The sequence below is a fragment of the Castor canadensis genome, chromosome 16, assembly GCF_047511655.1.
Source record: "Castor canadensis chromosome 16, mCasCan1.hap1v2, whole genome shotgun sequence".
Taxonomy (NCBI): Eukaryota; Metazoa; Chordata; class Mammalia; order Rodentia; family Castoridae; genus Castor; species Castor canadensis.
Genome location: NC_133401.1, coordinates 59,478,678 through 59,601,094, shown reverse-complemented (window position 1 = coordinate 59,601,094; position 122,417 = coordinate 59,478,678). Strand labels below are relative to the sequence as shown.

Here is a 122,417-nt window from a genome sequence, read left to right as displayed (position 1 = left end):
TGGCAAATTGTTTTCCAGAACGGTTGTACCATTTTGGATTCCTCCCAGCAGTTATGAGAATTCCAGCTGCTCGAATTCCTCACCAATACTTAGTATTATAGTTTTAAAAATTTTAGCCATTCTAATAGGTGATTTTAATTTGCATTTCCCCAGTAACTGATATTCTGCATTTTTTTCATGGGTTTCTTGGCCCTTGGTCTATCTTCTTTAACAAAGTATTGGTTTAAATATTTTGCTTCTTTTAAAACATAGTTATTTTCTTTTAACTTAAGCCTTTTATTTTGAAATAATTATATATCCATAAGAAGATGCAAAGAAATGTACAAAGAGGTCCAGTGTTTCCTTCCTCCTGTCTCCCCCAGTGTTAACATCTTGCATAACTATCCACATGAGCAAACCAGGAAATCGACATGTGTACACTCCATAGAATGACAGAGTTCACTAAGCATTTGCACATCTGTGTGTAAATGTGTATGTGTGAGTGTGTGTGTGTGTGTGAATGTGTGTGTCTAGTTCTATGTTGCTTTGTTGCAGTACAGCGTCCCATTCACTCCCACCTCCAGAATGAGGATGGTAACTACCACCAGCACAAGATCCTCTTCACGCTGCTACTTTGCAGACACTCACTGTCTTCACTCCTCCACATCCCTAACTCCTGGCAACCACTAATCCATTCTTCATCTCTGTAATTGTGGCTATGTACATTGAATTATTGTGTTTGGACATTGGCTTTTTTTTTTTTTGGCAGTACTGGAGTTTGAACTCAGGGCTTCCCACTTGCAAGGCAGGTGCTTCCCACTTGAGCCATGCCTCCAGCCCATGTACACCGGCTTTTGAGTTTGGCTTTTTCCATTCAGTATACTTCCCTTAACATTCATCCAAGTTGTTGTATATAGTACCGGTTACTATACCAGTAATCCCTGTTCTCTACATCCTTGTCAGCATTTGGTTTTGTCATTATTTTAGCCGTTTACTAGATCCTATATATTTTATATTAGATTTATACTTTTAGTTTTCTTTGGAACAATTGCAAATGTAATGGAGGGGTGCGGATCTGGGGTTTGAAGACTTGCTAGACAGATGCTCTAACACTAAAGCCATGTAAAAAAAAAAAAAAAAACAAAACCCCATAACGTGTTTTTTTAATTTCAGCTTCTGAATGTTCGTTAGTAGTATATAGAAATGCAGTTGAGTTTTGTATGCTGATCTTGTATCCTGTGACCTTTCTGAACTCAAATCTGTGAACTTTTCATTAAATTTCTTGAGATGTATAGGCAACCACCTACCAGCAAGTCCCTAGGCCGGGTAAGGATTGCACTCTGCCTCTGGCCTGCTTTGCTCACCTGCCTGCCACTGCCCACCTTCTCAAAAGCCTTCACTTACTTATTCCTTACTTTGCTGGCCCTACTTCCTATGCTCAGCCTGAAGCTCAACTTTAAGAACCAGCTCCAATGGCTATTCCTCTCTGGAACCTTCCCTGACTGGTTTAGTCAGAATTTATGACTCCCTCCTCAGTAATCTGTATCACTATTCTGGTTAGCCTCATACCTGCCTGTGTTAGACAGATGTGGTGACATCAGCCCTCCATTATCTGCAGGTTCCACATCTGCAGATTCAACCAACTGCAGATAGAAAATACTCAAAAACTGCATATGCATGAACACGTGCAGACTTTTCTCTTTGTCATTCCCTAAACCAAGCAGTAGAGCGACTACTTACCAGAATTTACATTATGTTAGGCGTTATAAAGTATCCAGAAGGATGTATAAAGGCTATCTGCAAACTCCACACCACTTTACATAAGGAAGTACCCATGGATTTTGGTATCCTCGGCAGGTGCTGGAGCCAATCCCCTGTGGATACCGAGGGACCTGGTATTTCCCTAGACCCTAGGCTGCTCAAGGGCAGCCTGGTTGGTTGATTAGTTACTAAAATCTGTATTGTCTTCTTCAGTAGCAAATGGTACCCTGACCTGGCAAGGAGTTGACATCATTATGTTTATTTTGAGCTTTGTATCAATCTAACCAAGCATTTTCCTTGGTTAGACTTTGAAGACTTACTGAGGAATCTTGAGAAAATCCCAAAGACTATCCTCTCCCAGTCTTATCCCTGGGGAAGCTCCTGCTCTTCACTTGGGGCGATAGCCTGGGCTGCACTTGGCTGGCATCCTTGCAGGGTGGGGTCTCACTAGTTTATCATGTCATACAGAAAGAATGGTTGTCTGCTTTGCACAAAATTGATGATGGGTCCTAAGCAAGTCACTCTACCTTAGAATTTTACCTGTGGTAGCTTTTTTAGAATCTCCATAATCTTAAGTCCAATAGAGAGAGGCTTGGGCTGTACCCTTCTTCCATCTGAGATACACCTCAGGAGTTCTGGTTGTGGTGTTTACCTCTTCAAAACCCCATGTCTCCCTCCAGAGTGTCCCTCAGATTTCTACACAGCACATTTGCCTTTTCTAAAAAGGATTGATGAACATCCAGGGGATGGCAGCTGTACATGCCCTCCACACTGCTCCAGCACCTGAAGGAAGCAGTTTCGTGATTCTTCTGTTGCACAGTGCTTATGCCACTTGACCCGGTGAGTCCTGACCAGTCTTCCTGCTCCCGCGGAAACAGCTGTCCGCCTGCCTTCTGCAGCCATTCCTCACAAGATTTGCTGTGAGTCCTCGCCTTGCCCATCCCTTACAGGTCCTGTCCTCCAGCAATGTTCAAGGTTGCTGGGTTGCTCGTAACGTCGTCCCTGAGACTGGATGCAGGCTTATAGGAGAGGCCTGGAGTGGCGCCCCAAGACTGAGCAGGCTCCCACCTTCCCACATCTGGACACCCTGGTTCTATTCATGTTACCTGGAATTAGAGGGGCATTCCTAGCTGGTTCTGAACTCAGTCCTCTAAGTTACCTGTGCTGCTGTTCATCACTGTCCTTGGTGTCTTAAAATTTGTTTCATGATCCCACATATAAATCCTGGTCTTGTCACTCGTGAGCTTTGTCACACCGCTTACTTGTTATTAACATCATGCAAGCTACTTAATTTCTTTGTGCTTCAGTTCCCCCACCTGTAAATGGAGACGATAGTACCAACCTCACAGGGTTTTGTAAAGATTAAATAAGATAAGGCACAGGTTTTCACAACACCTGGCCTATTGCAGGTGGTAAGTGGTGGCTGTAGAGGCGGTGGCTGAGGGTGGTGAGTGTTGTTACATGAACTGTAAAATCTCTTGTCTGTTGTGTCAAACTCAGTATGTTTGAACCCAGTGGTCCAGTGGCTTGAGATGGGAGGATTTCCCTGAAAACCCTGGATCCTCCCCAAGCTCAGTAGGGCAGCCAAGCTCAGTAGGGCAGGTCTTGATCTCAGAGAGCCCTCTGGTGGCCAAACTGTGAAGATGCAGGCTCAGGAAGACTGGGAAGGCAGGTGGTGAGAGAGGCCTGAGAGAGCTTCAGGCTGGGCTGCTCTGTGCTTGGGTTTTATCGCTGAGGAGTGCTAGCTCTGAACCCTTCTCTGTGGACCTTGCGGTAAGAAATATCAGGAATGAGGAAGGTGACTGGTTCAGGGATGAATAGAGGTACTGGGCAGTTATTTTTTATCTGAAGTTAGGTATTTTTATATGTTACTCATATCCCTTGATTTATGGAAATTTAAGTTGAGTAAAATATTTTTATGAATCTAAATACATTTAAAGAAAAAAGTAGGTAACAGTACAAATGTTATTCTGTTGGGGCAAAAGTTATAAAAGTGGTAAACAAACAAATGTAGGCAAAAAAGGATTACATTACTCATGATTTCCTGCATACATTTATCTTATTTACCACCTGATATTATTTCTTTTCATGATGGCCACTGTTTATTCTGTGTGCTTCAGTAAGCTCTTCACTCTTGCAGCTGTTCCTCACAACAATATTAGTAGGTAGCTATTGCTATTTTTACTACTGTCTTTGTTTTACTGGAAAAAAATAAGAGGCCCAACTGTACTTTGACAAATGAGCAAAAGCAAAGGTGCAAAGAGAGTCTTTTCAACAAATGGGACCAGAAGAACTAGACATCCCTATGTAAAAGATGGGTCTAGACTTAGACCTTGCAAACATCACAAAAATTAGCTCAAACTGGACCTAAATGTAAGATGCAAAACTTCCTGCATGGCATAGGAGAGGCTTTAGATGTTTCTCTATGGGTATAGTGATAACTTTTATAGACAAAACACCGAAGTCACCCACCAGCCATGATGGAAGGAATTGATAAGCTAGACTTCATTAAAAGTTTCAGGATAGGGAATAACTCAAGTGATAGAGCATCTGTCTAGCAAGCTCAAGGCCCTGAGTACAAACCCTAGCAGCACTACCAAAAAAAAAAAAAAATTCGCTGTCAAGTGAATAAAAAAAAAAAGACACAGACTGAGAAAAAAACAGATCACAAATGATCTGTTGGATAAAGGATTGTTACCCAAAATGTACAACAGATATTCAAAACTCAACAATAAGAAAACAACCTGATTTTAAAAATGGGCCAGGGCTGGCAAAGTGGCTCAGGTGGTAGAAGGCCTGCCTAACAAGCATGGAAACCTTGAGTTCAACCCCCAGTACTGTCAAGAAAAGGGGGGAGCAACTATTTCAACAGTCACCTAACCAAAGAAAATACATACTTACGTATTTTCTGTATAGATATATGAGCCACATCTGTCATCAGGGAATACAAGTTGGGACAATAATGAGACACCACAACGCACCCTAGAGTGTAGCCAAAATCTAGAACACTATTACAAAATTCTGGTGAGGCTGTCGGGCAATAGGAACTTTCACTCACTGCTTGTAGAAATGCAAAATGGTACAATCACTTTGGCAGTTTCCTATAAAACTAACCGTGTTCTTAACACAAGATTCGGCATTGTACTCCATGGTATCTACCCAAAGAAGCTGGGTAAACGTGTCCACACAAAAACTTGTCCATTGGTATTAACAGCAGCTTTATTTGCAGCTGCTGAAACCTGGAAGCAGTGAAAATGTCCTTCAGCGGTGAGTGAGTAATGCACTGTGGTCATCCAGACAATGGGATATTATTCAGCTAAAAAGAAATGAGCCACTAAGTCGTGAAACACATGTGAGAAACTTAAATGCACATTACTGAGTGACAGAGACCAACTTGAAAAGGCTACAGATGGCAGGGTTCTCACTATATGACTTTCTGGAAAAGGCACAACTGTGGAGACAGTGATATCAGTAGTAGTCAGGGCCTAGGGAAGAGAGAATGAAAAGCAGAGAGTTCTGAGAGCAGCGAAACTATCTGTATGATTCTCGCATGGTGGATATGTCCTCATACATTTGTCCAGACCTGTATGATGTGCAACACCAGGAATAAACCCTACTGCAAACTATAGAAGATGCATCCATGCGGGTTGATGTAACAAGTGTACCACTCTGGTGAGGGATGTTGACAGATGCAGGGAGTTTGTAGGATATCCAATCATTCCATGAACCTAAGTCTAAAAAAACGAAAGACTGAATCATACCTGCTCAAGGCCACATTAATTAGTGTGCAACAGAGTCAGGCTTAGAATCAAGCCTGTCTAACCCCAAAACCACATACTGCTGGGGTGTCTCCCATAGATGCCTTCTCTGCCCAACTGGATTCAGGAATCCACAGCAGGGCTTTCTGTCTTGGGGTCAGCTGCGGAGTAGCAACCACTGGCTGCCTTTGGGCGCCAGGAGGACTGGCTTCCCGACAGTAAGTTGCCTCCCCACCCAGTGCACTGTTGTGTACAATGCTGGGGAACAGGAGTCCCAGTTCTTGGGCCCTGGGCAGGTGAACCTGCTGGTAATGGCCAGTTCCTCTGAGCCTCAGTTTTCTCAACCGCTGCAGACATTTGCATTGGAGTTGAAGACATTTTTCCCAAACAGTGTCCTGGGCCCCACCAGGGCTGTGACTTTGTGTGTCTGGGAAGAACTCAGGGTCTATGCTGGATTTAGGAATCACCACTTGATGATCTGTAAGATTTCTTCCAGCTCCCAAGTTCCATGAATCTGGTTTCCGAAGGGCCTATGTTCCCCTGACCCAACAAGAAACAGGCTAAGTGATGCCAAAAATAACAGTAGAAAAGATACTTTATTGTTAAAAAAAAAAAAAAAAAAAAAAAAAAGACTGACAAAACCACACAACCCACAATCACACGCACAGCCGCAAACCATTTGCACAAATTCACTCTCACCCACACAGCTCTCACAGTAGCCCTGTGGGTAAGCATCTCTGTGTCTCTTCCTTTTGACGTCTGTCTCCAGAAACAACACATATGAAAAGGCAGTGGACCGGAGAGGGACTGGCAGGGGTGGAGGGTTGAGGCCACTACTGGCCTCACTGACTTCCGGTCTCCACCACTCCCGGCTACATACATTCTACACATGTGTACACAATACTGTACATGGGTACCACATGTGTAGATGTGTGCCCACACTGACCCTCCATGCACAGGGCTGAGTCAGTGTAGGTAACACTTGATTGGCAGGCATCTGAGATGGAGGGGTAGGAACGGGTAGGAAAGGGCAGGGTGTCCAGCCTGGTCAGCTGCCTGCCTCTACCTGACCCTGGACAGGAGTTCTGAGTTCCTCGTGTCTAGAGAAGAAAAGTCCTTTTGGGAAAACTCGTCTAGACAGTAAGGTTGAAAAAGTGCCTAAGAATTTTTAAATGAACAGCTATTTCCTTCCTGCCTTTGCCCAAAAGTGCCTGGGAACTTGGGGTGAAGAACCCAGAGATCCATGAGGTCTGAATTCTTCAAAAGAGAAGGTTTAGGACTGCCCAAGATCGACAGGCCCTGGCTGGTAGAAAAGCATGTGATTTTAAGAGGTGGAGCACGTTCCTCTGAAGTTGGGCTACAGGAGCAGGACTTCCAGGAGACTGAGAGCCAAGTGATGCTCCTGGAGTCCTTGTTACCCCTGGCACCTAGCCCAGTGCCTGGCAGGGGCGGACGCTTGGCAAATACACAGTGAGTGTGCAAATGCACAGGCAGGTGCTCAGGTGGCTCTTGTACCTGCTACTCACCTCTCAGCCCCCCGGGAAGACACCATGTGGCCCTCCAGGGTCACGTGACCCTGGTTCTCGTCTCTGTAACCAATACAGTAGTTGCCTGTTGGGTACAAACCTGCCTGCCCCAAAATGGAGCTCCGTGCAGCTATAAGAATGCGGTCCAGTCAAGGTGACCCTGTAGTTCAGGCCTGTCTTCTGGGATGAAGAGGCTGTGGATCCAGGACTTAGCCTGCCTCTTACCCACCCCAGGAGACACATGTTTCTGATTTCCCAGGGTAACTGCTCAGTGCATCCCCTCTCTCCTGGGGCCCTGGTGCTGTTTTTGAAGCTCTACCCTCAGCTTCCCTCCATCGTCAGGGACCAGCTAGGGACCGGAAGAGCACATTTCAAGGGATGGTGGTCTGGGCTGGGTATGGGGGCTCCCCTGCTCTCCCAGCTGCACTCAACTCACTCCCTATGACACAGGAAGATGGTGCCAAGGCCTGGGCCTCTCACCTGCCTTCCTCGGGAACAGAGAGCTAGAACATGACTTCCTCACAGCTCCCGTAATCACTTTCTACCATATCTGAGCCCTCATAGTTGGGGGGAGCCCGGGGCTGGCCCCGGCCTGCAGGAGGCCCACCTGCCACCTCACAGTCAGCATACGAGGGCCCAGCCCTGCTGAGGCGCATACTCACTCCCTTGTAGCCCCCCTCTGCCAGGCAGGGCCCACCCCCTCCCTGCCGGAACTGCGAGTGATAGTAGCTGATGGCTGTGTACTCATTGAGACAGGGAGCGAGCAGGTGCTCCCGGGGGCTGGGGGGCCGTGGGGGTATCAGATCTTCCAGGTTCTGATTGCTGTAACGGGGTGGGAGGGGTGCCCGCTTGTTTTCCAGCTCCAGGGGGAAGGGGAAGCCCCCATAGAGGCCACTGGGCTCTGGCATCATGGCTGAGGCTGCACTGTGGTGAGGTGAGGGTGGCAGAGGACCCTGGGTCACTTCAGAACGCGGGTATTCCCAGTGTTCCTTCCTGGAGTACGTAGGGGGCCAGACTGTGGCTCGGCCTGGGTACACTGAAAGGAAACAGCATGACAGAGTGAGTTTCCCTGGTGAAGATTCCAGAAAGCCCTACAGCTACTATATATAACTTAGATGTGTTGGAGAGGGCCCAGGGAGCTGGCCTGTCTATGCGTATTATCTCTGGCATCCTATGTGGACATATAGAATCCAGTGGGACCAAGTTCAAGGCCAGAGGTTAACCCAAAGCCATCTTGCCAATCTCTGCTGCTGACCTGCAATTCTGTGAAAGAGGGAGGACAATGCAGAGCTCCGTGTGGCCCTCCCCCACCGCTGGACACAGCAACTCCCAAGACTCAACCAAGAACTTAATCTTAAAATTGATGGAAACAGACATAGTGTGGGCTTAGAGACGTTATGGTGTCTGTCATGGGGAGTGATGACATGTGACTTGGAAGAGGAGATCAGGAGTTCTTGGTCTTACACTGTCTCTGCCACTGAGAAGTTGGGTAAGTTAGAACAAGTCACTTCATCTTTATGGGCCCTAGTGATAAATACTGAAAACAAACAAACAAACAAACAAACAAAAAAACACTTGTAACCCCTGGGGAATATACCAGCTAAATATAAAGTGCTTTACAAATTCACCTCCTTTTGAACCAAACACAAGAGGGGGGTTAGTTCTCTCCTCTAGGTCAGCCAAGTCTGACTCAGTGGTACTGCACCCCCAGATTGGGCAACCAGAAACTTAGACCACTGCTTCTCTTTCCCATCCCAGAAAAACACAAATGTGCAGACATCCCCCTCTCACCCCTGGCATCCTACGCAATTCCATGCAGGGTCTACAAGTTTTCTGTATCGTGTTTTTCTATCAGTCCTACAGAGTGACTTGGAATTTAGAGGAGTAGGTCATGATGACACACAGTGAGCCACAGACTCTGGGTAGAGAGACCCACCATCTTCTCCAGCCCTAAGTGTACTGCAACCTTGAATATGTCCCCTCATGGCCCACACCCAGGGCTTAGATTGGATGGTGGCTATAAATACTTGTTCCTAAATGGTGTATTTAGGTCTCCCACCCCATTCCATTGTCCCAGAGGCTCAGGGTCTCTGGCTGTACTGACCCATCTCCTCGCCTGACCATGTTCTCTTAATGATGCCCTCATGGTCGGGTTGGGAGTGGACCGCAGCTGGTGGGAGCCTGGGAGGCACACTGCAGACCACTGGCCGTTGCTTAGAGCTGGGTCCAAAAGTGACAAGCTCACTCGGAACTGAGGTCTTGCTAGGCTCTACTTGGTTCAAGTTGTTGCAGGAGCTGGTGCTCAGGGGGTCAAGTTCAATGGCAGGCATGGCTTGAGTGTCAACACCAACACTCCTGGCCAGGAGGTCTGGGTCTTCCATGGCCACAGGCTTGTGAGACTTGCAGCGGCGGCAGTAGAGCAGAAGCCCAACGGTGGATACAAGGACGAACAGTATGACCACAAAGATAATCAGTAACTCCTGCTGTCCCCAGTCCCCTCTCTTGATCTCAGGAGTGACTAGGCAGTGTCCTTCTGAGCAGCCTCTTGCCTTCATTTCACATCTACAAAGACACGGAAGTATCAGGGAACCCAGTCATTGTATTGTCCTTTCCATGTCCCTTCTTATTAAGGTCTATGGGATAGAGGCCTTGCCCTCAAACCTACCTACTGTGTTCCACCAGAAGGGGGAGGGCTATCAAACACATCAACATCAGAACTTTGTGTCCTCCCCCAGTAAAGTGTGGATCTCAGCAGCACCTTCATTTGTGACCCTAAGGATCTGGGCATGTCTACTATTTTCCACCAATGAGACCTAGGCAGTGGCTATTCTCTCCACCAATGAGGTCAGATCCTGCTGCAGTGGAGGTATTGGGACATCCAGGTGTCCTCTAGCAAGGATGCCAGGGTCCCAGACACAAGTCAACAGTTCCCCAGTAATGGCAACCAGGCATCAATGCTACCAGGAGGTCACAGGAAGCCAACATGGTCCTGCACAGATTAGCTACCTTACACAGGATGGCTTGCTCAGAAAAAGCTCTAGAACCCATGTGACCTCTCAGGATCATCTTCAGCATGGCCAGTTTTATGCACTTTTGAGGAATACCGGAGATTTCCCCCACCCCATCTGAATCCAAAACACCACCAATGATTTGCTTTTGGGGATTAAATATTGTCTTCTCCAAACACCACTTCACAAAGCGTTATGAAGTGTCGTCCCAACACATCTGATGAGTAGCATTTCCTGCCGTAAAGCAGGGTAGGGAATGGGGTAGGAATAATGACGGTTGAGAAGAAGGGCTCAGATCATCTTGGGTAAGCCCTTTCCCTCTCTGGGCCTCAGTTTCCTCACTATAAAATAGTGGAATGACTACATGATTGGCTTTCCTACACAGGTGAATCACAAGGGGATTCCTTGGGAGTGTGGCAAAAAGATCCCAGGTGCATTCTTGGAAATTCAGATTCAGTCAGTCTAGGAGGGATCCAGAAGTCTGTATTTTTCCCAAGTCTCTCACATGATTGACTAGATCATGGCCAAAATCTATAGAATTCTAGGATGCTTCTCTTTCTCTTCCAACCCCACCACGCAGCACAGTGGAGGCAGTGGGGTCTGAGATACAGCAGTACCTGTAGTGAGTGGAATTGTCCCAGTGCAGAGCTCCCGTTTATTTTCAGACTTCAGCAAAGATCAGAACTTCTGGAGGAGCTTCTGAGAAGTGTGCCTTCCTGGACCCCACCCAGGAAGGTTCCGAATAGGGCTTGGGAAATCTGTCTCTTTAACAAGCACTTCCTTCCCCAGCCACTCAAAGTGCTTGGAGGGAGAAGCCTTGGCAAATGGAAAAGTCCTACAGCTCACATCTCTGGAGAACTTGGGACTCCCACTGGCCTCTCTAGAGGTCCAAGTGCAAAGGTCACTTGCTAATAGTGTCAGACCTAGGTTGAGAAGCCCATGCCAGGTGGTCTCTCCTGGGCTTACCTGTCACCAGTGTAGGGATGAGGGCAGTTACAGGAAACTCCTTCAGGGGAGGAGACACAAGTCCCCCCTTCCAGGCAAGGTACAGAAGTGCAGTTCTCCCTTCCGTGCTCACAGTGCCTCCCAGAGAAGGATGGGGGACAACTGCAGATGTAGCCTGGGAGAAAGACGAAGTGAGAGAGTGACCGGCTGGCAGTAAGGGCAGACCTTGGCATGTTTCAGACCTGGGTGTCATATTCAAGAACCACTCATAGACTGAGTGCCTGCTCTGTGACAAACTCCAGGCTGGGCTCTGGTACCCTGCTAACAGAAGCACTTGGTCCCTGTCCTGCAGCCATTTCCATTCCAGGAGAGAAAACAGGCATTGGAAGAAGAGCGACGGATGTATTAGTGATGGCAGTTGGCACTTATGTAGAGCTAGTCGCTGTTCTAAGATGCTCCATGGATTGGCTCACTGGATCCACTCAAGAACCCTGAGCTTAGTTACTGTCACTGTCCTTATCAGGGGCAGGTACAAGGAATGAAAGTTGAGGAAAGGAGACATGAGACTGCATGACATTGGCCCAAGGTCACACAGCTAGTAAATGGCAAAAGTAGGATTCAAATATAGACAGTTCCTTATAATATCAGTATCTCAGTAATTGTAATGAGATTTGTTTTGTTGAAGGGAAATGGTGGGGGCAGACTACCTTAGTCTAGGAACCAGGGAAATACTTCAGTTGAGACCTGAAGGATCAGCAGAAATTAGTCAGGCAAGAAGACAGAGGGGCAGAGGAAGGTGCTTCAGGCCGAGGAGAAGGGCACATGCAAAGGCTTGGAGGAGAGGGTGCAGCATGTTCATAAAACCTAGACCATACCAGGCTACCCAGGGCAGAGCAGGGATAGTGTGAGCTACTGGCCTGGAGGTGAAAGGACTAGAGCATCAGGCTGCACACACCACATGAGGGATTTGGACTTTGCCCTAAAAGCAGTGGGGGGAAAGGGCACTGGCGGGTTCTCACAGGAGAGCCGCATGCTCAGTCCTGTACTTTGTAAAGCTCACTTGGCTCCTGTTGGAAGACAGAATGTGGGGGAGAAGCTTGGGAAGAATGGAGCCACCAGCAAGGAGGTCCAATGAGCAGTGACAGGGGCATGAGTCAGAATGATAGCCTGGGGTGATGCAAAGGGATGGATTTGTTGGAGATTTTACAGGTAAAAATGGCAAAATATTACCCAAGTAAAAATCAGAAGAGAGGATAGTGTGCCCTATTTAGTCCTGTACAAACTGTGTATATGAATTCCCCCCGTGTGAGTGTGTGTGTGTGTGTGTGTGTGTGTGTGTGTGTGAGTGTGTGTGTGTGTGCAGGCAGGTTTGGAAAGAGATGAGCATGACGGTGTCCACTGCAATGTTGATGGAGATAAGAATTTTTTTTCAGGGGGTGCTTATACTTGCTAGGCAGGTACTTTAATCATTTGAGCCACACCCTGGCACCTTTTATGCTACAGTTACTTTTCAGATAGGATCTCTTAGAGCCCAACAGTCTGCCAAGCTGTAAAATTGAGCTGTGTACAGCTGTCTTCCCCCTGCCACATAGAGCTGTGGTGAGGGAACTTGCTTTGTCAACTCAAATGAAACATGACTGCCTTTGAAGAGCCTCCTGGGATAAACATTGGGGTTCCTCCCCACCTTACCTGCTCCGGGGGCCTGTGAGCACCTTCCACCATTAAGGCATGGGTTCTGGCTGCAGTCATCACTGTGCTGGCAGCACTGGCCAAGAGCCTGTCTCTCCAGTAAGCCCACTGTTGTCTTGCTGTGTCCCAGCAGCTCCAGCCTCTCTCCATTGACCATGACAACATCAAGGCAGCCATTGAAACCCTGGGAGACATTGGAGGAAGAATGCAAGGGGACAAGACCACCCAGCAAGAGGTATCTGTCAGGCCTCAGACCCCGGCAGTTCTCTGGGACAGCAAGGGAGGTGTTTTCTGTGCTGTCAACCAACAGGTGAACAGAAGTGTCCGTCTCCTTCAGCAGGACAGAGTGCCACTCTTGGTCATTCACATGATGCTGGGAGGAAAGGTTTCCATAGAAACCATGCGGACAGCGGTATTCCAGCTGGGGCACTCCACTGACCAGCTGCAAAGAGAACCCAGACAGCCATCAGCAAAGTCAAGAGGTCCTTGTAACCCTGCTAACAGGCTTCCCATCCAATGAATGCTGTTTGTATTTTTCTGGGGTGAGCGTCTGATGGTTTGCATTTGTTGAACATAAAACCTTCTGTCTTGTTTGGCCCTTACCACATTCCATGGGATGGTCTGGGTGACATCTTCGTTTCACAGATGAGGAAACTGAGGCTCAAGAGGCCTTATGATCAGGACACTGTATTTCTGACTCTCCTTTATGGGCCTGTCTGGGGTTCACACTCTTGAGAACCTGAGCTTCAGGGACTCAAAACACCTTCCCCTCACTTCAGTTCCTTATTCTGCACTTCAGCAGCTCTCAATGTGAGACCTTTTCAGGTGAGTCACAAGGGAGACTGTTCACAATAATCCTAGGATGTTATTGACCTTGTTTTGCCCGTGTCTGCTCACAAGCATAGAGTGGACTTTTCCAGGTGAATACAGAAGTAGACGTGAGGAGTCAGCTATCATCTATTAAGCCAGATAGAAATGAGTTTTGCAAGAATGTAGAACAATGTCACTCCCCCCTTTTAAATTTTGGAAAATGTAATTATTTTTCTTAAAAATACGATATTTATGTTTACAGGTAATGAGTTTCTTTTTATTTTTAAATGAGTTAACTATTTTATTTACATTTTTGTTTTGTTTTTGAGACATGATCTCCCTATGTACCCAGGATGGTCTCAGATTCATGATCCTTCTGCCTTTCCCTCTTGAGTGCTGGGATTATAGGCATCTACAACCATGCCTGACTTAGTAATAAGTATTTCAAAGTACTGAGAATGGTGACAATTATAACTCACATGAACAAAACTTCTCTAGGATCCTCAATACTTTTTTTAGAATGTAAAAAGTTCTGAAATTTAAAAGTCTGACAGCCACTGGTTTAGAACATTTTAACTCACTTCAGTCCTAAGAAGTAGGCATGCTTTTGCCCAAACAGTTTTCTGTTCAGTTTGGGCTAGGTAGTTTTCTTTGCGTAAGATTTGAAGTTCTAGCCCAGTGTTTCCTATAAGTTATCTATTTATATACTACCTCTCTGATTTGTCCTAGGTTGAATACTATCTATATCTGTATTTATTTAAAAGGAAACGAGATCATTATGGTAAATAGAAAACCCATATCCCTTTCCATCAAGGAAAGGAAAGACAAGAATAAATACAACTCCAACAGACATTGCAATTTAGTCATTCCTTTCACCCATCTGGGATTGCCACACCACATTGTCTCTCACCTCTGTAATGTCCTTGCAGCTTAAATTTCACAACCACTCCTTTCATATACTCTCAACTTCCTGTCTCTCTCTTACTTCGTAGAAGTCACTTGGCAAACCCACAGCTGTGGTAAAATCCAACTCTCCACTTGTTCTCTACAGACATGGAGCTGAACGTGGCTGGAGAAAAACATCCAGCTTTGCCTACGGCCTCCCTTTAACTCCATGATCATGAGCCTCAAGTGAGGCTGTCACCCAGTAATCAAGCCTTCCTAAGACCATTCACTCTCCCAGATGACAGGTCATGGCTTTTCTCCCCTCAGGCCCCTCCCCCCCATTCTCTGTCTCAGCTGATGACCTTACTTCCTGCTGAAGCTTCAGGTGGGCACTGGCAGGCACTCTGACCACATCTGTCCCCTTTGACTAAAACCCATCCCTCCAATGATGCATTAGACCCCACACACACTCCCTCAAAGACCAGGCTATCTTGACTTCTTTCTCTTTCCTACATCTTTGTTTTATTCATTATCTACTGTATCACCCCAATATGCATACCAGCATACTGTTAATTGTTCTACTCTTTAAAAAAATCAGTTGTCCTAACTTGGAATCAGTTTTCTTTTCATTTCCATTTGCAACAAAAATGTACTCACATCTGGAACTACACTGAAGTCACTGGGCTCAGGTGTTCAAAGGTCTCTCTCTATTGGCAAATCCAACAATATTATCACTCCTCAACTTACTTGGCTCTCAGTGGCATATTACCCAGCTCACCGTTGCTTCCTTCTTTTATTTCTTTATTTTTTGTGCTGGGAATGGAATCCCACGCACATACTGGGCAAGCGCTCTACCACCGAGCTACATCTCCAGCTCACTGCTTCTGTCTGATATGTGTTCTTCATTTGGCTTCCTGGACACAATACTCTTGGTTTTCCTTCATCATCCCTGGTTGCTCATTTTCAGTCTGCTTTGTTGGATCCTGCTTTCCACCCGGACCTCTTCATGTTGCTGTGTCTTGAGGATTTATCTTTGGTCCACTGTTTGATCTACACTCCTTAGTAATCTCATCCAGCCTCCTGGCTTTCAATAATAAATACAGGCTGAAGACTCCCAGGTCTCTATCTCCAGAACAGACCTCTCTCACAACACTAGACTGGTTTGTCCAGCTCCTCCTGGAGGTCTGACAGGCATCTCAGACTCACACTCCAAACTGAGTTCCCAATCTCCCCTCATGCCTACTCCATCCACATCCCTCCCTGGGTCTGTTGGCAGCAACTTCATCCTTACATTGGCTCAGGCCAAAATTTTACCCCTCGTGTTTCTCCCCCACTCATTCAGTTCACTAAGAAAGGCTGTTGACTTTATCTTCAAGATCTTTCTGGAATCTGACATCTTCTTCCTAGTTCCAATAGCCTTCCCTGGTCTCCACAGCCATTCTCTTTCTACCCCAAATCATTGCCAGAGCCTCCTGGCTGGGTCTCTCTGCTTCTATCCTTGTTCTTCTAAAGTCTATTCTCAACCCAGAAGCCATGGTGACCCTTTTACAGTATGTCAGATCATGGCAATCTCTGCTCAAAACCTTTTGATACCATCCATTTGCTTAGAATGAAAGCCAGCATCCTTACAACGGCTTCCAGAACCTTCCTAGATATGCCCCATCCCAGTTCATCTCTGACCTCAACTCCTCCTACTGCTGCCCCTTGCTCACTTCACCAGAGCCATGTGGAAAGCTGGGCTGTTGCTTAAACATGCTAAGCATTCTTCTGTCAACGGCTTTTGTGTTGCTGTTCCCTCTAACTGTTCCCACGATGGCCTGGCTGAATCCCTTACTCCAGGCATTGCCTCAATAAAACCTTCCCTGATCAGCTTACCTAAAACTGCAACCACCCCCCACCCAACCCCTCTTAACGCTCCACCTTTGCCTACAGGACATTCAAATCAAGTGTATAACCTCCTTGTTTTTATGTTGTTGCCAGTCTCCCCCCTACAGAGTAAAAGCTCCAATAGGGAGTTTTGTCTCATTCACTGATGCGACCCATGCACCTACAACAGTGCCTGTCACCCGGTAGAGATGCCCAATTGACATGTGTTGAATGGATTAAAATCTAACTAGCTGCTGAAGTTAGCTTTCTCTTTGTCACAATGGGAGAATGGCACAAGTGACAGAAGTATTAAATCAGGCAGGCAAACTGAGACTTTGTAAGGGACATCATCAGAAACACTGAAGACTATTTAAAGGAAATTCATTTTTCCTCCATGTAACTCTTGTGACTTTATACCTAGTTTGCCATCTTAAGTGTTCCCAGTGGTAGTCAGTCTCCACTCCTTGGGAAATGTTAGCTTTTTACTCAATGACAGTTTTGCAATACCAGGGCTGGATAGACTTGCCCATCTCTTTCTGTGTTCTGGAGACTCTCTCTTACCTCACAGGGCAAGCAGCCCCACCCTTGGATGTTTAGACCATATTTCTCCAAGTAGAGTAGTGGTGTGATCCTGGATAAGGTAGTTCCATATTCAGGCCCAATTGTTACACCTAGCAATCCTGACAGCCATGCAGGGATTCCTTGTCAGGTATGAGCTTCTAGAACATCCTCATGCCACCCCCAGCTCCCCAGTTTGGGACACCCATATGAAGCCTCTCAGCCTGGCAGTGCCTTACCTTCAGGGAAATGGATGCTGTGTCATTAATGACCAAGAGAATGGCCTGTGGCTGCAGTGTTTTCAGGTAGAAATGGATGCGCCATTTCTGAGCCTCTGGGGGCCTATACCTCATGTAGCTTTGACCGCTGAACCTGGTGGCAGTACCTACAAAAGCAATCAGAGGTGTCACCACCACTCAAGTGCCACAGAGCTCTTGGACTGACTTCGTCTCATTCAATCCTTGGGTGGCAACCAGGGTCACTGATCACATTTTCCACCTGATAAAACTAGGCTGAGATAGGGTAGAGGAGTCCCTTTTCCAAGGCTGCCCAGCTAGACAGGGGCCTTTACCTGGCACACCTTCTTCTGGCCAAGGACCCACCCTTAGGTCCCAGCCTAAACAAAGAGCATAAAGTCAAGTCAGGAATGGAATCAATTAAGTGTGAATCAAAAACTTTATACTACAATTTCCATGTATTATTATTTTGGGCAGTACTGGGGCTTGAACTCCAGGCCTCGCACTTGCTAGATAGGTGCTCTATCACCTGAGCCAGTCCAGTAGCCCTTTTCTGTGATGGGTTTTTTTGAGATAGGATCTTGAGAACTATTTGCCTGGGTTGGCTTCAAACCAAGATCTCCTGAGTAGCTAGGATTACAGGCATGAGCCACTGGCTGCCCAGCTTCATGGTATTTTTGGAATCACCTGAGGTAGGAGGAGGTGGGGTTGGAGAGTATTTTGCAGGTATGTGGAATTTCAGAACCACAAGATTTTGCCTCCTTATACGAGCAGGATTGAAATCATTTGAGGGACTTCCTAAGTGGAATGACACTGAGAGGTCAAGAGCAAAGAGAGTTAGTGATAGATCGTGTGGCCCAAATCTCAGTAAAGTCCTCCTTAGCCACTCCTGATGCATGGCTGCAGAGTAAGGATCTGAGAGTGCCCCCAAGCCAGAGTTCCTCCAATTTGTTTGCCCTCAGGACACTCTTCCATGGTCATCCTTGGAAAGAGCATTCTGAAGAACTCCCTTGGGGAAATGCTGTGCTAGATCAAGCACTGCCCTCCCCAGATTTTTAGAAACGCACCCCCCCCACATGAGAGAGTTCAGCCATTACATTGCGAATCACTGACAGCGCAGCAGCTGTCAGTGGAAAGGATGAATTGTACAGGCTCCAGACACCTGGGGAGGAAGAACCGTTGAAGAGAAAGGATAAAGGCCAAAAGGAGAAAAAGGAAGAACCAGATAGCTGGAGGCACAAGGTCCAAAGACTCCATCACACCCAAAGTGTAAAACACTCTGACACTGGCACTGGGCATCGCCAGATGCGATCCTGAGATGATCCAAGAATTTCCAACCCTGGCCAAATACCAAGATTGGCAGTTACAGAATCCCAGGCTTTTCCCTCTGAAAGTCTGATGCAGACATTCTGGGTGGCATTTGAAATCTATATTTTAAAAATCATCCATGATGGTGTAGTGACTAGAAAGGTGCCCGAGGGAGGCTTCTGAATTGGTGGTCATATTCTGATTCCTGATTTGGCTGCTGGTTACTCACAAAACTCTCCCCAAGGGATTCTAGTGAGCAGCAAGCCTATCTAGGTTTCTCAGATTAACCTGGCTTCAAATTAAATGTCAATTGCAGAACTTTCCCAAGACAGTCTCAATTTAAAAACTTCAGTACAACACCCCAAAACAGGCATCTCTGAACACACACTCCCCCAGGCAATTTTGCACAATGTCGGGTTTTAGAACTTTTGCTGTCTGGTGTCAAGATGTCAAGAGAGATCTTTCAGCCACCACAGCTTTCGCTACAGCAGGTCTCAGAGAGGCCATAGAGGAGAGCTCCTTTCCCACTAAGTGTGGCCCACCCAGTCTAACTCCCTGGAGAAAGTCCACAAATCTGAGAATCTCCCTGGTGCCAGCTGAGTGAACCCATAAAGGGTACACCAGGCAGGTAGGGGGCAATAGTGATCTAAAGGTGATGTCACCTTTGCCAATGCTGACCTGCTCCATGGCATGGGTCTTATCGCCAGGGGTGCTGAGTGGATCTGTTAGAAAACTGTCCTTCTGGAGAGTTTAGGGAAGAGTTTAGGCTGAGATGTGAATACTAGGACTTCACTCCAGTGAAGCTGCCTCCAGGCAGCTCAGTTTCAGGCCAAGCAATACATAACCCAACCTCAGTTTCAACTATAGATGGGGCTAATGACCTGACTTAGGGTAGGTGACATGCATACAGGGCCTAGCTGGCTCCTTATAGCACCAACTGCTGCCATGTGAGTGACAGTCACCACTGGTCCTGGGCTTTTTTTGGCCAGTCATGGATTAGGTGGTTACATATCTATTATGTAATTTGCTCCCCAAACCAACTCCAGGAGGCAGATGTCATTACTTTTTCTATTTTATAGTTGGGTAACTGAAGCTCAAAGGATTTGGACAACCCACCCAGAGCGAGTGATGATGGATGCCAGTTTCTGGAGACTGTAGAAAGTTCTAGAAGGCCCCTCAAAGACCGGAGCACGCCCATACCAGCCACGTTCTCTGTGGGCTGCAGACTGGACGGGTGGTTGCTGGCTTGCTGGTAATGACGGAGTGAGAGTTTAAACCTATGCTAAGTCTAAATCTCGAGCTTATACCCAGCAGGCTGTGGTACTAACAGTAGTGGCACTGGTTACTCATGCGTTCTGAGCACTTTCTCTGTGTCAGGCTCTTCTCAGAGGGCACCTGATCATATTATCAGGGTAATTCTCCTGTCACCTAGCTAGCAAGTGGTGGAGCTGGGATTTGAACAGTCTATCCTCTGAGTCATGATATTAACCTGCCTATTGTACTCCTACTGTTCTTTTCAAAACTCCAGAAAGTGGCCAGAAATTGGATGTTATTCCATGAGGCCACTCCCTGTGTTATGGTGGTCTGTGGCTCTTAGCCTGATTGAAACCTCCCTTGGACTGTCCCACAGAGCCTGGGTGGGATCCCCACACTTAGGTGGGCAGGCAGAGCCCCCCGTGTTGGTTGTTCCTCACCATTGCAGGAGCAGTTCCTCTCCAGGCGGTGCCGTGGTGTTAGGATGCTAAGCCTGGCCGTGCTGTACGTGGGCCCAACCTTGGGGTCCAGGTGCACGGTCTCTTGGCAGGCTTGGGGCTGGCACTTCGGCCCTTGGCAGGGCACCACAGGCATGGCTGACCTCATCTGAATTCCTACTGAGTGCTCCATATCCTTTGTTAACTGAGTGATGATGGACGCCAGCTCCTGGAGGCTGTAGAAGGTCCCAGAACGTCCCTCAAAGACCAGGAGCACGTCCACACCAGCCACGTCCTCGGCGGGCTGCAGACTGGCCAGGTGGATGTCGGCTCGCTTCATGTCCAGCTTGTTGCTGAGGAAGCGCTGCAGGTTCCGCCAGTGGTCGCTCACCAGCTCCTCTGGGGTGAGCTGGTGGAAGCACATCCACACAGCCTGCTGCAGAGCCTCCCGCCCCATGTGCCACACGTGGACATGGACCCCAGCAGTGGTGGCGAAAGTCCCATCGCTGACTGTGACGTTGAACGAGTAGCGGCCATGAGGCAGTCCCTGGGCAGCGACAATCTTGCCATCAGCTGCGCCCACGGAGAAGCGCCTGCCTAGGGTCTCCTCTCCTGCCAGACTGTAAGTCAGTGTGTCCTGAGGGTCTCGGTCTGTCGCGTGGATTTTACCCACCATGCCACCCTGGAACTGTTCCTCCCCGATGGTGATGAAGATCTCCAATGGGAGGGCAGAGGGTGGGTAACGGCTCTGCTCCGTGACGTGGACTCTGACCGGTGCTGAAGATGACAGGGGAGGGATACCACTGTCTGATGCCTGTGGGCAAAAGAGACACTGCTGTTACCCAGCAGAACTGCGGCACCTCTGCCCAACTGAGGTTGGTCCCCTGAGGAACCGTATTTCTGTGCCCCATGTCCACCTGAGGGCAGCCTCAGCGTATTGATAAACTTGAAAACAAAAAGTATGTCCAACTTCGGAAGCATAGGTTTTACAGATAATGGAAGGGCGTTATATGGCACCCCATCGGGTAAGCGCCTCAACCTCCCCATCTGACATACTTCTGAGCCTCTCCTAAATCCCTCCGGCCACTCGTCTGGGCCTCCTTTCCTCTCCAGATCCCCACCCCTTGCCCTTCCCCTCTCTTGTCCTCTCCCCTCTCTTGTCCTCTCCCTTCTCTTTCCCCCTTCCCTCTTTTGTCCCCCTCCCCTCTCTTTCCTAGCAAGCACAGGCTGTCTCTTAGCAATTCTATGACACATCATTCATGGCGCCCTGCCTGATCTGAGAAAATTCTTTTTGGGATTCCCTTTGCTATGCCATTGAAATGGGAGCGGGGATTTATTCTTTGGGTCAGTCAGCAAACACATTTTGAGGGCCTTCTATGCGTGCCTCTGTGATTGGGAGAATGGGAGAACAAACAGTCTACCAAACAGGCAAAAGAATGTCTCACTCAGGTAAAGTGCTGTGAAGGAAATAAAGGAGCAATGTGACAAGAGAGAGATCTGATTTAGGTCGGGTGGAAGGGAGGCATCTCTGAGGGCTGACATTTAGGCTGAGTCCAGGGGGATGGAAAGAGGTGACAGAGGAAGGGGACAGCAAGGGGTGGGGAAGAATGTGGCCTGCTCCACACAATAGAAAGGAGAAGTGAGGGTACAGGACAGGGGGCTGTGGTGAGCTGGAGGGAGAAGGGTGAGGGGGGAAGCACAGTCTGGATTTTATGTCAGAGGATCGAAAAGCCGTTGAAGGCTTTAAGCAAGGGGGCATGACCTCGTTAAGTGGGAAAATGAGCTGAAACCAGAAATGTGTTTTCCTTTCACGACTTCCTGCCTTGCAACTTTTTGCCTGACTTAGAAGGACAAAATGTTTCTTTTCCTCAGTGATATTATCACTTTCTCAGCTATCAACAAGGGGCTCCACCATTCCCTCTGGTAATACCTTGTTCAAGTCCACTCCAACACTGCACAAGAGAGTTGTAAAATGACACCTGCTACTGGAAATTAGGCCTAATGCTGGAGAGAGGTCAGTAGCAGCAATAATTAACACTGCTCCTGATTATAATGTATAGCTAACATTAACTGCAACGATAATCCATCCTATTACCAAGTATAAAATATAGATGACATTAACCGAGTATAAACCAAGTGCCAGTCACTTTTTAATGCTTTACATCTTTCTTATGACATAGGGACCACTAAGTCTCCCATTTTACAAAAAAGTATACAAAGCCTTGAGGAGGTCAAGTAACTTGCCCAAGGTCACATAACAGATGAAGCCAGAGCACAGGCCACAGTTTGTTTTTGTTTGCTGTCCTCTGTTGCCTCCTAGTGGATAGAAGTGGAAATTACAGGGTAAAGATATAGATGCTCATAGCTCTATCTGGACCTGGCCCTGAGCCTGAGTCTGGGAACACAGGGGTTAGGAAGCTGTTCTCTCTCTTTTCTTCCTAGGCAATCACATTCATGCATTTGCTTTAGGACTATCTCATTAGCCCACAGTTTTCCTTTGAGCTGCTGATTTCCATCCCCAAGTAATCATTGGACATTTCCCCTTACCTAATTTTACCCCAAACCTGTCCTGCCTCCCATGCTCCCCCGGTCTTTCCACAGTCATAGATCCAGTCTTTGCTGGAGCCAGCAATTTGAAAGTTTTCCTGATTCTTCTCTCTCTCTCTCTTTTGTATCCCCACATCCAATCCATCACCAACACCTGTCTATTTACATGCAAAATCTGTCCCAAATTTGTCTACTTTGTGCATCTCACCATCGTGTCAAGGTCCCAGCACCACTCTCTCCAGCGTGGATGACTTTTCACTGTCCTCCCTCATCCGCTGTCTATGGAGTTTCAGAGTGAGTCTCCTGAGACACATTCTCTGTTTGATATTCCCTTCCCTGTGCTTAGATTAGAAAGAATCCTGACATGCCACCAATACTTAGAATTAAGATGAATATATGATCTAGTTTGCCAAAGGCAGCTTGGATTTTTATGTGTTATGGACCAGTTATCATCACAACACTTAGTGTTTGTGTTCCCACCAAATTTATGTATTGAAATCTAATACATTACCAACATAATGGTAATTGGAGGTGGGCCCTTTGGGAAATAATAAGATCTTGAGGTTGAGTCCTCATGAAGAGGACTAAGTCCTTTATAAGAAGAGTCCAGACAATTTGTTTGATGTGTTTCTGCCATGAGCAGTTTGGAAGAGGTCCCTCGCCAGAAGCTGACCATGTTTGCTCTGATCTTGGACTTCTGGCATCCAGAATTGTAAGAAATAAATGTCTGTTTTTAAGCCACCTGGTCTATGGTATTCTGCGAGAGCAGCCAAAAGGACTGACCCAGTGCCTTTCTCTCTCCAATGGGTAAGACTGTGTAATGCAGTCCCATGCAATGAGGCCCCCACGATCTACCTGACCTCATTCCACCAGTGCTTCCCATTATCTAACTGCCACAACCACACCATCGGTCACTTCATACTCTTTCCCAACTTGAGACTTGCTCATCTGTTCTTCCTGCCTGGAACCCTGTCCTGCCCACTTTTCACTTAGGTGGCTCCTCAGGTCTCCCCTCAAACGTCAGCTGTGTGATAAATACACGTATCTCCTGAGCCTTGTGGATCTCCCATCACTCTATTTCTTTATCTTAATTTGTAGGATGTTATTTCTTATACGTTCATTGTCTATCTCCATGATTAGACTTGAAAGCCCACAGGGACAGGAACCATCCCCTTCTTGTCCTCTGCTGTATTCCTAGCATAGGTCCTGCATGTGGTAGGTGTTTAATAAATGCTTGTTGAGAGACTGAGCAGCTGAATGGATGGTTGGGCAAATGACTGCATCATCCCAGGCAGAAGTCCACAGAACAGCAGGATCCACTGGACTTGAGACTTCGGAGAGGGATATGGGGGAAGGAAGTGAGGGAGGAATGTTTGGCCACTATGTTGACTGCTTTCTCAGGTAATTCCCATACAGCCCATGACAGTGTCATGGCAATCCCACACACATGCATACGCTTGCTCCTTTGGCCCCACTTGGATTCTGTGAAGTAGTCTTGTCAGCACCTGCAGTCCCAAAAGCCCTTCTTGCCAAATCCAAGGAGTTAGAGCAAGAATGATGGGCTCTGCCCGGGCACAGTGCTGGGATTAAGTATTTGGGTGCTGGGGCCAGAGGCCTTGGGTTGGAAGTAACCCAACTCTACCACTTATTAACAGTGCTTTAAGCCAGACACTTTATCTCAGCGTGCCTCAGTTTCTCATCTGTAACATAGGTAGTCACTGTACCTGCCTTAAAGAGCGTGATGAGGATTTAATGCAACTGTGAAGCCCCAACCCAGGCCCCAACACACACTTTTTCTAGTGACACTTGCCAGCATGTGTACTGTCCCCACCACACCACCGCACCACCAGGGGCCCACACCCATCTCACCTCAATCTGAAGCTGGTACCATTGCTGGACCCTCCTGCTCAGGACTGCTTTGGTCACCAGCCACCCATCTGGAGTCACTCGGAAGACAGAGTTAGGGTTCCCCTTGGTGATTCGGAATGAGTAAGGGGGGCCATTCTCAGGAGAGTCGGGGTCACTCAGGATCAGCTGCAGGACTTTACTGCCAATTGGGGAGTTCTCCTGAGATGAGAGCGACAGGAAACCAAAGAGCACAATGAGTCCCCATCCCTCCTCTCTGGTACCAGCTGACCATCCTTCATTCTGCCTGCCTTTGAGTTGTTGGTTTCTCAGCCTGGAACAGATGCTCCTGTGTGCAGCATTGGGTCTTAGAAGCAAAGGCCACTGGGGCAGAAGGGTTCTCAGGGGCCAAAGGTCAAACCCTTTGTCCTACAGAGGGGCACTCCCCCAAGGTCACACAGATTAGACACGTGGGAAATTTATAATTTTCAGCATAACTGCGAGTTTATGAATGGGCTCCCATTTAGAGGGCCAATGCTATACCCATCTGACGAGCAAATTTCAAGATGATTAGGAATTTAACTTAAAAAAATTGATTCCTAGCCATTATTTCAGCCTTTGTTCTGTAACCTGGAAATTCAGTGTGCTCTAATGCACTGTGGTTAATTGTCTTTTTTGGTACCACAATCTTATCTCCAAACAGAATCTAGTGGACAGAAACTGACAGTTGTTTCTCCAACACAGTATTTCTTCCTTTCTTAGAAAACCCAACTTTTGTTCAGGAATAAAGTGGCACTACCATCAGAAAAGATGTGCCGCCCTTATGGGGAGATGGATAAGGATTGGGCCAAGTCAGTTATAATCTTATGATTCTCTGTGCCAGTTGCTGGTTTAAGGGTGAATATGTAATCCAATCTGACCATTGGAGAATTCTAGCAGGTGGGGTTTCTGAAAAGTATCCTTTGATTAAGAACAACAACAAAAAAGGCTCAGATCCTTCAAAAGAAGTCCCCTTCTATCTGCCTTTGAAGATGATTAAGCAAGGATGTGATGCTGAAACTGCAGCAGCTATTTTGCAGCCATGAGGGAGAAGGGGAAGGAATTTCAAAGCCATAATACCATTTTTCTACAGAAACGACCAATTCTGGAATGGGATTTTTCACCATCTAACTGCTTGTTATATGTTATATGAAACATATGTGACTCAATCAACTTTTAGTCAGGTAATCTATTATTGTAGCCAAAGCATTCTAACGTATATTTGTAACATACGAAGCAAGCACAAGTGGAACAAGCTGAGGAAACACACAGTACAACTTAGAGCCCTGCCCTCTTCCCCACTTCCTCACCTCCCTCACCACTTATGACCTTGACAGTTCCTATGGAATCCCAAGGCCCTCTTTTTATTATTATTATTATTTTTTTTTTTGGCAGCACTGGGGTTTGAATTCAGTGTTCATGCTTGTTAGTCAGGAGCTCTATTGCTTGAGCCACGCCTCCAGTCCTTTTTATTCTGGTTATTTTGGAGATAGGGGCTCGCTTTTTGTTCAGGCTGGCCTGAACCTCCATCCTCCAGTTCTCAGCCTCCTGTGTAGCTTAGGATGACAGTGTGTGCCACTTTGTCCAGCTGTGGGTTAAGATAGGATCTTTTGAACTGTTTGTCCAGGTTGGACTCAAACTGAGATCCTTCTGATCTCAGCCTCCCAAGTAGTTAGGATTACAGGCATGAACCATAGTGCCCAGCTCCGAGGCCCTCTTTAAATCCTATTTGCAAACCAAGGGTTTGTGGAAATAGCGTGGGATGCGGAGAACCCCCTGGGATAAGTCCCGGGCTTGCCATACTCTAGCTGTGGCATGTTTCCACACCTCCAGTTTTTAATCTGTGAAGTGGGTACCAACTACTTCACATGGCACATCCCATGATCCACAGCTCCCTTCAGCTGTCTCGCAAGATTACAGCCATCTGGGTGAATGGACATGACGGGAGCATCTCCTGCAAGGAGGGAAAGGCAAGGAAGATGGACTCAGGGTGCCCTGGAGGGTCCAGCTCACCTGGACAGTGGTGCTATAGTTGAGCTGGAAGAATCTTGGTGGGTTGTCATTGACGTCAACCACCTGGATGCCAACATCAGTGTCCTCATGCAGTGGGGGCTGCCCGCTATCTGTGGCTCGGAGTCTCAAGGAGTAGCTGGGTGTCTGTCGCAAGATGCCCAGTTCAGAGAGTTAGCAACAAGGCCCCTCATGTCTGCCCCCTGACTCACTGCTCACGTTTCCAGAAAACTAAGGTGAAGACACCACTCTATGCTTCCCCCCACTGCCCACCCACAGAATTGGAGGGCTCAGGCTCCAGAGTCAGATAGGAAGAGTGTGATTCCAGCCCAACCACGCGCTGGCCGTGAGAACTTGGGAGGGGGTTAAGCTTAATGAGGTATAATGTCAGGATCCAATTTCTGGGATTATTTGACGATCTAATGGCATAATGCATAAAAAGCCAAGTGCCTGACACACACAAGTGATAACCAATGGTAGCTGTCCCTGGGAGGATCCAGTGATCCCTGGTCCATTGTGAGAAGTGGCCTGAGCTTTTCTTCGGAAGGGGAAGGGTAGTTCTGCTCCTGCCTCTGCCCTCACAGAGCAACACAGAGCAAATAAGAGGAGATGCTCTGAGCATTTGGGTGGTGTGTTGACTGCAACACCTCCTCTGTATGGTGTCTGCTCTGATGAGCTCAGACTGGTCCCCTCCCACGGCTTACCTGTTCCCAGTCCAGGGTCTTAGCCACCTGCAGCTCCCCCTTCTTGGGGTGGATGCTGAAGTGTCCGAGCTGATTCCCTCCTACCAGGCTATAGGTAATGTTACTGTTTAGGGGTCCATCCTCATCAATTGCCGACACCTGCAGTGGGGGAGGGGGATGGTGAATGGAGGCACAAGAAGGATAAGAAAGGAATGGCACGTGGCCCTAGGAGTATAGGGGGTACAGATGTGCCCTGCCCCTATGTCTGCCACTGGATGGTAGTCCTTGCACCAAGGAGTCTCCTGTAGCCCTCGGCATGCATGCATTCATTTGTCACTCACTCAGCGACAGGGAGCTAGGGCCTTCCTAGGAGGCTTGGAGTGAGGAATGTGTCAGAATGTGTAATGATGGTTTTATGGGTGATTATAATTAGGGGCAAAGTATTAGTAGTCTCATAAAAGCATAGAAGACATTCCACTGGGTAAATTAGAAAAGGATTTAGGAAGCCTTGAAGGATGAGGACAGAATATTCCAGGCAGAGGACACCATATGTACCCAGAGGTGTGAGAATGCAGAAGATGTTTGGGGAAAGGTACATCTTCCTGTGTGGTTGGGGAGCAGAAGGAGAAGACCAGAAGGCAGGATGGAGAGGGGTCATGGAGAACTGAATATGGGCATACTCCATGGAACGAGGAGTGAGTGCATATTCAAATGCAAACAGGTATTGTTTGATGTCCCCTCAGTCCCTGTCCACCATGCACTGGCATTCCATGTCACTCACTGTGATGAGACCCTGCTCAGGCTCCTGAGCCTCTGGAAGAACTCTGGGGTCTGTCTGTTCCTTGCTTTCCTCTCAAACCTTGCCTACCCCTGCCATTCTGTCAGAACCCAACCCCATCAAATGGCTCTGATACCTTTGGTCATGAAAGGTGGTTTGGCCGACTAGCTACAAATCAAAGTCTACAGTGTATTGATTTGATAAACTAATCCTTGCTTATGGATGACCGGGGACAGGGGTGCGAGAACACACCCCAGAGTCACACCCACAAAGAGCAAAGCTTTGGATCCTTACTGTGAGGATGGTGTCACCCACAATGGCATTCTCTAAGACTCTGGCACCATACAGATCCTGGGTGAATCTGGGACGGTGTTCGTTGACATCAGTGACGTTGACTACAATGGTGGTCACGTCACTGAGGGAGGAAGAGCCCTTCCGGCTGCACTCTATGGATAGGAAGTACTTGGGATTTGTCTCAAAGTCCAGACTTCTGTTGACGTATAGGATCCCTGAAGAAACAAGAGGCAGTGGGAGTGAGGAAGCAGCTGGAACCACAAGGGCAGGGACTGATGTGACCCCCTGGAAACCACCCCCTCCAGAGGATGCAGCTCAGTGTCTTGGAGAGATGGGTCCCTTCCATCTTCATCTTCATCCAGCTCACTTCCCTCTTTGCTGTCCCCTTCTCTCTCTTCCACCACTTCTTATTTTCCATATCATTCCCAAGGCCATGTTTTCCTCATTTGTTTCTGTGACATTTCATTTAAATCCTCAATGCTAAATTGATCTCATTTCCATCTACAATGGTGGGATCAGGTTAACAACATCTGAACTCACTATCCATCTAACGTCAGAAAAAAGAGCCAGCGAGCCTTCGTGTGCCTCCCAACTTGATGCAAATATCACAGCATTGTCTATGAAGCATCGTTGAGCAAATGCTGTTGACTTGACTTGACCAAGGCCTTTGGTCTAAAGGTCATTCATGGGAAAGATGACAGTATACAGCCAGCCAATCAAAAATATGAAAAATTCTGGATTGGTGGAAGGGCTCATGTGATAAAGCATGAGGCCATGAGTTCAAACCCCAGTACCTCCAAAAAAAAAGAAAAAAGAAAAATTCTACTAGACACCTGACTCAAATGGCCTCATTAAATAAATGGTAGAAGGAAATAAAGACTGAGAAGGGAATGTTAGCAATTAAAAGAGATGAGAGATACTGCACATCAACCAAATGCAATATGTAGACCTTTGGGGATATTGACAAAGCAACTTCACAAACACATTGAGATAATCCTAGCAACTGTTTGGTTGAGAATTAGATGATAATGAGGAATGATTATCTTTTAATGCCAGGCATGATGGTGCCCATCTGTAATCCCAGCACTTGAGAGGTAGAGGCAGGCAGATCATGTGTTTAAGGACAGCCTTGGCTACATAGAGAGACCCTGTCTCAAAACACACATTTACAAGTGAAATGATATGAAGACCAGGATTCATTTTGAAATAGCTCAACAGGGACGTGTTGATAGAAGGAGTAAACTCTCATGTTCTACCTCACGATAGGGTAGCTAGAGTTCACAACAGTGGAGATAGATTTCAAAATAACTGCAAGAGTCCAAAGGTTCCCAACACATGGAAGTGATCAGTGTTGAGAGAATTGAAATGCTAATTACTCTGATTCAATCATTAAACATCATGTACACATATGGAGTTATCATATTCCACCCTGGAAATATGTACATGTCATGTGCCAATTTAAAATCTTTAAAAATAAACTAACTATTGGGGTTTGAGCTCAGGCCTGTAGCTTGTTAGGCAGGTGGACATTCCCAGACCATTTTTGCTTTAGTTATTTTTCACATAGGGTCTCGAAGTTTCGCCTGGGCTAACATGCCTCCTTGTAGCTAGGATAACAGGCACAAGCCACCATACCTGGCTTGTCGGGTTGAGAACTTTGCCAGTGCTGCTTCTAACAGTGATCTTCCAGAGCTCTGCTTCTTGAGTAACTGGGATTACAGGCACGTGTTGTCACACCTGGCATATTCTGTGTCTTATATCTTTAAAAATGCTACAATAAAACCTTGTTTTTAAAACATTGCTCAGTGAAAAGGTGGCTGTGTTGGGAGGTAGAGCACCATTTGGGACAAGCGGGGAGGACTCTGTGTAAGATGTAGCATTAGGTCCTTCCATGAGTATCTGTGAGTCTGACTTTTATGCTCCATGGCTAAGAGGGGAGGAGGGAGGTGGTTTTCTAGTTCCTGCTCTCCTCCTGATAATAAGGGGAAATTCAGGGGCTGTGGGGGTGAATGTAGATTCCAGCATATGCTTGGGGACTCTACAGCCAAAAAAGGAGGAGTCCTCAGCCTCCTGGGGCTGGGACTGAGCTGAGACCAGGAAGCCACCAACTGAGGGAGGAGTGGATCACTGAGGAGCCTGGGCACAGAGTCCAGAATGGGGACATGGAGGAGTAAGTGAGATTCCTGCATAAGCTGGCTCTAAGGTGGAAGAAGAGACTTGGTACCTGGGGGAGATGCAGGAGCAGAGAGAAGATGGGTCTGCTGAGAAAGGAGGCTGTGCGGGGCAGACACCCCGCCGTCTCACCTGTGCGAGTGTCCAGGCGGAACCTGCCCTGCTCGTTGCCGCCCAGGATGCGGTAGCCGGTCTTCTCGGCCCCGGGACGCGTGAGGGCCGCCAGCTGCAGCACCTCGGTGCCCATCGGGGCGTCCTCGCGCACCTGCACACTGTGCTCGGTGTTCAGGAACACAGGCAGGTAGTCTTCGAGGCCCACCACCGAAACGGAGACGGAGCCCAGAGTGGACAACGGTATCGGGGTGCCCAGGTCGGAGGCGCGGACGGTGAGCTCCAGCGCTGCCTGTGGCCTGACCTGCAGGGGCTTCTCCAGCCGAATCACGCCCGAGGTGGCATCGATGGAGAACTGGCCGTCTGCAGAATCCGTCAGAGAGTAAACCACCTGGGCGTTGGCACCTGTAGGGGAGACCAAAGGCGTGATTCGTCCCCAGGGTTTCCCAGCCATCCCGTCTGCAACCAGCCATGCAGGGTCTGGGAGGGGCTCCTCAGAAAGGCTGAGGAGTTCATGGTACTCGGGGAGTGACAGTCTCTCAAACAGGGGCTCTTAACTGGTGGGTCCAAGGCCTCATGGAAAGGTTCTGGGTGAGAGGGTGGTGATCTAGTTGGCAAAGATACTGCACCATCTGCAAATATTATGTGGAGATTAGGTTTCAATATCAACTTATCAATGAAAATTGCGCAAAATAAAACCACCTGCAGTGAGTTCCTTGGTTATGATGGAACAGTTAGTTGTTTCCTGATTGTGGTGTCAGTTACACAAATCTATACATGGGATTGTATTGCACAGAACTATATACACACACACACACACACACACACACACACACACAATCTGGTGGAATCAGAATAAAGCCCATAGTGTAGTCAGCAGTAAGGTACCAATGTTAATTTTCTGACTTTATATTATCTGTATGCAGTTATGAAGATGTTGCACCCAGGGAAGCTGGGTGAAGAGTGCTCTCTCCGTGCTGTGGGTCATTCCAGCTCTGATGTATTCTGGATCTATTCTATCAAATACACACACACACACACACGTGCACATACATATGCATTTCCCAGGTCCAGCCACTCTGCCTTTGCACTGATTATTTGCCCTCCCTAGAGCCCTGCATCTTTCCAAAATCTCTCACCTCCTTCAATGCCATGCTAATATCTAGGAAGTATTACATTTATTCCACTGGTGTCAAACAATGCAGAGTGTTTTGGTCCCACTTTTATCACTGTCATCATCACCATCGTCCCATGTTGATCTGACTGCTTTCAAGGTTATGTTCACTCTACCTGAATTATAAAATTTGGCTCAGAAAAATTGGACCACAATGACTATTTCTTGATGGCAGAAGCTCTAATCGGCACAATATGGAACAGATACTTCTTGATGAATCCAACATGCTTCGTGCTATGGTTTGAATGTGTCTCCCAAAAGTTCATGTGTTGGCAACTCGGGCCTTTAATTTATATGTTAACAGTGTTTGTAGTGGAGCCTTTGGGAGGGAATTGATATTAGATGATGTCATGAAGGTGAGCCCCCATGATGACATTAGTAGCTCTAAAAAGAACAAGAGAGACCCCAGCTAGCATGCTTGCTCTTTCACCATGTGATGCCCTACACCACACTTGAGGCAGCAGGAAGGCCCTCACCAAACGCTGAGTTGACACTTGCATGGTGCTCTTGAACTTCCCAGCCTCCCCGAGCCAAATAAAGCCCTACTCTTGATAAATGACTCAGTCCGTGGGCCTCAGCTACAGCAACAGAAAATGGACGGAGACACCTTGTAAATGTTAAAAGGAAAAGAAACCCCAATGAAAAAGTCATTAAAATGTAAAATACTGAAAGTGGTTCAATTCAACTGTATAGAAACTGTTCAACGAATGGAGTTAGTGCCAGAAATTCCTTTATTAGTGTAAATCAATCAGAGTTGAATTCTGATTGCTATATTTCTGATTGTTGTATTCAAAGTAACTGTGAAAAAAAATGGCAAAATTGAAAATCTTCCAGGTCTAAGTAGCAGGGGAGAAACAAAGAGGCTGAAATGCCTTGTACCTGCCTCAAAAGACTGCTGAAGTCACTTGACACATGGCACTTAGTTGTACAGTTGTGGACAAGCATTTCCCACTTTTAAGCACCCATGGATCCTAAAGAAGGGTCAGTCCTTACTAGTCCCAGAGAGATACAGAAAGAGCCAAGCCCTCACCCCAGATGGAGTTAATGGCAGAACGGTGGGAGTGGCCGCTAGTCCTTCACAGACTCACCTTGGTCAGGGTCCCGGGCAAATACCACAGCCACAGGGGTCTTAACTGTGGTGTTGTCAAAGACAGCCACAGCACAGTGGCTGGGGAAGAACCGTGGGGCATTGTCATTCACGTCCTCCACGTGGAGAGTCACATCTGCCTGGCATGATCGGCCACCTCCATCTGTTGCCTTGGCAACAAGGTTGTACACATCCTTCTTCTCTCGGTCTAGGGCTATGAGTGTGGTCAGCTCCCCTGCAGAGAAATGATAGAAGCTGAGCTCCCACTAGGGGACATCACCCCAGCACAGGCCCTCTAGACATCCCCAGGAAACAATTGTAACCAGAGTTTGTCACAACAAAAAGGGTTAAGTACTGGGGGTATGCAGTAAGGAAAGCCCAGCCTGTATCTTCCAGCACCTACCTGACTTCCTAATTCTCCCAAACACACTCCAGAACTTTATCACCAATTTAAGGTCATTTATCATCAAGTTAAGGTCAGTTGTATACAAATGGATCCATTTTTAAAGGACAATAGGCAACTTCTAACATACTAAATGTATATGTGTGTATATATATACACACACACACATACATATGTATTATATATACATTTTTATATATTTTATATAAAAATCTGTATTTGCATATATATTTAAATTTATTACATTTAAATATATTGTGTAACATATATACATGGAAGTACCACAAGGAAACTGTGTAGCTATCTTAAACAAGCAAAAATGTCTTTTTTTCTTCTACAAAATCAGAGAACAGGGGGGTGGAACAGGTCCTGCCTGTGGGGGGCTAGTACCGGTAGGAGAGGGGAGGAGGTGGTGAAATGGTGAAGAAGGGTGAATATTGTGCAAATACTGTGTACACATGTATGTAAATGGAAAAATGATATCTGTTGAAACTATTCCAGGAATGGGGACGGGAAGGATGAAGGAGAATGATAGGAGTGAATTCAAGCATGATATATTTGATATATTGTAAGAACTTTTGTAAATGCCACAATGTACCCCACCCAACACAATAAAAATATTGTATATAACTATATTACATGTATTAAATAGTATATAAATAAACATATTCTATATTTATCATATACTCTACATACATTCATATATATATATATATATATATATATATATATAATAGAATGATTAACCCAGAGATAAAAATATATAAATAAGGATGTTCTCCGTAGCCTTGTTTCTAATAGCAATATATTGAAATCATCCTAGATGTTTTTAATAGGGGTTAGTTGATGTGTTATGGCTTGGCTGTACACTAAAGTACTGGACAACAGAAATGAACTGTGATAGAGCCTTATGTCCTAGTCTTGGTACTATCTGCAAGACATTGCTAATTGAAGAAAAGCAAGTTAGAAATGATTATTCTACTTTCATGGAACAATTACAGAGAGATTTTAGGGTGCGTGGAGAAGCAGTGGGATCGAATGACCCCAAGACCTCTTTGGTGGAGGTCTCCCTGTGCAGACTTTCTAGCTTGTGCGTCGGACGCACCTACATTGTTTGAATTTGATACAATGAGCATTTATCATTTCCATTTTCTAAAGAATCACCCAGTTTATTTCCCTTTCAAGTTCTCACTGACGATCCTGCAGCTGAACAGACAGTAGCAGAGGGAGATAAGGTGAACTGCCTGAGTCGCTCAGCAGGCAGTGCTGGGGTCAGGAAGAACGACGTGACCTCTGTCAACCCAGAAGCCTTCCTGGGACAATGCTCTCTCTCACTGGCCACCTCCCTGCTCAGGAATCTCCAAGTCATCCCCTTATGAATTCAAGCCAAGTGTCAGCAGCAGGGCCTTGTGACCTGGGTTTGCCTTGCTCCCTACAGCAGCAGGACAGGAGTCCCACCTTGTGGTGGTGGAGGGTGGTGGTGGGGAAAGATTGTTCCCTACTGGGTTTCCCCACCAGACCCTCAGAGCCCAGCCTCTAATTGCTAGTCAAGGCATCTCCTGTAGGGCTTTCTGCTTTGTCCCTTTGCTAGTAATAATGACAATGGAAATCATACCCACTCAGTTCTTAAGCCCAAGCAGGGATAGGCTCCCATATTCTTTATTGCCTGCAATCCTTACAAAAGTCCTAGGAGATTTTAGCCCCAGTTTGCAACATAGATTGACTTGAGGTTTCATACTTGGTCTTGACATTCATTGGCCTAAATCCTCTACTAATGGCTCTGAAGATGACATTTGGCTCTGAGGACCTCATGCCTTCTCTCTACTCTCTGCGTACCAGTGTGTGGACCTCTGCCAGGTTCTTGATCTTCATACTCTTTTCCCAAACAGGGTCCTGAATGCATTCTCCTTCTTCCTTGACTGCCCTTCCCTCACGTCCCTGTCCTTCCTTACCCTCTGGCTAACTCCTCAAGTCTCATAAAATGGCATTTCTGCAGAAAAGTTTTACTTGACCCCATCCCCAAGCCTAAGTCAAGTTCTCCTATCAAACACCCCCCTGAGCACCGGGCATTTCGCCTTCATTCAGTACATTGTGTGACAGCGATTGTCTTTCTTATTCAGTTATAAAGACCTGGATCTTCTTGTCTTATCACTCTATTGATTTTGTCCCCAGCATCTAGTGCCAATGTGTGTTTGTTCAATATATGTTTGCTGATGGAGGGACAGATGGGTTAGTGAATTCCTGCACCGGGCACTTGGTATTCAGCAGGTAAGTTATTGGCTTGATCCTGCCGCTCAGTAGACTCACCTGTATGAGGATCCAGCTTGAATTCACGCGCCCCAGGGCCATGCAGAGAGTACATGAGCTGAGCATTCGTCTCAGTGTCCAAGTCTGTGGCAGAAACTTTCAAAATGAAGTGTCCTGGAGACACATCTTCACGGACCTTGCCAGTATAGAGAAGCTGGATGGAAAGACAAAGAAGAGAGGTTTGTGGGAGCTACACTTAGATCCAGAGAGAGGAAGGCTGGCAGAGAGGGAGGCAGAAGCAGAGATGAAAAGAGTTGAAATAGACAGAGGCAGAGAAAAGCAGAGGGAGGGAGGAATGGCAACAGAGGGAAGGAGATTAAGAGAGAACACGTTAGGAAAGTGGAGATTAGAAACCAGAGGGGGATGGCCGGAGAACAAGTCAGGCAGACTTGTCAGAACAAGACAGAATGTATGAGAAGTTCCACCATCCAAGAGCCCACCCTAGAGCTAGCAGGACCATTGCATTCTCCTCCGCAAGGGCCCTTTGACACTGTCAGGTGGTGAGATGGGCATTACAGCAGGTGTTCTAGAAAGTGTCAAGAAAAGCCACTCTGGGCCCCACTTCTACCTTGGTGGTGAGGCCAGGCTGCCAGGCTGTCAGGCTGCCACATTCCCAGGACAGATCCCTGGCCTTTGAGTCAAGTGTCAATCCCAGTGGCCCTGTCACCAGCCCCCTCCTCTCCTCCCACTGCAGGTACCATCATGGCAAGCTGGGACTGTACACAGGGGAAAGGCTGGAGTCCCAGAGAACTCAGTTGTCCTTCAGTGGCTGGCTCTGGGTCAGATGTCTAAGCACCCTAGTTTCCTCCAGTGCAGGGCGTAAGTGAGCACACACCCCATGCGTAATACGCTGGGTGGATGCCTCATGCCTGAGTAGGCTGTGTAGATGGTTCTTTCCCCGCCTCTTGTGATGCTGTCCCTACGAAGGCCAGGGCGAGTCTGTTCTCCACATAGGGAGGAGGGATGTTGTAAGAATGGCTGAGGGGAAACAGGAAGAAGATAGCTACCTTTCTCTCCAAGGAAGCTGCCCTTCTGAGACCACCCAATGTGTGCTCAGCTGGGATCCTAAAGACTTATTTTGCTTGCATACTGATAACACAGGCTCTCCTTCTACTGTGCTTTTATGTGACTGGAGTGTAAAAGAACAGAGGAGAAAAAGGTGACAGGATATATGATTTATGTGTGTTGCAAGGTGTATGTCTTTATGTATGTGCAAATAAATTGAAGTATGGATATATGCAAAAGCATATGTAAGTATGTGTGAATTATACATGCAAATTCACAAATGTGACAGGTGTGTATGTTTATACCTTCATATATAAATATGTATGTCTGTATAGGTGTTTGCCTGTACATACAGAGTTGAAGATGATGCTCTGTGTAGAGGTATATTTCTAAGTATGCATTTATGTATTATATAATGAATGACTACATTTCAGGTACATATGAATTATGCTAATTCTTGGCAGTTTAACTTTATCTGCAAACTTTGAAATAATGCAAATCCCACGAAAGTTAAAAATTACTGAGTTTAAAAATATAATTAAAGGCATAGCTCTAAGAAAATGACTGTTGATCTATGTCTTCTAAAATCCACATTTCCTCTCCTGCTAAACACATACACACACATCTAAATGTCCCACTCATCATTTGTTCCCATGGGAAATTAGGTCCTTGGAAAGTGTCCCTTCATAAGTGCAAAGTCCTGCCTGTGCATCTGTGGGTGTGTATAACTGGAGGGGAGCACCTGCACCGGGCAGTATTGCCCAAGTGGATTGTGGATACTCAAATATGGGCATAAGGGGAGAGGTGTCTGGGCAGGTCCCCAGATGTATTTGACAATCGTGAACCATGTCAACCACGCAGCAGTGTAGGAGGTTTGCCAGTGGGCATGGCAGAGTGTGTATAGAAGATGTATGTTACTTTACTTCTGAATATTTTTTGCAGAGAAGTGAGCTTTTGTATGGCGTGTAGGGAGACAGATGTGGACCATGTTTCCTGAACAGCTCGGTATATCTCTAAGGGGAACAAGGGATTTCCCAGAATGGTCCCTTCCCCCCAGACTGGTGGAGAGAGCAAGGACAGGTGAACTCAATTATGGCCAGCCTCAGCGATGCACCCTGGGTCTGCTTCCCACCCCACTCCTCACCAGGCTCACCTGTGAGCACCGTGGGCTGTTATCATTGATGTCCAGGACAAAGACCTCCACAGGGACAGAAGCCTGGAACTTGCCGTCAGATGCCGTAACTCTGAGCAAGTACTTGGCCACGTGCTCTCGGTCCAGGGTCTTCCTTGAGGAGATCCTCCATTCATCGCCAACTTGGTTGATGGCAAACTGGCCCAGGGGGTCTCCCTCTAAAAAGATGGGGGTAGGTGTCAGAAGCTGAGCAACAGGAACGAACCCAGCTTTGTGTCCTAGGCGGCTGCTCACCTGATACTTCTTTCAGGATTGCTGAGAAAAGCAAAATTTTCTTCCCTTAACTAGAAACCTCCAGGCCTATACTGAGTCAGTTTTGTGACGTTATGAAGCCTCTTCTGACTTTAAAGTCCTTCTGTAAGGTGACATTATCACTGGGAGAAGCACCACTTCAAAACACGTGCCTGACAGGAGCGAGGCTTCTACTTTTTGTAGCCTGGAAGCAAATATCTATTCTACACAAGAAATGTTTAGTATGTAGTGTTGAGCAGTAATGGCAGGGTGAGAAGTAACCAACAACATTAAACTCTGAGGTTTTACTACACAACTAATTCCACAGACTAAGCAGAGGCTGACAGGAGTACTGGGTGAGCTCCATTGGCACCAGTCAATGGCAAGGATGTGGGAAGATGGATTCTCACCCAGAGATTCTAAGCTTCCAGAGTTCCATGATTTGGCTGTTCAAGAGTTGACTACATATTGATTCTTCTCTTCTCTTACTCTGAGGTTTAAAGACTTTCTTATTTTTGAGTGCCTAATATCACATGATGATACGATTCTCTTTTCCTAAGACTATATTTCAAACAGCTCTGATCCAGTCTGTCTCCAGGAGTGTGTGGTTCTTGTTTAGAACTTCAGACTCATTCACTTTCCCCTGCACAACTGAACTAGCAGCTGGAGCCATGTTCATGGGAATAGGAGGGTAGGGTGCCAGGGTTGGGGAGAAAAGGACACTCTGAATGAAGAAACGCTCTCATGGTCACTGTTTGGCTGGTTTAGCCTGTGGATAGGGTGTGGGGAAGCAGATTGTAGGGTATATCTTTAACCCCACCCCTGACATGAACTCAGAGTAGTTGAGATTCTATCTAGGCCTTGGTTTCCCCACATGGGAAATGAGGGGCTGGGCTGAAATCATGAAGAAATGTGGTTCCTCCAACACTTGGGTCCTGTGGTTGACTCAGGATTTGTATCATATCTATCTCTGCAACTTGCACTGGGAAGGACACAATTCTATGAAGACAGCTGCCAGAATTTGCATGGGTCACACAATTGTTGGGGTCTCCATCTTCCGTGAGATAGCTGACAACAGCTAGAGCATGTTTTTCTATTTCATCCACCTCCCCTAAAACAAGATCTCCTCTTTGCAAAGTACTTTCTAATTTCTGGGGGGCTCTCAGAGCTTTCCCCAGATGGGTCTTTCCAGCATTTCTGTGAGGTGAGTGAGAAAAAGCACACCAAGACTCTGATTGGAGCAACTGAGTCCTAAGGACATAAGTGATTTGCTAAAAAGTTTCAGAACCAGAACTTAAACCCATGTCTTAGAACACCTCTGACTGCACTTTTTATAATGCATCTCACTGCCTCCAACCCATGACAGGTGTTCTTACCTGTGATGTAGCAGGTGACCTGTCTATTCTGCTCAGAGATGTCAGCATCCAAGGTCTTCAGGGTGGCCACAAGTTCACCAGGCTCACTGTTCTCAACCACAGAGCCTCTGTAGTCTTCAGAAGTAAATCGAGGAGCATTGTCATTTTCATCTGTAATGGAGACCTCGACCAGGGCCTGGGAAGATAGCTGGACGGTCTGTCCATGGTCGTAGGCCACCACATAAAAACGATAGGTCTGGCGGGTCTCACAGTCAAGTTCCTGAAGTGTGGTGATCCAGCCGTTCTCACTGTCAATGGCAAAGAGCTCGTGGGCATTGCTACCAGGCTCCACTAACAGCCTGTAGCTCACCTGCCCATCACTCCCAGTGTCCTGGTCATTGGCAGTCACTTGGATGACTGTGGTCCCCCCTGGCATATTCTCAGTGAGGAAAGCCTTGTATGGATCAGCCTCAAATATCGGCCTATTGTCATTGACATCTACAACTTGGACATTGACAGAGACCAAGGACACCAAGTCAGTATCCTCATGGGGGCAATGCGCCATCAGATCAATCTGGTACCATTTGGTGGACTCGTGGTCCAAGGCTTTCCTCACCTTTAGAACCCCTGTGTCTTGGTCTAAGGAGAAGACACCATCCTTGTTGCTATCTGGTGTGGTGCCCTGCACTAGGCTGTAGATGATTGGGTCTTGAGCTGCCACTGCTTTAACGAATCCAATTTCAGACCCTTCTGGAAGGTCTTCAGGTGCAGAGAAAGAATACAGAGGTTCAGAAAATTTGGGCAAGGATACTTCATTAGGAACAACCTGAAGTCGTACAGGTACCAGAGAGTCCCAGTGAGGAGGGCGGCCATCCTGGGCTTTGATTCTGAAGTCAACAGCCCTGTTCTCCAGTCCCACCAGGCTCTCTTTCACCTTGACCACACCGGTGGTTGGGTTGATGTCAATGATCTCTCCAGCCAAGTCCTCCATTGGGTCCACTGAGTAGGTGACATCTGCATTCTGACCTTCATCTGCATCGTAAGCCAGCACCTGGATGACTGGGGAGTCTTTACTGACGTTTGATGGGATGGACAGGGTGTACCCAGTGGCTTTGAACTGTGGAGGGTTGTCATTTTCATCAGTGAGGATGATCTTTACGGTACAGAAGGCCACCTTCCCCCCTCCATCACGAGCCATGACCTTAATAGCAATGACTCTTTCAGTTGAATTTTCCCGATCAAGTTTCTGCAGAGTGGTGATCTGGCCACTGGGGTTTATGTAGAACTTTTCACCTGCTAGTTTATTGATGATAGTATAATCTACAGTGCCAAAGGGACCACTGTCTTTGTCTATGGCCAGCAACTCAATCACCTTTGTTCCCACCTTTGCATTTTCAGCTAATTCTGCCTCATACACATTCTGCTGGAATTCCGGGCTATACTTATTGGCATTTGTAGTGCTTATATACACAGGCACACTTGCTTGGAAGACCCCATCAGAAGCACCTACCCTCAAATTGTAAGAAGGGTCCAGTTGCTTTTTGCAAAGGTTGAACATAGAGATGATCCCTGATGAGCTGTTAATGGAGAAATGCCTGTCCTGATTGCCAGAAAGAATCAGGTACTCCAGATGGGAAGTGTCCCTGAGGTCAGGGTCAAGAGCTTGAACTTTAAGTACCAGGTGTCCACAAGTTGCTAGCTCACTGACATTAGCTTCATAGCGAGGCTGTCGGAACTCTGGGGGGTTGTCGTTGATGTCAGACACATTGACAATCACAAGGGTTTCACCAGTGAGTGGGGGATCTCCTCTATCCATGACCCTGACCTTCACGTGAAAGTGTTGCTGGGCTTCATAATCCAGCTCTTGAACTGTGAACATCTCCCCCGTGCTCCCATTGATCTGAAAGAATTTGGAAACACCCGAGCCATCCTCCATGATGTGGTAGGAGACATCCCGGTTCTGCCCTGAGTCTTGGTCAGAAGCCAACAGTTGGATCACAGGGGTCTGAGCAGGCAAACCTTCTGAGACGGAGGCGGTGTACACCAACTGGGAAAAAGTAGGAGGGTTATCATTGACGTCCTCCACTAGGACTTCCACTGTGGCTTCAGAAAATGAGCCCAGAGCCGTGTCTGTGGCTCTGACTGTGAACACATGTTTACTCTTAGCCTCATAGTCCAAAGGTCCTGTCACTGTGAGAACACCTGTCTTAAAGTCAGTGGTGAACAGTGTCAAGGGCTCTTCCTCCACAATGTTGTAGATAAGCCTAAGCCCCTCGGGGCTCCGGGCCTGTGTGTGCAGAATTGGTGTATACAGTGTGATATTTTCAGGTACTCTCACTTTGTAGTAAGGACTCTGAAACAGCGGGTTGGATTTATTTCTCACAGTGACAAGTACCTCTTCCTCAGTCTGTAGGGACGGGCTTCCTCTATCCCGAGCAATTACTTTGAGGCGATATTTATTTAAAGCTTGATAATCAAAGGGCTTCTTGAGTGATATGTCCCCAACATAGGGGTCAATTCGAAAATACGTGTAATCTTCTGCAAATGCAAATGTGACTGTCCCATTGGCCCCCAAGTCCTCATCAGTGGCAGATACCTGAAACAGGACATCCCCTGGCTCTGTGCCATCTTGGATGATGGTATAATAGGGTAGATGCTTAAACTCAGGGGGATTGTCATTGACATCCTCAACAGAGACCCTGACCAGAGCCTGAGCTACCCTCTGAGGCATCCGATTGTCCCTCACTTCCACTGCCACCTCGTAAATGTCCTGCAGCTCCCGGTCAAATGCCACTCCTCTTGTTTGCAACACCCCTGCTGACTTGACCATTTGAAACAAATCTGTGCCATTCAGAAGAAAGTAGGAAAGGGTGTCATTCAAATGGTTTCCCTGGACACCGAGAATCACTAGGGCCTTTCTGTCCTTCACATTCTCTTCCACTCTTGCTCTGTACACATCTTGATCAAACCGTAAACTTTTGTCTTGAACTTGGGTCAAAGAAATTTTGACCAGTGCAGTGTCTTGATACAAACCATCAGAAGCCCTAATGGTGAGCTTCCGAGAGAGTCCCAGGAGAGCAGGATTCAGCACGGATATGCGACCAGTGATGGGATGAATGGCAACGGCTTCATCAGCATTTCCAGTTTTGATGCTGTAGCTGACTTCTGAATCATCATCACTGGCCTGCACCACTAAGAGCTCCATACCTGGGTGGGTAGGTCCCACTACTGCTACTTCATAGATCTGTTCTGAGAACCTGGGAGGAGAGTCATTCACGTCTCTGACACTGACGATGACCTTGGCAGGCCTGGGTGCAAATAAGATGGGGCTCCCTTGGTCATGGACATAGACGTTGAATTGGAAAGAGGGCATGCTCTCATAGTCCATCTCTGATACAATGGTCAGGGTTCCCATGCTGGGATCAATTTTGAAAAACTTTAAGGCCTCTGGCTCTAAAATTTTATAGACCAACAAGGCATTAGCTTCTTTGTCACGGTCTGAAGCATGGATCACAAACGGGTTGTTGTCTTCACCCATGACCATACTGTGCAATGGTGCCGATTCACTAATTTGGCCCACAAAGGTTGGCTTTGAGAACATGGGAGCATTGTCATTGTCATCAATTATGTGAACAAGTACCTCAACATCGGTAAATGCACCTGCCATATTCCTGCCTCGGATTTTCAGCTGGTAAGATGAGATTTTCTCGTGGTCTAAGTTCTTCTGGGTGGAAATGAGCCCAGAATATGAGTTCATAGAGAACACGCCATCCTTGTTTCCCTCTCTTAACTCATAGGTAACTTCAGAGGGGCTTGTTGTGGAGATGAGAAGGATTGGGGAGCCGAGAGAGATTGATTCTGGGATCTCTACAAAGTACTCAGGTTTTGAAAAAATTGGGGCACTGCTATCTGAGGGGTAGACATGAATGATCACTGTAGCCAGGTCATGCCTCTGAGGGGAGCCTTGATCTTCTGCCTCTACAGCCAATGTATGCTGCACATGATTTGCTCGATTAAATTTCTGGGCTACCGTGATGATGCCTAGGAGGGAATTGATGTTGAAGAAACCCTCGCTGTTGCCTGGAAGAGAAGACAAGACACACTGGAGTTTCCCACATCCCTGGGAGGCATCAAGTAGACTGTTGTACAGAACTAGGACGGGTTATCATACAAATCAGCATCCCGCATCCCCTGGACTGAGTCTGATGTAGTGTGTGGGATACATACACACTTTACACAATTCCTAACATGGTACACATGGTGGTGCACACATTCATTCATGGCAGCTTCAAAAAGTCTCTGAGACACGACTTCAGTTGCAAAACCAAAGTTATAAAAAGAAAGTTTATAGGAAAAGCATACTCCACCCTGAATCTCAGTGGTGCATTTTGTAGGGAAAGCTTCAGTTACATGGCAAGGCATTTTAAGCCATCCTTTATATGCCTGTTAATGCTTGGGTTATACACTTAATAGATGAAACTGTAAATATGGAGTCATAAGCTGTCAAATGGATACAAACTTTAAAAGCCACTATTCCCTTTGTGGTCTCTGGGGAGAAGGTCCCCTTGCCAGATGTAAGGAGTGTATGACAAGGAGTTGGGTGGGGAAGGACTGGCTAGAACACCCAGGTCTTCAGACTTCGCTATCAAGGCTTCCACTACCCCTGTGTTTCCTAAGCTTCAGAGTTCTCGCATTGTCTTGATAATTTTTTTCAATATCCAGTCACTGTTTATCCTATCATGCACTCATGAAATATCTTATCTTATAATGTTATTTAATGGGTATTTCCTTTGAATCGGTTCACTCTTAAAATTTGATATTTTTATTTTGGTGGTACTATGGTTTGAACTCAGGGCTTTGTGCTTGCTAGGCAGTGCTCTACCACTTGGGCCATGCCCCTAAGCCATTTTGCTTTAGTTGTTTTCCTGATATTGTCTCATGTTTTTGCCTGGGCTGGCTTCTGACCGCAATCCTTCTACCTATGTCTTTCAGGGGCTGGGAGTACAGGGATAAGCTCCACTCTTCACATTTCTTATTCCCTTTATCACAAAAGTGCATATTTTATGGTTTCACTTGCGAGGCAAAGAGCTGAGCTGTTTGAATATAATTATTCTGATTTCTTATGTTATACTGCTGAGAGAACAAAATCAGGGCACAAAATTGTAGAAATCTCAATAAAACAAACAGCTAGGGAAAGATGACAGGGAAATTCACAAAATTATTACTCTCTACTTATAGAGGTAACTCATGCTCATTTTTGAACACAGAAGGGTAATTTTAAAACTAATCTTATTTGTAAAAAAAAACCTATTATTTCCATCAGTAGTGCTGTCGATAAGATGAAATGAGAGAAAAGATGTGATTACACTTCATCAAAAAATAAACAATTCATTATAATTTATATTATTCTTTTTCAGAGATAAATAGACTTCTGTCATATAGCAACTACATCTTCTAAAAGGAAAATGTAAAAAAAGAAAAAGCTCTGATTTCTTGAGGATGCAATAAATGAACATTATGCTCGGAGGGTAGAGAGCAGTTCAGGTTCATCTCTGTCCCTCCATAACATCGAGCTCTGTGAAACAGTAACTGTTATTAAAGATAATTACTATGAAACGCCATTAATTGCACATTATCAACATTACAAATTATCCCAAATAATTCATTGGATACTGGATATTATCACTTTTGTCACATTAACTACTTATAATTAATGCTTACCAATGATAGTATTAACCCCTGGCATTTGTATAATATTTTACAGTTTACAATATATATTAACATACATTTTATCTGTGTATCTTTACAACAACTTTCTAGATGAAGAAAACCATGTAATAGATGTTAAGTCATTATATGGCCTTAGCAGAAAATAAAAGTTACTCTTAAAACTATACCATACATTATGCCATACACCTACTATTCCTAATAAAGTGTTTATATATCCTTTCTAATGTGCATGCAAGAAGTTGTTACTAAGAACATGCTTGGGCCCACTAACATCGTCTACATACATACATTATTGGTGGCTTGTAACACACGGTATTCAAATTCTCCCATAACTTGAGCCATCCCTTCACCTCCCCTTCATTATTGCTGTTACCATCTTTGGAAGTGCATTAACTCAGGTCATTAGATGGAATGCTGTAGAACTGTCATTTGCCAAAGCTTGGTAAGCTTGGTACTTCTTAGTCTGCAAAGTCACACCTCCAGTGCCTCCCTTCCTTTCCATCCTCTGGACCCATGGCCAGGTCTCTCACCTTTCAGGAAGGAGTAGTGGACCTCAGCGTTGACTCCCCGGTCAGCATCCACAGCTCGGACCTGCAGCAGCTCTGTGCCAGGGGCTGTGGTGTCAGGAACACTTGCCTCATACTGGAGCTGGGTGAAGCGGGGTGAGTGAAGGTTTCCATCCTCCACGTGAATGGTCACCCACACGAAGTTCCTCTTAACGGGCATCTCTTGGTCTCGGACCTTTGGGCCCAAGGGGTAACAGGGTGAGCAGCGAAGAGAATGAGAGGAAGTAGGGTCAGATTAAACGCAAAGAAATAGAATGCCAGACAAAGTGTACCTTATTTCTGTGTATTCTTTTAAATCTTGCTCCAATCTATGCTCTTTCTATAAATAAATATGTCAATCGTTGATCCTTAGGTTTGGCTGCTTTAATGGACAATTCCACTTAGGAGAAAGGCAGAAATAGGCAGAGAAGCAGTATTTTCCAGGTTAGGTCTCAGAGAATATTAGTTCTTCAAGATGTTGCACGGGAAAAGAAAATACTATGGCTGAGTAAATTGGGGAGCACTACAGACACACTAATGTGCCCAGAGGAGGATAAATTGGCATAGAAGAACCCTAAGCCAGGAGACCAGACTGCTTCTAGTTTCATCATAAAGAAATGTATGACAGTAAGCAACTCTGTCTTCCTCTGTGGGCCTCAGGTTAAGGTAAGAGAAATGGGGTGGGGCCGGGACTCGGACAAGTGAAGTATGTACAGTGCAAAATTTAGGGAGGCTGTCATTCTTGAGGTCATAAAAACAGAGGTACATGACCAGAGAGTGAGTCCTCCTTAAATTTTATTTCCTACAGACCTGCTTGTCTGATCCTAGACCTTGCTCTGGGTGGGAGTGTCTCTGGGTCCCCTCTAGCTCTGACACTGGATCAAGTCATACTGTACTTATAAAGTCATGGGGTAGGGAAGTGAGTCAGGGAAAGTCAAGGTTGACAGGAATCTCCTTGCCATCCTGTCTCTATCATCACTCGGGCCAGCTGTGAAGCATCACAGGTCTGTCCCCAAGGTTATCAGTATGGACACTGATACACCTGGCTCATGAGGGAACAGGAACCTTCATCCTGCTCCCAGCATGCCCCCCACCCCTGCATGTAGGCATGTCCTCACCCTGTTTCCAATCTGCTCACCATAATGGTCAACGTGTGCTGGGAAGGCCCCGAGCCCAGGTCCAGTTTCCCTACAGTCACCAGGACACCACTGCTAGGATCCAGCTGGAAGAGGTTGGCACTTCCCGGGTCTTGGCTGCCCTGTATGGTGTAAATGAGGCCCTTGCCTTTGTCTTGATCCGTGGCCTGGACTCTGAGGAGCTCGACCCCAGGCAGTGTGTCCTGGGGGACTCTGACCTCATAATGAGCTTCCAGAAACTGAGGTCGGTGATGGTTAACATTGGAAATCATGAAGATGTGGACCTAGGGAGGTTAGTGAGAGGGGTGGACTGTTAGCTAATAGAGGTAGACATGTCTGTATGGACCTCCATGGTACCATCTGTTCTAGCACAGTGCCTGGCAACCAGCAACCACTCTATTCATTAAATGCTTGTTGAATGAATGATAGATAGGATTTCAAAATCAGAAGGCTTTCAGATACTGTACTATAACGTGGTTTCAAAAATGAAAATTTTAACAGGTAATTTTTTCAAATGAAGTGTGTAAAATCCCAATGTCTGAAATAAAGCCATTATAATTTCAGCCAGAGTAGAAACTGAGAGCTCCGTTACCTGACCATCATTCTTCATACCCCTAGTAGCCCCTATGGCATACTATCTTTAATTAAAACTGCTCATTTGGACAAATCCCCTCATCGTAAAGAGATCCACGGTGAAACAAAACTTCTCCGAAGACCAGAGAAGTAGACTTTGTATTAGGTAAGACCAGAGCTCAGAACTTTGATTCCAAGTTCAGCATTCTTTGAGGTAGACGCGTCCATAGAAAGCCTTTGGTAGCCTCCTCCCAACCAAGAAGGCCCCCCATCTCCTCTCAACTCAGGAGTTTAGTTGCCAAGTAAGGCCTGTCACCTGGGTAGCAATGGTGTGGAAGCCATCCGTCACCTCCACCGTCAAGTTGTAGCTCGACCTTCTTCTTGTATCAAGAGGCCTTGCAATAATTATGCTTCCAGTGGTCTTCTCAATGTCAAAATCCATGTCCCTATCTCCACCTGGAGTGGCAGTGGAGAAAGAGCACATCCAACCTTAAGCAGCAAACTGGACATGGTCATCAGATTTAGGGCATTGCTAGACAGAACCTTGACTGACCTTGGCTGGCAGGACTGGGGCCATTCAAAGAAGAATCTGAGTCAGAGATTCTAAGACTGTTCAGAAACTGTATATAACTGAATGACAGGCTGGAGTGTATGCCCTTGAAAGTCCAAAAAGCTGTCATTTCTCCTATCAAATTATTATCAAGACCCAAATGATGACATAAAAAAAAGGAAAATCTATAAAGACTAAAGAGTCCTTAGGAGGACCAAATTTTGCCATAGAATTTATTCTGCCTCTGGGATTGAGACATGCAGGAGCAAGGGAGCCCTACTCCATGGTTTCTACCTGTGACAGTCCTATGCCCAGACACAGGAAACAATCAAAATAACTCTGTCAATAAAAGGAAATCAATTTAGAAAAAAAAAAGAATCTAAAATATAGAATAGCATGGAGCTATTTAAACACCTACAAAACAGAATTCTATTTAGTGACATGGAACTATGTTCACAATATATTATATTTAAAATATTATAAAACAATATTTTAATACAACTCTCTGTGTGTACATAAAAAACACATCAAAATTTTAACAGTCGTTTATCTTCTGATTGGTGGGACTTTAAATAGTTTTTATTTTCTTCTCATTTGTGTTTCCTAAATATTTCTCTAGGATACATGCATTAATTACATATAAAGGAAAGCAATCCTGTTGGTGGTGGGACTCAAGCAGTAAGAATGCCTGCTTGCAAGCGTAAGGCCCTGAGTTCAAATCCCAGTGCTGCCAAAAAGAGAAAAAAAGCCACCAATCCTAAAATTCATATGGAAGCTCAGAAGACCTTGAATAGACAAAAAAGAACAGTGCTAGAGGTATCACAACACCTGATTTCAAATTATACTACAGAGCCATAATAGCAAAAAAAATCATGGTACTGGCACAAAAACAGACACATAGACCAATGGGACAGAATGGAGGACCCAGAAATAAACACATGGTGCTATAGCCACTTGATTCTCAACAAAGGACAGCCTCTTCAACAAACGCTGCTGGGAAAAGTGGACATCCACGTGTAGAAGACGGAAACTAGATCCCTGCCTCTCACCCTGTGCCAAAATCAAGTCCAAATGGATCAAAGACCTTAATGAAACGTTGAAACGACTATTGGAAAACGCTTTAAGATACAGTCATTGGGGGGGGGGGGCGCTGGTAAAGTGGCTCAAATGGTAGAGAGCTGGTGTAGCAAGCACAAGGCTCTGAGTTCAAACCCCAGTACTGCCAAAAAAAAAGAGGATGCAGGCATAGGCAGTGACTTTTTGAATAGGATTCAAATAGCTCAGGAAATAATAACAAGAACTGACAAATGGATGGTTGGGCACAGTGGTGTAAGCCTATAATCCTAGTTACTCAGGAGGCAATGATTGGGAGGATTGAAGTTTGAGGCCAGCCTGAACAAAAAAGTTGAGAGACCCCATCTCAACTAATGGCTGAGTGTGATGGTATATGCCTGTCACTCCAACACAAATAGGAGGATTGCAGTCCAGGTGGGCCCAGGCATAAAGTGAAATGCTATCTCAAAAATAACCAATGCAAAAAGGCCTGGAAGAGTGACTCAAGTGGCAGAATGCCTATTAGTAACCATGAGGCCCTGAGTTCAACCCCCAGTATGAAAGGAAGAAAGGAAAGGAGGAAGGGAAGGGAGAAGGAAGAAAGGGAGGGAGGGAGGGGGAAGGGGAGAGAGAGAAAGAAAGAAAGAAGGAAGGAAGGAAGGAAGGAAAGAAAGGGAGAGAGAAAATTAAGCCAACAAATAATGGGCAAATAAATGAACTGAGGAAGTATAAATGACCAATAAACGTGTAAAAAACATTCAACATCCTTAGCTGTCAGAGAGACGCAAATGAAAACAACACTGAGATTACATCTCACCACAGTCAAATGGCTGTCATTAAGAAACAAACAACAAATGCTGGAGGGATGCAGGGGATGGAGGTGGAGGAGATGGTGGGAATGTAAATTAGTCCAGCCACTATGGAAGTCAGTATGGACATTCCTTAGAAAACTAAAACTAGAACTGCCCTATGATCCAGCCATGTCATGCATGGGTGTCCCCAAAGCAATCAAAGTCAGCACACAGTAGAGACATCTGCACACCCATGCTGCTGCAGCACTATTCACCATAGCCAAGATAAGGAACCAGCCTAGGAACTATCAACAGATGAATGCATAGAGAAAATATGGCATGCATATACAGTGAACTTTTATTTAGCTATAAAAAAGCATGAAATTATGTCATTTGAGGGAAAATGGGTGGAAGTGAAGATCATGATGTTAAGTGAAATAAGCTAGTTTCAGACAGACAAATATTGCATGTTTTCTCTTATATGTGGAATCTAAGTTTTAAAAAAAGACCTGAGTGTAGAATGAGAGTATTTGAGAAGAAAGAAGGGGGATAAGAAAAGGTGACAGGGGTATTATCAAACTACATGATATACATGTATGACAGTGCCATAATGACAATTAATATCTATGAATAAAAAGAAAAAGACAAGGAAAAAAATCAAACAAAGGAACATAGAACCCCTAAGTTTTTATGCAAATTTACATTTGTAGGTGTGCACATGTATATGTATAACTTTGTAGGAACAGAACTTAAGCAGTCATCAGATTCCCAATACCATTGATCCTCACATTTTCTTTCTTTCTTTTTTTTTTTAATCCAACTTGATTTAGAGACAGAAAGGAATATTGGAGCTTCCCATGAAAGCCTGGATCCACGAGCCTCTTAGCATAAGAATGAGCACAGGGCTTGGGTGTGTGGCTCAGTGAAGGAGAGTGTGCTTAGCCCTGGGTTCAATTCCCAGCACCCCACCACCACATACATGATGAGGATGGAATGTGAGACCAGCAAAATGAGCATGACCGCAAACTTGTCTCAAGATGATAGTCCACAAATTTTGTTTGTTTCTCCTGTGGGTCTTCCCGGACCATTTGCCTTTGATCTCTTGGGCATTTGGAGTAACTGAGGGACTGCCCAATCCTGGCTGGGGTCACCAGTGAAATCATAGATGTTCCACCTGAGATCCTGGCTGTAATGGAAGGAAGGCTGGAGAAGCGTCATTTTTACTACCACCCTTGGTGAACACCAAGGGGAAAAATATAACCCAATCAAAGGGAAAAATAATAGTCTAATCAATAAATTGGAGTACAAATGGCCAATAAATATGTGAAAAAATGTTCAATGTTCTTAGCCATCAGGGAAATGGTGAGCACCATTCAGGGCCAAAAGATGGACTGCCAAGGAGCATGACCTTGAGAGGGATCAGAAGGATGTACCATGAGGATGAGCTGGTCTATAAAGATGGGAGAAATGGGTCCTCCTTGGGCCTCACCTGAGATGTGGAACCAAAAGAGGCCAGGCCGGCCCTCTACACTGATGACCCCCACCATGTGGTTTACAGGGTCTGTCTCCATGACTGTAAAGCTGTAGTAGGTCTCATCAAAGGCTAGTGGTATGGAGGATGGCCGAGGCTGGGGGATCCATTCAATGTGTAGCCGGACGCTGGTTGAGAGTGGTGGCAGCCCACTGTCTGTTGCCTTAATCTAAAAAAGAGACCAGACCAACACCAAAATTGAGCCACCACCAAGCTAGCTTCCCCATCCATTCATTCATTCCACACACACTTCAGGGTGCCAGGCTGGAGGCAGTGTTGAGCAAAACATGTAGCCTGTGCTCTAGAATCTCTTGGTTAGTGGACAATAAGAAAAACCATTATTAAGTGGAGGCTTGCTGTGTTCTCATTCCTAAACTGGACTTCACATGCATGTCCTCTTTACTGCTCCTAAAAACTATTAATGCGCTTAATAGGCTGGAAGTCAGTGAGCTCTCACTAGTATCAGATCTTGCTCTAAGAGCTTCATTTAATCCTCACAGGAGCCCTGGGAGGGGCACCACTACCACTGATCTCCCTTTTACGTGAGGAGAGCGGGCTCAGTGTGGTGAATCCACCCACTGGATTATAAGCCTGCTCAGCAACAAGACTGATCTTGAGTTCAGGCTGTCTGAACCCATGGCCCAACCATTGATACCTTGGCTTCTTGCAAGGAAAGTGTTCTTATGCCCAGTTTATAGAGTTAAATGACTTGTCCAAAGCCACATAGGTATAAAACAGCAATTCTGGGGTTCAAATCTAGGCAAATCTTGATTCTGAAGACCCTGTTACTCTCCCTAAATTCTTATCTGCAAGAATAAAAGGTTTTCCCAAGTCCTTACTTCCCTCAAAGAATTCTGATCCTTGGCTGAGAATAGGAACTCCTAGTTTCTCTGGGGGAAGTCCAGAAAGGGCTTCTGCTTCCATCTCGCCCTTAGTCGTCTCTTTTCTCCTGTGTCCTCATAGAAAATCGCCAGTATGTTCTCCACCTCTGTGGCCTCCATCTACCTGCTCACCGTTAGGATGTCGTACTCTCCAGCAACAAAGGCGCTGCTGGATGACACCACCCCTGTGACTGGATCGATTCTGAAGCCCTCTTCGTCACTCTCCTCAATGCTGTAGGTGACACTGCCATTGAGACCATCATCTGGATCTGAAGCCACCAGCCTGTATATGGATCCAGAGGACCCCGGGTTCAACCTTTCTGGAAGGCGGACATTGAAGAGCTTGTGGGAGAAAACAGGTGGGTTGTCATTGACGTCCAAGATGCATACCACCACCCTGGAGGTGGACTTCAGGGACGGCTCCCCATTGTCCAGCACAGTCACCTGGGGGCAGAAGGGCTCATGAGTACCTGAGTTGCCAAATGCCAAGAAGTGCATAGGTACTGCCACCCACAACAACCCTACCAGTGTTTTTGATAGCCTGCAAATATTAGTCAGCTTATTCTTTTGTTAGTCTGCTCATTATTTTATTATCATAACCTCAGCCACTTGGAACTCAGCTCCCTAATAACCTCACCCACAGAAAAGCCAGTGAGAACAGAGAAGGAAACCAGTGAGAACTGGAACAAGCCAAGGTCAGAATCCCCAGACCAAAGCTGGTGCTCTTCACCCTGGAAACCCCATGGGCCAGTTCTCAGAGAGTATTTATTTGCTTGCAATTCGCAGAAGACTTGTTCTCTGGTTTCCTCAAGCTATTCTAGGTTGGAAGATTTTTATGCAGGTTGCATAGGGTGGGAGCACCGAGGTCGACATACAGTCTGATGGTTGCAGTAAAATCCAGAACGTGGGAAACAGCACTAAGGCAATTTTGGAATCAGGAGCCATTTTGTGGAGGGGACAATCATCCCACACATCCATAGCCCCATGAGCAAGGTATGAGATAGGCATTTCCACTCACTTTTAAAAGTGTTTTAGGAGCTGGGGAGGGAGCTCAGTGGTACAGCATTTGCCTAGCGTGCCCAAAACCCTGGGTTCCATCCCCAGCACCACACACACACACACACACACTTCAGTGTTTCAAGGTAAGTATCTGTTCCTGAACTAATGAACAATTCTTCATGCTTCCAGTCCTAGGAACCCCTAGATGGCTGTTTTGCTGTTGCTTACTTATAAGACTCATTATTTTTTTTTTACAAAAGGAAAGAGAATTGCAGAGCCTGTAAGCACTGAAGGCAAAATTGATTCTGATGAATATACGTTCCTCCCTCTCTAGCCTTTGTGCCTGTTCATCAGTATGGACGGCTTAGTGGGGGGAAGGAGAGATAGCTGGATTTCCCATCTGACATCCTTCTCTTCTAGTTTACTCCCCTCTATTTCACTGATGGAGGCCTCTCATTGGGATGGGCACCTATGTCTATGTGACCTCGAAGATGTCCTAGAAAGAGCATGGATATAGAAAAAATTTTTTAAACCTGGCTCTGACCTTGCACTTGACCTTGGGTGATTCTCTCTGAGCTAGGGAGATGGACTGGAAATCAGACTGGACAAGTACATAGCACACGTGTGCTGTTCACGTCAGGCATTGCTAGTCAATCTATAGTTCCTGCCCAGCCTGGACATGGTTTCACATGCTTCCTCTTCTCTGGGCTGAAGAGCTAGCAAAGATCGCCACTGCTCACCTCCAGAATGTGCTCATCCTTGTTCTCTCGGTCCAGCAGCCGGGCTGTGGCTAGGACACCTGCAGGAGAGATGGCGGAAGGATGAAAGAGCTCCCAGGGACACAACTCAACTCCCAGAGGAGAATTCTTCTGGCTTTTGAAGAGCAAGTATGTTAAGGAAAAATGGAACTTTGAGAAAGGTAAGGGAAAGTGAGAAGATGAGAGATAACCTCAGAGGTAATGTGTTAGCCCAAGTTCCTGCCTATGTCCATTCTTTCCATCAGGCAGAGAGGACAGGTCAAAAATTCAGCAACTAGCACAGCATAAGCACCCTGCCTCATCAGCAACCTGCCCAATCAGAATGGTCGCCCACTGGGAACAGCCAGTGGGCTGCTGCTACCTGGTTACACAGGGTGACTACGGGCATTGTTGAGTGCACTTTTGGTTCCTTGTTCCTGAAGTTTATGGAACATATTTGCACTTGGGTATCTTCTGCCCATCAGTCAATGCTTTTTTTTTTTAATAAACAGACCTCAGTTTCTCCTGCTTTCAGGGTCTGGAACAAGGCTGACTTCGTGCACATCTGGGCCACACACTGGCCAATTAGCATAGTACGTCCCCCAGGGCTGGTGACTGGTGACTGCCACAGACAAGTGGCCCATCTGTCTCATGAGAATCAACTGTGGAACTTCTACTATAGAAGAGTCTCTTTTGCTGCTGGTTGCGCTGAGAGGCAGGATGAACCCTGAGAGCAAAGAGGAGTGAGAGCCTTGAGAACTGTCCCTCCAATAAAGCAAACAAAGCCACAAGACAAGTACAGCCTGCATTGCCTCACGCAAATGCTGGCTGCTGCTGCCTGCTGCTACACAGGTCTGGACTTCTCAATGTAGACCCAGTTTCTGTCTTCTGATCTGAAGAAGTCCATTTTACAATTACTTATTGAGGTACTAGTGGGTGCCAAGTACTGACAACATCCTGGTGGGCCAAACCAGTCAAGGTCCCTTTTCTGGTACCTTTGAGGTGTAGTGGACATGGATAATTAATGGAACAATCGCACAAACGAATTGTGGTAAGTGTTACAAGGGATGTAAGTATAAGTGGTGCCAGGAAGTGTGTTATGATATCAGGAAAAAGTTCTCTAAAGGAAGGAACAGCAGGACAGGGCTCTGAAGGACAGTAGAAGCCAATGAGACAAAAGAGACTTGTGCTGGGGAGAACAGCCTGTGCAAGGTCCTGTGTTGGGATAGAAGTAGTCATGTGACTGGAACCTAGAGGAACAGAGGGAGAAGGACAAGGTGAACCAGAGAGACAAGTGTGGCCAGGTCAGGTACAAGTCTATGGGACACAGCAGGCTCTGACTTCATCTGGGACATAGAGAAGCCAACCAAGCTCCCCAAGGAGGGGTGGGGCAGCACAATAGTGGAGATGAGGAAGAGGGGTGGGGAGACTCATGGCTCATGCCTTCTCTTATTTTTAAAAATGTTCATGCTAATAAGAATTTCTTCTCTTCCATAGCAGGAACACTGAGAACATCTCTGCCAACTAGGGCATTTTGCCAGACCTGCTGTCAGGAAACTGTTGATAGTAAACAGAGCAGGAATTTGGGAGAAGTTGAGAAGTTAATGCCTTAGGTGAGAGATATCTTAGTTCTCTGAAAAGGGAGGGACGGGGCGGGCCCAGGTAGAGAGCCAGCTTAGGCCTGTTTTCTAGGAGAAAAGCAGCTCCTGCTAAGAGGACTGACCCATACTCTGCAGCCAAAGATTAACAGGCTCCCAATAAATGTCACTGGGGAAGACACAGCTGCATTCCTTACCCACTGTCTGCCCCAGGATTCCCAGACTATCACTCTTCCCAGATCCTTTTTGTCTTAAGGACCAGGGAAGCCCACTAATCTCTCCCTGTTCTCCAATCATACAGGCCTCTGTCCTTTCAACAAGGAAAGTAGTTTTGGAATGGGATGTTGGGTTCAGAAGGGGAAATGTCAGCCTTCTCTACAATAGAGTTTCTCCTACCCTAAGAGAAAGACATGATCTTTGAGAAGTGTCCGTAGCACTGGGACACTGGCCCAAATGCCTGGGCCAAAGGGAGTCAGGCAGGTGGCAGCAGGCAGGGAATAAGATGATAGGGACAGAGGACCATGGGGGCCAGAGGACATGTACCTGGTGTGCACAGGGAGCTGCTGTCAGCCTCTGGCACACTGTGGCCCTGTGGGAATGTGGAGACAGTGTGGCCAGATCTTTCCACCTTTAAAGAACAACAAATCTGGAATGCTTGGTGGAATTTGCCAGTTTTTAAATGTTGGCCACAACTTGGGAAATGGTTGTTAAATCTTGTGTGAATCAAACTAAATCCCACTGGGGGCTCTGCCTGGCTCACTGCTGCCACCTGGTGACTTCTGTATTCCTCGAAGCCATCCACTGTCCTTGTCCTCAAATGTCCTTAGGCCAAGGACAGATGCTGGTGAGAGAATTGACCGGTGTAAGTGGATCCCTATTGCCACCACTCTGTGGGCAGGGTTGAGATCAGTTTGGAACGAGGGTAGATGTGGCTTCTGATGCATGGCTTATGATGTAAGGAGGGGTCAATTTGGGAGCATTTGGGGGTCTGACCTCTAGGTGACCTACTGGACCCCAAGGCAAGAAAACTGACAACAGATTCTTCTCATTTTCCTGTGGAGATGGACTTCAGTACTTGTCAGAACCCCTGCATGTCTTGTTAAAACACAGATGGTCAAGATCACCCTTAGAACCTGGACTCAGCTCATCTAGGGTGGGGCCTGAGAATCTGAATTTCCAACAAGATTGAAGGTGATGCTGATATGCTCAGGGACCACATTTTGAGAAGCAACATCATAGAGACCCCTGTCCACCCAGCCATCTGGTTCTCACCTGTGGAAGGGTGAATAACGAAGAATCCCATGTGGTTCCCACTGGTGATGTTGAATGTGAGTTTCCCTTGAGAGCTGGAATCCGGGTCCCAGGCATCCAGCTGAAGCACAGAAGTACCCAAGGGTGCATCCTCCTGGATGGAGGGATAGAACACGGGTCTGGACATCCTGGGTGGGTTGTCATTGACATCTGTAACCTCAATGTAGACTTCAGTAACAGAAGAGAGTGGCACAGAACTCCTGTCCACAGCCAGTACTGTCAACCAGTAGAAGGGTACAAATTCTCGGTCCAGAGGCACCAGAGTCTGAATCATTCCTGTGGACAGTGAATCACCAAACCCAAAATACTTTAGATCTCAAAGTGGCTTTAGAAATTACTCTACCCCAAAAATAAATAAATAAATAAATAAATAAATGCAACCAGATAGGAAAAAAGAAATTACTCCACCCAACATTCCCTAGACCCATACTATAGATAGGTATTCCCATGAAGCAGGAATGGCTGTCAGTAGGAGGTGGGAGATGCTCAGGTGGACACAGGGGGATTGAGGTCCATGTTGTAGACCTCTCAGAGCTTTTCTATGCTAAGATGAGCCCTTGACTCTGGCATACAGGCATATGGGTTCCAGAAGACAGTAGCAAGTGATCAACTTTCTCCTGACTACTTCAACTCAAGTTCCATTGACTTACTCCACACTCTGTAAGTGGGATTTCCTTATGGCTCTTCTTAAACTACTTCCTTTACTCTTTAAGTCCTGGTAGATCAACATCTTAAGGGTTAAGGATTCCATAAATAAACTTGTATTTCCTTCTCCACTACTGTCATGATTTGAGGAGCTTAGCTTCATTCTTTAGTTCATTTACTCCACAAATTGCTTTCCTATGGGTTAGGTCTGTTCCAGAAGGTGACGGTCCAACAGTGAGCACAAGAGCTTGCATTGTGCTGGGCACAGGGGCTCATGCCTATAATACTAGCTACTTGGAAGGTTATTTATTAGACTCTGCCCAAAAGATATTTTCTTAGTACAGAATTCATTTGCGGGTGGTGTGAATGGTGCCATCCATATCAGGCTCACCACCAAGACAATGATCCAAGTGCTCTAAAGTGTATTAAGCCAGCCAGGCACTGGTGGCTCACACCTGTAATCCTAGCTACATGGGAGGCTGAGATCAGGAGGATCTTGACTCAAGGCTAGCTGGGGCAAATAGTTCTTGAGATCCCATCTCCAAAATAACCAGAATAAGATGGACTGGAGGTGCATATCAAGTGGCAAAATGCATCTGATTTGCAAGCATAAGGCCCTGAATTCAAGCCCCAATGCCATAAATAAATAAATTAATTAATTAATAAATAAAATAGCTCGCACCCAAAGTTCTCATGGATCTCAGTCAGCTGTTAGGGCCTTCATGGGGCAGGGCCCATGCTTACAATCAGAGCAGAGTATGCCAGAGGTGACAGATGGGAAAATGAGGCCCAGAATGGGAGCAGGAGTTGGCCAAGATTTTGCAGCATCAAAGTGAATGAACTTGGTCTTGAATTGACTAAATGGAATGATCTTCCTCCCTCATTGTCCTGCCCTTCATTCTGGAAAGAAATCACCCATTGGGGGGTAAACCTGAGGGCAAAACGGCCTGCCTTCATTCACCTTGGATCTCCCCAAGGTGCCTACCTGAGCAGTGGGTGCCCAGAATGTGTTTGCTGTGTTGCATGTGATATGCACAAAGCTTAAAAAAATAATAAGTTGGTGGCACCTTTTGAGAAGGCAATTTGGAAATATCTGTTACCATTGGAAATAGACACTATCAGCTGTGGAAGAGGCATGTGTGAGGCTCTGGGGTTTGGTCCCTAACCCAGCATGTATATACAAGTGCATAGTATCTTTTGATCCAGAAACTTCACTTTTAAGAACTATTCCTGTGAGACTCAGATAGATGGGTAAAAGTACATGAATAAGAATGTTGCACTCATGTGACAGAATAATATGTGGCCAATATAAAGGATGAAAAATATTTATATGTGCTGACTAATAAGATGTCTTGATGTTATACAATATGGAAAAAGTAAATTTCAGAATAGTGTCTATTGTACTGTTTTCATAATAATAAAGTGAGTAGAAAACTATATCAGATATACAGAGAAAAAATTTAGAAGAGGATAGACTAAATTGTTAATTAAGATTACATTTGGGGCTGGTGGAGTGGCTCAAGTTGTAGAGTGCCTGCTCAGCAAGCATGAGGTCTTGAGTTCAAACCCCAGAACTGCCAAAAAAAAAAAAAAAAGATTATATTTGGGAGAGATGAGACATAGAAAAATATTTATTTCTTATATATAATTATGTAAAAAATTATAAACAGCTTGCATTAGTTTCATAAACAGAATGTGTGTGTCCAGTAAAGACAAATTTTAAATAAAGGAAACAGAGAGGAGAATTCCCATTTACTGCCTTTCTTTTCCACTTCAGCCTAATTTCCCTCCAGCCCACCTTTCAGGCCCTGGCTCTCCCATCCCACCTCAGGGGGGGTACCCCCAGTACCTGTGTCCTGGTGGATTCTGAAGGCTTCCAGGCCAGTGCCAGCCCGCAAGAAGTACTGGAGCTCCCCATCCAAGCCTCCATCCTCATCATGGGCGGCCACGAGCATCACCTGAGTCCCTGGGGGACTGTTCTCTTGCACCTGACCCTGGTGCACAAAGGAGGCAAAGCGGGGTGGGTGCAGATTCTCATTCACATCCAGGACTATCACCTCCACGTGGCAGAGTGTCCTGCGGGCCAGCGGCCTCCCACTGTCACTGGCCCACAGGCTCAAGTTGTACCCAGCCCGCCTCTCAAAGTCCAACTCTTTCTCCAGACTCAGAGCCCCAGTTGTCAGGTCCACCCGGAAGGTCCCATGGTCATCATCCAACAGGATATATCGCACTTCACCTGCAGGGCCCAGGTCAGGATCAGAGGCGTCCAGGAATGTCAAAATAGTCCCAGGGGGCAGGTCCTCTGGGACCTTCAGGCTATTGCGTTCTGTGATGCACTGTGGAGAATTATCATTGGTATCTTCCAATGTGACTATCAAGTCAGTGACAGAGAAGAGCTGGTGGCCCTTCCTGGGTTGATCCCTGGCCTCTACCTTGAGTACATACCGAGGTTCTGATTCTCGGTCCAGCGGTCCTGTGACAACGAGCTCCCCAGTGAGAGGATGGAGGGAGAACTTCTCTGTGGGACTCAGCAGGGTATAGCGAACCCTCCCATTGTCCTCCGAATCAGCATCTTTTGTTTTTAGCTCTGCAATGACGGTTCCAACTTCTGTGTCCTCTGCAATACTGAGCTGGTACCCTCCTGGAGGAAACCTGGGAGCATTGTCATTCCAGTCTTTCACAGTCACTGTCAACAGCTTCCAGGATGACTTCTGGGGTGTGCCCAGGTCATACACTGTTACATTGAGGACATAGAAACTGGTGGTTTCGTAGTCCAACGGTGCAGCTAGTGTGAGTAGCCCTGTCTCTAGCTCAATGTCAAAGCAGCCCTCCTCATTGCCATCTGTGATCACGTAGACCAGTTTGCCATTGAAGCCAGCATCAGGATCAGTGGCCGCCAGGTGGGCCAAGGGGGTATTGATGGGGACTTGCTCAAAGATGTCAATGGATTGGGGGAAGTGGTCCTCAAATCGGGGGGCGTGGCGATTGATCTGATATGTGCTGAGAGAAGTGAATTCGTCATCGCTGGGCTCCTGATCCTGAAGTCCAACAGAGTGCAGGATGGTCTTTGTGAAATGTCTCAACACTCCTGTTTTCTCACACATTACAGGGACCTCAGAACGAGGATCCTTCACCACAGTCACATTCAAAGTTGTGGGCGAGGCATAATTTTTGCCATCCCAGGCTGTAATTTTCAGGGAATAACTGGTAGACTGGCCGGCAGTGAGATTCATAAACGAGCGCTTGAGGACTATCATCCCGGAGAAATGATTTAGATCAAAATATTCTTGCTCGTTGCCCGACACAATCTCGTACCTTAGGTTCTGAAGCTCATCCACATCTATGGCCGACATCGTAATTATTGATGTCCCTGCTGGTGAATCTTGGCGCAGAGACACAGTGCAGTTGACGTCCTCGAACATAGGTTGGTTGTCATTTAAGTTCCTGAGCCTAAGAGAAACAGACACTTCCTTCTCCTGGCGAAAAGGGGATCCCCAGTCTGACGCCCGCACCTGGAAGGTATAAATTCTTTTCATGAGCTCATAGTCCATGGGTTTGGTGGTAGAGATGACCCCCAGGTAAGGGTCAATAGAGAATGGCACAGCTTTGGGGCCAGAGAGGGAATAAGTGACATAGCCATTCTCCCCATGGTCCCAGTCTGTGGCTGTAACAGTCAAAACACTGGTACCTGGAGGGATGTTCTCATCCAACATGCCATCATAGGAAGACCTGTTGAAGACAGGGGCATGGTTGTTACAGTCCACGATGTCAATGAGCACTGTAGTGGAGGCCAGGTTTGGTGAGGTTCTCACGTGGAGCTGGTAGTGGGCTCGGTCTTGGAAGTCCATAAGCTTTGTGGTGGTGATCAGTCCAGTGTGGGCGTTAAGTTTAAAGCCTGTGTTCTCAGGGGATGGCTTTAGAACATACTGCAGGGTAGAGAAGGCTGGTGTCACTCTCACCAGTGCCACGCGACTGCCAGGAGGAGAGAACTCAAGGAGCCGTGCTCTGTAAACGGCCTTTTCAAACTTGAGAGAGGAGAGCTTGGAAGGTGGGAGGTGAAAAGCCCTGATGTGGGAATGGGAGACAGGTCTGCTCCCACTCCGGGCCTGGAGGCTGAGGTTGAATCCGTGGGGGTGCTCCACCCAGTCAATGTCCTTGACAGACACCAGACTGAACTCATTGCTCTCTGCATAGGACTTGATGGCCTTGAAGTGCTTTCCAGGGTCACCACCAACAATCTCCAGTGACTCCACTTGGGCTCCTGCGCCATTTGCATCGACCACTGCAGTGGCATAGGTGGTACCTTCATCGCCATCTGATGGAGTCACGAGCACTGAGGCAATGGCAGGGGGCTTTCTGGGGGCAGGTTCCACGTGGATGACAAGGGCAGCCAAGTTGCCAAACCCATTGCCCTCAGACAGTTTTCGCATGCGATCCACAGCCAGCACCTGGAGTTCATACTTCCCTCGCCAGGTGACATTGAGCTTCCCAGCCACAGTGACCACCCCACTGGTGGGATGGATTGCAAACACCTCTGACCTTGTGTTAAAGGTGTAATAGAACTCGGCGTTCTGGCCCAAGTCAGCATCTGTGGCCGTCACTTTACAGATGGGGCTCTTGAGGGGCGTGTCCTCAGAGATGGTCACTCTGTATGAAGGTGGGGAGAAGAGTGGCTTCAGGTCATTCTGGTCCAGGATGCTGACCACGACACGGGTCAGAGCTTCCCACTCCAAGGTCTTCTCTGTGGCTTGGATGATGAGAGTGTAACTGTCTCGCACCTCCCTGTTCAGAAGGGCCGTGTTGCTGCTTTTTGTCCGTATTCTCAGAAAGCAGAAGTTTCCCACCACATACTCCTCCGTTTTAAACACATTGCTCACATCCCCAGAGATGATCCGGTACCGCACAGCCCACTGGGGCTCTGCCAGGTACATCCCCATTTTCACGGGGCTCTCCACATAGGTCTTGGGAGCAGAGTTTTCATAGATGGTAACATTGTACAGGGAGTGTGTGAAGCGCCAAGCCAGAGGGGAGATGGTTCCTTCTAGAGGTTTCTCACAGGTGACACAATGAATCAACAAAATGACCAAAGCCAACGAGGCAGCAATCATGGTGAAAGAAACTCTCGGAACCCTGGCAAAAAGGTAAAAAGGGTGCAAGTTAGAAAAGAAATGGTTCTCACTGCCCTGGTTCTTAACTGGAGGTCGTTTTCTCCAGCCAGGGACATCTGACAATGTCTGAAGGTGGTTTTGGCTCTCTCAACTTGGGGAAGGTTCTACTGGCATATAGTAGGCTGAGGCCAGAGACCATCCTACAATAACAGGACAGCCCCTCCAACAAAGAATTATCTGACTCCAAGTGCCAACAGTGCCAAGGTGCTTGGAGAATAAAAGACACAGCTACATCTGTTTCACCACCTAGCCCTGTGGACAGAGACTGATTTTGACTCATCTTGTAACCAGAACATAGACAACTTGACATGTCCTCTCAAGGGCACTTGGCAAATAAACCCCAATGCTGATCACTTACTTCTTTTTCCAGACTCTCTGTGGCTACCCTGTGGGGAAATAGTCCCAATTCTTAGCTATCTTCTCACAATCCCTCCAGCAAGGCGCCCCCATCCCTAAAATCAGGCCTAAGATCCAGCCACATTGAGCTACATCTGCACACGCAGGGGCTGCCGAAAAGCAACGTGACCAAGATAACCGGACTGGCATCAATTTCTCCTTCCACAGAAGGATAAGAATATTATCCATCTCGTACAACTGCTGTGAAAATTAAAGGAAATAATGAAGGTGAATGGTCTAGCAGAGTGTCTAGTATTAGTAAGTTTTAATATTAGCCATTTTTAAAAGCTGTTTTTGGCAATACTCAAGATTTAACCCAGGGCCTTGGCTTGCTCGACAAGCACTCTGTCACTTCAGTCATGCCCCAGCCCTTTTGCTATTACTTTGAATTTTAAGATGGGGTCTCACATTAACTTTGCCCCAGGGCTGACCTTGGGCCTTGTCCCACCACCCAGCTCTGTGGACAGATCTGACTCTGACCCTCTTATGACCAGAACAGACAACTCTCAGATTCCTGGAACTTCAGACTTCAACGCAGAAGCGGGCCTTAGAGGTGATGGAGTTCTGTCCCCATTCCTCATGCACAGATGGAGAAGGAGGTCCAGAGTGGGCATGAGTCTGCCCCAGGCCACACAGTGGCTGACCAGGTAGGAACTGTTCCCTAGAAAATAGTTTCTGTTGAACTCACCATGAACAAATGCTTTACCCTGGAAGGTTCCTTGCTGTCCCCATTCTCCCTCTTGCTGTGTTCCATAGAGCTATCCAGAATCCAGCCTGGGTCCTAGTGGAAGACTCCCCAGGGCCAGGGGCAGGAATAGAGTTTGGGGGTCAAGTGTAAGGCTGGGTGCTTGGGACTGGTGGCTGGCCTGCCCACCAAGGTCCCCCTTCCTAAACAGATTCCTGGCTGGTGGCCAGAGTGCTAGAGCATTCCTTGATGAAACAGGCCCAACTTGTTTTTCCAGTTGCCTGGCTCCTCAAAGGCAGGACAGAGTTAAACTCCAGGGTGAGAAGAGAGCAGAGGCTGAAAGCCAAATCTTCCCAGAGTCCTGAGTGAACTGGGCCCAGGGTTCTGAAAGCTCCTGCTGGTACCATCCCTGGCTGGGAAAGTCCACCTAACTCAGTTCTGAAAGTCTGGAGCAGAAAAGAACCTGAATAGCCCCATCCTTCCAGCATCATCCACCATCTATCACTTTAGACTATGTGGGGATAGCCCCCAGCCCTTGTACCTCTGCAAAGAGGGGACAGGATGGATACAGATACCCACATTTGGGGTCCAAAAGCCAATGTCAGGAAGAGCTGTCAGGGGACGTTTGACAATGTCTCAGCTCCCCACTCTCCTGTCCCTTCTCTCACCCTTATCCACCACAGGGCATAGGGAAGCCAGCCCCAGGCAAAGGTCATACTCACCCCATCCCTGACGTGCCAGGAAGGGACCCCTGAATCATTTGGGGGCCCAACACTTACAAGATGGCACAGCTCCTGGAGTTGAATCCCCAGGGGAGATGGGTCCTTACCCCGGTCCCAGGTATATTTGCTCCGACTCAGTGAGCCTGAGCTGCACACAGCCTGCCTGGCAGCTCTGTCTGCCCTGCAGTGCAGGGCGCAGAGAGCTTCCTGTTCACCAGGTCAGTGGCAGAGTGGGCAGGCCCCAACAAGACACTGCACGGCTCAGCTCAGTGCAGCCTGCCAGGAGCCCTTAAGATGAGCTGGAGGGAAGAAATCAGGGCTAGGCTGACCGTGGAGGAGGGATGCCATGCTGAGAGAGGGCACCATTGGGTGGTACTGATGCTCACAGCTGTGTGCAAGGTGTGGGACCTGCAGACCTGACCCGCAGTTTGCTGAGGGAGGGCACTGGGTCTGAACAGTCATTTCCTGGTGCCTGGTCCGTACAAATGAACGTGCCAGCAGGTTGCAGAGGTTCCGTGGGCTCCCTGCACTATCCTTCCAGTCTCTGACATCCAGAACCACTATTTTGAAACATCCTACAAAAATTTAAATCAATTCTTATCATTTATCTGCTTTAATTTTTTCCAGTGGCTTCCCTTTCACTTAGATTAAAATCTAATCTCCTTACCGAGGCTAAAGGTCTCACACCAGCTGAGCCCTGTCTGGGTCTCCAGTTGTACCTCCCACCACTCTTTCCACAGAGCAAACACAAGCAAACTGGGACCTGCCTCAGAGCCTTTGCCTGGTATCCCTCTACTCAATTTCTCACCTGGGTGTTTCCTTCTTGTCATACAGCTTCCAGCTGCAATGTGGAGATCGGTAACTGGTACATGCCAGACTCAATAAATACTACTAGGAAAAGTGGAAGGTTTTGGATTTAGGAATGAATAAAAGTGGAAAGAGCTTTTAGAGATCAGCTCTTCCTTTTTGAAGCTGGGAAATGAAGACTCAAAGAAAGAAAATAACTTGCACAAAGTCACAGTGAAAAATAGAACCAGGTGCTTTTTTTCTGACTTTGCCACCAGAAAGATGTACTTATGACCTGACTTCTTGGGCTCCAGTACCGGCTCCACCACCTGCTAACTGTGTAACTTTGGGTCAATTATTTATCATTTCTGAACCTCAGTTTCTTCATCTGTAAGATGGGGCTGAGAGTATTGCCTCTGTAGGTTTTTATGAAGACAAAATAAGATTATCACAGTGCCTGGCACATAGAAAGCACTCAGTGCATAGTAGTTATTTTTAGTTCTCAACACCAAGCCAAATCAAAGCCTGAGTTGAGGGGAGGGTGGGGTCTACAGAACTCTCTGGAGAAGGTCCAACCTGCACCTCAGTAGAGCAGGAAGCCACTGGTGTTGCTCGAGTCTTAGCTTGCTGGCCCAGCTACCTCTCTTCTGGGAAGCTGCGAGCCGGCACTTGTCTGGGGCGGGGCCTCTTGCTCCTTCGCTCTGTGGACTTGGCGAGAAATCTTCATGTATACATTTGTAAGAGAGCACACATGCACACCCGAGGGGCGATTTTTGAATAATTGTGTGGGTACACTATATTGTGTGCAAGATAGATAGATATGATGTGATAGAGATATAGATATAAACCAAACTGTTTCCATGTAACTCCCAACTCCACTGCATAGATGTGGAAGCAGCAGAAGGTGGTTAAGAGTACTCAGACTCCCTCTGTGTGACTGTGGGCAAATGGCTTGCTCTCTCTGGTCCTGTTTAGCAAACACAGTTAGTAAATGCACATAGTCTGAGCACAGTAGGTGGCAGAGATCTCCTTATTTCCTAGCACATCCCTTTCCCACGGCCAGCCCATATGAACCTTTGGGTTTGCAGACAAAGACTTCAGACTTAGCCTCACGTCATTCCCGATCTGTTCTTGCACAGGCTGACCTGCCACTCAATGCACTAAGACTTTAGGAGGCCGTGATTCAGCTCAGCCAGCATTTTATCCCACTGCCCCAGCTTTTCAGGACCTTAGTTTTAACATTCAGAAGCCCAATGGTTATGATGCCAAGGCACTGAGAAAGTTGGAGTGCAGTTGTGTGGAGCTGGGCCAAGATCCTTCCTCATTTTGGTTTGCAATCTCAAGGGTCATGGGGTCATAATTGTCCCCTGAATGTAGAGATCGCCCCATCATGGGGGACCTACGCAGGATCTGCATGGCACCTGTGAAGAATTTGCACTCCAGGGAGACACACAGAGCTCTTAAGTCCCTCTAACTCATGCAGGTATGATTTTTGGCCTCTGTCCACTGAGGAATCTCCGTGAGATGTTACATGAGCCCACAGGCCTGGGAAAGATTTCTTGGCCTGGATCTGGCTACACCCTGCTCATCATTGAGGTCACACCCCTGGCCGGGCTCTCAGGAGGCCTGGGCCTGAGGTCACCTCTTCTCTGTGTGGTCTTGGCCAAGGGAGTAGCCCAAGCCATGCAGACCTCTTTCCGGCTTGTCTGTCAGGGCTGTGCGCGTTGGACAAGACTGGTGAAATAGACGGGGGGATTTCAAACCCCTGATCGCTTTCAGAGGCGGAACCCCTTTTCCCTGATGGAATGTCTTGGAACCCAATCTGTAAACAGATAAAAGCAGACTGTGCTGTTAGGAGCAAGGATGGGGCCTAGGCCACCCACAGGCTTGTCTTCCCCCTCCCCCGCCAGGGAGCACAGGTCTGAAAATGGGCTTGGTGGCTTCTAGGAGCCCCTCAAGAGCCCAGTAGCTGTGCTGTCCTAACGTTCTGGGTTCTGTCATAAACAGTTCTAAGACACAGGGAGAGTCACCAAACCGTGACTTTCACACTCTGTGATCTGTAATAGACCAGGTGTGGCATGCTGTGCATTTTAAGTTCTAGATATCTGAGACTGATTCATCTGTACTCTCATGAGGAACATGAAGGAATCCAAAGCCAAATCAAATTTCCACTAAGAGGGCTTCTACCAGATTTGTTGGAAATGTCAAGCTTTGTTTTGGCCAGTAAAGTTCTGTCTCATCCCTCTCAGACACAAGGAGCACAGAGCGGGGCGCCATTCGTTCTCACTGCTCAACATATCACAGACATAATGCTCCCTTGAACATGCCTGCCTATTACTCCCATTACTCATGTTAGGGAAACAGAGGCTTGCATGTCATGCCCAAGGCCACCTGGTTCAGTGGGGTGGAGTAAGGTTAGGAGGGGTTGGGCCTTTGAAGCAGAATATAAACTACAAGTAAGAGAATAGTGACATTCTAGGTACTTGTTGGTCAGGAGGTCTTAGTCACCAAAATAATTTTCCCTTTTTAGTAGGGAGCCATTGAAGGTTTTTGAGAAGAAACAGGACCACACTTCGGGAAGAGTAATCTGACATCCCATGAATGGGATTTTTCCCATTCATGACTTGCTCTGGTGTGGGCTGAGTGTGAACACCAGCTCCACCGATATAAGCCAATTGAAATTTACTTAATTCCTTCCACAAAACCTTGGATGAACACCTGATTCATTTGCCAATTTGTAGGCAGTCACTGTTGAGTTCTCAATAATAAAACAAAAGTCAAAGAACTGAGTTAAGTAGGAGAGGAATTGGTGGCTTAAGCCATCGACTGACTGAGTGGCCTTGGGAGGGCCACAGGACCTCTGCTGGGCCTCCATTTAACTGTCTCTAAAATAGAGATAGTAGTGGCTGCTCTTATCTACTCTCCAGCACTGCAGGAAAGATAGGTGACATGATGGGAGGAGGTGTGGTGAGGAAGACACACGGTATTAGGGTCAACAATGGCCTGGAAAATGGCAGCGTGGACCAAAAACCAGACCCAGAGTTGTCTCAGGAAAGATGTGTAACAAGGCAGGCAGACTTGAGATGAGGAGGGTGAGAACTAAGGAAGTCCTTAACTAGCACGTGGAGAAAGAGAGCTGGGACTTGCAGTTCTGATCTTTATTAGAATTCTTATTAGCAACGACAAAAATTATTCTGTCTGCTATCTGTATGGTAACCTGTAAGTTTAAAAAAAAAAAGAAGAAGAAGCTTCTGTATGCCTGATCTCTAGAGGAGTCATTTCTGGATAGAATTAAAAGTTAAGGAGGAGGAGACAGGAAGATTGGGTTCAAAGCCAGCACAGGCAAAAGTATGAGACCCTATCTTAAAATCAAAATAAAGCAAAAGGATTGGGGTTTGGCTCAAGTGGTAGAGCGCCTGCCTGGCAAGCACAGGACACTGAGTTCAAACCCACTCAAAAACAAAACACTGAAAAAACAAAACAAAACAGAAAAATAGAATCACTGGTGGGGTCTCGTGCTGACATCAGAAATCAAGGCAAACATATTACTTAGACATGGAGGAAATGACTCCAGTGCTTAACCCTGGCTCAATACTGCTGGGTTTATCACTGTGATTGCAAAACTAGCTGTAAGGTTGTGTCGACTGGTCAAGATGCAGCCTGTGTGAAGGCTATAAGGGATATTGAACTTGTAGAAGAAATTTCTTGTTATTGCAGAGATGGGGTTTTGGGGGGGCAGGGGAGAGAAAATAATGAATCCTGCTTATGCTGGTAAAAGATGGAGAACCGGTGCTTTGAGACGCAGAGCAGGACTGCTTGTGTGTGCTCCTGTTATTGGTGGCAAATATGGACTCAGAGAAACAGAGGAATGCACACAGAAGCTTAAAAAGTTAGGTGATGTCTGTCAGCTCCAATGCTGGCATGGACGCCACTCAGGAAAAGAACACTGTGGGCAAGTAAGGGGCATTTGATAGCACACCTTTTTAGAGTGTTTTCCCACACAATTTGCTTTCTAAAGTATGCCTAATAGTTTTGAACTTCTCAATATTGAGAGAAACTGGGACTCCTGAGCTCCTGCAGCCCTAGAAGTTTCAAGAAATGGCTTGGGTACACAGCACAGTTTTCATCCCCTTCCTAATTCAGCAGCATCCTCTAGACTATTTTTTGAATAATTGGTTACTAGACTATTTTTTGAATAATAATTGAATTCTTTATCATGTGTCCCAGGATCATCACATGTTTGAGGACACATTTTCAAGTTGCTAGTGATACTGTCATGGTGTCTTTGGGCCAGGCAAAAAGACAAGGGACTGTCCAGGGTCCAGGGGCCTATGAGGAACAGGTGAGGATGGATATGGGAGTTTGGAGCTTCTGGCCTCATAGCTCCCACCTTTTTACTAATCCCTTGTCTTTCTTAGAATGAACTGACGCAAGTCACTAAACCACCAGGTACTAGGCTCAGAATTGTAGGAGAGAAACATTTGGATGTGGCTGTGTTGAGGCCTGTGTTTGAACTGCTATAGAACATAGCAAGCTTGAGATACCAGCTATGTGGGAGCAAGATCTGATGGAAAGTAGAAAAAAGAGATTAAAGAATAAACAAAGAGAAAAGGAAGAGAAGAGAGAGCAAAAGACAGGCATCGAAGTACGGGGACACGTGAGGCTACTGCCAGTCATCTGGGTAACGCCAGTGTCTCTAGGAACCACTATGGCAGTGGACTCATCTGTCTGACTTGTCTCTAACAAAGACCACTGTGGGAAGGGTTTGACTTGTGGCGGCTGCCTCCTTTTGAATGCCACCAGCCCCCAAGTCTCCCTGACATGGAGTTTCAGCTCCTGTTCACCACTGGTGATAGGAGAGAAGCACACTAGGTGCCCACACCTCTACCAAACCAAGCAGTAAAGAGAGCCTGGATAGACGCATGTTGCATTGGGGTTGCAGACGCCTGACACCCAGAGAAATGAAGAGGCATGGCTGGGCTCTCCTCATCTCAGGATTGCCTGTATTGACCCAGGGTCTTTGCATCTGGAGCCAAAAAGTTCCCAAGCCAGAGGCATACCAGGCCCAGAGGGTTTGGAATGGGGGTCTTGAGAGTAAACAAATCCAGTCCCTTCCTTTCAGGGCTCTCAGGTGGGAGGGGTTTATAAGATCAGGGGCTGGAATTTACCAATTAGAGGCTTTGGGGACAGAGTGTCTCCCCTGGGGTTTAGGTTTGGACTCCCAGAGGGAAAGGAACTCTGGAACCATCAGAGCCCAAGTGTGGCTTCAGCAGGCTGGGCCAGCCAGCAGGGACACTTGGTTTCTCCACTATGCAGCAGCAGGGTAGGTGCTAGCCAAGAAAGAAGTAAGAGTACCCCGGTATGACAGGAGGTCTGGGCAGGGGGAACTGACTCAGGCTCTGGATCTGGGGGTGGCTCTTTGGGAGGGAGGATGGCTGAGCCCTGAATCATGAGATTGATTCTCTAGGAGCACTGGAAAGCTTCTTCCAGAAGAGGAACAGATGAGCATGTCACTAATGAAGGGGCTTCATGCAGTGGGGCACTCAGTATTCTCACCTCATTGATCCCGTGGAACGTTTTGCAAAAGGGCGAGTTTACAGGTACATAGACCTACATCTCAAGTTGGGTGACATTGGCTAACATTATCTCTAAGTTTATTTTTTCTCATCTTTAAAAGAGTCTTAACACCACAATGAGACATCTGCTAGGTTGGCTATTATCAAAAAGACAAAATTTTACAAGTGTTGGTTAGGATGCAGAGAAAAGAGAACCCTGGTACACTGTTGGTGGGAATGTAAATTAGCACAGCCATTATGGAGAACAGTGTGGAAGTTCCTCAGAAAGCTAGAAATAGTGCTACCATATGCTCCAGCTACCTCACTGCCAATCATATAACCAAAGGAAGTGAAATCTGTATGTTGAAGAGATATGTGGACTCCCATGTTCACTGCAGCCAAGATATGAGATCAACCCAGTGTCCATCAATGGATGAATAAAGAAGATATTGTCTACATACACAATGGAATACTATTGAGTCTTTAAAAAGGAGGGGATCCTCATTTTTGACAATATGGGTGAAACGGGGGGGACATTATATGCCAGGTACAGGACGACAGGCATGGCATCTCCTCATCTATGGGGAGAACCTACAAAAGCTCAAGTCATGGAAGCAGAGAGTAGAGCAGTGGTTACCAAGAGCTTGGTTCAGGTGGCAGGAATTTAGTCAAAGGAGGTCAAATTTCAGTTATACAGGAGGAAAAAGTTCAGAGATCCATTGTACAACATGGTGACTGTAACTAATAATGAATTGTGTATTTCAAAGTTACTATGAGAGTAGATTTTACCTGTTCTCACCACGAAAAAAAAATGTATGTGAGTTAATGGATGTGTGGAATAAACTAATTAGCCATTCCAGAAAGTATCCACATATCAAAACATCATATTGTACATCATAAATATATACATTTTATCTGCCCATTTTTTAAAAGGAAATAGTTTTTAAAGAAAATGGAGACAAACTAAACTCAGCTCAGATAATTGTTCTGAAGCTTGGACTAGGCTCGTATTAAATGTTTAGCACATGGATGGCACCTAGTAACTGCTAAATAAATACCAACTGTCACAATTTAAAAACTATCATTAGGATTGTGTTAACTAGAATGAAAAGAGCTGCTATGATAAATGCGAGTGGGGAGCCCTGAGACCACGCACTAATCAGTGTTGCCTTCTTCTGCATCTCCGTAATGTCCCAGGACTCCTTGGGGCACGGTTTAAAAATTACTATGCATCTAATCTTGATTTTGGCAAGATGGGAAAACTATGTCGAGGGAAGGAAAGGAAAGCAGAGAGGAGGGGAGGGGAGAGGAGGGAAGCGAGAGAGAGAAATTATTCTAAGTTACTTATATGTAGGTACGTAACTTAGAATTGGTACAAGAACCCAGGATCCCTGTCCTGGGCTTATTGCCCAGGCCAAGCTGCTTCTCCCACCGCACCTCTGTTCCCAATCTGGGGGTGCCTCAGGAACCCACAAGCTCATGACCCTCCTCCCAACAGGCAGGAGGACAGTCCAGGGAAAGGAACCTGGCTTCAGAGTCAGACCTGCTCCAGTCCTGCCTCTGCCTGCACTGAGGGGTGTGGCTTAGTCTACCCAAGCCTTGGTTTCCCCATTTGTGAATCGGGCCACAACACTTACCTCACTGGAGGATTGACTGAAGAACTCATGCAAGGAAAACGTGGCACAGTGCCAGGTGTACACGAAGTAGCTGAGGGTTATAGTTACTACTGTTAGAGTAGGTGCTCAAAAAATGTATGGAATGCAGGAATTCTGTGTGTGCGCTGGCCCTCATCATGCCCCCAGAGCCCCTGTGGAAGCAGCCCCTCCATGCACACACCCACACACACCTGTAGGTCTTTGTGACTTTCGTATCCTATCAATGATTTGCAAGAAAGCAGCCACTTACTCAGCTCAATATAGGAACAGGTGTGATCTCTTTCTGGGTTTACAAGGTGGCAGGAGGGTGAGTGTAAGGTGGTCAGAAGAGAAAGGGCACGAAAACCAAAAAGTAAAAATGTCCTGGACAAGAGAAAGGCTGGAGTGTAGTGCAGCGTTGGCACAGTGCCTGCCTGGCATGCACAAAACCCTGTATTCTAGTCCCAGCCAAAGAAAGGAAGGAAGGAAGGAAAGAAAGAAGAAAGGAAGGAAGGAGGGAAGGAAGGAAGGAATGAAGGGAGGGAGGGAGGGAGGAAAGAGGTAGGAAAAGAAAACGTTCAAGACACTCTACAAGATTTCATTTTTTGTGTTCTGACACTGACATGTTGGGTGACCTCTCTGGGCCCCATTTATGTTGCCTGTAAAATGGGGCCATTCAGCACTGTTCTTCCTCTATTTAGGACACAACACACTGCCTGCCCAGGAGCCATGGGTCCCATGGCCACCAGTGAAATGGGTGTCATTCCTCTTCCTTGGCCCTGTATAGCTGCTGGGACAGAAACTCCTTGCTCCTTCCGTGAGGCCATCAGTGGCCTGTGTCCATACCCAGCCAGGTTCTCTGTCTCCAACTCAGGCAACCTGGAAGGTGGGGTGACTGCTGTCAGCGCCACAGATCATGGTAGTCACATGCACAGGGGTGGGGTGGCTTGAATCTGAATCTTGCCTTGGCCTGTGGTGGATTGTGTGTGATCTTGAGCAAGTCAGGGGTGCCTGACTGAGTCTCAGTCTTTGCATTGTTAAATGAGTGAGCCAAGATATTCAGGCCATGTGCAAGATGAAGTAAACAAAGTGGTCTACTCAGTGTCTCATGCAGGAGCCCATATGAGGTGGCTGCTATGATGACAATTCAGGGAGTAGAGCTCCTACTTGTCTGGGGGTCAACAGGGCACCCAGTGAGAAAGTCCCTCACTTCCCAGGATCTCCCCTGGTTCATCCATCTGGTCTATCCCTCCCCTAAGCCATCACCAAATGATGCCCTGAGGATGGTGACTATGAAAGGCTCAGAGGCACACATGCCTGGTCACAGCTGGTGTTTATTGAACACTTACAACTTTATCTCACCGTGGCCCTATAATTATCTTCATTTTGTAGATGATATAAGTGAGAATCTGAGAGGTTACCTAACTTTCGAGATCACATAGCCAAACTCAGATCCTCTGTTGTCTGACAGTTACCTGGCCTATCCACGACGCCCACATGGAAAGAACAACTGGGAGGGGGTGGGGCTGTGCAACCCCTCCCCCACACCCTGGATCATACAACCGTGGCTCCGTTCATGCCAGCAAACAGATTCTCAGCAAAGGCTCCTTTTCCAGTTTTCTCTCTTGCTCTGTATCCTCCAGCCTGGCCCTGCCCAGCTGTCTGTCCGTCCTACTCCAGTGAGCCGGGCAGCCTAGGACAAAGCCTGGCAGGCAAGCAGGTCATGGCAGGTGGAGAGCAGCCTTGTAGCAGTGTGGCAAGACAGGCACCTCCACTGTTGGAGGCACCCAGTCCTGCTGCAGGGCTGGCTTAACCCAACTGCAGGACCAGAGGCTTGAGAGGGGTTAGATAGGACTTGGTAGCATTCTGATGTGACCTAAGGTTGCTGGGCTCCTGGCCAAGGCCCTCTGCTTCACATTCAAGTGCGCTGGGCTCTATCTACACTGCTTTCTCTTATTCATGGTGACTCTGGGCTCTGCCCAGCCCTCGAAGACACAGGACTCAGCAGATCTGCTGGACCATCTGTGTTCTCATCTACAAAGCTGGCCATTGAATTAACCAGTGGTTCCCACCACTGGGAATTCCCCCAAGGGGATGGAGGCAGGGATTAAAAATAAATATTCCCAGCCCCACCCCAGATCTATTGAATCAGAGTCCTGAGGGGTAGGGCTCAGGAATAGAGGTTTAGCCAGTTCCCTGTGAGGTGTTGGTGTGACTGGCTTTCAGGATCTCCTGAACAAGGAAACCACATCTTTCTTTAGGATCTTACATTCCACCAAACCTCATTTCTAAGTCAAAATCACCCCTGTGGCCCCATCCTAGGCCCCACTGAAGGGGGGGGGTGGATATTAAGGAAAGACTGAAGTCATCAAGAAGTTTAGATTCTCAAATGTCAGTGTGCTGAAAACCACAGCCTCAGCCTCAAGAGGTGTGATTTGGTGGGGCTGTTGGAGTAGGGGGACTCATGGAGTCCTGTTTTCCCAGCGGGTGGTCTACTGTGGCTCTTAAGGGGACACTGGCCCTTAAACAAAGCAGACAAAGTTTTTTTAAGGTCAACCAGAAGAGCAGACAGGTAAGGCAAAAAGACAGACCTGTCTCCCAAACCTGACTTTCACCTGGAAATCTCTGATTTCGCACCTGTCACCATCCATCCACATCTTAGACCCTAGAGGTAACTGTTTATCTTCCTGACAGCCCCATGAACCATGTTCACTTGCAGTAAATAGAACTGAACTGAAAAAAAGGATTTGACCCACAAATGCATACCTCATGGTCCAAGAGAAGTGTTCACACAGAGATTCCTCAGAAGGATAATTTCCAGAGCAACACAGCTCATCGTTACCAGCCCTCACCAAACAAAACCCCAGAATCCAGCAAGAGCTGAATGCATGAATAAATTGTGATATGGTCATGTAATAGAATACTATACAGCAAAGAAACTGAACTGTTGTTCTAAGGATCAGTACAGATAAATCCTGCTCACATAATATGGAGTAAAAGAAGCCAGGTATAAAAGAGTATATGCTGTGCTAGTCCAAGTGCGTAAAGTGCAAAATAGCCAAAACGAATCAATGCATTAGATTAGGATAAAGTTACTCAGAAGTTTGGAGGTGGTTAGTGATTGAAAAGGGCACAGGGGGTTTCTGGAATGGTAGTCGTGTTCTATTTGTTTATCTTGGAACTGGCTAGCTTCTGGAAAGTTCATTAAGCTGTGTATTTATGATTTTCACACTTTTCTGTATACACACTGTATTTCATTAAAAAGGCCTTTAAAAAAAAACTAGTAAAAGTCTTCAAAGAAGACTGTAATTAAAAAGAAGAAATTTAAATAAGAAAGGCACTCTGACTATCTGCAAATTGAATGGGGTATCATAGCTATGGGATCTTGGTCTCTTCCTGCCCCAGGAACCAGGAAGGAGATGGTTTCCAGAAACCAAGATACGGGAGCTGTGCCAGGTCATACCGGGGCAGTGGAAACCAATACTCAGCAGTTCTCTATCTTCCCACCTCCCCCTCCCCTGCCACCACTTGCCCTCCCAGGGGCAAGTCCCTTTCCCCTGGGCTACCAGGGCTAGTTGAGTTCTAGTTTATTGCGGTTTACTTCATGAGAATTTTCCTATCCTCAAAACAGTTTTCTGGTCCATTTTCTTATTTGATTCTCTCAAATACCCTATAAGGGAAAAAGGAGGACTTCTGGTTTTATAGATGGGAAGTCATTGAGGCCATAAGAAGATGGTCCCAAGACTTGTCCAAGGTCATACTTCTAGTAAGTGGCCCAGTCAGGATTCAGACACAAGGCCTTGAATGTCAAATCCAACATTCTCTTGAGTCACCATACACAGGTTCTTCCTGTCATGATGATGCTGACCACAGCACCTGGACCTTACTGGCCACTTGTGGATGTCTCAGGGCCCTTCAACAACCCAAGGAGGGGTCTTCCATTTCCATTTTACAGATGAAAAAGACTGAGGGTCAAAAGGGCCTAGTGCCCTGTCCAAGGTTAATGTCAATAAGTGTGGAGCATGAATCAGAACTAATAGTCTGCCCCACTTGAATCGAAGCCCAGTGGTTCCCAAAGTCAGCTAGACCTCATCTGAAGTCCCCCTCCCCCCATCCCTGTTGGTGGTGTTGGGGTTGGAACTCAGGGCTTTGCACTTGGTAAGCAGGGGCTCTACCACTTGAACCAGCCTTCCTGAAGTTCCCCTGAAGCTTATGAAAATATGTAAAACTTTCTAGGCTCAGAATAGGGATAAAGAATTTGTAATTTTTAAAAACAGCCTTAGACATTGGGAAGCTTGACTCTAAAGTAGAGTGTCACAGAAATATGACAGTAAAAACAAACAAAAAAACAACTGAAAAGTCAAGTTTAGGGCAGGGGGTGTGGCTTAAGTGGTGGACACCTGCCTAGCAAGCACAAGGCCCAGAGTACTGCCAAAAATAAGTAAATAAATAAATCAAGTTCAAGTTTACTTTAGCAACTTTTAAATTAACTCACTGGACCGCCTTACTAATGAGAGTTCTTCTAACCATGGTGCACAGCCCCTAAAGAAGGAGGCATTTGAGAATAGCCTAGCTGCTGGAAAAGAGCCATATTTGGTGAAGGGGCCATGTCTGGCAAGGGACACCAGAAGGGCTCCTGGTGGTCGTAACGTCTGCTTTTTGCTCTGGTTTACTACTGTTTGCATTTGCCTTCTAAAAAAGTCATGACAACAATTTGTGCATTCTGTTTTTGAATGTTTAAAAAGAGAACTAAAAAGTCATGTTGGTCATTCATCAGACACCACACCAGTTATCTTTACACAGGGAGGCAATGGGTAATGCACTTCCAAGGTTTTGCGATTCTAGGACTTGAGTTTTGCAAGATGCTCTAATTCTCTGAGTTAATTCCCGAGAGCTCCAAATCAATTATAGTCTTAAGGTCAGTGAGCTCTTACTATAACTAGACAACCTTAGACACCCCTCACAGTGGCAAAAGTCAGTGTCCAAGGCCACAGCCATGGAAAGTGGTCAGGCCTGGTCTGGCTCCAGTAGTCACATACCCCACCCTGGCACCATCCCGACACCAGCCCCACTCTTCCCCAGGCTGAGCTTCCAAGGGTTCAGAGTGGTGGGCGGACCCAGGGGAGGGGATGCCACAGGCAGAGGCAGCAGCTCTGATATGGGGCACGTGAGCACACGTGAGCCAACACGCACACACATGCTGATGTTACCTCACACCAGCGTGCAGCATCCTGCTCAGCCTGGCCCCATTGGCTGATGCTATGGGCACAAGAGCTGAAGGGAGATGCTGGGTCAGCCAGTGGGGCAGGGCAGGAAAGGAGAGATGCTGTGCTGCCCCCACCTTGGGTGGACCATGCCAAGACTCAGGAATGGAGATAGAGGGGGCAGGGAAGGGATTCCTCTCTTCTGCAGACTCTGAGCTGGAAAATGCTTCAACTCTCACCCTTTCGGGGGGAGATGGTTAGAAGTACACTTGTTAATCAATGAGTAATGGTGGAAGACCAGTCTCTGTGACCAGTTAACAGGGAAACGAAATAGTATCACCTTCTCTGACCCCACCCACAGACAGATGCACCTAGCCAGGCACTCTTGGACTTGAACTCCTTCAACATTCCTCCAGTGTTTAAAGCACAGGTTGTCCCACACTGGCAACAATGACAACACAGAAGGAAGCACAGAGGACATCTAAGGAGGCCATGCAGAGGAGAGGAGCAGGTATGGGAAAGGGGCAAGCCTGACAACATGCACAAGGACTCAGGAAACAGGAGTCCTTTTCTCCCCATTTGTGTCACATGCTCACAAAAGGCTCTCTGTGAGTGCACGCCGACCTAGGACGTTATCCCAAAATGAATGTGACTAGGCAAACGGATCAAAATCAATGGGTCACCTATAAAATGGGACCAATGACTCTTCAGGGGGCACATCTGCGGACTCCTGGGCACCCTTCCAATTGTACAGTTACAGATAACCGCTAACTCACTGGCAAGAGTGATAGAGTGTGCGTGCGTATGTATGTACATGCGTGTGCATGTTAGTGATGGGGAGAGGGGTCTGATTGATGAGTTTATGTCCCCCAGAGGGCAGTTTACAGCCCATTGATCAGTGTCACTGCTGATCCCTCCTTACCCCCTGGGGGGATGGAGGTGATTCGCTGGCCTCCAAGGCAGACCCAGCACCTATGTAACAAACAGAAACATCTCTGAACTGGCCAAAGGAAAATGAAAAGATGTGTGTCCTGCTTCTGTCTTTCTCCCCTGCTATGTATCCTCGGTCCAGTCACCCTAGTGACTAGTGACCACCCTAGTGAGGGGCCTCAGTGTCGCCCTCTGCATAATTCAGCACCCTTAGGGACCCATCCAGCTACCTAGGATGAGTCCCAAGCAGCAGCTCTCGTGTATGAAATAGAGATGAAAATGCATTCACTCACTCAAAAGACACATCATGTCCCAGGCACGGGGCAGGACCCAGGCACCAGAGCGGTAAGCAAGACAGACTCTGGCTCATATCCCATTAGCAAAGACAACATCAAACAGAATTCACACAAGGAATCATAACCATACTGATCAGCCCTAGCAAGGACGACTTCAAGGTGCTGTGAGGAGACAGCACCTGAGGAGGAAGAGGAGAGACACTGACTGATGACTGTGGGCAAAATTACTGAGGCCCCGTGTGTTGCACACATGACCTTAGACGCACTGCCTCACTTGGCTCTCTCGTCCATTCTCTGAGGAGGCAAGTAGGATTATTCCTGTTTTTCAAATGAAGAGACTGAGGATTTTAGAGAAGGGGAGGCCCAGTCACCTAAGTAAGAACACCTAGGATTTTCTTTAAACTTTTTTCTAAATGTCTGCATTTGTGCTTAAGTCAGAGCAATACTAGCAGTGAGGTTCCAAGTTAGCTCAGTTGGCACTGGGAACCTAGGAACCACGGAGGCCTCCAAAGACTATGCCTACCTCCCCCCCGCACCCCCAAAAGACCCTGGGCCCAAGAGGTACCAACCACTAGCTTTCTCTAAGGCTCAGCCCCTGCCCCTGGCCTCTCACACCTCTCCCTTCCTGGCCAGGGGAAGCACTGGTGCCACAGCTACCATGGAGCCCTGGAAGAGGGTCTTGCAGGCCCTAGGGAAGAATATGCAAGTGTGCAGTATGGTGGCCCCACTGCCACGGCCAGGCACAGAGAAACCAGTCACCCCCGCAATGGAAACCTGGCACAGCTGCCTTGTAGAGGCTGGAGAATATCAGTGTCCTTCTGCATCTGATTCCCTGTGGACCCCAAGGATTAGACACTGAGAGTCATGAAACCAGCTTCTCCCCAATTCACAGATGAGGAAACTGAGGCACAGGGAGCTAGCTGCAGAGGGGAATTGTCTATTTCACTCTGCCAATCAGGCTAGCCACCACCATGGGTTCAGTAGCTTCCTGTGAGCAGTCTAGCGGGTGTTCCATGCAGAGCCCAGCGGAGACCCAAGCTTGCCTCTCTTACTGGGATATTAGCCATTGAGCCCCTGGGATTCCTACTCTGCAAAACAGAGACCATCCTTCCTTTCCTACCCAGCAGGGCTGTTGGGCTGAATCAATTAAGAATAGTTCTTAGCAATCCTCCAACACCTTTATTTCATATGTAGAGAAATGTGCCCAGAGAGGTATGAGACTGTCCCAGGCCACACAGACTGTGAGTCACAGAGGTGTGACTAATGAATTCTCTTTTCACACTGCCTGGCTATGAGATCTCAAAAATTCCCAAGACCATGCGTACTCAGCACAGACCTAAGAACACATGGAAATGCTCAGTGAGCATTAGCTGTAATGACCATTAGGGGTGTCGCACACAGAGGGCAAGTTAACCAGCCCAGCCTCTGTTTCCCACTGGAAAAGCAGGCTGACGACTAGAAGAGCTCACATCCTGGATCTGTTTCTCTTCCTCTCACCTCTGCCCTGGGCCCAGGCATCAGCTCTGGACTATGGCAGAGCCAGTGGCAGCCTTCTGAGTCCTTGGCAAACCTTAAAGGCCTTGCCTTCCCCATAGTAGGGGCAAATAGCACAGCCCCTCCAGCAGAAGGCTAAACTTTGGCCCAGTGACTCTGCTCAGTGTTCCACTCCATCTCTCCTGCCTCCATTGGATTCCACTTCCCTCAGACGGTGCAGAGCTACTCCTACTGCACCCCACATTGGTGCCCCCAAAGCCTCTCAGGCTGCAGCTTTCCCCAGCCCTTAGTAACTACGCATGTACCCACTTTACAGTCAGGAAAGTTGAGGATCCAGTCGGCTGGGTGCATCTAAAGAACTGCAGGTGAGCCAGGGCTGACGAGGTTATGACTCTCCCTCAGGCCTCTGTCCTCCACACCATGTGGCTTTGTCCAATATGAGACCCCTCTGTCCCCGGATGCACACACACAAGACACCAGCATCTCCCTGCTCCTGACTGGAGCATTTTCCCCTGAAATGGTGAAGGAATTCTGCCCTACATTCCCTGAAGTCTTGTCCTCAGACAGCCCAAGCGGGGGATTTGTGTCTCCCAGGATGAGAGTCCAGCTTTCCATGTGCATGCAAATACGACCTTCCCCTCCACAAGATCAAAGTCCTAGTCTTGTCCATTCTGGGCCCCAGTCCTCAGCTCCCAGGCACAGCCTGCCATATCTCTACCATCAGTGAACATAGGGGATAAGGCTCTGTGTCCCTGTCCCCCTCCTACCCCTGTCAGCTCCTGGTTCCTTCTCCACCTTCCAGGAGCCCCCATGCTGCCTGCTCTGAGACCAGGTACAAGAATGGATTTGCCTGGAAAACCCTAGGCCCCATTCTCCCGGCCCCCACTAGTTCTTACCTGTGTCCTTCAGGTAGGGGAGGGCGCCCCTGAGGAGCGTGGCTGGCTGGAGCCTCTCTTCCAGGGCCAGGGTGAAGCCCTGGGGAGGGAGGGAGGTGCAGAACGCAGAGCAGGCGCTCAGAGCAGACCCAGCCCAGAGGCTGCTGAAAAAGTTGGAGTAGGTGTGTCCCAGCCCAGGAGGAGGAGGAGGGAAAAGAGGTGGGGGAATTGAGGCGGATCATCCCCTCCTGCCAGCTCCCTGTCTCACTGAGAGGGAGGGAGGAAGCCAACTGGTTTGTGGCCCAGAACTCACAGTGGGGAATCGAGTCATGGAAAAATGAGGGCTGGAAGGGAACAGAGAAATCAGGCCCATCTCCACTTGCCTTCTCGGTTTCACAGAGCGAGAAACTGAGACCCTAGACAGGTAGTGTTGTCCAAGGTCACTCAGAGACCACCAGGAAGCTGTAAAAGGCTTAGCTCTCTGACCAGTCTTCTCCCTGCTCTTCTTCTCCACTCCAGATCTGACACTGACAGCCACAGTCACCAGGCTTGGAGTCAGCACGTAAAGGTCTGGTGCTGCCACCTGCTATCTCTGCAGCATTGGGAGCTGTGGAATCTGAGCCTCAGTTTCCTTTTGTGAAACGATCAACCTATTATAGCTCTACCTAGCAGGGTAGTTATGAGATAAAGGTTGATAAAAGTCACTTAGCTGAGAGAGTCCCCATAAAAAGAAACTTCTTGTCATGGGGCTAAATGACGCTTGGGGATTTCCTCTGTACGATGGGATCATGGAAAGCCTTGCCTTAGAAGGCTGCAGATTTGTGTGATAGGTGACATGTGTAAAGTGCAAAGCACAGAGCTTGACAACTTGCTCTGACATAAGACATCTAAGCTGTGATGCATCAATGGGTGTCTCTCTGCTCTGGCTTCTCAAATGACTCCACCATGCACGCTGTGTGGAGAAGCAGGGATTTAAAGAAGAGAAGAGTTAGCTTTCCTTCCCCCCTTCCCCCTGCCACTGTCACCCACTGTAATTAGAGAGCCCGTTCATTTGCTGGCAGGCCCTCTGCCTACCTCTTCCAGGCACTGTCTGGGCACTGGGAACCTAGAGGTATGTGAAATTGTTCCTGCTTCACACAGCTGAAAACAACTCTGAAAGCATTCTGTCTAATTCCTACCTCCAGACTCTGGTCTTGAGGCCCCTGGGCAAGTGAGTCTTTAACTTTCATACTTCCAATGATAGGGAGCTTACTACCTCTCCCAGCAATCAGTTCAGGCTCAGCAATTTTACCTGATATTCAACTGAACAGCAGGCTGATGAGTGAGAATTCTTGTATTTTTGTCATTACTATTTTTATTATCAGCTATGTGCCTCAAAGCAAATGACTTAAATTTGCTTAGTCTCCCTTTCCTCATTTGTTAAGTGGGGTTGCAACTGTGCTGGGGCCACTCGAACACATCTGTGTTTCCTGCTGTGTGACAAAAACTGAGGTCTGGCTGGCTCTGTGGCTGGTTAGAAGTTTGGCTGGGCCCTATGAATAAGTGGAACCACTATGGTTCTGGGCTCATTGCTTATACAGGAGTTTTGAGGCTTGTGACTTTTTCCCAGCACTAAGAGAATTCATGCATGGCCTGCTGCAGTCACAGTGTCCCCAGTATGGGGCTGACCACAATCGTCAAGCAGGCTGCTGTGGTATTGCCCAAGACAGTCAGAAGGACGCCCTCACAGGAAGGCTCTCTCAGGTCTCCTTTTGTAAGCTGCCGTGGCCCTGGATAGAGGACCTAGGAGCTTGGAGTATGAGGGGGCTAACCCGGATAATTACCCACTTGGCTGGTTGCCTCCTGGTCCCCAAGTCTGGTGTGATTATGCATTAACCTGAGGAAGAGCGGTGGGTGGCCCCCTAGTCCTTTGACCATTCATGTGCAGAGTTGCAGGCTATGATCGTCCTTGGGGGCCTCCTGTCCAGACCCAGCTGGGCTCCAGCCTGTCCTGTGCAGGGACCGTCTGCAGCTTGCTGAGGGAGGGAGAGATGAGAACTGGGAGGGACTGTAGAACCCCATGAATGCCAGAATTTATTCCCTTTCTCAGCTCCCCTGCCACCCTCCACCTCTCCCCCTTCTCCCTGTGGCCCCTTTCTGTGGGGTCTTCTGGCTTTGTCTCCCATACACTGGGGAAACTAGAGTCTTTAGTGTCCCACAAACATGCTTGGGCTGGGCACTGGTGGCTAACACCTGTAATCCTAGCTACTTAGGAGGCAGAGATCAGGAGGATTGAGGTTCAAAGTCAGACAGGGCAAGTAGTTTGTGAGACTCTATCTCAAAAAAAAAAAAAAATCACAAAAAAGGGCTGGTGAAATGGCTCAAGGTATAGACCCTGAATTCAAAGCCCAGCACTGCAAAAAAAAAAATGCTTGGAACATTCCCTTCCCATAGCTTCCTAGACAGCTAAAAATGTCTCTTCCTGCTAAAATCATACCTATAGGCTGCTCTCCTCCATGAATACCTTGACTATGCCTCTGACATAAAAAAGAATTAATGAAATTAATAGATAATCTTTATGTCAGGTTCTCAACTCAGTACTCTGCATGGTGACCTCATTTCTCTGAACACCACCACAATGGACTAAGCACTATTTTCATTCTCTATTTTTCAAATGAAGAAGCTGACACTCAGAAAAGCTTTAGTTACTTGCCCAAGGTCGTGGGTCTAGATTTAGCTAAGATCAAGCTCTGTTCTGTCTGACCCCTCCTGGTAACCTCTGGGCTGCATTGCCTGTGCCTCTCTCTCCTCCCTGTGTGCTCTGGCTAAAGCTCCCAGTGGTCCTCTGCTTCACTTCCACTCCTGCTCTGTGCTGTCTTGTTCTCCTCAGGGTTGGTTCGATGTCTCACATTGCCTTTCATTGGCATTTCTAGGGAGATTTTAGAAATGCTGATGGCCTGACCCCCAACCCAAGCCAGTCACACTCCCGGGGGGTGGAACCCAGGCATCCGAGTTTCCTGGCACAGCACTGGTTCATTCAGTGGCAATCAGACACAAATCAGTGCTGCACAGGGTCATCTGTCCCGGCTGGCCCAGGGCTAGGGTTTCCCAGGATGTAGAACCTTTGGTAACCGAGACAGTCCCCGGAAAGTCAATGGTCAGCCATAGCCAAGGATGTCATTGCATTACTGCACCAGGCGTCTTGAGATAAGATTCAGTCCTTGGGGACAATTGGCTAAGGGACTGATTACATTGTCTCAACGTGTTCAATGAACATGAAATACAGCATTTCCTTCTAGGGCTGGACTGGTCCTTTCTGACATACTGTGTTCTCCCTGGGGCGGGTCACATAGCAAGATGAGAGTGTAACTGGGAGACCCTGCAGGTCTGTGGGTAGGAAAAAGTCTAGGGACCCAACTGTCAAAGGGACACGATGCCTTTAAGGAGGATGAAGTCATTGGGAGATGAGGCCACCTGGTTGCAGGCAGGCCAGACCATAGCAGAGAGGGAGAAGCGGAAGGTAGAAGGCAGGTGGGCCGTGGGGGCTGGGCCTGGGATGCCAGCTCTGTGGCTGACAGATGGGCCCAAGCAGGAGTGGGAACAGTGGGCCCTGGCATCACCTGGGGTGCCTGGGAATGTAATCAACCACTCAGCAGACCCGCTGGTCATGGGCATCTGGGCACCACCAGGCCTCCAGCTCATACTGACCCCCAGCCGGCTCTTCTGACAGGCTCCTGCTAGGAGAAGTGTCCGGTCCTGTTGGCCAAGCCTGTGATCATGAGCTCATCTGCCACCAATCCCATCCTCAGCCCACCTGCCCCAGGCTGGCACTGTGGGTGGAACTCCTGTGCTGAGTGCTACTGTGCCAGATTGGCTGGTTTGATGGCCTTAGTTAAGTTACTCACCAAGAAGCCTGGAAGGTCACAAGCCACTCTGAGGACTTGAGGACCTGACCTCATTCTTGGGGCTCTGAGGCAGTCCCAGCCTAAGACACCAGTACCCCTCTTAGGTCCCTTTTCCAAAACCATGAACTCTTTTTCTAGCATCATCTCTTATTTCTCCCCATTGCCTAGTAATGACAGCATTGATGATTACACCCTTCGTCTGCCCATTACCTGTGCTGGGTCTCTACCTGCACTGTTGTGCCTCCTGCCCTACACGTTCATCACAAGGCCACCTGCTCAGGACCATCTCCCCACCATCCTTCCCCAGGAACTGCTAGGGGATTCTGTACCCACCTGCAGCACAAATTACTGTGTTCTTGTGTCATAGAGACCAAGGCAGGATATCACTGTGTGATTCTCATCCCTCTTGCCGTGCTTGTGCAAGCAGTAGAGCCAGGGTAAAGTTTGGACTTGAAGTTGCACAGACCTGGATTTACACTCAGCTCTGCCAGCTTGCAGCTCTGTGGCATTGGACAAGTTACCTTCTCATGTATCAAATGGAGGTATAATAAGTGTCCTTATGTTGTAAGAGTCGTCAGGAGGATTAAGCAAGGTGATGAATTAATAAAAGGCTAAACATTATGACTGAGGCAAAAAAAAAAAGTAGCTCTCTGAGTCTGTTTGGTGTGTAATTCATATATGGATTTCCCATAGCTCTTTGCATAGTGCAAATGAAATGTGTCAGGAGCACAGGCTTGATATATGCAAAATTGCTTTGGGAGTGCCAAAATACCACACGTATACAGGAGTGGGATGTTACTTTACAGGTAAAAAAAAACTGAGGCAGGCTAGATGTGGTGTCTCATGCTTATAATCCCAGCTACTCAGGAGGCAGAGATCAGGAGGATCAAGGTCCAAGGTCAGCCAAACCTCATTTTAACCAACAACCTAGGTGTGGTGGCATGCATCTGTGATTCCAGCAAAGTAGGAGACAAAGATAGTTGGCTCGCAGTCCAAGAGGCCCATCTGGACAAAAGTATGAGACCCTATCTGAAAAAATAAACAAACAAAAGCACTGCAGACATGGCTCTGAGCCACCTCTCCAGAGCCACCTGCCAAGCAAATGCAAGGCTCTGAATTCAAACTCCAGTGCTACAAAAAGAGAGAAAGAAGGAAAGAAACTGAGGCATATGTAGATTTCCTACACTGTTCAGGCCCACAGTCCTCCCTGGCTTGCTTTCGTGCATGGGTCCTGCCAGTCTCTCCAGGGCTGGTGGAGCCAAGGCCCTCAGGGAAAGCAGTCTGTTCTCTGCTACCTGAATTCCAGATGCTGCTCTGGCAACCATACCTGTCCTATCTTCCAAGAACCACATTCCAGACATTCTGCCTGGCTAGGAAGAGGCTTCCAGAAGGAAGAGAACTCAGCGAGCCCAGCCTAGACAGGGGTAGGGAAAGAGACCGGTCCCTGGGGAATAGGGCTCATAGTTTAGTGCCCCCAGCTCTCCTCACAGGTCAGTGAGTCCCTCAGCTCAGGTGTCAGCAGCCCAGGGGTTTCCACCCTTAGAAATTGCAAGACTTTTCTATAGTGTGTGTGTTGGGGGAGATTGGTAAAAATGCACATTTCAGGCCTGATCCCCCCATCATGAAGGGGCCCTGGACTCTGTGTGTTTAAATGAGCCTCCAAGAGGGTGCAAAACCAGGGGTGGAGCCACTGATTCAGGAAACAGTATAGATGAGGAACCCGAGGGAAGGTATACTCGAGGTCACCCAGCCACGAAGCTGTGGGATTCTCCCCAGCTGTGGCCCCTACTGGAAACAAGAGAGGGTCTCAGGATAGGACTCACACAATGGCTGGAACCCTAGGAAAGGAGATGTAAGGACAGGACTGAGAAGAGGAGAGTTAGAAAGGAAGGAATATTTGACTCCTGCTTCTTGGCCATTCACCACATTCCCTCACACACATCCCAGGAGACTCACTTCCCTAATTCAGTGGCGATCAGAGTCCTAGTCCTTCACACTCTGCCTCTGGGCCTCCACCACCCACACCCTTCATCTCCATTTTCCTAGAGAATTTCTTTCTCTTCCCATTGTTTACAAGAGAAAAAGACCATTTTACATTCCGGGATCAAATCCTGTCTCAGTCACTGTCATGCTGTGTGGTCTTAGGCAAGTTCCTTACCCTCTCTGACACTCAAGTTACTTTTCTGAACAATGAGGAGTCAGACTAGAGCAGTGAGATTCATCATCTTGGTCTGTAATCTGTCTAGGTATTTATACTCAGACAAAAATGCCAGGAGAAAATACATAGAATTGGGTCCGTTGGTTTGCTGGATATAGGATGGGAGTGCAAGATAGTATTTTATGTGTTACTCTGTAGCCTTTTCACTGTACAATGTGTTTCTGGGTCTTTCTATGGATAACACATAGGTCCAGACCAGGCTTTGAAAGCCTTCGGTCATTCTAAACCTCACTCAAATTTGAGAACTCCAGAGTGAATAAACTCTGGTAGTTCATGAGTTTCTGAGTTTAGAGAATGGACAAGGTCAGCAGTGTACTTTCCAGGAGTGAGGAATGTTCTTGACCCTTGGACATGGACTCCACTGTACAAATATTCCTCTCAAGGACCAGCTGAGGCACCCACTTCCCTTCCCGAAGAACCTTTAGGACTACTCCCTCCCTTGTGCCTCTGGTCACCTGATGTGACCCATGAGGGAAGGGCTGACTTCAAGGTAGCAAGGAGCTCCTAGTGGCTCTGGATGGGGCCTGACCGGTTTGACTTGGAAGGTAGCCCATGGTTTCCCAACACCTCCTTTCTGGCTCTCTCTACTGCCATCAAGATTTTCACAGCTCTGGGACCTTGAGCCAGCCTCTGTCCCTGGGATTCCCTTTCCTCATCTGTGAAAGAAGGTTTTGCTTCCTAACCTCATGGTAAGCAAGAGCATCTAGCAATGCTATCTAGCATCTAGCATCTAGCAATCACATCTATGCAATATTCATTGAATGAATAAAAGTTGCAAAATTTCGTCAAGCTCTTAGGGACTGTGAGGTCAAGCCAACCAGTGTGAACAAAATGCTTACTGTATGCATACACCTACACTGGGAACTGAGGAGAGGATGAGACCCTGGAGAAGACATGCCCTTGTCCTTGAGTTGTAAGTGCTCTAGGTGAGGGTTCAGCCTTCCAGTCAATAAATGTTTCCCTACAGTCTAACATCACGTGGGAATGGAGCCAGGGCTTGGCAGTAAAGGAAGGATGTCATAATTGATCACAAATGTCCCCAAAGGCCATGGATTAAAGGCTTGATTGCCAGTCCTTAGCATTATTAGGAGGTAGTGGAACCTTCAGGAGATAGGGCCAAGTGGGAGGAAGTTAGGTCATTGGGGTGGGGTCATGCCCTTGAAGATTTGGGACCCAGTCTGTTGACCTCTCTCTCTCTCTCTCCTCTTCCCAGCCACCACGAGGTAAGCAGTTTTGCTCCACCGTGTGCTCCTGCCATGATGCTTAGCCTCACCACAGGCCCCAAAGCAACAGAGCCAACCAATCACCAGTTGTGGACTGAAACCTCTGAAACCTTGAGCCAAAATAAACTTTTACTCCTTTTAAGTTAATTTCCTCAGGTATTTTGTTACATCGATGGTTGCTAACACAAAGTTTAATGGGTCCACTCAGCAACAATCAGGGAAGAATGTGGGTCAGGAGAGAGACCAGTGACTCTGTGTGACTTTTAGTGACACAGACTAGGAGTCCTTTCTGCAAAGAAGTGGGGGCTGGAGTCGTCAGGGAAGATGAGGTGGAAGAAGAGTGGAAGAAGGAGATAGAAGTAAAGAGAAGGGCTGGCAGTGTGGCTCAAGTAGAGCCACTGACTACCAAGCATGAGGCCCTGAGTTTAAACCCCAGTACCACCAAAAATAAAAGTAGAGAGGGTGTGTGGCACGTGGCACACTGAGTAAATGCTAGCCAAAGTGAATAGATAGATCGCTATACAGAGCAAATCATGATTAATGTGTGTCTTAAGTAGAGGACACACAGAATAAAAAAGCAACTGAAAGTAAGTTAGCAATGTACAGGCACACAGATGGATAGTGGATGGGTGATCCAGGAGACAGGACCTTGGTCTAGAATCACTGGATTCAGGTCAGGCATTCAACTTTGAATTTGGTCCCTTCTGCTTTCTGGTTCTTACTAGTCTCATGATTATATGGGGTTAGACTGAGCAACAGGGACAATCAATTCAGCCTTCTACCCCAAGGAATAAAGAAAGTCACCTGAAATAGCTGGTGGGAGGGATCTCTGTGGAAAGGCACAGGCGCTTGTCAGAGGATAGTGGATATAAGCCCCAAAGACTTCTCAATCCTGGATACACGTAGTCAGGACAATGCAAGACACTGAGTGCTGTCTCAGAAGGATGACTGATACAGCACCAAGATGTAGGGGCTGCAGTCTACATGTTTATTTCACACCCAATAAGTCCTCTCATCAAGTAACTATGGAGGGAATGCAGTTCCCTCCATAGTTTGGGGCTCCCTGAGGTCACCATTCACAGCATGTCACTCCTCTCAGGCACCACACCTTCAGAAGGGATGCTCCCTTATGGCTTCCCTCTTCAGAATCACTTCGATAGGAGTTCCTAGAGCACACCAACATCAGAATCACTAGGCTGCCACTGATAGAGCAGATTTTGGGGCTCTTCCTCTGTCAGAGAGCTTTGATGACCCAGATGGAAGATCACTGGCTTGCTAGCTGATGCTTTGTACTCAATATGTACCAGTTCATTTGGTAATTGTTGTCCATCCCTCTTGCTCACTGGTTGGTGCGTAGCAGGGTTGAGACTTGAACTCAGCTCTCCTGCTGCCTATTCCAGAGACAAGGACATAGCCTGAATGACCTCTCCATGGCCCGAGGCCCTAAGGTTTCAAACCCTTCAGCAATTCTCAGACACAAGTTGCTAGAATTGCCTAAGGATTTTGAGTTAAGCCCTTGAGCTTTCTTCAGGCTGTTGCAGGGAACCTCCCAGAACCCAGGATGAGGGGACCTAGCAAATATAAGTGTTTCCTATGTCTCTGTCAGTCTGTTTTCTGCCTGTATGGAGGTCACCCCAATGCCCAGGTGTGGGGCTGTGTGGCTGTGCAAATGAAGTAGAGCTGCAAATTCCCTCCAGATACCTCCAGGCATTTAGAGCAGTTGTTCTTAGCCCTGGCTTCCCACTGGAATGTCTGTGAGCTCTAGAAAGGACCACTGTCTGTTCACCCCAGAGATTGTGAATTCACTTAGAAGAGGTGCAGGCCTGGGCATCGAATCGTTAAGCCTCCCCAAGTAGTGGAGCCAGGGTTGGAAAGCAATGCTTACAGGCTTCTCTTACCCGGGAGCTCTCTGTGTTTTCTAGCTGAAAAGCCAAGCTTAGAATCCTCATGTCGTAGACAAAGAAAATGAGGCTTGGGAACTTCGAGCAAATGCTCCCAAGGACATGTAGGGTCAGTTTCTCTAAAAACCACATAACCAGCCCTGCCTAGCTTAAGCAAAAGGAGGGTTTGATGCAGGGCCATGGGTGACAGAGAACAGGTTCTGTTGGAGAGGGGCCAGGAACGAATGTGCAGTCAGCTCAGGCATTGCCACTAGGGGAACATCCCACCTCCTTGGTCCTCCAGGATCAAGACTGCTGCACAGGGGACTGAGATGGCCAACCTTGAATCTCAAGCATGTCCGGGACAAAGGAAGTGTCTTGCCCTTGCCAACCCCAAGAGTAAGTGACTTCTACACTTTGCTCCCTGGGCACCTCAGCACCTGACTTGCCCACTCTAGTGCTGGTCCTGGTCCCAGACCTGACCCTCGGAGAAAAGGTGAGATGTCAGCCCACTGAGATGGCATTGGATGGCAACTGAATGCCCCCACAATGCCCTTTCATTGGGGTGCTGTTAGCAGGAGGGGAGTGGATGCAGGGCAGGAAAAAAGGCAGGTGCCCACTCCCTGCAGTTACCGAGCAAAGCAGTTAATAACATGAGTTGGGGTAGGTGAGTCTGAATTTGAATCCAGGGTCCCCTTTTCACAGTTACTTGGCTTTGAACAATTCAGCTTGTTTTTCTACGCCTCACCGTGATTATTTACAAGACAGCATCAATGATGGTGACTTCTGTATTCAGACTTCTGTATTCACTGAGGGTCTCTAACTCCAAGGGAAGTGGACTTGGGGCTGTGGGTGCTGGGAGCAGAGCCCGGCACCATTCACAGCAAGCACACAGCCAGCATGTACTCTTGAACACAGTCCTAAGGAAAACAAGCATTTCTGTCCACAAAAAGACATGTGCGGGGGATGTAGTGCCTGCTATTCACCTCAATGTCTGTGATCAGTAGCTAATTTGAGCGGTGCTCCAGGACCATGAAAGAGAGCAAGTTACAGCTATATGTAGCAACATGGAAGATTCTTAAACACGATGCTGAGAAAAGGAACAGCATATGCTATATGAGTCCACGAATGTGGACTTCAAGAGCAGACAAAACAGGGCTCGGATGTAGCTCAATGGCAGCGCTTGCCTAGGCTGCACATGAGCTGTACTACTAAGATTAGTGAATTTTACTGTATGTAACTCTGGTTTTTAAAAAAAGAAGAATTATGTCATTTTGCAGTCCATCTAAGTAGGGTTGTGCTTACTTTAACAATAATTTCCTAGAAATTATCAAAGTGAAAGAATACTTCTAGATTCCAGGCCTTGTTTACCCAGGGGGTTTCGTCTCCCCAGTGTCACCTCCCCCTGTAAGCACATGCTCCAGTTTGAGGATGTCCCCTCACTCCAATTTGAATGATCTCCATAAACACATTCAGCTGAGCATTGCTAGCCAATGGTCCAAGAGCTGGAGCCAACTCTCTTCATGTTCTATTTGACCCACTCTACTTTTTAATTTAAAAAACTGTATTTATTGTCAACAATTAAAATTTGAAAATGTTCACAGAAAAATCTTGGCTTTTCTCAAAGGGTTGAGTGATCTGTATGATAGGCTTGTTGGTAGTAAACTGCTGCACTTGTTCTGCACTTGTTCTGGTGACTTGTCTGGCCTCTGTTGGTGGCTAAGTGTCTGACCTGCTAGCTACCCTCTGACTCAAACCTTTATCATTCATCCTCCAAATCCTTCCCTGGCCTCCATGTGCCTCCTCCAGAAAGACTCCCAGGTCAGCCATGCTGCCTGCTGCTACTTTCTTCCATCTACCCACATGGACCAGCAGCTATGACCAGATGGTCAAATCCAGTCTCTTTTTGTATAGAAGTGCAAGCTAAGAATGGGATTTTACATTTTTAAATGGTAGAAGAAAATATGAAAACAAGTACAATTTTGTACCACATGAAAATGATATGAAATTCAGATTCTGGTGTCCACAAACTTTTATTGGTACACAGTCACACTTAATCATTTACATATTTATTTCCCATGCTGCATCAACAGAACTGAGTAGCGGCAACAGAGTCAAGCCTGAAATAAGTTACCTGGCTCTTTACAGAAAAAGTGTTCTGGCCTCTGCCCGCTCTCCTATCTCCCCCTCAACCCAGGAGATCTGCTGTGATTCTGTTGCACATTTTGCTGCTTGGTAATAACCCGCCTGTCTTTGGCTCTCTAATGAGATGTCAGATGCCACCTTTGTATCACTCCCTTCATCGTGCTTCCTGCCATGTGGCAGAGCGTTCTGTGGCTCAGAGGTTGGGAGTGAGAGAAGACAAGGCAGTTTCGTTCACCTGGGACATGGATTTGAGACTCAAATGAAGGTGTTCAGGCTAAAATGTCACAGGAGGTAGAAACACAAATACCTGCTTCCTCTGTTAATTGCTCCTGCTTTTATGAGCCCTAGAACCTTAAATTGTGTGGCTGCCACAATCTTGGAAGGAAACTGAGAGCCATTCATTTATTCATTCACTCACACATTCATACATTCATCCACTCACTGGTCCAGCACCTTCATCCTACGTCCATGTGCTCAGCGCTGCGCTAGGCCAGGCTGGAGATTAACATATGTGTCTATCCCCAGGAATTTCAGTGTAGTGGGTAAGGCAGGTGTCTAAAGAAAAGAGTTATATTTCACTATGAAAATCATTGTAGGGAGACCTAAGCATGCAGCTGAAAAGATACTAATTCTAATTCTTCAATTTGCAACTGAAGGAAAGAAAATGAGGTTAACCGGAGAGGATAAGAAACTTGCCCAAGGCCACACTGCAAGTTGGCAACAGAGCTGAAACTAGAACACTTCCCTGCTCCCATTTCTTTACCTTTTACTTCCCATTCCCTCATTCCCTCCCTCATTCAGTTATCCAGCCTCTACCAGACGCTAAGCTCTGCTCAGGTCACTGGGGATCATATCATAAGCAAGGCAGGCACTCTTCCTGCTTACTGGGAAGGAGACAGAAAAGGACACATCAGCAAATAAAGTAATCCTATGGTGTCTGAGATCCATATTCAGGGAAAATAGAGCAGAGAAAGGGCTAGCTAGCGAGCCTGGCGACTGCTCCGGCAGGGTGGTTGGGTGCTGTCATTTGCATGTGTCCCCCCAAATATCATGTGCTGCAAATTCAGCCCCCAAAGTCATATACCAATGGCAAAAGAGAGGTGTGACCTCTGGGAGGTAACTGGGTCATTTGTGGATTAATGGGTTCTCACATTAATTTTTGTTACAAAAATCCCTGGGTGCCCACTCCTTCTCACCACACAATGTGCTCCAACATGCGATACAGCAAAATGCACCTCATCAGACCCCAACAGAGGTCAGCACCACATTCTTGGACTTCCCAGCCTCCAGGACCTCCCAGCCTCCAAGACCTTGACCCAAATAAGACTCTCTTCTTTACATATTACCCAGTCTGAGGTATATTTTTAGTTTTTAATGTTTTCATGGTATTAAGATTTGAACTCAGGGCCTTGGGCTTACTAGGCAGGCACTCTATCATCTGAGCCCCAGTCCCAGTCCTGGTACTTTGTTATCACAACAGGAAACATGTCAACATCAGGGAAAGCCACTCTGAGCAGATGACCGTGAGAGATACGAAGCCAGCCCTGCAGATCAGAGAGAAAACTCCAGGCAGTCAGAAGAGCCTCATACCGTGCTATCTCCAAACCCAACCCCAGCCTCCACTCTGAACAATGAGAATTGTACTGGGTTTTGCTTGCTTAGTGTTCCCTGCTATAAGAGAGGAGGCAGGAGGCTGGCAGACCCACTTTCTCCCCACCGCCTGGCAGGAGCTGCTGACTTGAATTAGAGGAGGGGGTGGGGGGTTGGGGGGGAGCTGTAGAAAGTAACAGGGATTGTCTCTAAGCACACGACTCAAAGTGGATGAGACTCTGCCAGATGCCAACTGGTTACCACAAGGTAGCAGGGCCTCTGTTAACCCTCCATAATTGCTCTACTTAATTCATTACAGGATTATCCCTGAGAGTGGGGGAGGGGCAGGAGTGCCACCTGGGAGTTCTGGCAGCTGCAGGATCTCCTGAGGCAGCAAGAAGACCTGCGGACCTCAACTGTGGCAGAAACAACCAGGTCAGGAGTCAGGAAGCTGGAATTCCAGTCTTGTCTCTGTCCCCCCATCCCCCACCATGCCCAGTGACTATGGCCCTGCTCAGTCGCTGTGCAATGTACCAGAGAGAATGGGCTGAGAAGAGTGGTGTCCAACTATGCTTCAAGGGGCATTAGAGTCCCAAAGAGGGTTCATAGTGTCTGCCTAGGGGAGTCGTGGCAGAAGACAGGACAGAGAACAGGGGTCCAGGTCTTTCCAGCCAGAGGGACCTTGCTTCTCAACAAAAAAGCTGGGCATAGTGGGTGGCATGTGTCTGGCCTTCTAGCTACGCAGGAAGTGTAAAGTAGCAGGATCACGGTTGGAGGCCAGCCCCAGGAAAAGCACAAGACCCCACTTGAAAAATAACTCATGTCAAAAGGACCCCTGGGGTGTGGCTCAAGTGGTAGAATGCCTGCCTTGCAAGGGTGAGGCTCTGAGTTCAAACCTCAGCACTGCCAAAACAATTCAAAATAAACCAAGTGTACAAGTCAATGGCATTTACATTACAGAGTCCTGCAACCATCTCCACAATCTAATTCTAGAACATTCTCAGAAAGAATGTTCTCGGATCTTCTATTAGCAGTCACTCCCCAAGCCCTATCCCTCACCCCCAGCCCCAGAAGACCACTACTCTACTTTCTCCAGCTGTAGATTCGCTGTTCTAGACAGTTCATAGAAATGGAGTCACAATGAATGGCTTCTTTCACCGAGCTTAGTGTTTTTGCTCTTCATCCTTGCTGAGGCATGTGCCAGTACTGTTTCTTTTTATGGCTAAATAAAATTCCACCCATTTCATTCATCAGCTCGTGAGCATTTCTGTCTTCCCTGCTTTTAGCTATTCCAAAGAATGCTGCTACTACCATTTGGGTGGGGGTTCTTTTTCTTGCACGCTTGCTTTTTGGAGAACATATGTTTTGATTTCTCCTGTTGGATGCGTAGGAGTGGAGTGGCTGGTTGAATCACAGCTCTATCTTTAGCAGTTTGAAGGACTGCCAAACTGCTTCCCAAAGCAACTACACCATTTTGTGTTCCCACCAGCAGTGCATGGGGTTCCAATCTTCCTACATCTTGCCAACACTTGTTGTTATCTCTCTGTTTTATTGTAGCCATCCCAGTGGGTGTGAGGTGGCATCTCATTGTGGTTTTGATTTGCATTTCCCTAGTGACTATAGATACTAAGTATCTTTTCATGTGCTTATTACTCATTTGTGTGTCTTTTTTGCTTGTTTGCAGGGAGGGGAGGGATTGGTTTGGGTTTTTTTTGAGACAGGGTCTTCTTATGGAGCCTATGTTTGTCCTGAATTCTAGATCCTTCTACCTCAGCCTCACAAGCACTAGGATTACAGATGTGCTCCACTTCACCCTGCACACACAGCTGGTGCTCCTTGACCTTTTTTTTTTTTTTTTTTTGCAGTACTGGGATTTGAACTCAGGGTGTTGCACATTCTATGTAGGTACTCTATCACTTTAGCAATATCTCCAGCCCTTTTTGTTTTAGTTATGTCAAAAACAGGATCATGTGTTTATGCCCGGGGCCAACCTCTGACTGTAATCCTCCTATCTATGCCTCCTACCTAGGGCACCACCGCACCTAGTTTGTTGGTTCATATGGGGTCTTGCTATCTTTTTTGCCCAGGCTAGCCTCCAACCATGACACTCTCACCTTCCATCTCCAGAGTAGTTGGAGTTACAGGTATGAGCCACTGTGCCTGGCCAGAAGACAGATTACAAAAGCCTTTTACACAATTGTAAATGCTTGGACATTGATGCATATTTTTTTTTGTTTGTTTGTTTTGGCAGCACTGGAGTTTGAACTCTTGCTAGACAGGAGTTCTACCACTTGAGCTACACCACCAGTTTTTGCCATTTTTAATTGGGTTATTTGTCTACGTTGTTTAGCTGTTAACTGTTATTTATATATTCTGGATACAAGTCCCTTATCATACTATCTGTATCTATCTGTCTATCTATCTATCTATCTATCCATCCATCTAATCTGCAAATATTTTCTTCCATTCTATAGGTTGTCCTTTTATTGCTTGGTAGTGTCATTTAACATACAAGACCACAGGCTCACACCTGTAATCCTGGCTACTCAGGAGGCAAAGATCAGGAGGATTGTGGCTCGAAGCCAACCCAGGCAAATAGTTCATGAGACCCTGTCTTGGAAAAGGGCTGGTGGAGTGGCTCAAGGTATAGGCCCCGAGTTCAAACCCCACTACCAAAAAAAAAAAAACCTTTTAATTTTGGTGATATCCAATTTGCTAATTTTCCTTTTATTGCTAATGTTTTAGGTGTTAGATCCAAGAAATCGTTGCCTTAACTTGTGTGTCTTGCCAAGATTTCCCATAGATTTTCTTCTAAGAGTTTATATATCTTTAATTTAGGTTGATGACCCATTTTGAGCTCATTTTTTTTGTATGGTGGGACACAGGGGCCCAAATTCATTCTTTTTCATTTGCATCTCCAATTGTCCCAATGCCATTTTTTGAAAAGACTATCCTTTTCCCATTGAATTGGATATGTTAATTTCTGAACTCTCAATTCTACTCTGTTGACCTAGTGCCTATTTTTATGTCAGAATCACATTATGTGGATTACAATAGCACTGGAATTAGAAAATATGTGTCATCCAACTTCATTCTTTTTTTCAAGATTGCTTTAACTATTCTAAGTCATCTGCATTTCCATATGAATTTTTTAATTAGCTGGTCAAATTCTGCAAAGTCAGGTCCTCTTATTTTATTTATTTATTTATTTTTGGTGAGACAGGGGTTTGAATTCAAGGCTTTGAACTTACAAAGTAGGCACTCTGTCACTTGGTCCTCCAGTCAGTCCATTTTGCTCTGATTATTTTGGAGATGGGGTCTCTCATTAACTGTTTGTCTAGGCTGACCTTGAACTGATAGGCTTCCAATCTCAGTCTCCCAAGTAGCTAGAATTGTAGACACGAGCCACCAGCACCTGGCTCTTAGGTCCTACTTTTAGAAGTGCTCCTTCTCTTATAAAATAAGGTGTTATGAGATGGTAACTGAGTTTTAAAATTTTATTTGAGCCCTCAAAATCATAGAAAACTTTACTAACTTATGAAATCCAAAGGTTATTTACAAAGTCCTAAAGAATGGGCCAGATTATGAGGTGAAGAAGAGAGAAAGGAGGAGGAAGATGGCAGGCAGGAATCTATCTTGTAGGTTACTGAAGGTTCCCCTTGGGCCCAAGCTATAATAGACACACTGCAGAGAGTCCAAAGACCTATGGGGTGGGTCAAGGAAGACCCTATTTGCGTGAAAGACCCAGGAAACTCCAGGGAAAGCATTGACCTCAGCAGTGGAAGCTGGTGCCCAACCTCCAACAGGCTTTACTGGTCAGAGCCAGGCAAAGGAGCCATGTGGGGTCCAGCCTGGAGTTGATGCTGGGCTGTGGTGGTACTGATGGAGTCCTCATCCTGAGTGATGCATGAGACCTGTAGCATCTCCCATACTGCTCACCACAATCTTGTGAGCTCACATCATATTTGCTTACTTAATTGTCCAATGTAGCCTTGTCCATCAGAAATATCCTGTCAGCTATTCATGTGACCTTACATTCAGGACCCTCATGCAAAAAGTAAAAAGAAACAGTAAAATTCATTTTGGAAAAAATTTTTATTTAACTCAATATATCCACAGTGGTATCATTTCAACATGCAATCATTTTTTAACAAGTATTTATTAGCAACAAATCAGTATTTATTAGCAAGATATTTTTCATTCTTTTTTCCTTAGTATATCTTTAAAATCTAGTGTGTTTCTACATACTTCTAACACATTGTGATTCCAATTTAAATTTCCATCAGCAATACTTGATCTGTATGTAGATTTTATAAAATGGGGAACTGAGAAATAATTCCCCATAATATTTTAAAAGTGAACAATGTGTCAGTTTTTAAATTTAAATAAATTAAAATGAAATGAAAGATGACAGGTAGTTGCTCGGTTATACTACCTGGATTTCAGATACCCTGTAGCCATGGTTGTCATGTCAGGCTCACAAGTAAACACTTCTGTTATGCTCTCATGAGGCTGGTGACAATGTGGACATGTTGACCACTGACTCCCTTGCATGGTGTAGGCATGCGGTTGAGACTAAACACTTCCTTCACAATGCATAGATAGATAAAAAGAAGCATATGAGGACATGAGAAAGAAAGGCCTTTACCTCTGAACCAAGTGTCACCTGCTTTCACCCTCCACCCTTCCCTGCTGTGCCAGCCTCCCCCTGTCCAGGCTCTAGGGCTGTTATAGGAGCCCAGAGGACAGAAGGCTGGTGGGCAAGTGACACCATGGACACAATGACAGGTGGCCACACGAAGCACAAGGATACAGCCTCAGAAACAGGAAGCAGGTCCTGGCTACACAGACAGAGCCCTTGTTTGACTTGCAGTCCATAAGACTGACCTCCCATCTGGTCACAAGTCCTGAGCCAGCCAAACCTGGAGCCAGAAATCAAAGCAAAACTTTAGTTTTGGTCACAGGACTCAGAGTTGGAAAGACTTAGAGGAATGGCCTCATTTTGCAGATAAGGAAGTGAGTAAAGGCAAGGTCCCAGTATGGCTGTGCAAAGCCTTTTCCTAAGGAAAAGCTGCATCTGTTTTCCCTTGCTGATGATACCGCTACTTCCTTTCTCTAAAATGGTACTGGCTCAGGGCCAACCCCCATCAAGCCTTTTGGAGCCCAATGTTCATAGAGGAAGTAGCCACAATGCTAGGAATTTCAGCTGTTTCCTCTAGAGTTTTGCTGACAATTCTCTGTGTCTCAGATACTTTCCCCCTTGCTCTCTTCTACCTCACCCCCATGGTCTTGGCTTGGCCAAGTAATGCCCATTCTTCAAGGGCAGGCTCAGAAGCTACCACTTCAATGAAGCTATCTCCTGTCTACTGGACACATGCTTCTCCTTGCCCTCACTCTGCCAGGTTCTTCATGGGGGCTGTTGGACAACAGAGAAAACGAGGAGGCTTCTGGGAATGATGGGAGGAACTCATGACTAATGTCCAATGTTGAGGGAAAGTTGTAGAAATCAGGATTGGACAAAAGATGAGAGAATGGGTCAGGTTGTAAGCAGATGCTCCGACTGCCTCCAGTGGAAGGAAGTCAGGAAATGTACTATCATAGGGCCATTTTTCACAGAGCTGTGAATAATCCCATTTTCATGAAACAATGGAAAACAACATCATTTAAGACATGATCCTGGCCTCCCAGAGCCTCAACTGTAGTAGAGGAGAGTCATTATCTGCCCATCCATCCACCCATCCATCCACCCACCCATCTGTCCATCAATCCATCCATCCATCCATCCATCCATCTATCTATCCATCCACCTATCCATTCAACAATGCTAATTGAGAATTGTACTTACTGCCAGGCAGTATCTTAGGCACTGAGGGTAAAAGCAGATGTGTTTGCATGTGTGTGTGTATGTGTGTGTGTGTGTGTGTGTGTGTGTGTGTGTGTGGTGTGTTGTGTTGGGGAAATTGGGCAGATAAGCAGTCATTCATCCTTTAAACATGCCCCGTCCTGTTCTATATACTAGAGATACACGACTGTGGTCAGGGCAGACAAGGAGCACAATGGAAACAAGCAGCAAGGACACCTATCTTGATCAGGCTCCTCCAGAATGAGGTGACATCTATTCTGCCCTCAGTGTTGGGTTGGAGTTGACCAGATTTCTAAAAAATGAGAAATACAAAGTGCATGGCTCTGGGGAGACATCCAAGGGGCAGTAACCCCCTTGGATAGATCTGAAAGGGGGGCCTCTGGGAGGAAAGCACTCACAGGACCACCCACCCAGATGAACAGGCACAGGGAACTGTGGGAACCTGTGATGGGCCCCTCAGCTTACTGAGGAAGTGACGTTTAAGATGTGAAACCAAAGCAGCCATTAACTGGTGAGGAAGGCGACAAGTGTCCCCAGCAAAGCAACCAGGGTGTGTGAAGGCTGAGTAGGAAGGAGTGTGATCCCTGACAGTTGGCTTCTCCAAGTTCTTTGATGAGGATTCCCAGGTTAAGACCACCTGGGAGGCCAGAAGGCTGGTGAGCGTTTCCTCTGCTCTGCCCAGCGTGGAGCTTTCTAGGCAGAGATACTTAACTCTGGACTGAAGTGACTTCACAAATCACCAAATTTAGTGTCCAGCTCCTTTTCTGGAGGAGATTGGAACTGGGAGAAAGCAAGAGATCTAACTGAGGTCATCCATGATCCGACCAGTTAGGTGCCAGCCTAGACCTTGGCTAGGCCCTGGCCACTGCTCCTCATGAGAGAGATGTGACTGTCTCATGAGTCACACAGAGACGCTGAGACTCCCCAGCTGAGCTTGCCTGAGGTCACACAGCTAGAAAGTCCCAGAGTTTTGAAATCCAGAGATCTAACCCTGAGCCTACATTCCTGTATAGGAGATTTGGCCAGAACCCAGGTTCTCTAGCACACAGCCTCAAACTTCTGCCACCATAACAGGAAGGCAGCCTGGTGTATGCTGTACCAGGTTGACTTCAGAGAGGTCTACCCTGAATACTCTTGCATGCAGCAGGAGTGCAAAAGGGAGGGCCCATGGTCCCAGTTTACCTGCTTGTCTTTAAGCCCTTCTCTTCCCACAGGAAGGTGGCTATGTCCAGGGGCCTTGCACACCTCATCTTATCTGCCCAAGCTCCATCCACATCACTCTCATGCCTCCCCAGGAAATGGTACCTTGGCCCCCCGCAGGCCCCTCTCAAGAATTTGGAGGAAAGGCCCCTAGAGGTCTACGAAGCTAGTGGGGACCATTAAATTGGAAGATGAGATCTGGGGCACCCAGAATGGGATCCAGAAATGAGGGTGACTGCCTTGGGTAAGCTATATTCTTGAAGCCACAGGCACTTCACTTCATAGGGACAATGCAGGAGGGGCAGAGCAGGACCCAGTGGCTCCAATGGGAGGAAGTCCTAATCACAGACAGTCCTGGGACTGCTGCAGGCCCCACAAACCAGCCTCCCAGCAGGGCTGATCAGCACACATTGCTTGTACCCCTACCTTGACACACACACACTACACCTCCTCTGGCTCTTACCTGATAGTCACCTCCTCTCTCCCACCACCATTACCCCATCCCTCCCTTGGCCTGTGCCCTGACTTGTGAAAACCACAGGCCTCTGTGCTGAGCTGAGGCAGGGTGAGTCAGGGGTGGCACTTGGGGTGCTGGGCCCTGGGAGGCTGCTGGGAGCTCCGGGCCCCAGAGGGAGTGAATCAGGCAGGAGTGGCTCAGGTCTAGTTCCGGCCCCTAGTCAGCAAATACAGGTGGAGGCAGGGGTGGGGGCGGGGGGTAAGGAGTCCTGGTAATGGGTTGGGCAGCAGCATCAGAAAGTCGTTTATTCAGGAGAATGTATAGCTGTCACTCCCGAGGTGGCCAAGAATGCAGTTTGCAGTTTTCTCCCTGAAAGGGAGAAAGTAATGTATGTTTATGAGTGTACATACACACTTGTGTGTACACAGGTGTGTGTACATACATCCTGTGCTTGTGGGTGATAAGTACTTTGTATGTTCTGGGTAGACACATCAATGGGGGTCCATATATCTGTCCTTGCCTATGTAGCTCAGGGTGTGTGTGTGTGTGTGTGTGTATTTTGTGGTACTTGGATTTGAACATAGGGCTACTACACCTAGAGCCACTCCACCAGCCCTTTTTGTGTGTATGATAGGTTTTTTCAAGATAAGGTTTCGAGAACTATTTTCTCAGGTTGGTGTCGAGTGACAATTCTCCTGATCGCTGCCTCTGGAGTAGCTATGATTATAGGCGTGAGGCACCAGTGCCCAGCAGGGTGTGTTTAACTTCAGCAAGTGAGGGGCCCCCAAGTGTTGGTAGAGCTTTACACTACACTTGACTGTGCTCCAGTGTTGTGTGAGCAGAGCAGACACTCTCTATATATTTGATGAATAAGTATCTCAGAGAGACTCCACCTGAACCAGCTCCCTGGGAAGCTCCAAACATCCCCAGAAGGAGACCCAGGGTGGGAGAAGAGCTTCAACCAAGTAGGGCCCATTCCTAGCTCTGATACCAATCTGAGCTGACCTTTCAACTCTTAAGGGCTTCTGCCTTGTGTCCCCTTCTGCCCTGCTCAGAAGTCAAGAAACAAAGCTCTTAGTTCAGCTACAACTTTGCTGTGTGATCTTGGGTAAGTCCCTCCCCTCTCTGGGCCTCTGTTTCCTATGTATACAACATCCAATCCCAGCTAAGGCGGCAAGCAGAGGTCCCAAGCAGGTCTTTTTCCTTGTGTCTTCTTGCCACTATTGTTCTCTGCTGTGAGCACCCATTGGTCCCCTCCAGGCACTATAATTAAGATTGCCTTTGCTAAAAACAGGCTGGTCGACATTTATAGGCTTGGGAAGAGAACATCTTAGGGAATGGTGGTGGAAAATGCAGCCCTCTAACACCGTGGTCTTCTGGAAGCCTCCATGAGTTGGTTTTCCCAGAGAGCTGGGCAGGGGGAAGGTGTGGCTGATTATAGAGTTCAGCTTTCTCGAGTCTTGCCCATGTCAGGGAGCCCCTGCCCTGGCTCTACTCTCCTGGATGCCTGTCAGCTTCTTAATCAGGAACCTGAGCACGACTTCGTCTTTACTGATGACTCAGTTAGAAAAGCAGTAATGACTGAATCCATAATGCAGCAGTGTCCTGAGCTGTGCTATGGTTTGAATGTGTCCCCAGGGGTTCATGTTTTGGAATGAATAGTCTATTTCAAAATAGATAACAGAGAACATTTTCATTTATTTATTTATTTTGGTCAGGACTGGGGTTTAAACTCAGGGTCTCACGCTTGCTAGGCAGGTGCTCTACCACTTGAGCCCTCTTTTGTGTTGTGTTTTTGAGAGAGGGGCTCACTGTTTGCCTAGGCTGGCCTTGAACCTTGGTCCTCCCTGGCAAGGATTTTGTGTTCCCAACACAAGGAAGTGATAGATATTTGCGGGGATAAGCTATGATCTGATCATTCCACATCATACTCACGTACAGAAATACCACAAAACGTGAACAATTATTACATAGTCATCAAGGTTTTTTTTTAAAAAAATTTAAGTTCATGTGTTGGAAACCATCCTCAAATTCATATGTTCATGGGAGATGGAAGTAGGGCCTTTGGGGGGCAATTAGGATTGGATGAAGTTAAGGGGACATAAGGAGAGGAGGGAGACCCAGGTGGCCCCCTTGCTCTCTTGTGCCTTGCAAAGGCCCTCAGCACATGTCGTTGGCTCCATGCTCTTGGACGTCCACCTCCCAGAACTGTGAGCCAAATAAATTTCTATTCTTTACAAATTATCTGGTCTCCAGTAGTTTTTATAGCAACATAAACTAAGAAGGGCTTCAAGGATATGCCAGATAATTTCCCCCTCACTGAAAGGCCCAGTCTTTGCTTTTTCGTGTTTTACCCTCCTCCTTGACAGTGTCACTTAGCAACCTTAGCTTAGCAGCCTTCTCGCTCTTTACAACAGTGACTCTGTTGGATAGCCACACACCTGCACTGCATATAAAATGAATATATTATCCACGGGCAGGGATCTCCTTGGGTTGTGCATTGTAGCTACCCAGAAGCTTTCTGTCTACAGGACTGACTGGCTGTGTGGTCCTGAACAAGATCTTTGTGTAGCTCAGTTTTCTGATCCACAAAATGGGATTAACAACCTGGACACCTGTGTCTCACCTATAATCCTAGCTACTCAGGAGGCAGAGATCAGGAGGATGGTGGTTCAAAGTCAGCCCAGGCAAATAGTTCACAAGACCCGACCTCAAAAAAAACCCAACACAAAATAGGGCTGGTGCAGTGGCTGAAGAGGTAAGGGCGCCTGTCTAGCAAGCATGAAGACCTGAGTTCAAACCTTGGTACCACCAAAAAAAATGGTATCAACATTAATGCATGCTTCTTACAATTATTACAAGTAATCATAGTTCACATACAAGTAAAGCCCTTGTCATAGTGACTATCATTAGTCGCTACTCAATAAATGTTGTTTGTCATATACTTTGCTATTCTTGTCTAAATTTTGTGTCACTTACATTGCTAGATAGGTACCTGCATTCTACGTGAGAAACCACTAATTTCCAAAGAGTTTTTTGAGCTGCAAATAATAGAAAATCAAGCTACAGTGCCTTAACATATAGGCATTTGTTTTTATCCATCACAAGAAGCGCACAGGCAGACAAGCTGCAGGCATTTTTTCAGTGGCTCAGAATGGCAGGACTGATGTCACCATAATTCCTTTTGTTTCGGCCTCAAGGTCACAATATAGCTACTGCAGTTCCAGGTACCACATTCACTTTCAGGGCAAGAAGAGGAAGACGGGGTGAAGGTCACCTGTTCATCACTAGCTGCAAGAGATCCTAAAAAAATTAGAAACAAGAGTGTCCATTTGTTGGACTACCATCACATCTCTCATGGGACTTCCCCGTCTCTTCTTTCGCCCACTTCCCACTCAGAGTTCTGCTAGTGAGAAGAGGAAGTGGATATCGGGTCAGCAGCCATTGTTCATCCAGTGCTATTGTTTGGATCTGCTGTGTCCTCTCAAAGGCCCGTGTGCTCAGGGTTGGCCCATGTGCTCAGCCTGTGGCACTATTAGAACCTCATGGAAGGAAGTTAAGTCATTGGGGGTGCACCCTTGAAGGGCTTCCCAGCTGCCATGAAGTGAGCAGCTTTGCCTACCACATGTTCCCCTCCCCCCCCCCTTGGTGTTCTGCCTCACCACAGGCCCAAAGGCAACGGGCCAATAGACCCTGGACTGAAACCTCCAAAACCCTGAGCCAAAGTAAACCTGTCTTCTTGTTTATCTAAGGTATTTTGTCACAGCAATGGAAAGCTTGTACATCTAGTTACTCTTTTTTGATTAAATTAGTAAATTTACAAATGACAAAAATCTAAATCAGACTAGTTTAAGCATAAATAAATAGATGGATAAAGAAACAGATAAAAAGAAGAAAACAATAACAAAAAAAAGTGGATTGACTCATAGCCCTGAAAAATCCAGGAGTACTTTGACTTTGGGTCTAATAGGAAGGAGCTAGATGGGTGGGAGACTGCCCTTCTCTATATCTTGGCTATTTTCCTTCGCATCTGCTTCAATTATTAGGGAGGTGCTCCTGATGTTCCCTAAGCTCACATTCTCTGAAGTTCTTCTCCAACAGAAAAGAGAGTGAGTCACTTTTCCCTGTCACTATAAGCAAAAATCCCAGCATAAATACCAATTGTCTGCGATTGGGCCATCAATCCTCTCCCAGGCCAATCACAGTGACAACACAGAATCCAGTGCTCTGATTGATGAAACCAGGTCTCAAATCCAACTCTGGAACCTGAGTTGAGTCAGCTGTACCCAAACCACTAGTTACACTTGAAGGCTAGACATCATCAGCAACACCACCACCACCAGGTGTTGGTGAGGATGCGGGGAAAAAGGAACCCTCTTACACTGTTGGTGGGAATGTAGACTAGTACAACCACTCTGGAAAAAAATTTGGAGGCTACTTAAAAAGCTAGACATTGATATACCATTTGATCCAGCAATACCACTCTTGAGGATATACCCAAAAGACTGTGACACAGGTTATTCCAGAGGCACCTGCACACCCATGTTTATTGCAGCACTATTCACAATAGCAAGTTATGGAAACAGCCAAGATGCCCCATCACTGGCACATGAATTAAGAAAATGTGGTATCTATACACAATGGAATTTTATGCAGCCATGAAGAAGAATGAAATGTTACCATTCGCTGGTAAATGGATGGAATTGGAGAACATCATTCTGAGTGAGGTTAGCTTGGCCCAAAAGACCAAAAATCGTATGTTCTCCCTCATATGTGGACATTAGATCAAGGGCAAACACAACAATGGGATTGGACTTTGAGCACATGATAAAAGCGAGAGCACACAAGGGAGGGGTGAGGATAGGTAAGACACCTAAAAAATTAGCTAGCATTTGTTGCCCTTAATGCAGAAAAACTAAAGCAGATACCTTAAAAGCAACTGAGGCCAATAGGAAAAGGGGACCAGGAACTGGAGAAAAGGTTAGATCAAAAAGAATTAACCTAGAAGGTAACACCCATGCACAGGAAATCAATGTGAGTCAATGCCCTGTATAGCTATCCTTATCTCAACCAGCAAAAACCCTTGTTCCTTCCTATTATTGCTTATACTCTCTCTACAACAAAATTAGAAATAAGGGCAAAATAATTTCTGCTGGGTATTGAGGGGGTGGGGGGAGAGGGAAGGGGTGGAATGGGTGGTAAGGGAGGGGGTGGGGGCAGGGGGGAGAAATGACCCAAGCCTTGTATGTACATATGAATAATAAAAGAAAAAAAAATGAGATTGCCACGAAAAAAAAAAAAAAACTTGAAGGCTAGAGTGGACTGGGTCACACATGGAAATTGGGGAATGAATGCAGGGCCAGCTTACAAAGCCTTGCATTTTTAAAGTATTGTATTCCACTCAGACACCTATGAATCAGGAAGAGCATGAATTCTGGCTCACTGATGTTTAGGGTGAATCCTGCACCTCCAGGTTCCTGGTATTTCTGACACCACACCTGAGTTGACTGACCAATAGTTTTTCCAGTGATCATCCAGGAGTCATGGAGCCATAGAACAAACTAGACTGAGGGATTTCTAAGAGGCCAGTTGTTCCATATTGTCCTTTATAAAGTGCCTTTCCTCTGCTGTCTTTTGACAGCCTCACATCTTGTGAGGAGAGAAAGCCAGAAATAGGTCCCTCTACCAGAAGAAAAGAGGAGAAAACTACAGAGAGAAGAGCCAACTAGGTCAGAAAGACATGGAAGCTGGGAAGCACCTATAAGCAGAGGTGTGACAGTGACCTGCCATCTTCCCAGGACTTACTCTGTGCCCTGCCCTGCAGGATCTCATTAGTCTCTCAACACTGTGGGAAAGGCAGGTAGCTCAGGTTCAGAAAATTTAAACAACTCTCTCAGAGTCACACAGCTGATCAGGAGAGGAGCTGGAGCTTAAAAGCCAAACCTGTTTCAAAGCCTGAGTTCTAAACTGCAGGCTGGGTTCTTAGTGAGAATGGACCTGCCTACTACCATCCAAGGGCCAGAGAAACAGACATCTTGGTGCCTGGAATTATCCAGGACAGGCAGGGATGGGTTTCAGTATGATAGCCCCAGGAACCAGTCTCTTTTTTTTCTGTTCTACTGACACATGGAATCAGGCCCCCCTGCTACGGTATTATCTTCAGCTCATAGTACTGTACCCAAACTCTGAAGGTCAGTGCAGAAGAAATGACTTGGCCTTGGAATTGTGAAACCTGCATTTGAGTACTTGCTAGGTGAACCTGAGAAATGGTGCCTTCCTGAGCCTCAGTTTCCCTATCTGTCAGTGCTCTCCAAAGGCACTGCTAACTCCAGATGGCTGTTAATTTTTACGCCCCCTGCAGTAGCATCAGGTTTCTTGCCCAAGGGAAGAGAGGGCAAGTTGCAACAGCTCTGTCCTCTCCCCACAGCAGGCAGCATGGCTCCCAGCCCAGCGCATGGGCTTGCCTAACCCCAGCAAGCCAAGCAAATCCCTGAGAACAAAAGGGAGCACGGACCTGAAGAAGGAGCGGATTGGGTGACTAGTCCTTCCTTGTTCAGTGGCTTTAACCCCTCCTGCGCCAACCCCAGCAGCAAGAGGGCAGGAGACTGCAACCCCACTCTGGGATGGATGTCCTCCAGGAACTGCTGGATCTCCCCAGCCAACTTTCCATAGGGAGGCCTCCCAGGGAGCCACCATGGTAGAGACGCCATTTGTCCTTCCCAGGTGCAGGGTGTCAGAGCCAAAAGAGCCCCCACTCTGTCGGTTAGGAAGTTGAGGCCTAGAGATGGGAAAGAACTTGTCCAAGCTCACACAGCCTTGACCTTGCAGAAGGAGCCTGGACTAGCATAGTACCAGATGCACAGTGGAATAGGTTTGTCAAAGAGTGGGAGTCCAGGCTCCTTGTCTAGTGCTCCTTCCTCCATGCTGCATTGCCTTTTGGGATTCTTAAATGTGTTTCCCTCCCCCAAATTAGAAGCAGGTTGTTGAGGCCTGTCCATGAATTCCTCCCCTGAACCTGCAATGACTAATTCTCTTAGGAGTGTGGGATCAAACCCACCACTGCTATTAAAAATTTAACGCCAGGCCCCAGTGCCCCGGGGCTGGCTTTCTTATTAGCCCTGGAACAGAGTGTAGCCTGCATCCGTCGTCAGCCAGGCTAGGCCAAGAGTGCATGGGATGGAGTCCCTGCCCTGAAAAGTTTTCTGGGGTGGCACCCTTCTTACCTCAGGGGGACACTGGGGGACCTTCTGACCAAGCAATGTCTTTTTCCTGCATCTGCCCAAATCATAGGTAAAGTGGGGAGTCCCTTAGCCAAGAGAAATGTGGATTAATACAGACCCCTTCCCCAAGAACTCCAACATTTCCCACAAACAATTGCCATTCTACCATTAGTGTAAAACAGACAGGCCTCCCAATGGCCTCTGTCAATGTGTGTGTGACCCACAGGGAAAGAAGCAGTCATGAGGGGGCTGTTATTGAATCTCAAGTGATATAAGCAACAGACACATTTTGGGTGCAGCTAGATGGCATTGAAATTGGGAGGCTGAGCTCTGGCAGCAGTGAGGGCACAGAGATCCTGTCAGAAGGCTCTAGGTGACCCAGAGCAGCGGAGGGTGAGCAAAGCCATCTCACCCACTGGCATGGTTACTCCTGGAACTGGTAGGATTGTTGAGAGCATGTGGCTTGTGAGCCCCCAGAAGCCTTCTTAGCATAGCCTTCCAGCCTGCCTGCGAGGTCCCTGAGGCAGACACAAGCCCCAGGGACAATTAATTCAGTCTTAGCACTACTCTGTGCCTGGCATTGTATGAGGCACTGATAGTAAAGTGACAAGTAAAGCTATGTGGTTCCTGTCTTCAAGGACAATGACAGATGAAAAATACAGGATTCACCCCATTCTCATTTCAGATGTGTCTAAACCCCAGTGCTGAGCTCCGGCAATCAGCACCCCACAGGGATCGCTGAGCTCTATGTGCTAATGGTCATCTACACCCTCTCCTTCCTCACAAGTGCATTCAGTCCATAGGCTTGGAGTTCCCTCTGCCCTGCAGCCAGCTTGTGCCTTTCTCTCCCGAATGGCTGTTCTCTCTGCAATCTGATCTCCAGAAGGACCTGATCTAAAAACGTCAAGTCACTGTCTTATGCCCTCTGTGGACTTCCTACAGCCTTTCACAGGAATCACACACTTCCATCTGAGTCCCCAGACAACAGTTTCATCTTCTGCCTACCAGACATAAGCACATCTCCTGGTCCACTCTGGGATACTGGCACTCTCTTTCCTCTCTTTGAGTCTCTGTAATTGCTGCTCCTCCTTCGATTGTTTGTCCCCAGGTCTCACCTCAAAACACCTCCTCAAATAGACTCCCCCAACCAAAACCACTCTCCACCCCCATCCAGTTAGCTTATTTTTCCCTTCAAAGAACTTATAATAACAGAAATTGAGTGTGTGTGTGCGTGTTGCCTGTTGATCTCCTACTGGGTCCCTAGAGGACAGTACCCCTGGTCTTATTTCTGTTCCATTATCTACCCAGCATCCAGAACTCAGCACTCTTTAGGATCTTCACAACCTTTGTGACCTCATTACATGTCTAGCACAAGACCCAGAGATGAAATGTCTATTTGGAAAGGAATATGGAGCTTGGATAAGTCTACTCATTTATCAGATCCCCCAAGGAGTGATCAGATCGCCTCAAAGTGATTCAGTCCTTCCATTCATAACTGAAACAGACACAGGCAGTTTAAGAAAGAAGTAACCAAAGGGGAACAGCTAGTGCCAATGGACTGAGGCAGAACCTTCAGAGGAAGGCAGCAGGCAGCAGGCGAGTGGGACTAGAGCCAACCAAGAAGAAGAGGAGTGTGAGGTGGCATTGATGGCCAGGCAGTCAGGAGCCAGACCAGGCATTTGCAGCCTGACTTTTATTCCCTTGAACCAGACAGAGAGCACAGGAGCTGGGAGCCCACTGGGCTTGTGTGAGCAGCCCAGAGCGAGTATCCAGAGGTTGAGCAAGCCCCATGGGGTGTGCTTGTCAGGACATCAAAGGCTGCAGCCACCACTTGTCTGAGCTCCATTAGCAGAGAGAACTGCACTCAGAGCCCGCCCGGTTAGCACAAGGACAGTGCTTACTGCGCAATCACAGCCGCCACCGCCGCCCGTGTGCCAAATTGCTGCACAGTTAGTTACCACGCCACAGGCTTTGGACCAATTAAGTGAGCAAAGAGGGTGGTTAACGAGGAGTAGATGATCCGAATGCCCATAATTACACTCTGCTCTAAAGCAGCTAAGCCAGGAGCAAGAGAGAACGTGGGTCTCCTGTTCTTACCGGCCCAGCCTGCTCCATCTTCTGAGACTCCGTCTACTGGCTTTCTTTGCTTTTCCCTCTTTTTAAGACTTGTGTGTGTGTGTGTGTGTGTGTGTGTGTGTGTGTGTGTGTGCCAGGTTCGAAGCACTGAAATTACAGCAGAACAAAGAGAAGTCTGTGCTCTTGTGGAACTAACTAACATTTTAAAGTCAATTAATCAGCAAGTAGACCAGGTGGCCATGCGTGCTATGAGAGCACTGATGCAAGGTCGGGGAACAGAGAGTTCTGCTTGATAAGGGGACGTTTGAACAGAGGCCTTGTGATGAAGGTGAGGGAGCCATGAAGATAGCTAGGGAAGGGCATCCCGGGCTCTGGAACTGGCAGGTATGAAGGCCCTGAAGCAGTGTGGCAGGAGCAGAGTGCGCAGCCACAGGGAAGGGTAGGGACAGGTTCCAGGTAGGGAGGAGAGACAAGGGCTTTCTGTTTTTCAAAGTATTTGACCTTATTTGATCCTCTGAACAATGCTGTAAAGACAACAGGGCAGATTTCTTTTTCTATTTGTCAGCTGAGGATCTGAAGCTCTAGTATGTCCAGCCATTCAGCTAGGATCACACAGGAATATCCGATTCAGGAACAGAAATCTCAGGTCTGCATCACCTTTTTGGGTCAGATCAGAGGGTCATTCCCTTTGACATGGGACCACAGTGAACTCTCAAAACAAGATCAGCATTCAGGAGACTGGAGGTGTGGCTCAAGTCGTAGAGCACCTGCTTAGCAAGCTTAGAGGTACCCTCCACCAAAAAAAAAAAAAAAACAAAAACCCAAACCCAGTTCCACCAAAGAGGGAGGCAAAAAAAAGATTGGCTCTAAGGAAGTCTCTGAATGGATGACAAAGTTCGAAACAGAGCCAAGTACAGTAGAGCTGCCAAGTGGGGTATAGAATGTTCAGTGATGAATCGGTATAGACAATCAACACAACAGTCATTTAATCAATATGGCAGGAAAACATAGCTCCTGTCTTATGAATGGACCTTTGGAGAAACACTGAAAGGTAGAATCGTGTCCATGCCATGTCATAACTTAATATTTCTGAAATGGAATCCTCCCAAAATACATGCCCTTTAGAATTCCTCCACAAGTTTCTCACGGAGTTCCAGATAAGAGAAAAATCTAAGAGTTTACATGAAAGATTAAACCCAGACTGCCAATAGAGGACCAGATTCCCAGCCACTGCTGGCATATTCTGCAAGTTTTCACAATGTTTTCTCCAGCTTGGTCCAGGTGTGGCATTGGACTCCATGCCACCAACGCTCATAGACTTTTTGACATTATCATTACATTTGCTTTCATTATGCTGCCTTTAGTTGTCACCCATCAAGAGGAAATCACTACATGGGAATGAGTGTGTGTGGACATTTTGTATAAAATACAGGCTGTGTAGGAAACAAAATAGATTCTTCAGGACTCAGGTAGAGGCATCGTGGATTGAGAGGGTGGCATCTTAGGTGCTCTCAGGAAGGATTCTAAGCTAAAGCCACGCCATCGTTCTCAGGAAACTGCAGAAAGAGAAATTCAAAGAGGGATTTGCAATTTAAGTCTCATATGGCAAGTCACAAGGACAGCCATGCTGAATCACAGGCAATGATCTGTAATGGAGCTGGTTCTCATACAGTCCCCCACCCCCACCCTGTGTGGCCCAATCCCGGGCTCCATGACTTAAGAATGTTAACAATGCCAGCAAGCCATGCCAGGGCCACACCTCAAATGGGCCTCTCTTGGAGCATTAGCCACCACAGTGACAGGTAAGGGAGCAGTTCCACTTAGGCTTGAGCGGCGGCTCCCAAGATTTTTGGTCCTAGGGCCTGTTCTAGTTTAGCTCTGAAATGTTTCCCAAAAACTCATATTTTGAAGGACTGGTCCCAATGCAGCAATGCTCGGAAGTGGGGCTTTTGGGAAGTGACTGGATCATGACAGCTCTGACCTCAGGAATGGATTAATCCATTGATGAATTCATAGCTGAATGGGCTATGGGGAGGTAGTGGAAATTTTAGAAGGTAGGGCCTAGTTGGAAGAAGTAGGTCACTGGGGGTGTGCCCTTGAAGAGTGTATTCTGTTCCCAGCCCCTTCCTCTCTCTCCTTCCTGCTGCCATGAGGTGAGCAGCTTTGCTCCCCCATGCCCTTCCACCATGACACTTTTCCTTACTCTAAAGCAACCAAGCCAAATGACCATGGACTGAAACCCCAGGTAAGCTGTCACAATTCTAGAAAGATGATTAATTAACACAGGACCCCTTACTAGAAAGTACCACTGAGAAGAGCATTTTAAATACTCAGGTAGTGATTTCTTTTTAAAAATAACAATAATCTCATCATATTTTACATAAAATATTTTGATTTTTTTCAAGTAAAAAAATCAGAAGAGTGGCATGGTCATACCTTTTTGCAAATCCTTCCAACAGACATTGGGATTCCCTGGCTACTTGCTGTAGTATCGCGAGCATGTAGCTTCTGGAAAACTCTACCAAGTACTGGTAAAAAGAGTGAGAGCAAAAAGGCAAACATGTTCCTAACATTATCATAAGCACTATTTTGACCTCTTGGACCGCAGCCATGGGTTATGGGACCCCCTACCCCCGCCAGAGGTTCCCAGAACATTCCATGAAGCCAAACTACTGGGAACTTTGGCCCAATAGCATGTCTCCATTTGCTTCCCTATGAAATATGGAGAGTAGGGGATGGAGTTCAGTGGTAGAGCACTTGCCTTAGCATGAGTAAGGCCTTGGGTTCAATCCCCAGTACTGCAAAATAATAAAAACAATAATAATAATAACAGTAATAACTTTTCTCACCGGCTGTTATGATAATAGAATGACTTAATATGAGTAAAGTACCTGAAACACAGTAACAGCTCCTATGAACCTCTCCAGAGCCAAGTCCCCATTGCCCCCAGCCCAGAGCGTGGAGCAGGCAAGCAGGAAGTGTTCACGAATAAACAGAAGTGCTGGTGAACAACAGCTTGTGAGAGAAGACTGCCAGCCCTTTCTGGATAGGGAAGGTCAGTTTGCTTTCTCCCAGTGAATGAATGAAACGGGTCAGAGAGGCCACATGAGCCATCAATCACACATCAATCAAAGACCTGCTTGCAGCTGCTGCCACAGCTAGAAAGGCCCTAGGGAGATCCTGCAGTGCCACACTTACCCTCACAAGCATGCACCATATGGAGAGTCTCTTGGGCTAAACCATGCCCACAAGAGACTCATTTGAGACATCTGAGCTTAGAAAGATCTGCTAGGTAACAGTCCCATATTGAACTGACTGAGGTAACTATTTGCTGCCTTTCCACCTGTATCAGAGGCCCTCTGGGAACTTTTTTGCCTTTATGGCTGTCTTGCCAGGGATGGGACCGGGGCCCTGTCAACACCTGGATGTTTGTTGAAGGAAAGAGGAGAAGAATAGAACCATGTCTTCACATTGATGAAAAGAAAACAAAACAAAAAAACCATTGCTGTGGAATGCAACCTGGGAAGGCAGAAGAAGGCTGGGATGAGATGGTGACAGGTAGAGGCACCAGGCAGGACAGGTGGCCTACATGTAGGTTCGGTGTCTTGGGCTGGGCACACGCAAACAAAAGAAAACCTACAGACTTTTTCTTCTGAGCCCGAACACTGACCAGAGTGTAGAACCAGAGCACACCTCATTTTATGAAAGAGAATTTGTTGGCTTAGAGAGGTGAAGGCCTTGCCTGAGGTCAGACAGAAGTTAAGGCCTAACCTAGTCTTGCTCCCAACCTAGCAATTACGGTGCTCCAAAGAGAAACAGCCTCACCACTTCCCCAACAGGCTCCCCTGCAGAGAGGGTGGCCTGGGAAGGAAGCAAACCTCCACCCTTCACTGGGCTTTCCTCCCGGGGCAGAAAGAAGAGAGCCGGGGGCGTGACCAGTCCTGCAGCAGTTGCCTGGGGGATATCCATGGCCCTCCATCTCAGAACAAAGCGTGGTTAATGAGAGCAAATTACAGGGGTTCTGAGAATGGAAGGGGCCCTTTGGTAGCCGCAGGGGTGAAGCCTGGATGGGACCTCAACCCTTCCCTGCTCTTTGTTCTCTTGTGCAACCCCTTTGCCTGGAAGGAGCTGGCTCAAGGTGGCACTCAGGGAGGCATGTCGTTGTGGTCCTTGCTGGGCCTCTGGATTGGGCTTCTCCCCTTCATTGCTCTGCTCTGATTTGCATAAAGATGACATTTCTGATAAACAGGCAGAAAGGCAGAGCCCCCCAGCCAATCCAAGACTTGGGACTTCAAGCAGACTGGGGGGAGGGGCTTCAGCACACCCTGCATTTACCTCCACATGGCCTTGCATATGGTATTGGGCAAGTGACCACGGGCTGACAGAAGCTGGAAGGAATTCCAAAGGATGGCATACTCACTACCGCGCCACACTCCTTGTGACTGCAAAAGATCAGTAACAGCCTAAACGTCCACTGCCACTGCCATGGGGTTGGTTATGCAGACACTGTACCACTTGAGCCCCTCCACCAGCCCAGGAACCATCCTCTCATGGGCTGGTTAATAACCTCACAGGAGTGAGGGTCCATGCATCGCACCACTGTGCAACCTTTATCGAAACAGTGGGGAGGCTTCTCATATATGCTACACAAATGGCCTCTAGAGTATGCTATTAAGTAGTAAAAAGAAAAGTGCAGGGCTGGCAGAGTTCTCAAGTGGTAGAGCACCTCCCTAGCACGTGTGAGGCCCTGAGTTCAAACCCCAGTACCGTCAAAAGGAGAAAAAAAGGTGCAAAACAGTAAGTGTGGATAACTGCCATTGTGTTTTAAGAAGGGGAGGGGAAATACACACATGCGATGAAGGAAGGGGGCAAATGGAGGGCTGAGATGGGAGAGAAGAGGTAGGGGAAGCCGGAGGGCATAGAAAATGCGAAAATGCCAGGTCCACAGCTGAATTCTTCACATACATCATCTCCTTTCATTTCCCCCACATGCCTGTGAGGCTTTCACTAGTATTCTCTTCATTTTGTTGTCATGAAAATGAAGTCATAGAAAGATTAAATGGCTTTCTCTGAGTTACAGAGCTTGTTAGTGACAGAGCTGAGATTTGCGTGACTCTGGAACCCAAGCTCTAAATCACTATGTCACTTTATATAATGAGTTCGTTGGATCCTCCCAAGTCCCTGTGAAGGAAGGGGTGATTTCCCCCTTCATTACAATAAGGAAATAGAGGACCAGAGAGGTTATGTTACTTGTTCAAGTTTAGACAGCCAAAGCATGGCCAACCAGAAAGAGAATGTCTGGAAAAGATGTGTGAATGTTGAGAGCTGGAGTTTCGTTTTCCCCAGGAGAGAATTCTTCTCAAAAAGCTAGAGGTGAAGGGCGCAACTCTCATGTTCCTAAAGAAGTGGCAGTGCCCCTCACAGTGGCTGTTTCCCAGGTCCCGGCTTGAGCACCTGAAAGTTTAAAAGGCAACCGTCATCTCAGAAGGGGCCTTGTAAATCAGTGAGGCCCATGGGCCAGCTGAAGCCTGGATAGGGAAGGACTTGCGCCAGCTGGTTCCGAAGGGAACTCTAAGGAGACTGGAGAAGAGGGACAGGTGTTTTCATGACCTACTTCCTTGGCAATTGTCAAGGTCCTTCTGTCTGCCAGAATGGAGAAGAACAGAAATTGGCCTTTGGATTGGGTGGGGAGAAGCATCCATCTCCCTGTGAAGTTCAGTGGGGAGGAGGGTCTTCCAGCAGTCATTTAGAGTAACAGAGGCAGTGTGTGACAGCAAGAAGTCCAAAAGGAGGCAAGTGAGATTCAGATGAAAAGACTAGAAATCAGGGAACTTCTTACTAGCTGGGTGGTGTGAACAAGTCACTTTACCTCCCTGACCCTCAGTGTCACCATGGGACCCAAAGGAGGGTGTATAAGAAAGTAGTCTACACAGGAAAGTGTTAATATGGGGAGTTACTGAGGACAACTGATAAAGCCGTTGACAAACATGCTGGATATTGTGCCATCACCAACAGCTATTCTCTTAATTGAAAATGCAGTGCTGAGCTGAATCCGTACAAGCCTGTCTCACTTATTAAAGGGAAATGAACTGTCTTCCTCATGAGGCTTTCGCAGACCTCCCTACCTCCAGGGTAGCACTTACCATGTTCTTGCTTAGAAGTCTGACAGCTTATCCAGGACAGGGACCCACTTAATCCTCAACCCTAGGACACACTTGGTAAAGAAAGAAGGAGGAGTAGGTAGATGGGTGATGGATGGATGGATGGATGGATGGTTGAATATTTTCAGACCCAGAGGAAAGGTCATTCTGGTGTGGATAAATCTCAGAGGCCAGACATTTGAACCAAGCCTTAAAAGGCGGGTAGGATATCAGCAGGGAGAGACCAAGAGGTTGAAGAGGAGGAAGGTGTCTGGGGCAGTGAGAACTAAGACCCAGGCAGGACTCAAGGTCCTTGGCAATCATAGTGAGTGGTCTGTGATTGATGGAGCACCAAGAGGGCTGTAGCCCAAGATGCAGCTGAAAAGGTAGGTTGGAACCAGGCCGTGTCAGGCCTCGGAAGTTAGGTAAAAGTTTCTGTGCTCTAGCATCCTGCAGGCAATGGGGCATCGTGGGAGGTTGGGTAAGAAAGGAGTGACCTGCTCTGCCCTGTGTTCATTGCAGCACAGGGAAGGGTGATGGGGAGGAAGGGGGTGCACATGCCAGGGCTCAGCTCCAGGAGGAGACCTCCCCACTTGCTGCTGTCTGCACAGCCTTCCAGGTGATGTATAGGAGGCTGGGGTCCTCCTGCAGCAAAGGCTTCCCCCAAGCAATGACTGGATTGGACACCAAGCCCACAGTCCTGCCTCCTGGGTGTGAATCTTGTTCTCTGCAGTCTTATTTGTCAACAAGACTTATTCTCTGCAGTCTCCAAGGCACACTTGACTGGATTGTCCAGACTGCTGGGAAATGCCTTGGCTTTGTGTTTAAATCCTTGTTCTTCCTGTGACCATAGGGTTGGGCAAGTCCCTGCCTCTCTCTCTCTTTCTCTCTAGGCCTTGCCTTGCACAACTCCAGGAAATCACATTTGCAGGGGACACAAAGAAATGATGCACCCAGAGTTGTGCAACCCAGGAGCCCCACCTCTGAGCTCAGGGTCCTCAGCTGTCCAAAAAGGAGTACAAAGGTTGGCAAGGACCATCTCTGAAGCCCATTCCAAGTCTCGCTGCAGTCTGAGCAGAGCAGGGCTTGGGGGAGGAAGGAGGCAGGGAGGCAGGGAGGCTTTCCCCAAAGCCAGAGATGGCACTGGAGATCTGGACACTGGAGGATGGTCAACCCCCTGAAGTCATGGAGGCTTCCTGCTCTCAGAGTGGGATTTATACCCCTGACCCATCACTACTCCTCTTTCCATCTGTGCTCAGCCTAACCTCTCCAGCCAGGACTCCCACAGGAATGAACCTGGGAGAAGAAATGCATCCTTCACAGGGGCTCTGTGAGCCAAGAACGCTTAGCAGAGACTTCACCAAGAAGTCCTCACCAAAAAAGACTTTTTTGGCTTCATTTTGCAAAACAACTTCAATGTATCTGCCCTTGAGCTACCTTGAGATCACAATAAGGCTCAGGGTTAGAGCACTTGCCTCGCATGTGCAAAGCCCTAATTTCCATCCCCAGCACAGGAAAAAAAAATGCAATAAGGCCTGTCCTGGGGTGTCCCCAGAGCAGACTTCAGATGTCCACTTGGGAAATGCACCAAAAAGAGTCAGCGAGAAAGAGAAAAGCAGGACATCTGCCTCCCCACAAACAGAATGACACCAGCCTTGTGACCAACTTGTTCCTCTAGAGTGGCATGTGGTAAGCCAAGGAATTTGGCCAACACTTAAGTCAAAGGAATAAGCAGTGACCGTGGGTTTCAGGCAGAACAATACACAGATGGGCTATCTCCCTGGCTCCACAGGTCAGGCTCTGTGGGTGGCATTATGGCACCTGATTCCTGGGCCAGCCCCAGCCCAGCTTTTGGTGGAAGAATGAGAAGGTGCCAGCAAGGAAGACCAGGCCAAACATTTTTGCTGACTGTCAGTGGGAAGCCACGGACAGGGCATCCTGCTGGGGAACAGTAGGGCTCTGCCTCCTCCCTGCTCAGGCTACAGGGGTAGAAGAAAGGGCCAGGTGTGGCTAAGGCAGAGAAGAGAGCTCCCTCTGGTCTCAGCAGTATAAAAACCAGCAAGCAAATGCCACCAGCTACAGCTTCAGGCATTTCTGTATTTTCTTACATTACTAGAAAAAATAACATTGCATATTAAAAATCAGTACTGAGTTTATCTGAAAGTCAAAACACAGTCTCTAGACCAGACACTGCCACCAACTCTCTATATGATGTTGAACAAACCCCCGCCCCCTGTCCCAGGCTTCAGTTTCCCCCAACTGTGCAGTAAGTGGCATTTTCTTCCTTTCTGAAAGTCTGTGCCTGTCGAGGTGGTGCCATCAGTAGAGTGGTGGGATTAGAGGTGCCTTTGCAATTTGCCTGTCATTTCTCTATTTTCCACACTTCTTAAAATTTTCTGTACTTTCTGAAGTATAGTGTAATGAAGATTTGGCCATAACCTTTATTGATATGATTTTTTTTTTACTGTGGGAGAAAGGCTGCCACTTGAAAGTCACCACCTCTCCTCCTCTCCAGTAGGAGGAAGACCTACACCTCAGGCAATATGAACAGGAAAGCTAGGACAGAGGGATCTTATGTTTCAGAGGGTCACTCAAATGGTCACCTGGGTAATTCTGTGATTCTACAAACCTAGAGCCTCAGAATTCCAGAAAGCCAGAGCTGTGCTGTCTCACAAAGACCACCTCCTCCCCTGCACAGTAGAGTCTTGAGACTAAAAGAAAGGCAGGTGTCCAAGGTCACACAGGTCATCAGAGTTAGAGTGGATGTGTCCAATACCCAGGAAGTCTAGGATACTCCTGTATTCTGTGACTTTATATCTTAGTATACTCTCAATTTTATTTTAAAAATTAAAATAATAGTAGGAAACTCAAAACTTGAAAGTGTTTGATGTGCCTACTGCAGAGGAGCTAATATAGTAACCTTTAAATGACAGAGGTCACTATGGGAAGGTGACTGGAAAGTAATGAAGAGGTCAGGTAGAGATGAATCAGTTCGGGTTATAATACACTTGTGCATGGAAGCAATGCTAGGAATCTCTCTGTATAGCTATCCTTACCTCAACTAGCAAAAACGTTATTTTCATTCTTATTATTGTTTATGTCTTCTCTTCAACAAAATTAAAGAAGGCAGAACAGGTTCTGCCTGGAAGTGAGGGGGTGGGGGGGAGAGATGGCCCAAACAATGTATGCACATATGAATAAATGAATAAATAAACCAAAAAAAAAAAAGAAGCATCTCACATTCCAGGGTAGCAGAGCACAATATTATCAGCTAGTACCACTAAATTAGACAAAGAGTAGATGATGAGCAAAAGACTAGGAATGGCAGGAAAGACCAGGCTGAAAAGCAATACTTTTAAGGAGACAAGAAAGGAGAAAAAGGATTAACATATACTATCTGTGCATATCACTGAAGTTCTAGGTGATATTTCAACACATGTATATAGTGTGCACTAATGAAATCCAACCTCCCTTTATCTACTTCTTCCTTTCTCAACCTTTAGTGATCATTAATCTACATTCAGGTCAAGTTTTTTGAATGAGGATAAGAACATGTCATTCTATTCATCCATGGCTGAAAGAATTCACACTATCTTTTCCTCACTCACATTTTTGCTTCTCAGTTCCTTAGTAGCATCTTCCAACATCCTGGATCTTTGAGTGGCAATTCAAAAGGAATAATTTTTTCATGTTAACAGAGCACTGGATCAAAATGTTCTGCAGTTTCTTAGCACCGGGCTCCCTTGCTAATGCATGGTACTTCACAGTGTATAAACGCTTGTACTTGTCTCCTAGCATTTGACCTTCAAGAGAGTCCTCACAGGTCATCTGACCCAGCCCTCTGCTGTTGCAGATTAAGAAGAAGAAACCACAGAAGAAAAGAGATGTGCCCAAGAGCTCACGTGATAAGCCATCGACCCCAGACCTCATGCCCCCATCCAATACTGTCTCTGCACCACCATTCAACTTCTTTGTCAGTCTTCAAAGATGGGAAGAAGGGGTGGTGAATGTCTTGCTCTCTCCTAGGCCAACAAACAGAACCCAGAGAGCTGAAAAAGAAAACCTGTCCTAATTTCCACAGCTAGATCCATGTTATGGCTTGAAGATAAAATGTCCCTCATGGGCTCAGGTGTTGAACACTTGGTCCCCAGATAGTGCTCTATTTTGGGAGGTTCTGGAAACTTTAAGAGGTAACCCTAAAGTGGAGAAAATAGAGCATGGTGGGGAAGTCCTTGCAGGTATCTTGTCAATCCTGGCCCCTTCTTGTCTCGCTCTATTTCCTGTCTGTCATGAGGTGAACAGCTCTGCTCTGTCACATACTCCCTCCACCATGATGTTCTGCCTAAGCGCCTGAGACCAAGCAACCATGGACTGAACTCTCTGAAACCATGAGCCAAAATAAATCCTTCTTCTCTTAAAAAAAAGACATAAGAAATAAAAAAAATTAAAATAATAGCACAGAGCTGGGTGTGGTGGTGCATACCTGTAATTCTATCACCTGGGAGCTGAGACAGGAGGATGTTGAGGTCTAGGCAAAAAAGAGGGCTATACTGAAAGAGAGAGAGAAAGGGAGAGGGAGAGAAGGAGAGAGAAAGAGAGAGAGAGGGAGAGAGTGAGAAAGAGAAGGAGAGAAAGAGAGTGGGGAGAGGGAGTGAGAGATAGAGGGAGGAAGGGAAGAAGGGAGAGAAGGAGAGAGAATGACAGAGAGAAAGAGAGAGAAATAGCAAAGAACTCCCATAAATCCTTTACCCAGATTCACCATTTGCTTATATCTTGCCCTACCAAGTGTCAGTGACTATTCTTTCCTCTTCATATATGCATATATAGGAGAGAAAAAAAAAAACCCTATGAAACACAGACTCGATTCCTACAGTGGAACATTGTGCAAGACATTCAATCTTCTAACTAAGTTGATTTTAGAACAGCAGTTACATGCTCCTTTGCAATAGAGCATCATGAGCCTCCCTCAGTGCTTTGGTATATATTTCCTAAAGTACAGCACTCCTTAGCTAGGTGGGCCTGAAGTTCACAGCATTCAGGAGGCTGAGGAGGAGGACCAAGAGTTCAAGACCAGCTTGGGATACAAAGCAAAACACTGTCTCAAAACAAACAAACAAGCAAAACCTTCACATATCCTTGCATAACCATAGTCCAATGATGAAAATCAGGAAACTTAACTTTATATAATCCCATATAATCTACTGTGGTTTTTCAAATTTCCCCATTGTCTCAATAACTGACTCTCTCCCCTGTCCCTGGCAACCTTAGAGCAGGTGATTACTTTCCCTATCACTCCTGTGCCCAAGCACCCCTCCCTTCCACTGGGCCACATGTCTCTCCCACCCAAGCTCCCTTTCACTGCCTCTCCCCCTAGCCTCTGCACCCTAGGGAACTGCTCTGAGGAGCTCTAAAGCCCTCCTCCTCCCTGACCTGACAGCAGGCA

The 122,417-nt window shown here is 47.0% G+C and overlaps 1 protein-coding gene across 5 annotated transcripts; it reads right to left on the bottom strand.

The window, feature by feature from the left end:
* Window positions 1-6,109: 6,109 nt before the first annotated feature.
* On the bottom strand, window positions 6,110-81,270 carry Fat2 (FAT atypical cadherin 2). Of its 5 annotated transcripts, none has more exons than XM_074057158.1 (24): window positions 81,100-81,270; window positions 59,183-62,463; window positions 56,650-56,964; window positions 53,783-53,841; window positions 52,176-52,487; window positions 51,121-51,331; window positions 47,554-47,693; window positions 46,667-46,948; window positions 45,514-45,724; window positions 39,275-43,333; window positions 37,629-37,825; window positions 35,471-35,624; window positions 32,762-32,995; window positions 30,521-30,904; window positions 28,217-28,431; window positions 27,166-27,303; window positions 26,465-26,608; window positions 24,437-24,634; window positions 20,024-20,834; window positions 17,025-17,170; window positions 12,667-13,108; window positions 10,999-11,152; window positions 9,129-9,586; window positions 6,110-8,060 (listed from the first exon to the last, which is right to left on the bottom strand). In XM_074057158.1, the coding sequence occupies exons 2-24, from the start codon at window positions 62,439-62,441 to the stop codon at window positions 7,528-7,530; spliced, it is 13,056 nt and encodes a 4,351-aa protein (XP_073913259.1). In that variant the 5' UTR covers window positions 62,442-62,463; window positions 81,100-81,270; the 3' UTR covers window positions 6,110-7,527. The 5 variants fall into 5 exon arrangements, with proteins under 5 accessions (XP_073913259.1, XP_073913261.1, XP_073913260.1 ...); XM_074057160.1 differs by lacking the exon at window positions 81,100-81,270 and adding an exon at window positions 64,412-64,484; XM_074057159.1 differs by lacking the exon at window positions 81,100-81,270 and adding an exon at window positions 64,362-64,477.
* Window positions 81,271-122,417: the final 41,147 nt, after the last annotated feature.

Coding starts and splice junctions, on each gene's coding strand:
- Fat2 (XM_074057157.1), bottom strand. CDS start 64,342: ATGATTCAGGGGTCCCTTCCTGGCACGTCAGGGATGGG. Junction 52,488..53,782: donor AGGATGAGCACATTCTGGAG/GTGAGCAGTGGC, acceptor TTCTGCCCCCAG/GTGACTGTGCTGGACAATGG. Junction 26,609..27,165: donor AGACCCTGGACTGGGAACAG/GTAAGCCGTGGG, acceptor ATCTTGCGACAG/ACACCCAGCTACTCCTTGAG.